Genomic DNA, 115832 nt, shown 5'->3' on the forward strand with positions numbered 1-115832 from the left:
ATCGAGGAATGAAACAAGAGGAGAAGGGTTTCAGGCGGACAAAGTTAGGGTTTTGGAGAGTGAAGCCAACTATGAGTTTCGGATTTTCAATTTTGTAAGAAAACGATCTGTGGTTTGTCCATCACACAATTCATCGTCCATGAACATACGACGACTGAAGTGAAGACAAGCAGAGAGAGGGAGAGCGAAGCTCAATTTGAACTTTGAAAATTGGAGAACCAGAGAAGGATCGTACGTTTGTTCTTATTTGTTTCCTTTCTCTGTTTCTCTGAGCTCTAAAATTTTTTATTTGTGTTCTGTCCGAGTTTCCGTAAAGCTGATTCCCTTTTCAGTTTTTAGGTTTGGGACGTCTTGCAGGCTAAGCATCAGATATACTTTTTACTGCATTCTTTTCTGCAGTTTCTCTTCTACAATTATGTTTTCTTGAAAGACACTCATGGTTCGATTTTTGCATGCGCATCTAGAACTCTAACTCTTTCCATAAGCGATGACGACGGCTTAAGATTCTTACTAGCCTCGTCTACTCTTAGGACTAAGGAGAGATCTGCAGGTGCTACCGATTTGTATTTTCAATTAAGGTTTGGGGATTTCGTTTCATCTTTGGACGAAATCCTAGTGAAATGCTACATGAGATCAACATTGTTTGACAGCCGGCCCTCTGGTTTGGCCGCTGCTAAAGGCGGCAGTGGGATTTTGAAACCCTAAGGTTTTATGTTTTGAGAAACGATTTGGGGAAGAAGATAAGGGCAATTTGGTCATTTAAATCAAAATTCTAACGTTTAACGTCTACAATTAACGAAGTGGGTGTTTTTGTTACTTAGTTTGAAAAGCAGGGGAAGTACGTGGAATTTCTCAAACCTCACGGGTGAAAGTGTACATAAGTCATACCTGAGGAGAGATACGTGATATTTTCTCTTTTTTTGTTTTATGGGTTTACCGTTTACCTGCTTGCATCTCGCTTGAAGCTTCTCTGCAAATCTGGGATTTAGGAGATGAGCAGATCAACAAGTATGGTAAGAAGGATCTAATCAAACATTGTTGTTTCTTTAATGGGAAAGGTTTCTAGGGATCCATTTGAATTTTAGATCAAATCAACAAAACCCTCTAATGGTTTCCAAAATTCAGGAACCCAATCGGAAGAATGAAGAACAGCCTTCAAAGAAATGGTCTCTGCAAGATTTCGATATCGGGAAGCCTCTTGGGAAAGGAAAGTTTGGGAGAGTCTACCTCGCCAGAGAGAAGAAGGTAAAACCCTATAATTTTAAATTAGAATTTCGATTTCAATTCTCGCAATAACTTAATCTTTGTGGTGTTCATTCTGTTTGTATAGAGCAAATACATAGTAGCACTCAAGGTTATATTCAAAGAGCAGATTGAAAAGTACCGTCTTCACAACCAGCTGCGGCGGGAAATGGAGATACAGAGTAATCTCAGTCATCCCAATGTTCTCCGTCTCTATGGTTGGTTTCACGACGAAGAACGCATATTCTTGATTCTTGAGTATGCTCATAGGGGGGAGCTTTATGGGGAGCTTAGGAAGTCCGACCACCTCTCAGAAAAGCATGCCGCCACTGTAAAAGTTCTTCCTTTTTTGTTAATTTTTGTTTTATGATTATTGTTCTTACCCTTCTATTGTTCTAGGGTTTTTTTATTATGTTCCTTTTGCGTTGCAGTACATTGCCAGCCTCACACGAGCATTGGCCTACTGCCACGACAAACATGTAATTCACCGGGACATCAAGCCAGAGAACTTATTGCTTGATTTTGAGGTAAACTACAGAGATCGTCTCCTTCACTTTTTTTTTTTAGTTGATATCAAGTAACATATTCATTTTGGAAAAGAAAAAGGAATAAAAATGGCAGCATACCCAGTTGTGAGGTTTAGATAATGAATTTGGATAATTTGAAACAGAGGGGTTTTGGGCTAGCTCCTGTGTCTCTGTGTATTCTACTAGTTGCAACTTTGTGGGATACATTCTAATTATATGAAAAACAATGTTATTCTCCCCCCTCCCCCCTCCCACCCCTCTCCTTACTTAACTTAATATTGGGAAACTTCAGAGTCAAGTTACAATCACTGAACAAAGTCTTAGTTATCTCTTCTAGTAGTTTGTCTATTTACTGTTTTAGAATTCTTCAGATGTGATTTTCAGTGTTAATACATAAATGGACTTCTCTTTAGTTAGTACACAAATATGGATTTGGACCCAACTATGTTAATTCGATGTTGATGAACTTTACTAAGTTTGGAAATTGGCATTTTCTAAATTAGATAACCATTAGTGACTCAGTTTGTTTAATGTTTGAACCTGAACAAAATTAAAAATAAATAACATAACTACATTTTTTTTATGGAATATCTAAGGAATCCAACCTGTGACCAAGTGGTCATGGGTTCGAGTCTGGAAACAGCCTCTCTGTGAAAGCGGGGTAAGGCTGCGTACATTATGAATCTCTCCATACCCCACAGTGGCGGGAGCCTTGTGCACTGGGTACGTCCTATTTTATCTAAGGAATCCAACCATATTTTATGTATGCAGGGTCGACTCAAAATTGCTGACTTCGGATGGTCTGTCCAGTCCAGAAGCAAAAGACACACCATGTGTGGAACTTTGGACTATTTAGCTCCAGAAATGATAGAAAACAAAGCCCATGATTATGCAGTTGATAACTGGACTTTGGGAGTTCTTTGCTATGAGTTCCTTTATGGGGTCCCTCCATTTGAGGCTGAGAGTCAGACCAACACGTTCAGAAGGTAAGAGAAGAGTTCAATTTGATGTTACCGTTTTTCAATCGAGTTAAAATTCATTGGTTGGGATGGTGATGGCCCATGTGTCAACTAGAGAGAGGGGTAGCATACTGAATAAAGCATCGGTTTGGTATACAGGATAGTGAAAGTTGACTTGAGTTTTCCTCCAACCCCGCATGTGTCTGCAGAAGCAAAAAATCTCATCAGTAGAGTAAGTTCATTCATAAGCAACTTTGTTTTAGCTTATGCCATAAATGAGGAATTGATATACCTGGAAAAATGTGCAGCTTCTTGTGAAGGACTCCACAAAAAGGCTTTCACTTCTGAAGATCATGGAGCATCCTTGGATCATCAAGAATGCAAACCCAACTGGTACTTGCATTGATTAGCATTATGTATTGTCACCTAGGCACTTCAATTCTCTGGTTTTTAGTTCCTTGTAAGTCTAAACCAGGTTGGTGTAAGCATTAGTGTACTAATTATCCAATGGTTGCAATAATTTATGGTCATCAATGAAAGATTTACTTTGTTTTCCTAGCATTGCCCCTGTATGTAACCTTAAACCATGATAAAGTGGATTAATTGTTTAAACTGTTAAGGTGTTCTATAGCTTTGGGTGAAGAGATTATGTCCCAAAATCTCTTAATTTTATCACCCTATTCATGCATTCACATACCTACTTAGAAAGTGTTACAAGCATGACACAATCTCCCTGCCACACACCCACACCTGTTCAGATTTTATGTTCATAAGCCAAGAAAGACTGGTAGCAGTTTTGGTGTTGGTTGAAACAGTGAAAATGAAGGCTTAGTTCCTTAGTTCTCCATATGTTCCAACTGTTGAAAGTTGAAACCCCATTACCCCAAAAAAAAAAAAAGAAGTTTAAACCCGACATCTGTTCGTCTTTTTTTCCTTCCTTGGAACCAAAAATCATCTTTTCTCCCACATTGAAAGCTTAAGAAAGAGAACAGAGAATATGGTGCCTATAAATAAAGCTAGACATCCCAAGCCACTATATATAGGGTTGTTCACGCCACTTGCTTTCCTAGAGCTAGTGGTTTTGCCCAATGGAGAGGGTGGGAAGGGGGTGGATCATTTCCCTATGGCGTGGAAGAAACAGACTCAAGATGGGTACAACGGTGATGTGCCCAACATGTATATGTGAAAAATCTTGTTGTAATTTGTAACCAAACTTGGTTACAACAAGATTGTAACCTTTCTCTTTTGCCCTTTGTCTTACATAACATATGTAAATACACATATAAAGTTGGGCTGGTCCAGATCAAGCTTGGGTCTGGGAATCTCAACTCTGGTTTGCCCTGCGGGTTAAACAGTCTGACCCTTGTCGGGCTCAGAGCAGGCTCGGGCTTACTAGGCCAAATTTGCACCCCCTACTGAACAGTCACTTATAATAGTAAAAAATTCATGGCAAATAGTATCGATGGTGTTCTACACTTATCGTTTTTCTATTTAGATATAAGATTTATATATTTTTACAATCTTTCCTATCAAAATAAATTCTCGAACGAACACCATTTTTTTTAGCAACAACGAATCAAACTTTATTAACCAAACACAAAAGAGGAGGACCTCCTCCCAAAGAAAAGGGGAGGGATTAGCCACCAAACGCGGGATAACCTAATTTTAAAGGCCTCCCCAGACAATTGTTGAAGAAACAAAACTTAACACGATGCAAAAAAGAATGGAAATCGTAAACAACAATCACACAAGGATTTACGTGGTTCAACAAGATTGTCTACGTCCACGGTGAAATGAGATTTGTTTCACTATCAATGGAGAATAGGGTTACAATCGCTCGTCCTCACACCTCTCTCAAATTACGTTACAGAGAAAGAACCTTCGCTACATATTTATAGCGATAAATTTTTTACCAAAATACCCATATAGAATACAAGATATCATACCCCAATAAAAATGAACCTCTATTAAAAGACTCGGGAGAAAACTGGAAAAATACATTTTGAGATTAAACACAGAATATGACTTGCTGCAGACTTTAGTTTCAGGAAAGAGCGAGAAAGTGGGAAGTGGCAGGTTTAGGTTTTTAATATTGTCATAGTTTCATATTTATTTTTGTCTTTTAAAAAATTACACGCCATTCAAAATAACTGGTTTCGTGGTGTAGTTGGTTATCACGTCAGTCTAACACACTGAAGGTCTCCGGTTCAAGTCCGGGCGAAGCCAAATTATTTTTGCAAACAATGGACTAGTAGGACCCACCAATATAGGCCCAACGCAAAAAATTTAAAGTTTAGGAATTGCACGTTCCATCTATTTTGCCAAATCTATATATTTTTTTTGTAGGGGTTTCAATAAATGATTTCAGTTTGATTTTAACACTCTTATTCTATTTGAAATTTGATTCTTGTTGCTACTTCACACGTTTATTTACCTACCCCAAGAGAGCTTATGCAAAATTCATTGATGCCACTAAGAGTACCCAATCATCCCTGCCTACTAGTCCCCCTCCATCGACTTCACCCAGGTGTTGGTGCCCTCCTACTAATGGTTGCTTCAAGATCAATTGTGATGTTGCATCGCCCAAATCCAATTTAGGAGGCATTGGGTACATTGTTAGGGATATCACTTGGGGGCTTGCTACTTTGCTGTATGAGAGTCAGCATTATTCTCTTCAATGCTTGTTGGAAAAGCTCTATCTATTCGCTCTGCCTCTCAAAGCCATATTATCAGAATGCATGGAAAGAGTTCAAGTTGAGTTGGATAACCAAGAGCTCATCCATTTTGTTAACAATCCCTCCAAGGCAACCCCTCTAGATGCATTTAGTACCTGGCTAGTCCAATAGTGTTGCTGACTCTCTAGCACGAAAGGTCATGTTGGTACCATGTATGACAGACTAGCCAAATTCCATTCCTTGGCTCCAGATTTTGTGTGATCTAGATGTTGCTTCAGCTTCTACACGTTCCTCTCTTCAATAAATTGCCCAAACATGATTTTCAGTCATCACCTAGTCATGTGTTCAATGTCAAATCAATCTGATATCTAAACAGAGCAGTTACATACATTATGGATCAATTGGATGAGATGAGCTATCAAATTTGACATGTAACAAATACCAGTCAAAATGAAAAATGGATCCTCTCATTCCAAACCTCAATTATAGGATGCGTATTCACTCGCACAAGTGTATTTAGAACTTGATATATTCTTTCAAGGCAGAAAACAAAAGTATTGATACATTTGAAGGAAGAAGCAATAAAGGCCGTTACATCAAAGGCAATTTGTGTGGCATTCAAACTTATGTTCTTTTTCTACGTTACATGAGGATTGAGGAGTGTTCTCTGCACATTAGACATTTTCACGTGTGAATATGACTCGAACTCTACAGGCTCGGCACTTCATAAATGAGAGATCCATAGAAACCACTTCTTTTTTAATAAGTTAGAGAATAGATGATGACCTGTCCGGGAAGAAAAAGTTAAATAGCAGCATTAATTTGATCAGTCAAAAGGCATTGATTTCGCTTGATTGGAAGAAACGGGGAAGGGAAAAGCACCGACAAAAGAGAGCATAAAATCTATATATCAGGTGATCAACATTTATTTGCTTTCCTGCCTTGAAGGAGAAATTCACCCCTTACACTCTCCTCTCTGAGTTTATAGGTCTCTAAATTTTATTTTATTTTATTTTTTTTGGGGGTAGGTGGGGAAGAGGAGGGGCCCATACAAACCCCAAAGGGTTGATTTGGCTCACCACATACCAAAGCCAGGGTAGAGCAAAGGCCATTTAGAAATTCCGTGGGCACAAACATTAGCTTCTCTATTTACAAAGCAAAAGAAAAATACATGTAACTATTACGAGACAACTAAATATAATAAAATGTAGGAGAAATGTTTCCCGTAAGGGAATATACCGCCCATGCCCAGACACAGAGGGGGTAAAATGACCACCCCACCCCCATAAAAGACGATAATGACTACCCTCCTGATGCTTCCTTGCGTGCTCCCATTTATCTGCATGCATACAACGGCCACACTCTCCCACAGAAAACACTTCCCCTAAATTATAATTGCACAACAACCTGTTTGTTGGACTTTGAAACGAAACGATCAAACAACTAGCATTCAATCAAAGTGAGCATAAAGGAATTGGAGGTACTCTGTGTGTATGGGTAAGGACCTTGCAATTCAAATTCTCTTAATAAAATCACAAGAAATCAAAAAATACCATTCAGATTCAAGTTCCTTATTGCAAAAGACACAAGATGGATCCATACTAAGAAAACAAGAAAACTTCTTCTTAATATCAAGAGCACCAGTAAGAACTTTCTATAAAAAACAATGGGAGAAAGAACACGAATCGTTATCCTCTCCTGTTACAGCACGGTGCTGTAACACATTGTGCGGTGCTGCAAAGGCCATGTGGCACAGTGAACCCCACATGGTGCACATGGCCTCTGCAGCCGCCGCACGATGCGTTATAGCACCGTGCTGTAATAGGAGAGGATAAAAATTAGAAAGAACACTGTCAAGTTGCATAGCATATGCTAATGCGTTCATGTGTCTATCTATCTTCTTCTTCCTATGAAATGACATATCTACCCTTTATTGTGAGTGGAGAGAGATGAAGATGCTAGCTTACACTACGCAGTCGAACAGGAAACTCAATCTAGAAAATAATTTAAATTTAAGATGGATTTTCTAATGTGACAAAATTCCACATCTTACAACCTCGCCCAAATTTTTAATGTAGAATTCTCCAAAGTGAAATTCTACCATGTTTTGGCAGCATTACATTGACCCAATCTGTCAAACTCCACCTCCAAATTCCAATGGTCTCACCTTCCCTCGAGTGACTTGAGGGAATGACACAAACAGAAACTCCCTGTTGAAGCTCTCTCTGCCCGTAACATCAGAATCCATCCTTTCTCTAAATAAATAGGAGCATGGGGCCATGGGCAAGGTAAAAGCAAAAAATTTTTTTTTTTTTTTTTTGTTTTTATAATTTATTTTGATTAAACAAGAAATTTAAACGTTAGCCCAATCGATGCCTCTTTAACTTTCTTGTCGGGATCCTTTTATACTATAATAGAGGATGATGGGGCATTTGGATGAGCTCTCCAATTCCAGATTCTGGGTCCCCTCTTTTATAGGCTTTTAACCAGAGACACATCCACTAAACACCTCTCAAAAATGCAGTTATCATAGAATAATTATAGAGTTCCCATAATTATAAACTGAATTATTCTTCCATATTTTAGCCTTTTCCTTATCAAAGATCACCATCCACCATTTCACTGTTGTTTTAATGGTGTGGAAGCTTGTCTTGAGTCTTTCTAAAGATTCCTCATCTGGTTCTTTTCTTTTCTTTTCTTTCTGAACACCCCAGTGAACCTAACAAAGAAATTTTATAGTTCTAATTTCCCAGAAGCATTTTCCGAAGGTGAATCACTAATAAAACCCAGAAACAAGTTTGCTGGTCATGTCATTAAGGGCATGAAACTACTGAAAATTTATAATTAAACTTGTAAAAATAATTTAAATTTTGGACGGATTTTCCAAGGCCACACAAAATTCCATACCTTACAATCTGCCCAAATTTGTAATGTAGAATTTTCCAAAGTGAAACTCTACCATATTTTGGTGGCATTACATTGACCCAAGCTATGAAACTCCACCTCTATATTCCAATGACTCTTGCCACCCCTCAAGTGACTAATGGAATGATACAAACAGAATAAACTCCCTCTTTAAGCTCTCTCTGCACGTAACCTCAGAGACCATTCTTTCTCTAATTATATATAGCATGGAACCATGGACAAGGTAAAAACAAAAAAAACAGGTTTTTTTATTTTATTTTGATAGAACAAGAAATTTAAAAGTTAGCCCAATCGATGCCCTCTTTAACTGTCTTGTTTGGATCCTTCTAAACTATATACAGATCCGTTTCTTGCATGAGATATGATGGGGACTTTGAATAAGCTTTGCAATTCCAGATTCTGGTTCCCTTCTTTTAGTCTTTTCCTTTTTAAAAGATAACCATTTCACTGTTGTTTTAATGGTGTGGAAGCTTGTTTTGAGTCTCTCTAAATAAGCCCCTAATTGTGGTAGAAGCATGAATTATTCCCATCTGGTGCTTTTCTTTTGTTTCTGAACAAGAAATTTTATAGTTCTAATTTCCCAGTTATAGAAGCATTTTCTGAAGGTGAAACACTCTTAAATAACACCCGGAAAGAGTTTTGCTAGTCATGTCATATAAGGGCATGCAACTACTGAAATACAAACACTACAAGTAAAACCAATTTCATCAACATACAGCTTTAAATAATCTAATGAATGGGGATCTCTAAAATAAGATAAAAAATATATATATGTAAAACAGAACAAACAAAAACAAAAGTGGACAATCAGATCCATCCTAAATTATTCTCAACAAGAATTTTAAAGGAATTGAAAAAAGATCTCTGCAATTCAATTATTATAAATACTGAATAGGCAAATTGCTTCCACCTTCTTGTGTTTATATACAAACTCTACCCCATTGAAAACTAAAAAATGGGAAACAATCCATCTCAAATAAATAGATGAGAAGCAATTTTGCAGAAGAGCTACATGAGCCACTCCTATTCTCTCTAAACAAATCAATCTATAGCTCTATCTATATCCGAAATCACACCTATAATTCTATATTGTTCGATGGAAATCTTCCCATCTCTCATACCATACCTGGGTCTTGGGAACCATTCCTTTCCTTTATTGATTATTACCATTTATACCTCCAGTGCTCGGTGAATCTTCTCAAGACCCCATCAATGGCAACATCAAACGCATCCTTAATACCATCCAAACCCTCGTTCGGTTCACCATACACGAATTTAGGTATGTAGTTGATGATCGTCTCTCGCATTCTCCTTACTTCTTCTCTGCTAAACCCCTCAAGAACCCTTCTAATGGAAGTCCCATTCTTCACCTTGTTACGGTCTATATACACCGAGTAACTCGCCGGATCTCCTGGCAAGAACCACTCGTACTGGTAGTAAGCTGTTCTCTTCCAGAAGAAAACTGGGATCGAACCGGCCACCATACAATCGAATATCGATCGTCTGGTAAAGCTATCTCCTCTCGGCTGCAAGCAGAAATCCGAGGTCAAAAACATGTCCAGAATCGCCGATGTGCCATTGGAGCAACGCGACCCGGCACAGTCCAATGCTCGGCACGATCCCGATTCGTTACGACACTGTTGTAATAGGATCCCCCGGAAGTCGTTCTTGATTGCCTTACGTGCCGCTCCGGCGAAGCAGAGGAGGGTCGAGCGGTTGCGTGATCTCACGAAGTCCTGCCATTGCCGAATGTCCAATTCAGTCCGGGGGTGGAACCCGGTAGGGTAGGGGACACCGACATCAAAGTAATCCCAAGGGTTCCGCTCGATGAGGAGGCGCGTGATATTTCTCATCGCCGGCAGGTAGATGCACCTCGAACCCCAGTCGCTGTCTTTGGACCTCCGGAAATCCCAGGTGATGCGGCCCATCATCAGGAAGTGATCCCAACCATTGGATCGGTTCCAGAAGGGTTGTTCCTTTACCCATTTGAGCATCGTCTCGCAATGATAATCACGATCGTGAGTGCTGGAATTGGACCAGAGATACTTACCGACGGCAAGCCCCGGGTAGAAAGGAAGGTAGAACGCAGAGGCGGAGTTCGGGTCAAGGGTTCGACAATGATGCCCTAAAATACGGTTGTGGAAGATTATCTCCGAAGCGAACTGATCAGTCCAGTACCATGTAGGGATCAGATTCTTCGGCACGATTCCGTCAAGCCCCGTGGCTCTCCGTCCGAAACCGCCATTGGAGACTGCGTCGCAGCGAGACTTCCAAGGATCCAAGTCTTGACAGTTGTCGGAGAGGTCTCTGTTGAACATTGGTGGGAGATCGTAGACGTAAACTTTGCCAGAGCTGCATCGGTCTTTGGAGGAACTGTTGCCGACAACATGGCTCGGAGGAGAAAACTGGCGGAGAGAGAGAGAAACGGGGAGAAAACGAACAATGAGGAGGATAAGAAGCTGGAGTAGCAGAATGCTGAAGATCAGCCATGCCTTGGGGTGCGTGGAAATATAGACGTGAATCGAATAGAGCGCCGGTTTCTTTCGGTCGGGAGAGTCTGGAGTTTTGGGTGTTTTCAGGAACAGAGACTGCAGGTGATGCGGAGATTCCGGTACGGAAAGCATCAGAGATTGTATAGCAACCGACGAACTTCCGTAGATTTTCCGGCGAAATTCTGACCGGAAATAATGGTGTTTCCGTGTTCGGTCAATTTTGTTCCAAGGCTCTAGAGGGTTCTTTGATAGTTGGCTCTCGCAGAGACGTCGATTGCTTGCGGCTGCAAATACGACTAAACGAGAACTGTAACCTCTAACGATAATGGTGGAGGAAGAGAAGGGCATATAAGGAGGAGTTCGATTTGATCGATACAGGTTAGACACGTGTTGTGAGGGAGTGACCGGCAATGGGGTAACCGACAAGAAGATAATAGATTATGTTAGGGCACGTGTCAGTTGATTTGATACGTTTCTTCGGTGAATGCGGTGATGAGATAGTAGAGACGGAACTCGGAAGTCACCAGACGTGGGAGGGTATAACTGTAAACTATCCTATTGTGGCCCCCACAATATCACTTTGAAATCGAACGGCCCGTTGTGGAGCTGAAGATTATGGTCAACGGAAGCCAAGGTCCGCTTAGGTTAAGGCGCTTAGCTGTATTAATGCGGAAGGGTCTAAAAGTCAAACTTTTTTTTTTTTTTTTTTTTTCCCCCTTTTCGGGTTTTTGCATATATCGAGCCAATCGAAATTAAACCAATACGGTGTTTGGTCTATAAAAATTAAACCAAAGTCAATAATAATTGGTCCGACCAATTTCAATCCATTACTTTTAACCTTTTCTAGTCGTTATGTTGGTCTACGTAGGAATTTTTATCCTCTGCTGTTCGCTACCCGAACAGCACAGTGTTGTCCCCTCACATTGGACGCGAAATGATGACTTTAGCGAACAGCATAGTGTTGTCCCCTCACATTGGACGTGAAATGATGACTTAACCTCCCTCGGGCAATGTGTTCGGGCAGGGAGGTTAAGTCGCCATTTCGCCCCCATGTGAGGGGACAGCAAGTGTTGTTCGGGCAACAGACAGCAGAGGATAATGATCCGTCTACGTAGAATTTTCATATATAAAAAAGGGTGAGAGAAACGCTAACCGGTCGTGTGCCTAGAGTGCTTTCAACGTTGGAAATGACCGCCTTGCTCCCATGAAAAGGTAGAAATTCCATCGGGATAAGGCAGTCATTTCTAGGCGGCAGAGCATTTTTTGTGTCTAGGCGCAAGAGCCACGCTAGATGCATGATCGATTAGCGTTCTTTATCTCATAAAAAAATGAAAACGAGTTAAATAATATTGAATTTTAATGGCTAATTTATCGGGTTTTTTTTTATTTTGTACCAAACGTTTAGTTTCGATTGATTATTTTCACCCGGTCGCACCAGACATATCACTCCTACCCAAACACAAGGCGCAAAAAAATGACCATCGAACCCCTAGTCATTTTGTGGGTTCTAGGGGGTGCAACTGATCATTTCGTGTGCCCCCAGTTTGCATTCTCTTTCTCTTTTAAATATTTCTAAAATCCAAAATGGAAAAGATAAAAAAAATTAAATGGTTGATTTTGATTCAATCCGGTCGATTTCAATCGATTTGGTCTGAGTTTTTATACCCTTAATCGTCCGACTCATGGTGAATAAAAAAGCTTGATAAAGACCAAACCATGGGCCAACCATGGCAGACGATCACCGACATGACACTACAGTGTATCGGAACCCAAGACTCCATTTCTTATCCGTTCGAATTGTACGCGGCGCGCGATGCGCGTATGCTTCCAGCAGTGCACCTCTCCCTTGTGAGACGTTAATATTCATTCCTAATGACACATTAATGGGGAGAACGCGAATTACGCAAATTCTCAAAGAGTCAAAGGTTGAGAAGAAACCCTAAAATAAAAAGCAGTAATGAGTCTGAAAATACTAAGAAAGTACCCAGGAGGTGAGACTCAGCATAACAGTTGTCGGCCAAATAATATAAATTCTGATTTTTTATTTTAAATTTATTTTTCAATGCTAAATGATAATTTATTTGCATGGTTTCTTACTTAATTTAAAGAGGTTACATTTTCTCCCCTCTTTGAACAAAAATATTAAAAGTAACGTGCTTCAGACGTGCTTCGGCATTGGACCAAATAGAATTATAATTATTCTATGAATAATATTTCTTTGTTCGGGAATGCAACCTGCACCAGTACTCTCTGTGTTTTATCTTTCTTCTTTTCACAATTAAGGGTAAAAATGTCTATTTATAATAAAATAATAAACTTTTTTTTTCCTCTTATTTTATTTCTAAAAGTTATTAAATGCCGAGATAACAAAAAAATTCAAGAGTATATATATAGTCATTTAAGGAGATTTTTATGTGAAATGTATGATTTAACCTTGCATTAAATAATTTTTGGAAATATGATAAGGAACAAAAAGTATGATTTCAACTTTTAGTTCGGTTCTTATCAAAAAACAAAAAAACCTTTTAGTTCGGTTTTTTGGTGACAACAAAATACACCCTTACATAAATCTTGAAAGATCAAAAAAGATTCACTTAGAAATATTTCACGGCATTAACAAAAAGCCTTATGTCAAACTAGAATTAAGGTAAAATATAATTTTGCTAAGAAACTTGACATCAAAATAGGTAAAATTTTCACAAAATACCTGTGGTAGGCTATCGGGCAGTTGTAATTTAGACGCATGGAGGACCCATGTGATCACATGTCAAATTTCATAATTTTACTCATACATGTGGTTTACCATTAGAGGGTAGACCTTGGTGCAACGATTAGGTTGCTCTACAGTGAATAAGTGGTCACGGGTTCGAGTCTCTGGAAATAATCTCTCTGCAAAGTAGGGGGTGTACATTATGACCCTCCCCCAGTGGGTATGCCTTTCAATCACTAAATGTACTACCACATGGAAACTAAATGTTTTTCAAAATATTAATAAACAAGCAATAACCCATTTTAATTTAAGGGAAAAGGGTTCTCTAGACCTACTCCATTTCATATGGTCATCGTAAATAAGTTTTTTTTTTTTTTAATATATTTTTTCATTAGTGAAAAAAAAACAAAAAATAAAAATGTGAGAAGGTGTACGGAATGCCTTAGGCTCAAAGAACCTTTACCCTAATTTTAATTTAGGTAACCTAAAATTAGTCTGATGAAAGGTTTCATACACGACTATAGATAAACACAATCAACACTTCAGTTTTTGGACTTGATTCTCGTGTGCCTATTGGACGACTCAAGTATTGGTAGTGTTTCATACATGACCATGTATAAAAATTGGTCTCGATTCATAATAATCCACTTCACATTTCTTTCAATTTTTTTCACTTAGGAAAAGAAAAACTCCAATTTTTTTTAGACAAATCCTACCAAGGGCCCATAGGCCACTAGGGGTTGGTGACTCAACTCAAGAAAAGACGGCCAGGGTGGTGGTGTGAGGGGGGAAAGAGGAGAATAACAACATGTTATACTTCTCATAAAAAATGAAAAAAGATGTTATACTTCTAATGGGAGAATCGAACAAGCGACTTCTCCTTGGCCTTACGCCAGCGCTTTACTGCACTTGCTGCCACCACCGCCCAAAGGTGTTTCCCAAGTAATCAAGAAAATATTATATTCATCAATTTAAATAAAAATGAAACTTTCTAAAGTCAAATAATAATAAAAAAAAATTAGTATGATACAAATTATTTGCTCAAAAGTCAAATGGTTTCCAATTCACCAAATTTAAGGTTGTGTTTGGTATGTATTCTAAGTAGATTTTACATTCTTGGACAATAAAAACAGCTATTTTTATCATCCGAGAATACAAAATCAACCTAAAATGCATACCAAACACAGCCTAAGACACCATTGTAGTTGCAATGGAATTAGCCTGATTCGGATTTATAATTAGAGTAAATTAAGTGTGAATCCAAGTGGGGGATTTGCACTATAATTTGTGGGTTAATAGGCCTAACCTAAACAAATGTACTCTAATCTAGCTCTAATGGCTGATAAATTATATATCTTGCTGTGACATTCCAAAAGGGTCTAGAGCATCTCAGGCCCATCAAATTTTGTGGCAAGATTAATTCTCCCAGATCAGCTCAAACTAGTTCAGTAGGTCTAATATTCGTCTTTTGATCGAAAGGCCAGATCTGGGAGAGGCAATATGCTCATCACCGTACATAGCTTTTCCGAGGTAATGGGATTTAAGAATTTTGAGAGCCCAAGCCCAATCCCGGTCTCTTCCTTGCTTGAGTTAGCTGAAGACTCAAGTATGGGTGCAATCGGGCCAGGTTGGGCCGGATTTTTTTAAACCCCAGTTGAACCGAGGCCCATACCAGCCCATCCTATTGGGCTCAACCCAAGCCTCTTAGGGGGAGTATGCGCCCTGCGCCCAGACACAAAGGGGGTAAAATGACCACCCTGCCCCCCATTGGCTTGTGTGTACGTGCAAAAGCCACACTTCCCCATAGAGAAATCTCACTACTATGGAAGATAAGGGTAAAATAGTCACTTTATGTCCAATTTAAAGCCCAAATAAAAAAACTTTTTTTCCAATTTTTTTTGGGTAAAGTTTTCTCAATAGTGTATTTTGGATTATTTGGACTGTGGAGAATTGAAGGTCCCGTGGATTCTATTCGATTCGACTCGCAATTGGTAGCATTATAAAGATGTAAATGAATCGAATTCGGTAAGATAGTGTCATTATGATATTCATAGTCGATTATATTTGGATGGATTCAGATAATATCCTATCGGTTTTCAAACGGATTCGAATAGTTTTTGGATAGTGATTTTTTGAATACAGATTCTCCTAAATGGATATGAACACTGATCGAATACGAATTTTCGATTATCCTGACATCTTTATCCTTTTTTTTTTAATGAGAGTTAGGGTTGAGACTTGAGAGTTCAGCAATTATCCTTTCTTCTGTTCTTCTTAGTCTTTGATTTTCTTACGTTTTTTACTTTTGATTTTTTCTTGTATTTATTTTAATAGATATGTGATTCTATGTAGCATATTGCATAAGACAATATATATAAACCAATAGAAAATCTTTAAAAAAAAAAATAAAAAAATCACATTATCTTAACATATAAAAATAAGTAACAAAATCCAATGAGTTATCTTAAAAGGATAAACGGACACAAAGATGTATTTCAGACATTTTATTACTGTTTGATTGCTAAACGAATCGGATAATAATCGATCGAATAGAAAGATTATCATATTTGTTTCTGATTAGTTTTCAGACGGATTCAATTCTCTAAACGGATAGAAATGTGGATCGAATACAGATTACAGATTTTTGAATATCCTAACGGATTTGGATAGTTTCCATATCCATGGCCACCATGTTCCTGATTCCGTTCGATTCATGCCAAGGAACCCTAGAATCAGTGAGTTTTCAGATCTGATGGCCGATTTTAATTGTTATTGTAACCGATTCTGACCGGATTGAAATCGGCCGGTGTCGATTCGATCCCGGTTCCGTGTTTCAAAACGCTGATTTACGGAAATTTGCCGAAAAATTCCTGGTAACGATTGAAAAACCTCGTCGACATTCGTATCTTCGAAGTCTCAAGTCCATCTGTAACCCAAGTTTCTGATTACGAGGTCGTTGTGGAACTTTTGTTCTACTCGCAGCTACGCTACACACAAGGAAATAGTTTCCATCATTGAATCCTTGATTTTGATCCCTGGAGCCCTTCATAGTTCACAGTATATTGTCTTGTTGGGAAGAATGGCTATTGATGCTGTCGAAGCCTCATCTTCATCTCCCTCTCCTTCTCCTTTGTCTTCTCATTCCAGGTATTAAAATTGTAATTTATTTTGATGAATTATTCCTCTATGAGTGATTGAAATCGGATATATAGTTTTGATATTTTCTTTACTAAATGTACAGTCAACCACGTCACTACTACGTTGCCGTCGACAGACCACAATTCAAAATGGTAAACGGAGAATTGTTTAACATTTCAGGTTTCAGTTCGAATTGTTTCTTTTTGTTTAAACTGCAAATTTGGCAGGTGACAATGGTGGATCTGTTGCGTGTGGCGCGGAAACGTTCTTCCTTACCTACAGTACTGTGTTGCAGCTCACGCGATGAGCTTGATGCCGTCTGCTCTGCTGTCTCTAACCTTCCTAATGTTTCCTTGGATTCTCTGGTATGATACTTTTATCCGGTAAAGCGCTTGGTGATAAATTCTCTTATTATTTGCAATGTCGGAATATTGAGAGAAAGACAGATTTTTGGTCTCGATATGGATGAAATTCTGAGATTTACTGAAAGTGAAAAACAGAATTGTGTAAGCTTATAAAAAAACTCCATTTTTAATCTCAGTTGTCAGTTATGGTTCTGGTGATTCACTGCTCTTCTTGATATTTTAAATTGCCCTTCTTTGGAAGGTAATTTTGGTGAACTTACAATATGCATAAACTCTGAGAAATGTGCCCAATCTTGTGGGCAAGGTCAATCTCCGGGCAGCGGTTAGGGTTTTCCATTTGGGTGATGATATGATGACTGTGGCAGAGTTCAAAATATGTGGTCGTATTCATGAAATCCTGATCCAAATTAGACAGTCCACTGTATTTCTTGAGCTTGCAACAGAACCTTGTTACTGTACTGAACTGTTGTCTTATGGTTTTGCATACTGAAGCCTAATGATATGATTTTCCCATTGGGGTTGTTGTTCTGATGTTCATCAAAGTGCTGGGTGTTGATTTTACCAATTCATCCACCCAAGGTGAAATCTGGGCACTATATAAGTGGTTCAAGTTTTCTTGTTGTCAATTCAGTTTAGAATGCACTATTTTAGGTTATGGCTTAGGCTTACACTAATACTCATAAATGTGAATATTCAATTTGCATTCATGTGTAAATTCTGTGGTGTTTTTTTTTTTTGGGGGGGGGGGGGGGTTCAGAGTCTGGATTTTGCACTACATAAAAGGGAATAAATTTTCTGGAATATAAAGCTACCATGAATCAAGGAAGTATTAAATTCCGATGCAATGTTTTACAAATTTTACCATTGTCTTGTTGAACTGGTTTTAGCCAGTATTGGCTTTTAGGATTTCTAGCTGTCTAATATTAAAAGCCATTTGAGGTATGTTATTATTCCACCTTGTTTGCCAGATGCTTACTTGACTTGAGCTTGTGGTTGAAAGACAAAATCCCATCTTTCCTGACTATCCATTCTGGTGTCCGGTGCACTTCGACCTTTGGTTGTAATTTTCCTTTGCTTTTGGTATCCGAAGAATCATGCAGCCTTGGATGAGTAGTCTTTTCGTTCTTTAAATTGTTTCTTCGTGAGACTTATGGTGCTGATTCGGCAACTATGGTCTTAACAACTCAATCTTGTGTGTGTTAACTCTTTCATTGATCTTTGATTATTCTATGGCATGTATTTTAATAATTATTTTTCACATTAAAGTACAGTGATTTGGCTGAAGCTGAACGCATGTTGATATTGGACAAATTCCGTCAAGCAACCACGAAATTGAACCACAACCCTGCTGCTAGTGCTAAAGTAAACAATGAAACTGAAAATGAAGAGCATGAGTTGTTTATGATGGTTGTAACAGATGCATGCCTACCTCATGTTTCTTCGGGGGAGTCATCTATATGTGCTCGTGTTTTGATAAATCATGAGTTACCGACGAAGAAGGTGGGCTTCTGTTTTTTCAAGGCAGAATACTTCCATATGTTGTATTTTACTTACATTGAATGCTTTCAAGGCTAAAGGAGTATTCTCCATATTCTTTCACTTGAGAAAATGTTGGAGTTGCATTGCATTGAGTCATGGGTTTCAGTTGAGGATACATTACCAAGATCCAGAACCTGCATATTTGTTAATGTGCTGAACGTGTACCATCACAGGATAACTTGTATTTAACTTAATGCTTCCAATGTCGTGGTAGTGGGATAATTCTAATGGTCTGTGGATTTTATTTATTGACAAATTTGGTTACATGTAATTATTCAAGACCTGGTGATTCCTCACCTCCCCCGACCACTGAGATATGTGATGGATGACATATTTTGCTTTCCGGGTTTCATTGTCTATGTGCCCTTGTTTAGAGTACTTCCTATCAGCATTTTCTCGTCACAGTCACTGCATTTACTTACAGCAGTTGGTAATTAATTTAGTGCACTATGGTTCCAGTAATAGTCATGCATTATTTATCATCAAATTTTTTGGGTAGAGATTTATATCCATTGACATAATGATAATTGATTTTCCAAAGTGGTTTACTGAAGGTTATGGATTCCCTATTCTGCTTTTTATAAGCAGGAATAGCTGGTAGTTCAAGCCTTTCTTTGATGTCTTGTTCGCTAATCATTACCTAGTGAAAGAGGTTAAATAATGATTCCCTTGGGTACAAGAATTTCAAGTTTGTGGACCTTTCTTTCGAGCTCATCAACGACTCAGCATTTCTCTTTCCTCTCCCCTTACCACTGTTCATAGATCTTTGCTGGGTTGTATTTTGTCTCTGTTATTTGTCTTTCTGCTCAGCAATTAAATGAAGAACTAAGGAATGGTAGATAAAGACAGTGGAAATGCCATAGAGAGAAATGGGAAAGGATTTGAATTGGAATTTACCTATTTGTCCATACTGCAGAATCTTTTGTGGAAATATGTTTGGAGGGTTTTACCAACAGCTGATAAATTGAGGGAATACAGCATTAACCCTCTTTTCCCAATGTTCTCTACAAGTTTTGAAACTTTGAAACATCTCATGTTGCATTCTAAATTGCCAATCACCTGTGGCAATGTTCAGTGCACTTGAGTCTAAAGATGATGACAACCTTCTTGATGGATTTATCAGTGAAGAAACCAGGCTTAACTCCTACAACTTGACACAAGAATTTTTTTTAAGTGCAGCTGCAGTTATATCCATCCGTTGTTATATGCATCTCATAAACAATGGCCTCTAGGAATGCAATTTTTTCAACTCTTTCAATGCTTACCAAAACTGCATTCGAACAGACAGCTGTACTTTGGATTTACCACTGATGCATGCAGCAGCTATAAGAATCTTTTGTGATGGGCCTAGTGGCACATATGACCCATGATCAAGCAACTCAGTGACAGGGGCCTTGGCAATCTGAGGTGCATTGAGAATTGCAACAAGAAAGGGATCACTAGTGAAGGAAGTGCAGGTGCTTAGGGTGCAAAGAGCATTTTGGGTCTAATATCCTGAGATGATTGAGATAACTGGCCTGGAATAAAATCTCTTAATTTTTTTAATGTCTATTGGTGTGCGATGTTTCACATAACATCAACCATGATGCTCATTCATTGGCAACATGTGGGGGGGGGGGGGGGGGACAAGATTAGGAGTGTAAAGTTGTTTGAACCTGGTAGTTGAATGGATGACTGTCATAGTCTACTTGAGATGATGCGAGGACGATGGACGCGTGTAGAAAGTTATTTGGGGTTGAGTAGCTAACCATGTGAAATGGTCTAAGACCACCTTGAATTAGTCACTTACTGCTTCATATAAGGATAGCTTTCTGTACATGATAGCAGCTGAGTTTATTTTGGTGTACTTAATTTTGTTTTTATGATTGATTTGCAGGAAACATACTTGAGGCGGATGGCAACTTGTTTGGCGGCAGGTGTTTCTCTTCTTAGCAAATAATAGACAAGTATGGGTACTGGGTGGGTGTATTCATGTTGACTGACTGACAGATAAATATGTGCAGATGGTATTGTGATCAATATGGTCGCTGGGGCTGGTGAAGTAATGACCCTGAAAAGCATCGAGGAGAGCATGGGTCTAGTTATTGAGCAGATGCCCATAGATGTGAGTTCTTTTCTTTGCCTTTTTGCCAGTCATAGACTTTTATTGACTTGATACATGGTTGTGATGCAGATCTTTGAGATGTTATGAAGGCAGTAGGTTGCAACAACAGGAGGACTTGGGTTTTTTCCTGAATTTGTAGTGTGAGGCTTATATGGGTTGTGTACCGCACACCCAGAACCATAATTGTGTTACTTTGTACTCCATCCAGGTAAGAGTCCTGGTATGGTTGTGTATACCATTTCCAAGAGGTGAAATGTCGGATTCATTATCTATGAGCTTCTCTTTTGACATGATCTGTGCCCACAATCAACACAAAATCAGACCCTCTTGGTTGGAAAAAAAAATGGTGAAAATTTACTAATACCTACAATTTTTTTGGGGGAGAAGTTTTGTTAGACTTGATGGGCTTGGAAGTCGAACATCTTCATCTCCAGCTTTCTTTTGTTTCACTTGGACAAGTTATTGAGCCCCCTGCGGAATACTCAGCTACTGGGTGATGATATCAAATCCAGGAAGTTTTATAATGCATTTATCAATTTGGTTTAAAGCAGAATAAGTGCAGTTTGATCAAATGGAGCCACAAAAATATGGTAGTGCTCGTTGTTAAATAAAGTTTTCAATTTGTTTTTTTTTTTTTTGTGGATAAAATCGAAAGAACTACTTGCAGTTCAACATGTTTGCTTGAAAGTTAAAAGGACCACATCTTATTATATGTACAAGGAACCTACTGAAATTCTCACACTAAGCAGAAGATTTGATATTCGGCAAGGATTCTTTTGCTTCTTGTCAAATTTGACAACTTTAAAATTAAATGACTCACAAATTTCTTCAAATTGTCCTCACCATCTTACAGTAACTGAAGTAGAAGGTGTTATATTGTTTTCAAATCAAATTGAAGATCCCAGAGGTCTATCTGCATTTCATTTTTAGTCCTTAATTGCAAATTTATTGAGATTAAAAAGACAAAATAACACCACATCATGAGAGGAGAAGCAGAGGAGAGAGGGAGGGGATGGGACCTGCTAGTCTTGACTCTTATCTTTTCTCATTGGAACTCTTCACCTAAGAGGCTAAGAGTCACACCCACAACTAAGAGTCCTTTTATCATTCAAATAAAACAAAAAAAACACACTGTGAGTCCTTTTCATTACGTTTGCCACTTTTCAACCACATAAACTAAGTATTCAAACTATTCATCTTTTCAACCATATAGACTAATGATTTGGTTGGTTTATATTTAAATCTCTTCCTTGTGAAGCAGGAGAGTCCCTTGACCTCTTGGGACAAATACTACAAGCAAGGGTGCCACCAATTACTCTAGCAATTAGTGTCCCTCAAATTTAAATTGAATCAGCCTTAATAAAAATACAGATCTAGAGATCTAGATCATTTAAACTTACAAGAACCTCTTGAACTCTAGTAGTCAGCATCCAAAATTTTGATAATCTTTTTATTGTCCATAACATCCCATTCTCTCACCCTTGTCACAAATCTGCATCTTATTGTTGGGGTTTAATGTCTTGTATCCAATAGTGGTTCATTAAATTCTTTTTGTTGTGTGTAATTGTTTGTTTGGTTTCTTCCTTGTGGTTGTGCATTTATCCCCAACACCTATTTCTTAGGGATACAATTGAGCCGTGTTATTTAAAACCCCAACCCAATAGACCCTGATTGACCCTAATAGTCCTTTTGTTTATAAAGCATTTTAGGGCTAGGCAAGGCTGGGTTAGTCCTTCTATTTAATTACATGTATGATTTTATTATTGTATACTATATATTTATATATACAAGGTCGGGTTGGGCCGTTCTCAACCCTAGGCTTTAGCCTAGGCATGACTAGACCTTATCCAGGGCATGAAAATCTTAATCCTAACCCAACCCATGAGCTGAAAACCTCAGCCTAAGCCCTGTCAGGCTTAGGGTGGGTTTGGGCAGGCTCTGGTTGATACCAATTTGTATTGTGTTACTTAGTACTCCATTTGAAGGTAAGAGTCCGGTATGGTTATGTATACCATTGTATACCATTTCCAAGAGGTGAAATGTCGATGTCGAATTCATTATCTATGAACTTCTCTTTTGACATGATCTGTACCCACAGTCAACACAAAATCAGACCCTCTTGGTTGGAAAAAAAAGGGTCAAAATTTACTAAAACCTACAATTTTTTTTGGGGGAGAGGTTTTGTTAGCCTTGATGGGCTTGGAAGTAGGGCTGTAAATGGATAATCGAAAATCCGAATTCGATCCTCATCCGTATCCGTTTAGGGGCATCTGTATTCGATTAGAGATATCTGGAAAAAAATCCAAATACTCCGATAAAAATCCGAATCCGAATACTTAATTATAAAAAATTAAATAAATAACGATCTTGAGGGTTTTTGAAGATTCAACAGGTTCTAGAATATGAGGAAAAGAGAATCATGATTTAAAACTATGGATTGAGAGTGACTTGTATCCACTAGGGGGAGGAAGGTTTGGGTTACACAAGGTAGAGGTGTAAACGGATGGTCGAAAATCTGAATTCGATTCGTATCCGAATCCATCCGAATCCGTTTAGAGGTATCCGTATTCGACCAGAAAATATCTGAATCTGATTACATCCGATCCATTTACAGGCCTACTTGGAAGTCGAACATCTTCATCTCCAGCTTTCTTTTGTTTCACTTGGACAAGTTATTGAGCCCCCTGCGGAATACTCAGCTACTGGGTGATGATATCAAATCCGGGAGGTTTTATAATGCCTTTGACAATTTGGTTTGAAGCAGAATAAGTGCAGTTTGATCAAATGGAGTCACAAAAATATGGTAGTGCTCGTTGTTAAATAAAGTTTTCAATTTTGTTTTTAATTTTTTCATTTTTTGGATAAAATCGAAAGAACTACTTGCAGTTCAAACATGTTTGCTTGAAAGTTAAAAGGACCACATCTTATTATATGTACAGAGAACCTACTGAAATTCTCATACTAAGTAGAAGATTTGATATTCGGCGAGGATTCTTTTGCTTCTTGTCAAATTCGACAACTTTAAAATCAAATGACTCACAAATTTCTTCAAGTTGGCCTCACCTCCTTGCAGTAACTGAAGAAGGTCTTATGTTGTTTTCAAATCAAATTGAAGCTTTGTGCCTCTGTGTGTATATTGGTTGAAGATCCCAGAAGTCTTATCTGCATTTCATTTTCAGTCCTTAATTGCAAACTTATTGAGATTAAAAAGACAAAATAACACCACATCATGAGAGGAGAAGCAGAGGAGAGAGGGAGGGAATGGGACCTGCTAGTCTTGACTCTTATCTCTTCTCATTGGAACTCTTCAACTAAGAGGCTAAGAGTCACACCCACACCTAAGAGTCCTTTGTTCATTCAAATATAAAAAAAAACACACACAATGTGAGTCCTTTTCATTACGTTTGCCACTTTTCAACCACATAAACTAAGTATTCAACTATTCATCTTTTTCAGCCATATAAACTAATGTGATTTGGTAGGTTTATATTTAAATCTCTCCCTTGTGAAGCAGGAGAGAGTCCCTTGACCTCTTGGGACAAATACTACTACAGGCAAGGGTGCCACCAACTACTCTAGCAATTATTTTCCCTCAAATTTAAATTGAATCAGCCTTAATAAACCTACAGATCTAGGGCTCTAGATCATCTAAACTTACAAGAACCTCTTGAACTCTAGTAGTCAGCATCCAAAATTTTGATAATAATTTTATGGGCACCGTTCTCTGTGCCACGGCGCAGCCTGCACCCAGGCATATGGGGGTGGGCGCAATGACCACCCTGCCCCCCTACGCAGGCTGCCCATGTGCTTGGGCACAGGCTGCATTGTGGCACAGAGAACATTCTCCCTAATTTTATTGTCCACAACATCCCGTTCATCCTTGTCACAAATCTTCATCTTATTGTTAGGTTTTCATGTCTTGTATCCTATAACGGTTCATTAAAATCTTTGTGTTGTGTGTAATTGTTTGTTTGGTTTCTTCTTTATGGTTGTGCATTCGTCCACAACATCTATTTCTTAGGGCTACAATTGAGCCGTGTTATTTAAAACCCCAACTCAACCCTAGGTCTCCTTAGTTCAATCCTACTGGACTCAACCCAACCCAATAGACCCTGATTGACCCTAATAGTCCTTTTTTTTTTAAAAGCATTTTAGGACTAGGCAAGGCTGAGTTAGTCCTTTTATTTAATCACATGTATGATTTTCTTATTGTATACTATATATTTATATATACAAGGTCGGGCTGGGCCGTTCTCAACCCTATACTTTAGCCTAGGCATGACTAGACCTTACCCAGGGCATGAAAATCTTAATCCTAACCTAACCCAAGGGCTGAAAAGCTCAGCTCAAACCCTGTCAGGCTTAGGGTGGGTTGGGGCAGGTTTAGGCTGATACCATTTGTTACGGATGAACATCATGAACATGCAACAATGAAAAAGAAATCAAACATAACGACACGAGGACGTGAATGCCTACATCCACCGAAGAGAAACAAAGATTTTTCATTAAGCCAGAAAATTTTTCTACACTACTCTCCACCTCACCAAAATGATCTCCTCTTATTTCTCTCAAAGATAATATAAAAGAAACCCTAGAAACCAAAATTCACACATCTTACATAGGCCAAAACTTGCACATCTACAGTATGCTCTCTAGGTCACACATACACGAATGAGTATAACCCAGTAAAATGATGACGTGGACAAACTGAACCAGGTCTGCTCGAGCCCTTGTAGACGCGGAGATACGATTGAGTACTGTGATTCCGTCTGCCTGCCTGAGAGTAGTTGGCTACCTAAAGACTTAACCAACAAACGTAACAACCAGATTCACGTTAGTTAGAGGAAATTGAATTTCTTATTTAATGATCAACTCCCCAGTCCCCATCTTAACCATTTAATAATAAAAGATACTAATTCTAGAGCTCCCATTGGCTAATAGCCCTAAAGTTATGAATTACAGAAACGTAAGCAACAATTAAAACTTTAGGGGAAAAATAAAAAATGAAAACAAAAGAGGAACTGGTGACCGTGAGTGTCTCTCTGCCTCTTTCGTCTCTGCAAATGTCTTTGAGCGATCTACGAAGTAGTTTTAAAATGGACGTCTCCTTTGTTCTCTTCAGATAGTTTTCATCTCTATTCACACTTGCTCCAAAAATCATAGCTGAGTGTTCGTCTTTAATGGCGAATTTAAATCCAAAACGAGGAACCTTTGGATTCTTGATATGGCTTGTATTGTTCACGGCTTATACGAGTACCGCTGTTTTCGCCCGGTCCGATAAGGAGACCAGGGAAAGGTTCTATGGGAATCTTTCGCTTAATGCCTCGACTCCTGATTCCGGCGAGGGTAGCATTGCGAAGATCTTCGACCGGGTGCTTGAGAAGGAATTCTCGGATAATGATCAACCTCAAGGTTAGGGTTACGTTCTACTTCACTCTTCACTTCTTTAATTCTTCGTCTATTTTGGTCCTGATTGTGTTTTTATTTGTTTGAGGAAGGGAAGATGAGGTTACCAGAGTCACGTGAACTTCTTAGCTGTGAAGATCACGGGCTCTAGTGCTTGGAGAGTCTAAATCTAATTTATAATGAATTTTGGTCTGAAAAAGAAAAGAAAAAAGATTTATGAAAAAAATTAGTAGGAATTATTTTTTTGGGTAATTGTTTTAGCTCTGCTGCTGCTTGAAGTGAAGTTTGTGTACTTTGGACTTATCGATAGTGTGTTCGCATTCGAATGTTGTATTTTCCTTTTGGGCTATTTATTTATTTATTCTGTTGTCAAAATTTATGCACTATGCTATGGAAGTGTGTATGATTAAACACCTCCACCCCTAAATAAAAAGAAAAAAAGAATAAGAAGTTTTCATTATTATTTGTTGGCAAGAACTCCGAGCTGAAGATGAAGGGAAGGAGGAGAAAATGGAAAACTTCAAGAGGGAAACAAAGAAGCTTCTTATTAGCATGTATCTGTATATAAACATGTGCATACAAGGTGCATTCCATAGTTTCTAAAGCTCATAGTGGAAAATTACCTTGGGTGATAACTTTATTTTGACCCTTGCTAGTTGCCCCTCCCATATTAAGAAACCAATCTTTACCTTCCCTTCTCATTCATCTTCCTGGTCCTTTGTGTTAAAATTTTAAGTCTAGCCACAAGCTCACTTGGAATAGATTTATATCGAGGGGCAAAAACCACTGCCGTAGGGAGGATTGTGTGCTCTTCTTGCTTATGCTTTTGTTTTGAAGCATGTGCACCACTACAAGGTTGAGTGCTCTCTCTCACTCCATTGATATACAAAATTGTTAGGACTATGATTAATCCATAGATATGTACATTAAATGGATAATATCCTGCCTCTGATTTTTTGATCAACGTATATCAGTTGTACTTTTACAACAACAACTCAGCCTTATCCCAACTAAATGGGGTCGGCTACATGGATCCTCTTGCTCTTCAATCAGCTCTATGCGAGGTCATACTTGATACAATGCCTAAACTATGCATGTCTTTCCTCACCACTTCTCCTAGTGTCATTTTTGGTCTACCCGTGGCTCTTTTAGTTTCTTCAATCTGAATCAAATCACTCCTCTGTATTGGAGCATCCAAAGGCCTCCGTTAAAAATGGCAATGCCACCTCAAACGATTTTCTCGTAGCTTATCATGTATCAGATCTACTCCCAAAACAACTCTAATATGATCATTCCTTACTTTATCCTTCCTAGTATTGCCACACATCCATCTCAACATCCTCATTTCTGTTACACTGAGTTTATCTACATGATGCTTCTTAACTACCCAACATTCCGCACCATACGTCATAGCCGGTCTTATGACTGTCCTAGAAAAATTTCATTTAAGTTTTAAATGAAATAAGGAATATGTCGATCACACAACACTCCGGATGCACCTCTCCATTTCATCCATCCTATTTTAATTCTCTTGTGAGACATCGTCCTTTATATCACCTTCTTTATTTGTGATTGAGCTCGTATACCTAAAATAATCACTTTGCGAAATCTCCCTCACACCAATTTTCACCACCTCATCGTCATTCTGCATAGTGTAACTAAATTTAGACACATATGCTCCGTTTTTGTTCTACTTATTTTGAAACCTTTTGTTTCCAAGGTTGTTCTCCATAACTCCAACTTGGCGTTAATCCCTGTTTTTTGTCTCATCCACCAAAACAATATCATTAGCAATAAGCATACACCAAGGAACCTCATCTTGAATGTCTCTGGCTTAATCATCCATGATAAACGCAAACAAATAAGGGCTTAAAGTTGATCCTTGATATGACCCAATTGTAATTGGGAATTCACTACCTTGACCCCCTATAGTTCTTACATTAGTCTCTACACCGTCATACATATCTTTAATTATGTCCATATATTTACTTGAAACACTTCTCTTCTCTAGTATTTGTCAGATTAACTCTCTAGGTACTCTGTCATAAGCTTTTTCTAGGTCAATAAAGACCATATGGAAATCTTTCTTGCAATCTCAAAATCTTTTCCTAAGTAAATAGCTTCTGCCGTGGATCATCTTGGCATAAAACCAAATGGGTTCTCTGTAATAGTAGTTTCTTGTCTCAAGTGGGTTTCAATGACCCTCTCCCATAATATGACTCATGAGTTTTTACCTCTATGGTTATTGCAACTTTGAGTATCACCTTTATTTTGTAAATCAGAACCACAATGCTTCTCCTCCATTCATCGGGCATTTTCCTTGTGCTCATAATCTTATTAATCAACTAGGTTAGCCAATATAAATCACATATTCCTAAGCTCTTCCACATTTCTATTGGGACCTCATCTAGGCCTGATGCCTTGCCTACTTTCATTTTCCTTGAAGCTTCTTTTACTTCTAATACCCTAATTTGCTTTTCTGATATAGCTCTAATTTTAAATCATGTTATGTCTATTTTATTGCATAGTCATTAATTCTTTTGGATGTACTGCTTTGTTCATTTGTCAGGATCGGATGAAAACAGCTTCAACAATACAGTAGCAGAGCAACAAGTGAGTGTTACTTTACTCCTTGAATCTTTTGCTTAAATTTGCAATGAGACAGAAACATTCATATGTTTATTGACAAGTATTTCTTTCGGATCCAAACTAAACTTATGTCCGAGTCTAAATATATCTGGTGTCTTAGCTGCAGCTGTTTTAGCTTTTTAACCTACCTGATGACTCTGCATATCAACATTATATGATGTTTCACAGGGTGTGTTGGAGACCGTAGCTAAAATCACACATGAGAAGTCCAAGAGAAACGAGACACATGAGGCAAAGTACGGAAATCTTTCACAATTGGATTTTCTGAAAGGAAACAACTTCAACATGCCCTTATGCAGAATTTATAATGATTATGCCCCCCACCCCTTTTCCTTTGTGCAGTGGAAGTAGAGCATTTCAGTTTCAAGATGTCTTCTCCCTTGAAAATGAAGGTTCTGATGATATGACAACCTTGATAGACAAAAAGGTGAATGGAAACTTATTAGATGTGTACCTAATTGAACCTTGCTTCCAGTTATATGTTTCAGTTTTGCTTTTGAAGTCCTACTTATTTGTCTCTTTTATTTCGTGGCAGGACAATGTATTTGTGATGTCAAATAAGAAATCGAAGTATCCTGTACTTCAAGTAGATCTAAGGTTGATGCTTTCACCTCCTTTTCTTTTGCCTAATATAGTGTTTGTATCGCAATTTATTTTTTTCTTTGGAAAAGGGCTACCAGGTCAGCATGGTCAGAATTGCACAGACTGAATTGGTTGACTTGATGACTCTAAATTGGGGTTGGTTTTAGGAAAGTAATGACGCACTGACCTTGTTAAAACTTGAAAGAAACCTAATTGCACTTTGGTGTAGTTCCTGAGAGTAACGGCTGCTTTCTCCTTATCGTGGTCAATGAGATTCTCTTCCTCCTCAATCGCCTCTCTCCTTTCTCCTTCTCTTCTTCTTATCTAAGGAATGATTCTTTGCTGCTACAAACCTTATTACAGAATTTCACCGTATATGAACTTTGATAGTTCGTCTATGTAATTGTTGTTTTACAATTCCATCTAAAGCAAAAAGATCCTATGCTCACAGTTTTAAAAGTTGTATCACAAAACATGATTTTGTTTGTTTTGAGCAAAACTCGACCATATTTGTCAAGGCGTCGCCTTGGCACCGCCTAGGCATCCAAGCTCTTTCTTGGGTCCAGGCCGACAACACTCCTTGTTGACACTTCACGAGTTTACACTAAATTAGGTTTATTGCTTCTTCTTTTTTCCGATGAATATGCTTATATTATATCCTATACTTGTTTATTATATGTTTATTTTCTCATATTAGGTCATTACTAGCATAATTATATCATATTGCATTGATATCACTAACCTTTGTGCTTTTTAATGTGGGATGGACCGCTCAAGTTTTAGGTTTTCATTGACTTAAATGGGATTGGTTTCTATAAATTGTTCAGATATATTTATTCAATAAACATACAGCAAGATAAAAGTGTTAAGACCTGCTAGCGATGTTTTTCCATTTTGTTTTTGTTTGTGACTTATGCTTTTGTTTCATGGCAATACTCTTCTGTAGGTTAATTTTGCTAATTTGCTCCCTGTGGTTGTAATTATTACTGCCTCTCCTGGTGTAGTTACCTAGACCTGTTATTTTGCTTGGGACTTATGCTTCAGTTTCCTGGTTTCACATTCCTGCAGGTTAATTTCAGACTTGGTAGTTGTGATTGTTTCTGCCGCAATTGGTGGCATTTTCTTTTCTTGTTTGGGTCAACCGGTGTGTATACTCATAACCTTGACTAATAGCTTCTGTTTCTGTTTATTTAACAATTATAAAAACCATTGCAATTTTTTATTTCCTTATGTCTACTGGTGATAGGTTATTGTCGGTTATCTGCTAGCGGGTTCTCTTATTGGCCCTGGGGGGTTGAATTTTATCAGTGAAACAGTACAGGTATGCCTCTATTTTGGTTCTATACTTGTTTTCCTTTAGAAATGTTCTGTTTTTATTTTGTCCTACTCATTGCTCTATGCTGTCTTGGTTTCTACTCATGATTAATCATTGCTGGCAGATGATAGTATCTGGTGTAGGAGTGACTACTGGTAGCCCCATTTTTGTGAAAAAAATTTGGGTTTAGTTCCAAGAAAATCCTTATTGTAACAATGCCCAGGCTTAAAAAGGGTATTTGGGATTTTAGGGATCCAAACCCTTTGAAAATGCAGCAACTATGTTTACATGGCTGAGTTTAAAATATTGTAGTTATTATAAGAATCTGATTCTTCTCCCTTTTCCAGGTTGAGACTTTTGCGCAATTTGGTGTAGTCTTTCTTCTTTTTGCTTTGGGCCTTGAGTTTTCCCTGACAAAGGTATATTGTATTCTACGAAGGGAAATTATCAACTGCCATAAACAAATTTGTGATTACTATATTCTTCAATTGCTTTCGTTTTTTGGGAGGAGTCGTTCTAACTCAGGTTATTGATTCAGTTAAAGGTTGTGGGACCTGTTGCTGTTCTCGGTGGGCTACTTCAAATTATTATATTTATGTGCTTATGTGGCATAATTTCCATGGTACAATATCAAAATTCACTTTATATGTCATGTGCCCTGGTGCAAATTATATCAGAAATAGTTGTGTGGACATCTGGAGTTCTTATTTATGTCAAAATAAATGTGTTTATCTTGATGGAGTTTCTGTACATCTGGTGCAGCTATGTGGTGCAAAATTGTCAGAGGGTGTATTTGTCGGCTTCTTCTTGTCAATGTCATCAACTGCAGTTGTAATGCTTTTGTGTCTGTTTAACTAATTTATTCTTTTGCATTTCTGTCTTGTCTGCTATCATTTTATCAAGTTCAATGGTCCCCATTTTCCTTGTCCCAGGTCATAAAGTTTCTGGTGGAGAAAAATGGCAACAATGCTCTTCATGGTCAAGTCACAATTGGAACTCTTATTTTTCAGGCATGTCTAACAGCTCTTTGTTCTCAAAGAGTATTTTATTATTTGTAACTGATTCATATGCCAACCTGCAAACTATGACCTTTGATTTACATTCAATTTTCATTTTTTCACTGTCATTCAGGATTGTGCTGTCGGCTTACTGTTTGCCCTTCTCCCTGTTTTGGGTGGAAATAGTGGCCTTCTGCATGGGATGATTTCAATGGCAAAACTGTGAGTTCACTTCTATACTCTGCATGTTATATGATACACCCTTAATTTGTTGATGTACTTTATAAATTACATGCAAATTTTGTGAGTTCATTTTATGATACGAGAAGAAATGGCAAAACTGTGAGTTCATGTTTAGAGTAATTTGTAGATATTGTCCTTGATGATCTAGTTGAACTTCTACTGAAATTGTTACTGAGAACAACTTCTTTCTATGTACACCTGCAGATTGCTGGTGCTGTCCATATTCCTTATTGCTGCATCTATATTATCTTGGTCCTTTGTTCCTCGCTTCTTGAAGCTAATGATACGACTGTCTTCACAGGTAGGTGATCACGCATGCGGCATGCCTATGTTTCTACTCTGTGTACTTTTCTCTGTGATATAGTTTGGTAAAAGTAGAAGAATTCTTTAGTGGTGGTGATTGACCTTCATGATCATTTGACTAATTTTTCTTACTGTTAGGTACTTGACTTGCTAATAAATGTTATGTGATTTTAATATTGGAGATCTCTTTCTTCTTTCATGGATTTGATTTTGTTTCGTAAAATGATGAACACATAAGTAATAACACATTGTGGTAGCGCAATTAAGTGCATGTTTGGGTAAGCTTCTGGGTGGCTTCTAAGAAGCCTGCTTCTAGGCTTAAAAATGTGTGGCTAAAGAAAATATAACGTTTGGAATCTTTACTGCATAAGCCTGAAATCTGCCTAAGTGCTCTTCTTGCGCTTCAACCATTAAAGATTCCAAACGTTTTAATTTTGTCAGACAAACATTTTTAAACCCCAAAAGCTGGCTTCTGGAAGCCCAGAAGCAGAATCCCAATAAGTTACCCAAAGATGCCCTAAGTTTTGCCTAGTCTAGATTTTTTATTGGGAGGGGGGGGTGTACTTTTTTTTGTGATTTTTATTCAAGTACAAGTTTCTAACTGTCTGAACCATTTCTTTAACAAATTGTTGCAGACCAATGAACTTTATCAGCTTGCTGCTGTAGCATTCTGTTTATTTTCTGCTTGGGTAAGTGCAAAACAACCTTCTCTTGCTCCGTTCATCATCTGTGTGCTGCCAGTTACCTGCTGATCCATCATACATATTCTTTCGTTGCTATACTTATTTAAATAACCTTTTAAGAGCAATGTGTATGAACATTCTCATCTCTTTGGAAGATCACCTGGTACTGTGAGCAAGAAAATTTTTCCTAGGAGCTCAAGCATATGGCCAATGCTACATGACTAAGAATGTAAACAAAAGTTTTTGGCCAAAGAACTTTCACATTGCCCCCAAAAGAATCTCTTACTTTTGTAAAACAAAACCAATTAGTATTAAAGAACTCCTTGCTGGATAGGGACTCCATCAATAATGACATGCTTTTTTCATATAATACTGGTTGAAGCAAGATACATACAAGAAAATCCTGCATGTTCCTTTAATAATCACAGCACGCCACAAATGGCACTAAGTTCCTCATAAGACATTCTCCCCTATTCCGTATAGTATATCTAGCCAAGATTGAACGACTTAAGCTCACAACCCCCCACAAAAGGGGGAGGGGGGGACTCAGAAGTGTTTCTGGGCTAAACACAAGCATTCTTGGAGAGTGACATTAAGAAGCCGCTAATTGTTCTCATTATTCACCAATAGATGCAGAAGTGTGCAATATCATATTCTCACATGCACGGGAATAATGCCATCAAAAGAATCCTTTGATGTCATGTTTTATTTGAGCAATGATTATGGTAAACAAAATTATTTCTGATTGATCTTGCCATGTGTAGAAAAATAAAGGTGTTGCAGTCAAGACTGCCAGATTGAGCCAAGGAAGACCTTATTTTGGGCCATGGACAGGTTCTATGCTTTGGGCTACTTTTTATGGGGTTAATCTTGTAACAGGCCTTAATTATAAGCCCATAAGGTTGGGTGGGAGGGGGGGGGGGTTGAGGTCTGAGTACGAGATTAGGAGGAGTGTCTTAGTTTGCTAAGTTATAAGAGTTTGAATTAGAATATGATACTTAATAGGTAGAGTAGAGTCCAGATTTGAGTTTGTTACTTATTCAAATTGTGAGAGTGATTAGGAGCCCTTTTATGAGTCTAGTAAGAAATTTCAAGAGCTTATATATATGTAAACACCCCCATTGATTGAGCGTGATTTGAGTGAATAATTTTGAGTTTTCTTAAGAGTTTTTGAGCTGTTGGTGGTATTCCGGATCTGATCCATTGCTCTTCTTCTCTTCTTCTTCTAGTTTTGATTCTCATTCTTCTGCAATCAGGTGCTATCTCGTCAATCCTAACCTGAGGAGATATATCTTAAGTTCTTGAAGTTAGCTATAGATATAAGCAGCCTGTGAATCATCTATATATCCTCGTCTGATTTTCAAGATTTTGGTATCAATTGATGGATCAGATTACCCCTCTCACTCAACCAAATTTTTATCTAGATCTGGTCATTGGTTTGCAAGTTATTTAATTTCTCTTGTTTGCTATTAATTCTAGTCCTGTTCTAGTTCAATTGATTTCTAAGTGATCCTGGTCATAATTGTAGTTCTTGCTTCTAGATTCTTTCTAGAAACCTGAACTGCATTAAAAGTTGTTTAAGAAGATTTTTCATGTTTAAGAATGGACAATGGAGATGGTTGGGGAATTGACATGAATCGGGAACACTGCCACAATATTTTTGGGGGGTGGCTTGTGGGGAAGTGAACTAATGTCGAAACTATTTTAACATAAAAAAAAAGTAGGTTGACAGCGCTTGTATAGATGGTTAGTTTAAAAAAAAGCCAAACAAAGAAAGAGCCTTTTGAAGCAGTTCTGTTGTTTTGTCTTCCAATTTGTTATGTGGACCTTTAAAATTCCACAGGCATATTGTGAGGGTATTCTTGTAAATTGCTTCCCTAAATACCAAATTAGAATTAAAGGGGGGGGGGGGAGAGGGAACGGATCATGTCCCCACCCTTCGTCCCTTCTCCCAACTCTCAAGCCTGCAGCTGATTACTAGCTCATCTATCCTCAGTTCCTCACTGACTATTTCTTTGCGGTTCTTCTCATTATCATCATCTTTATCACCCTCTCTCTCTCTGCATGCATGTGTGTAAAAATTGAGAAGTGTTTTGCATCATGAAACGTGTTTCCTTGTTTTAAATAGAAACAAGAACGCCGAAACAAACCCAAATGCTTCTGCTGTTTTAACACAAGAACTGAAAATGTAACCAAACACTGCCTATGTTTCAACCATCCTTGACCTATTCAACTGCCGTGATAGTGTGGGCACCCCTGCTGGGTAACCTAGGAAGAAATATAAGTGTAGTAGTACGTAAGAAGTAAGTTAAACACCATAGTTGGGGGCATAGTTGTCATGGCGTCGCCATGGCCCTGCAATGGCGTCCTGGCGTTGGGAGAGGTGGCATATCGAGCTACGCCATGGTGGATGTAAATATATCGTTCGATATGGCTTCCATGGCGTCGCCATGGACGCCATACCACGATATGTTGGCATATCGGTCGATATTTGTACATATAAAAGTTAGATTAAAATTTTTTTTTTAAACCATTTAGTAGCTTAGATGCTTTGCTCCAAATCACACACACTGAAGAAAGACTATTGCTATCAAGCTTCAGTAAACAGGTTAGCCTATCATTTGATTTTTACAATTGCTTTGAATTATTTGATAGGTTAATCTATATTTTCAATTTTTCATACTTTCATATACACTAATGGATAATAGTTACACTTTCATGAATTAAACCATAGTGGCATAGTATATTAGTAGTAGTGTAGTACACTTTCATGTTGATTTTTGATGTTATAGGACATATATTATAGCATACTAAATGACATTAAAAATAGAGAAAATAAAAAATTAAACATGGTCGACATGCTCGCCATGGCAACGCCATGGCGGGCGACATGTCGATATATCGACGTGACACCCTTCCACCGACTTGGATCGCCGTGACGCCGTGACAACTATGGTTGAGGGTGACTCAGCAACTATCATAGCTTGGGCTAGACGATCGGCAGAAGGGCCATGGACATTCATTCATATTATTCGGTGCATTCAATTCTTGGCTTCTCAGGTGAATTGGTCATTCATTTGGAGGCCAAGATAAGCCAATTTTGTGGCAGATGAGGTGAAGGAGGAGGTAGGCAGGTCAGCTTGTCAGAGTGGACACGAGGGACGCTGCCAATTATCAAGAGAGTAGTCCTCTATCCTTTGACAATTTGGAGCAAATCAGTTTGACAATTCTACCACTGGGTTTTTGGTCTTGCTAATAATCTTTAACAAGGATATGCCTCTATCCTTTCTCTTCCACTACCAATGTGGGACTAAACATTCCATACAAAAAGTGCGTTGCCCAAAAGCAAAACACAAGAAGACAAAAAGTGCAAGTTATTGTGGGAGGGAAAACCAAAAATTTAAAAAAGAAAGAAAAGACGAAGATAAAACTTTACAAGGCATTTTGAAACTTATTAAAAATTTAATACAACAATTTAAAATCCCAATTTTTCTTTGCTGCACTGACTTTCCAAAAGGCATGCGCTCAATCTATCTAATTACTCATCCAGACTCCCCTTGTTTGTGCCCCATCCAGTATGGTTTCAGAGAGTTGGCTTTAGGAGAAGTAAGTACAGGGTAAGTGTTAAATAAATTAACCATCCCAAAGGTGAAATAGGTTCCTGTGAATGCCAGGGCCTCTTAAAAAGGTCTCTTCTTCTTTGTTAAGTTATACCACTAGTTAAAAATTGTTTATATGGTGATAAGAAAAAGTGAAATACCATTTTTTCTTATTTATTTATTTTTCTTGTGGATGATTGTAAATGATACATCCATATCAAAAGCAAATTGACTAGTGCTTCTCTGCTCATGTTGCTTATATGTTAAATAAGCATTAACCGGTCACATATCCAGTAGTAGTACGGTACTACCTGAACAATTTTTGTGTGAGTTGCATGGGATAACATGGTCTGTTCTCTTTACTTTGGTCAGACGAAAGACACTGTTGTTCTCTTCCCCTGGGAAGTTAAGACGATGGAAGGAAAATATAAAGACTTAAGATGCAAGATTTATGATTCATGCCATCCCAGAAAGTTTTCTTTCACCAATCTAATATTCATGTCGTGCTTTGATTTTTCCAGTGCAGTGATAAGCTGGGCTTAAGTCTTGAATTGGGTTCATTTGTTGCTGGAGTTCTGATATCAACCACTGACTTTGCACAGCATACATTAGACCAGGTACTCTTTATTGCCACTGAGTGTGACTTCAGTTCTTCCTCCATGTGGTTCATTTAATGGAAATAAGATTAAGGTTCTTGATGTGTTTTTCTTGTTCAAATGTCCTGATTGAAATAAATGTTTTTTGGTCTGTTAAATTGTGTAATTATTTTTCTGTAAAATATTTTACAGCGAAACAAACACAGGTTTAAAAAAAAAAAATTACTGTCTCTCTATATTTTGTTTACAGATTGCTTACTTCTGTTTTGTTGCTTTTAATGGTTGCAGGTGGAACCAATTCGAAACCTCTTTTCAGCTCTGTTCCTTTCTAGTATTGGAATGCTCATACATGTACAGTTTTTATGGAGCCACGTGGATATATTGCTTGCATCTGTCATTCTTGTTGTCGTTGTTAAGACTACTGTAGTTGCCATGGTGACCAAGGCCTTTGGATATAGTGTCAGGACATCATTCGTTGTAAGTTGTACAATATCTGGCTAAGAATTGTTTCATAGATAAATTGGCTGTAATTTCTGGTTTATAATATTTCTTTGTTTCAAAGGTGGGCATATTGCTTGCTCAAATTGGAGAATTTGCATTTGTGCTTTTAAGCCGTGCCTCAAATGTTCATCTTGTTGAGGTAATATCTCTCTCTCTCTCTCTCTCTCTCTATATATATATATATATATATATATACTAGGAATCTACTTCTGCCTGCTTAGTTCTTGAATGGATGTTGGATTTCCTACAATACTTCTTGGTTCTTCAATTTATTCATTAGCCTCATGATTGTGATTGCAAGGTGCTTTTGGACCAGATGGCATTTCAATTTGTGTGATACTCTGGTCTAAAAATTGTATTCACCTGACCAACTAAGTTGGTTAACTAGATTTTTTCGAGAAAGAAACTGCCAAAAGTTAAAGCAGTATGGAGGTGATCATTTATAAGAAGGGAGAGGGTAAAGCTATACCATCAATTTGAGGATCAAACTTTTTACTGTCTTCTGAAACACTGGGACGGTTGTTCGGCCACAAAGTTATGATAACAATATTAAGATTTAAGGCTGAGTTTGGGCTCATGCAAATGCCTCTGTTCTCTAGGCTGTATGTGTATATGATAATTTGTTGGAGAAGTTTGGAAAGAGGGAATAAGCGGCCTTCACGTTTTATGCAAAACACCATTCTAAGGTCCTCCAACCTAGGCCTTGTATAGATGATCCATCTCCAAACCCCATCATAGGTAAAATAGGATGCCCCATATATTTTGGAACAAATAGAGGAACTTATTTGGTTATTAGTTGATGAGATTCACTTCTTTTAGTTTCTAGGGCTCTCCCCTTCTTGTCGTTGTTCATCATCGTCATCATTGTTGTTGTTGTTTCTCTTATTATTATTATTATTATTGACTTAAGGTTTACTCTATAATCCAGGGGAAAATGTATCTGCTGCTTCTGGGAACTACAGCTTTCAGCTTGGTAAGCTTCTTATGTGGAAATTGTAGGTGTACTTGGATTTTTGTGGCAGCATTAGTCTTAGAGAGTAAATCTACAGGTAACAACTCCCCTCATGTTCAAATTGATACCGGCTGTGATGCATCTTGGTGCCCTTATGCACTGGTTTCCTTCAGAAAGCAATACTCAGAATGAGATGAGTCCACGTGCTGTAAAGGTTAGTCCTCTCTCTCTCTCTCTCTCTCTCTCATACATGTACATGTACACACACACACTTGTTCTAGTGCACGCAGGTCCCACCAGTATATGCCTACAGTTTCTCATTGTATCTCTCCTAAGTATTGTTTCTTCATATGTAGATATTAACTTCAGGCAAAACTGTGGATTGCATGTATCTTCCAAATTCTTTAATAAAGGCCTTCATTGGTGAAATCATTGTTTAAAATCTGGACTGGACCTGGTCCTCTCAACAGTACAGATTTCATGTGACCAAGAACTATCAATGCTAGAACTTTGCTCCAAATCTGAAAGGTTTCCTCCTTTTCGGACCACAAGTAAATGGAACCCTCTATCATTAGTGGGTTTAGGCTTTGGTTTGGGTTCTGGAACTCTTGCACTCCAATCTTGTCCTTGATTGCAGTAGATCCTAAGCTAGAATCAGGAAAATCCATCACAATTGGATGCATGTGTTTTTCTTGTTACTGATTGTTTCTATGCAAGAACCATCTCATAAAAAATACAGCAAACAATAAGCTTTGTAAATAACACCCAAAGTGTTTAAAGGGAGTAAGCCTAGCATTAACAATCTGGGCGGGGCTATGAAGAAAGGAAGTTGTAGCATTGTTCATTCGTCATGGCAAAACATCCCCAATGCAGACTTTTCTTTCCGCATTATAACTTTGTTAGTCACAATCTTAGTGGAAATAGCACATTCAACATTTGTCCTCTCAAAGTGAACAGCCGTAAACTGTGGCAGCAACATTGGCCACAGCATCCTGTAGATTCGATGCCTTCAGACCGCAAAATCCAATTTTGCGTTCCAAAATTCAGAGATAGCCAGTATGGGACCCCAACACATTAAGATAAACATTTAAATTCATGGTAAAGAGTTTGCATCTTCATTCTGAGAACGTCTTGAAAGAGTTCTCCCTATGTTTCTTTACAGGAGAGGGCTGCCTTGATTGATTGATGCACATAACAGAGTGCTGTGACCTTGCATATCATCTTTATGTACCTGGTTATATGATCGGTTTCTGGCTGAATGATGTCAAAGATTTTCTGAGTTCCAAGATTTGGCCATGCTCCAGAACCCAAGCTAGAAGTTTCGGATGACATTAGCAGATTCCATTGTGCCACTAGAACTGGGTTATGTGGTCGCATGTAAATTTAGCCTTTCCTTATATTGTAAATATGCTTAGTTTTCTTGTTTATCCGGGAAATATTAAGTGTCCCACTAGTTGATGATGTTCGAGAAATTACTCCATGTAATCTAACCATTGACATTAGCAACTGTAAGAAAACAGAAAAGTGATTCAATTGATCATCCTTGTGATATCTGTCTTATTCTTTCTTCTCACTACTCTATTTGTTTCGATGGTCTTACCTTTTCCATGATCATATGAAGTGTTCATAACTCAAGTTTGAGTTTTCAGACTTTCTTGCCTTCTTGGCGCGGAGTCTAAAGCTCAATATAGACAGGAGGCAAAGGGCAGTCTCACTAGGCCTATAGCTGTGCACATAGGTGATGATGATGGCTCATAATCTAGCCAATTTTCCAAAAGACTGGGGACCAAGGTGATCTTCCTGTGTGAAAAATAGATCTGTTCTTTCCCAGTGTTTAAGGCTTGTAGAGGACAAGAAGCTGTGACCGGGACCTCAAACTCTCGTGTTGTAGAAACGGAATGCTCGTGAGAGCAGAGGAAGAGGACTAAGGGCAGCAGCATAGAGAGAGAATGGACAAGGGACGCACATTTAAGGGGCTCCACTCCGATGTGCTCCTTTATTACACCTGATGGATCTGGTCCCCTTTCCTACCCAACTTGCCTCTCAAAGCAAGGGCTGCAGTGCTTCCTGTGGGGCATTCACCGACTGTCTTCATCCTCAACCCTTTCTTTTTTGTTTTTTCAAGACATGAGAACATAAAGATGGACGCCATTCAGAGAATGACTCTTGATTAGAGAGAGAGAGAGGACACCTATAGTTTTGGTTCTTGTGGAGGGAAGATATGTTTTCAGAGGAGGGATGGACCATAAATGAGCTTGTCCACTTGACCTGATGAGTCCGGTAAGGATGGTGATGGTCCCTCACTCCGATGATCTGTTTATAATCCATTCCCAAATTATAGAGATCTCCATTCTCCAGTGTCCCTTTCCATCAATCTAAGTGAGGAAGGTTTAAAAGAAGTAGCGTGGCTTGTAGATGACCGAGAACTTAAAAAGAGATTGGAATTTTGTGGATTAGAGAATGCATCTTCCAACGCATGGTTTTAGAGATCACATGGATGGAAGATTTAAACTTATTAGTCTTTGGTAGAGTACTAGAGTAGGATGGGGAGGCTTCACAGTTCACAATGAAACAAATACATAAAAGTCACACGCGCTGTTACCTACCTTTTGCCTTTGCATGTGTTATGCGTATCGGGCGGGGCGGGGTGATGCGGTGAAAACAAGAATATATGGTAATTCTATCCTCCTCAAAAGCCCTCAATTCATTAATTCTCCCCCCTTCCCCCCCTCCTTGAGGGGGTTTGGGGGGCTCTTGCACCGGAAAAAGAAAAAAAAACCCAGTTGGGGGGATTTTGGAATTTCTGCCTTTCGAGAGGCGAGGCGGGGCGGTCGTTTCACTTCCTCTATATCTAGGCGTGGGCAGTACATTCTCCTATAGAGTACTTTCCTTCATAATAAATACCCAAACTTCAACTAAAGGAATGATTTAGACCAATCATCATCTTTTTTCCGATGGTTGAAATTTATAGTCGTGAATTATCCAAGGGCACCGCTTACTGCAATGATAAGATCCTGATGATGTTTAGCAGACCAGTTTGATAGGGATCTACGTTATTTTGTACATATAACTTATTGGAAAAAGAATATTACTTAGTTGTGTGGTTCATGTGCCCATAGATAAGAGCATGTGAAAGCACCGCCCCTGCCCCCTAGGAAATAAAAAATCCCACCCCTAATGATTCTCTTGTGTGCGTTCTCATTGGCCCCCTACACCGGTGAATGTGCTACACGACCACGTAGTGTTTTCTTACCCTAATTTCTTTGTAAATACTCTAGTACACCTCACTTAATTCAGGTTGTTTGCTAACTTTAAATTTGATCAAGCTTGCACTAATATTCTATGTGTCTAAACTATTAGTCTTTATCAAAGAAAATTACTAATTAAATCTTTTTTCACTATAAATTATGAATGTAAGATTTCATTGTGGTTCAAGCATGAAAACAAACCCACTGAAAATTAAAGTTCCTAAATAGTTTGGTTTTGGACTTACTCATTCCTAGACCGAAAACAATTCAGTTTGTTATTAGAGCGAGAGGGGAAGGGGAGGAAAAACTAGGCTTGTTATTAGAGAAGGAAGGAGCGGGAGCGGGAGCGGGAGAGGGGGAGGTAAGCAAGGTTGGAGAAGGGGGAGGGAAAGAAGGGGTGAGGGTTGCTGGGAGTAGGGGAGGTTTTCTCGAAGGCTCTAGAAAGTCATTTCATCAGGGTTTTTTCTTCTAAAAAGTCATTGGCTGATCTGAGACCGATCCCAAAGCAAGCCAATTTGATCTAGATCGATCCAAGTTGGATCATAATAAAGATGTAAATAAATCGAATACAGATTGGATGTGATTGGATCCAGATAAACCTTTAATCGGATACAACTACCCCTAAACAGATACAAATACGAATCAAATCCGAATTTTCAATTATCCATTTACATGCTTGACTTGTGTAACACGGTCCTTCTATACTTCTGCTAAGAGCCTAAGGCCCTTTTATCTTTATTCAAAAACACAGATCGCCATTTTCAATCTTGGCCCCACCTGTTATAGCTTCCATCAAGCAGCACCACATCATGACCTTAATTTCCTTGAAGCATCGTGAGATAAAAGATTCCAATCTAGTGGTCTTTGAATGGGTGGTATAAGATCCTTAGTAAAGGCCGCAAGCTATGCTATCAGTTTCCTGTAGGAGAGAATGAGAGAGTATTTTTGTAATTCCAGAAGAAGGATTAAAAACAAAGCGAACGCTCATCATGGCCCATGCATGGGAGATGGGACGCTCTCCACCGCCATCTGGCATTGGACAGCAACGTGGGACTCATTTCTGTCTTGTCAGAAGTGGGACCCATCATAAACGGCTCAGTGACGTGTATTTCCCGCAAAAGCACGAATTGTTTCCAGTGGTTTTCTCTGCAACGGCAAAAGGCTGAGACATGTCAGACAAAACTTACACTATCTTTAATATCTTCTCCGTACTCCTCTCTTGGCTTCTACTCTCCCTCCCTCTCTTCTTCTCCTCTCTCTCTCTCTCTGTGCTCTGCAATCGGACACTGAGGAACAGAGATAAAGCTTTAGCTATCGTCAACTCGAGGAGGAGAGACTGGAGAAACCGAGAGTGCTTTGGTTCATCATATTATTAATCTCTCTCTTTATTCTTCTCTAAAGAAATTAATTAAAACATTCTCTCTGTTCCTCTATCTCTATCTGTCTGAGAGTTGCAGAATTCAGATCTGTTGTCATTGCAGCGTTCAGAGTCTTTACTTATGGGGTTGCTCTAGCTGTTCTTCTTGTGGGTTCTTAAGCTGCTTCCGAGTTTGAACTTGAACAACGACTCTGCAACTATAAGAATGGAGAACCATAGCCCACCTTCTAAGATTGCTCGTGTTGCAGACACTGGTACTCTCTCTTCTCTCCACCTATCTCTTTGAAACACCCTTTTTTTTTAAAGGATTTTTTTTTTTCATTTTTTTAAAAAAAAAAAATTTGTATTTTGAAGGGATGGATTCGATGGAAGGAGGGTCGCCTTTGATTGGGCTTGGACTTGGGCTTGGGCCTGGGCTTAAACATGGAAAGTCTGGGTTCACCTTTCTACAGTTGCAGGAGCTAGAACACCAAGCTCTCATCTTTAAATACATGGTTGCAGGCGTGCCTGTCCCTTTCCATCTCGTCCTTCCTATCTGGAAGAGTGTTGTGAGCTCCTTTGGTGGTGTTAATGGTGGGATCTATCAACACTACCCAAGATGTGAGTCCCAAAAACATAAGTCATCTGGTGCTGTGTCTCCCTCCTCCTTCTATCTCTTTTTTTTTTTTTTGGGGAATTTTAAATTTTTTTTTCGTATTTGTTAGCAAAATTCTTTGAGAAATTAAGTGATGGGTTTCTGTTTAAAAGGGTTAAAGATGTGATTTTCTATGTGGGTTTTGTTTGATTTCTATGTTTCATAACCTTTTTACAGTTTTAGGTTGCAGTAGCTTCTGCTTCGATTATAGAAACAGCATGGAACCAGAACCAGGGAGGTGCAGAAGAACGGATGGAAAGAAATGGAGATGCTCCAAGGAAGTGGTTCCAGATCAAAAGTACTGTGAGCGGCACATGCACCGAGGCCGCAATCGTTCAAGAAAGCATGTGGAAGCCTCTAAAATCACTACCACTACTGCTACAACAACAACCAACAACACTACTACGAGTACTGGAAACTCAAGTTCAAACCCCAATCTCTCTATTTCAGTCCCAGTAAGTACTCTTCAACTCATGACCAACAACAACAACAATGGCATCACCCTCACCACCACCACCAACAATGTTTCTCCAAGCTTGAGTTTCTCTCCAAAAAGTGTTCTTCTGAGTGGTATCTGTAAGACAGAATCATCTTAGCGTACTTAAAGATGGGTTTAGGTTTTCTGAGGTCAGTTTGTCTTGAAAAGTTGTCTCAAATGGAGGAGACAGACACTCATGGTCATGGTTTTGTTTGATGGAGGGGGAGAAGATTGGTTGGTTTATGTTTGTTTTGTTTATTTAATGTATGTAGATTGAAAACCAGCATTTCCTGTTTTAAAGCTTTCTCGCTTGAGCAACCTTTTATTAAACTTTAATTGGTCTCAATCTCTCTTTCCCATTTCTGGTTTAATTTCCTGGAAAACTGAGGATAGCAAATTATGTAGCCTAAAGGCCCCCACATTGGGGCTTCCAGAAGAAAGTGAAAATTAGAGCTGCTGCAGATAAAGTAAATTTGGGTACTTTCTGAGTTGCTATCCCACTGTGAAAGAAGGGTCCCAATTTATAGAGACACGGCCGTAATCCACAAACCAAGGGGCCCTCACCGGCACTGCGAAGTTCCTCAGTAGCCACAGGCCTCCATCCAACCTCTGTTCCTCGTCAGACTTCAACTGCATTTCAGCGCCAGCAGAATATCCCATCTTAGCGCATGCCTAGGGATGTGTGCAGCATAGTATAACGGTTGGTAACATCTTGGGTGTGTTGGGCTCCCTGGAGACCGAGCTAAATTCGTTAGGTAATCATTTTTTTTTTGTGGGTAAAGACAATTATTCATTGACATTCTATATAGGCATGTTTGTACTAAATTCCCAATTGATGAACAATAAAAAGTCCGCCCTGTGCCCTGACACGGGCGCAAAATGACCATCGCACCTCTTGGAATCCTGGAATTGACCAGGGGTGTGACGATCATTTCAAGCACCCCTATGTCAAGGTTGCATGGGCAGGTGTCTGGTGCAACCTAGCGTTCTTTCTCCCTAGAGTTTATTTAAGGTTTTCTTATTGACACCGCCTTTAAGGTGTCAAAGAATTTGTAATCCTAATTTTTTGCTTTTTAGTATAATTTATTTTTTTTTCCTTGGATTTATCACTGGCGGCCTGCTCAGGATTCCAACAAGACGGTGACCAAATACAAGGGTTGTGCACTTGTATTTTTTGCGGGATGAGCACAAGGACAGCCATGGTCCACTTGTGTCCGTTCTGAGGGTACTCCTTCGTCTCAAGAGAATTCTTTTTTGGCCTCATTGAATAGATATAATCACTTTATATATCTATTCAAAAAATATGAAAGACAATGACAACTTCTGATAACAATATAATGGTTTTTAAGTTATTATTGAAAACCCTTTTATATTCCAACTTAAAAGAATTTTAAGAAACAAAGAGAGAGTCAAAAGGTGAAGTTATTAAATTTTTTACCCTACTTGGTTGCTCGGATGCTTGGTTGGTAAAGACCAGCACCTCCCAATTAAGAGATCATGGGTTCAATTCTCCAAGGGGAGTATTGTACCTGCACGCATGGGGCCAATGAGAGTGTGCATTGGCATCATGGAGGTGAGATTTTCGCCTTTCATGGGAGGGAGGGCAATTATTTTGCCCCCCCTTTGTGTTTGGGCATAGGGCGCACACTCTCCCATAGAAAACAGAGGGGACCGAAATAACCGCCCCACCCCATGAAAGGCGTGAATGATCGCCCTAATGATGCCTCTACATGTACGCTCTCCCATTTTCCCCAGCATGTGCACAAGCCACAAGGGCCATGCTTCCCCAATGTATATTTAGAGAACAGGTTCAATTGCCAAGGTTTTCATATGAAAAAATTCTAATCATTTTTTCCCTCTTATAAATAATGATATTCTATTTGAGAGTACATAGGAATCCTGACGACTAAGAAGAACCCTTATCCTTATATTTAAAATACATCATTGATCTATATATTTAATATGGAAAAAAGAATGTTGCTTGGTCGTGTGGTTTTTGTGCTTTGACATTGTAGTGTGAATTTACAATCCCGCCCCTATAAAATAATAAACACTCATCCATCTTGATATCTCTGTGCACTCTGTGCTGGTTCAGAGGTTATGTGGCCAAGCAATGATCGCTTGCCCATTTAATATATGGGGAAAAAGAATGTAACTTGGTCGCATGGCTCCTGTGCCTAGATACAGGAGTGCACAAAATTACTACTCAACTCCTCTTAAAATAAAAAATCACATTCGTGTTGATGTTCTTGTGCATGTACTAGGGTAGGGGCTACACAACCTAGTAGCAATCTCTTGCCCTTAATATATTAAATCTTTAAATATTTAAGTCAAATTTAGCATTTCTCATTTTTTTTAATGTGAAAAAGAAAGAAAAAGGGGAGGGGGGAGGGAAGCCTGGCTTGATGTGAACTCAACAAGATCAACTCTAGATTGAGATATTTCAACTCGACCTTAGGGCGGGCTACGCACTGTGAGCCTTAGGGACCCTATTGGGCCCAGGTTTTAAAAAACCGGACCCATCCCGATTCCACCCCTAGGCACGTTTATGTCATATTTGTAACCAAAATTGTAATTTAAATTTACTCGTCCCGATGGTGGTCAGGGTATTTTTTAAAAAAACATTGTTCATTTATTTTTACGGAGAAAGTTTTTCACCACTCACCCAAGTGAAGAGAGAGAATCTTTTCATCCATAGTGATTTTATGTTATAATTATATTCTTAAACTAATGAATGTTATCATTATGTTTCGCCCCTTATCTATGGAGGTCTGAAATAGCCTTTGTCCAGTTGGAGGGTCAAATCTTATGGGTTGCAAACAACCCGCTTGGTCGGTTGGTTGTTGGTTTACCGATTGAAGTGCATGTCCCCCTCCCCTCCCACCCCCCACCCACGAGGTCAAGGGATTGATTTTCTTGATTTTTGGAATTGCATATTGCGCCCAAAAACAAAAAACATCATTTCTTTAAAAAAAAAAAAAAAGCGATCGTGTAACTCCTGCATCAGCGCGGTAGCCAATGAAACTTTTTCGACCTTCCAGTTCCAGACTTCCACTCCTACTGCCATCTGTGCACAAAACTCATTATAGAGGTATCAGTGTAAACTATAAAACCGTAATCGCAATTCGTAGCGTGAGTTATTGGATCGGTTAATTTTAATGGCGAGCACAATCAGAAGCGACGGCGACAGCGATAACAAAAGCAGTCAAGTAGAGCAGAGATTGCGTTCCCTCTTTGACCTCCCATCTGACTTTTTCGATTCATGTCGCTTGCTTCATGATGGGAAGGACACTTCTACCTCCGTTTCCGATTCTTCTTTGGTTTCTTCCTACGAGCCTCTCGAAGAAACCTCTGCAGTAGCCATTGGCGAATACCTGAAGGTAGAATCTCCGGAGGATCTGCCAAAGACCCAAAAGGTTGTGTCGAGATTGTCCTGCAATAGTTGTAAGGCGGAGTTCGAGTCCCTTCAAGACCAACGCTCTCATTTTAAGTCCGACTTTCACCGTTTCAATGTATGGTCTTCCCTTCTCACTCTCAATACTTTCTGTTTATTAGGGTTTTTTTTAATAGTAGGTTATCACAATAATTATTTCTCGATGGTCACTTATCCACTTTTTTAATTTAACTGAATTTGGTTTGATTCTGGTTTACGGCTCTTATATGAAGATTGAACGGCAGATAGGTTGGTTTGTTCAGAGCTGGAGTCAGATGTAGAAAGATCATATCTGTTATAAGAAGCAATAGATTGAACTTCCTACTAGTCAAGTTTTTAAATAACTTTCATTGTATTGCAAAAGTTAAGAATAAATAAAATTGTTAATTTGTATTCCATCAAGACACTACATGTCGTAGATATGTAGGGAGAATTAGGGTGTTTGAAGTAAAAGAAGCTTTCATGAGGATGAAAGTAGGTAAGGCACAAGGCCCAGAGATCCCAATAGAACTATGGAAGAGCTTAGGAATCGGTGGTTTATCTTGACTAACCAAGCTGTTTAATAAGATTATGAGCACACGAAAAATGCCAGATGAATGGAGGAGAAGCATCGTGGTTCCTATTTACAAAAATAAAGGTGGTATTCAGAGTTGCAATAAATATAGAGGCATAAAACTAATAAGTCATACTATGTAACTATGGGAGAGGATTATTGAAACCCACTTGAGACGAGAAACTATTACTACGGAGAACCAATTTGTTGTTATGCCAGGAAGATCCACGATGGAAGCTATTTACCTAATTTGGAGACTTATGGAACGATTTAGAGAATGCAAGAAGGATCTCCATATGGTATTTATTGACCTAGAAAAAGCTTATGACAAAGTCCCTAGAGAGTTAAGTTGGCAAGTACTAGAGAAGAGAAATGTTTCGAGTAAATATGTGGACATAATTAAAGATATGTATAATGATGTGGTATCAAGTGTAAGAACTGTGAGGGGGGGGGGGAAGGTAGTGAATTTCCAATTACAATTGGGTTACATCAAAGATCAGCTTTAAGAGCGTTATTTGTTTGCTCTTATCATGGATGATTTAATCAAAGACATTCAAGATGAGGTTCCTTGGTGTATGCTTTTTGTTAACAATATTGTTTTGGTGGATGAGACAAAAACAGGGATTAACATTAAGTTGGAGTTGTGGAGATCAACCTTGGAATCAAAAGGTTTTAAGATAAGTAGAACGAAAACGGAGTATATGGTGTGTGATTTTGGTTATGCTAGGACGGCTAATGAGTTGGTGAAACTTGATGAGAGGGAAATTCCACAGAGTGATTATTTTAGATATCTTGGTTCAATCATAAATAAAGAAGGTGGTATAGAGGATGATGTTTCATGGAGAATTAAAATAGGATGGATGAAGTGGAGGGTGCGTCCGGAGTGTTGTTTGATTGGCGTATTCCTTTAAAACTTAAAGGAAAATTTTATAGGACAGTCATATGACCAGCTATGATGTATGGCGCAGAATGTTGGGCAGTTAAGAAGCATCATATAGATAAACTCAATGTAGCGGAGATGAGGATGTTGAGATGGATGAATGGAAAAACTAGGAAGGATAAAGTAAGGAATGATCATATTAGAGCTGGTTTGGGAGTAGCCCCGATACGTGATAAGCTACGATAAAGTCATTTGATGTGGCATGGCCATGTTCAATGGAAGCCTTTGGATGATCCAGTGTGGAGGAGTGATTTGATTCAGATTGAAGGAACTAAAGAGCTAGGGGCAGACCTAAAATGACCTTAGGAGAAGTGGTAAGGAAAGACATACATAGATTAGGGCTTGTTTCAAATATGACCTCAGTTAAAGCTTCAATGGATCGATTCTAATGAGAGATTAAAGAGTTAACAGCAGGGAGGAACGAAAGGGGAAGAAGAGAAGAAGAGAAAAGAAGAAGAGTTGGGAGAGAATCAGTTGTGTGTGTTGAGTGATTCTCAACACACATATTACTTCATTAATAAACTCTTCCAAATTACACAGACCTCCCTAGGGAGGTAAAGGAAAATAAAACATGAAAAATAAAAATACAACTTGGTCATGTCTTATAACAGGACAATGACAGAACTACCCGTATACAAGATATTCTAACAACTCTAACAACCTCGAATAGAGCTGATTGATGGGCAAGGATCCATGTAGCCGACACCATTTAGTTGGGATAAGGCTGAGTTGTTGTTGTTGTTACTTTTTCAAAAGGGGAAATGCGTTAGTAGAAAATCAAGCAACACTTAGTGGTGTTTGGGTGATCAGATCAGGGTTGTAAGTTTGTTCATGTATGGGGTTTTCTTCTGGTATCTATGGAGTGAAAATGCATTAGCTGTGGCTGTAGTAGTAAAGTAATCAAACTAAAAATTGGTTGCGATGGGAAAAGCTAAGTCCATTTGTTTACTTTCTTAGAGAGGCAAACATGTCGAATAAAAACTAGCAATACGATTAGTTTGGTGCCTGAGCCTGTCTTGCCAAGTTTCAAATCAAGCCTGTTTGCTACAAGGCAAATCAAACTGATTCCTGTGGAGAGTGATCAAACTATAGATGGTGAAGTTGACCTGTATCCTTGTCTTCCAGTGTGACCCTCTCACATATTGATCCTTTACAAAGTTTGCAATGGAATTTGAAGAGAAATGGACAACTGTTAATTAGCTTAATTTGATAACTGTGCTATGAGCTTTCCCCATCAGGTTGGTATCCAAACAATATCCATAGGCTTTTATGCATTTACATAGATGCTGTTACAACCACTTATCCCAAAAGCTCAAGCTCTTAAATTAGGGCAACAACAATGTATATATATATTTTTGTAAACAACTATGTATATTAACACCTCCCCCCCCCCCCCGGCGCATGTGCAAGCTTGTACACACGGCATGCACCCACGCAAAAAAACCATCACGTGGCACCGAGGGAGAAAGTGTTAGGGAACCTGATGGGGACATCATGCTGCACCACCGCACCATTACCGGAGGCCCTTTGTGCACCACTACCAGAGACGCAGGAGACTACCACGGGGCCAGTTACTATGGTTCGACGATGCTTTCAGAGACTTCAGAGACTTCTAGAGGACTGTTTAGACTCCTAGGGTTATTTTGGTCTTTTTATCTTAGTACTTTGTTAAATAAGGGTGTTTTAGTACTTTTATTTATTTATTCCTGCAGTTTTTTTGTTTCAGTTGTGTAACTTAAGTAAGGGTAGTTTAGGTATATGACTGTTTTAGTTTCTATTTAAGTGTATTGAACTATATTTGAAAGGCAACGAATGAATGAAGATTGAAGAGAACAGTGCTGCGTGAAGCTCTCCCTCCTTTTCACGATTTCTCCTCTCCGTCTCAAGGTACGACCCTCTTTCCCTCATCTCTCTCTCTTTCTTTCTTCCCCTCCCCTACGGCTCTCCTTTCTCTTCTCCCTCTCCCTCCCTGCTGCTGCTGTCGTGACTCCCTATTCTCCTCCCTGCTGCTGTGTGAATCCCTTCTCCCTCCCTGCTGCTGCTGTCGTGAGTCCCCATTCACCCCCCTGCTGCTGTCGTGAGCCCTTTTTTCCCCTGTCCTTGTAACTGAAGCACCCCCCCAGTCCCATTAAAACTATTCCCTCCACTCCCCTCCTTCTCTGTTAACCAAAACCCTTTTGTTTTCCCTTCCTAACCCAGTTCCTAACCATCCCTACCCCATATCCACACTTCACCTTGAAACCCTAACCCCAACCTAAACCCTACAGCCCACTCTTTGTGTAAACCTAGTAACAGAATTTTATTTTGATAATTTTTGCATGACTTATCACTTATTTCAGACCTGAAACAGTATTTATTTTACACCAGTTGTACTGTTTTGTTATTGTATGTGTTTCTAATGCTTAATGTCAATGGCTTCTTATCTCATATGGACTGTCATGCATGCCTACTGAATCCTTGAATGCAATGCCATGAATTTACTTGCCTAGCCTTGTGGACTTAACCATATAGGTTGCTAGAATTGATTCCTAAGACCTATTGGTGTGCATTCATGTGATTTCTATTGATGATTGCCATTAGTAAATTCTGCTCTTTTATGTCTCATGTTGAATGTGGCGTTGTGCAAAATCCAGCCCTTATTTTAAGTCTCCACTAGGGTGTTACACACCTGTGAACCTGTCCTATTGTGGGATTCCCTAGCTCCTAGGGTTTGTCCTGCATCAACCTGGTATCAGAGCATGGTCTAGAAGCCTAGCTTTCTTTTATTTCATTCTAGGTACACAGTGTCTTAGGACCTCCTATGTCTTCCCTTGCATGACCACTCGTAATGGTAGGTTATATCAACCTATGGACCCACCCCCCAACTTTGAAGCACTAGTTAGGGAAATTCAAGCTGAGCTGCGTGCCAGCAGAGAAGCTCGAGAAGCTCACACTGATAACCTTCGCACCTTCGAGCGGAACATCAATACCCTTACTGAGAGGCTTACTATTGTGGAAACATCAGTCCCACGCATTGATAGGCAGTCGAACCACGATGAACATGATGATGCCTACTCTGAGGCTGAAGGCAGATTAGAGGTTCCCGTCCTAGGAAATGGTCGTGGTAGAGGTAGGGGTAGAGGTCATGCTCCCCGTGGGCATCGTGTTTAGAGAAACTATCCCCCACACAAGGATGATGAAGACTCTGAGCCATGTGATAGAGGATTCGATGTCAGGAGGCTGGTGAAGGTAGATGCACCATCCTACGATGGACAGATCGATGCCAAAGTCCTGCTTGACTGGATCAGGCAAATGGACCGGTACTTTGATTTTTATGGTATGTCCGAAGAAGTCCGTTTCAGGTTTGCTAAGATGAAGCTAACTGGAGCCACACAAGACTTTTGAATTGAACTTGAGTACCAGGAACCTGGTCTGGAGCCAGTGTCCACTTGGGCTGAAATGCAGGAAAGGCTCAAAGGGGAGTTCTTGCCTATCACCTATAGGCTGTAACTCCTAAATGACATGAATTCCTTGAAGCAAGGTAAGCTGTCCGTGATGGAGTACATGGCTAAATTCAATGAATTAAAGATTAGGAGCCGTACCCATGAGGATCGGGAGCATACATTGTCTAGATTCTTGACTGGACTCCATTCCGAGATCCAGTTACACATGGCACCCCACCTGGTGCGTGATGTTCCCTAAGCCTTTAGAATAGCTTTAGAGATTGAAAAGTCCATGAGATCTTTTCCCCTGAAGAAGAGTTTCTCGACAGGAGACTCGAGCTTCAAAAGACCTCCACAATCTTCCACAAACCCCTCAAAGCCTCCCAACAACCCGCCAAGAAATTTTGACAGCAAAGATAAGGGTATCTTAGGAGCAAAACCATCAGTCGGAGGTCAAATGCGGTGTTTTAAGTGTCAAGGTATTGGACACGCAGCTAGAGAGTGCCCAACCCGAAATCTCTATGCGGGGAATCTTGAGGATTATGATCAGGGTGATGATCAGGATGGTGACTACGATGATCATAATCCTAATGAGTTCATTTTTTATGAGGAGGTTGATGAGGAGACTGACACTTCTAGGTTAGGAGTTGTGCGATGCAGGGTACCACAGACCCTGCCCGACGACGAGCTTGAGGTAGTTGATATCTCTCGTCTGGGTGTTGTGCGTTGCATGGTCTTACAACCCAATGGCAGCGATGACTGGCGGCGGACTAATATTTTCATCACCTATACTTGCCACCAAGGTAAAAACTGCCGTGTTGCCATCGACAGTGGGAGCTGCATGAATGTGGTTGCCCAAAATGCTGTGTCCAGAATGGGGCTTAAACCTGAGGCTCACCCAAAGCTTTATAAGGTTGCGTGGGTTGATCAGTCTACTATTCCCGTTACATTGAGGTGCTTAGTCCCCTTACAGTTTGCGGGCTATGAGGATAGAGTATGGTGTGATGTCCTAGACATGGATGTCGCCCATATCATCCTAGGGAGACCTTGGCTATATGATAGAGATGTCACTAATTATGGAAGGTCCAACACCTATGTGTTCGAATTCAACGGGAAGAAAATTCGATTGAACCCTAGTGCCCCTAAGGATGTGAAAGCTCCAGAGAATAAAGGTAGTACTTCCAAACAAACCCTCAAGAAGACACTCAACATCTTAAGTCAGAAGCAATTTGAAAATGAGTGTAAAGAATCAAAGGTTGTTTATGCTTTGGTTACCATACAGAGTAATACAGATGTATCACGCTTACTCACTGAGGCACCCAAGGACATACAACCTCTGTTGAGGGAATTTGAGCAGTTGTTCCCTGAGGAGTTACCGGATGAGTTACCACCTATGCGTGACATTCAGCACGCCATCGATCTAGTGCCAGGCTCCTAAAATTTACCTCACTATCGTCTGAACCCCAAGGAGCATGCCGAACTAAAAAAGCAAGTAGATGAGCTGCTCCAAAAGGGCTTCATTCGAGAGAGTCTTAGCGCATGTGCGGTACCCGCCTTGCTTACGCCAAAGAAAGATGGTACATGGCGTATGTGTGTGGATAGTAGGGCCATTAATAAGATTACTGTCAAGTATAGGTTTCCCATACCTAGGCTTGACGACATGCTTGACATGATGGTTGGCGCTACAATCTTTTCCAAGATTGACTTGAAGAGTGGGTACCACCAAATAAGGCTTAGATCGGGGGATGAGTGGAAGACCGCCTTTAAAACAAAGGATGTCCTTTATGAATGGCTAGTCATGCCATTTGGTCTGTCAAACGCCCCCAGTACCTTCATGAGGATCATGACGGAGGTGTTGCGACCATTCATGGGGAAGTTTCTTGTGGTCTACTTCGATGATATTCTTATCTATAACAAGACCAAGGAAGCTCACCTTGATCACCTGAGTCAGATTTTCCAAACCCTTCTGAGAGAGAAGCTTTATGCTAATCTTAAGAAGTGTACCTTTCTGAGCGACCAGGTGATTTTCTTGGGTTTTGTTGTATCGGTGAACGGAGTGTCAGCCGACCCCGAAAAAGTTAAGGCAATAGTAGAGTGGCCCAAACCAACAACTATTCATGAAGTGAGAAGCTTTCATGGTTTAGCCACTCTCTATAGGCGGTTCATCTACAGGTTTAGTTCCATCATGGCTCCCATTACAGATTGCATCAGAAAAGGGGAGTTCAAGTGGACTAAGAGTGCTTCATTAGCCTTTCAGGAAATTAAGAAATCAATGACAGAATCCCCAGTTCTGCGTTTACCTGATTTCTCCAAAGTTTTTGAGGTAGCCTGTGATGCATTAGGGGTCGGAATAGGAGGTGTCCTTAGTCAAGAAGCATACTCCATTGCTTACTTCAGTGAGAAACTGAATGAAGCCAAGCAACGATACTCGACGTACGATAAGGAATTCTATGCGGTAGTCCAAGCTTTACGCTATTGGCGATACTATTTGCTACCGCAGGAATTCGTCCTGTTTTCCGATCATCAGGCCCTTCGATATTTGAACTCCCAAAAGAAACTAAACCCCAGACATGCCAAGTGGGTAGAATTTCTGTTGGAGTATACTTTTGTGCCCAAGCACAAGCCTGGGGTGGAGAACAAAGCCGCCGATGCCCTGAGTCGAGTCAATGCTTTATTAAAGCTTTATTGTGCATCTGGTCGTGTGAAGTCCCTCCTGCACAGTCTGAGTGTGCAAGTTGTCGGTTTTGATCAGTTGAAGGACCAGCACCCCACTTGTCCTGATTTTGGAGTAGTTTTTACTTCCCTCAGCGGGGACCCGCCGGTGCCTCATCTTGATTATGTTCTGAGGGACGGGTTCCTGTTCAAAGGGAGCCGCCTTTGCATTCCCAGGACTTCTCTGAGGGATCATCTGATCTGGGAATTGCATAACGGGGGAGCTGCTGGCCATTTTGGTCGAGACAAGACCATTCCCCTTGTTGAGGACCGATTCTATTGGCCTGGCCTACAAAGAGATGTGGCCAGAGTTGTTCGCCAGTGTCGTGCATGTCAGACTGCAAAACAACAGAAACAGAACACTGGTCTTTATACTCCTTTGCCTGTGCCCCATGCCCCATGGCAGGACCTTAGCATGGATTTCGTGCTTGGTCTGCCCAAGACTGTGAGAGGCAATGATTCGATCTTTGTGGTTGTAGATCGATTCTCAAAGATGGCCCATTTCATTCCATGTTCGAAGACATCTGATGCTTCCGCGGTAGCAAAATTATTCTTTCATAATGTCTTCAAATATCATGGGCTCCCTTTTACTATAGTGTCTGACAGAGATGTCAAGTTTACTAGCCATTTCATCTGCATTCCACCCTCAGACTGATGGTCAGACTGAGGTTGTCAATAGGAGTCTTGGTAACCTTCTTCGATGTCTCGTAGGTGAGAGTCTAGGTACTTGGGATCGTGTCCTGTCTCATGCTGAGTTTGCCTATAACATGTCCAAGAACCGGTCGACTGGTCTGTCTCCCTTTGAGATATGCTTGGGCACACAGCCTAAAGCACCCATAGACCTTACCCCTGCACTAGTCAGTTCTAGAGTCAGCGAGTCAGCCGAGTCTTTTGCACAACGTTTGCATGATTTACATGCAGAGATAAGACAACGGATTGCTTCTAGCAATGATCAGTATAAATCTTATGCAGATGTTCATCGTTGGTTGCAGGAGTTCGAAGAAGGCGACTTGGTAATGGTCCGGATCCATTCGGCTAGGTTTGTTAGAGGAAGAGCGAGCAAGCTTCATGCTCGTGGGGCAGGCCTATTCAAGGTTATCAAAAGGCTTGGTGCCAGTGCGTATGTGATTGATTTGCAAGCTGATATGGGGATTAGTAACATATTCAATGTTGAAGACCTTGCTCCCTATCATGGCCCAGACACAACACCTTCACCTTACCTAGATGCCTTGGACGACTCTCCTTTTGGCATTAGCTAGCATAGCCCTACCCTACCTGCCACTACACCCCCTCCTTTACCTCGTTTTGCCACCAGGCCTGAAGAGATTGAGGATGTACTTGATGAGAGAGTTATATCCACTACCCAAGGGGGGAGGCGAGAGTTCCTTGTAAAGTGGAGCGGAAGACCGGCGAGCGACAATTCTTGGATTCCATTTGATGACTTCCAGCGCATTGACCCCGACCTCTTTGAGCTCTACCAGAGTTTTCATTCACCAGAGGTGAATTCTTCACGGGCGGGGAGGATTGATGGGGACATCATGCCGGACCATTACCAGAGGCCCTTTGTGCACTACTACCAGAGGCGCAGGAGACTACCACGGGGCCAGTTACTATGGTTCGACGATGCTTTCAGAGACTTCAGAGACTTCTAGAGGGCTGTTTAGACTCCTAGGGTTATTTTGGTCTTTTTATTTTAGTACTTTGTTAAATAAGTGAAGGGTGTTTTAGTACTTTTATTTATTTATTCCTGCAGTTTTTTTGTTTCAGTCTTGTAACTTAAGTAAGGGTAGTTTAGGTATATGACTGTTTTAGTTTCTATTTAAGTGTATTGAACTATATTTGAAAGGCAACGAATGAATGAAGATTGAAGAGAACAGTGCTGCGTGAAGCTCTCCCTCCTTTTCACGATTACTCCTCTCCGTCTCAAGGTACGACCCTCTTTCCCTCATCTCTCTCTCTTTCTTTCTTCCCCTCCCCTACGGCTCTCCTTTCTCTTCTCCCTCTCCCTCCCTGCTGCTGCTGTCGTGACTACCTATTCCCTCCCTGCTGCTGTGAATCCCTTCTCCCTCCCTGCTGCTGCTGTCGTGAGTCCCCATTCCCCCTGCTGCTGTCGTGAGCCCTTTTTTCCCTGTCCTTGTAACTGAAGCACCCCAGTCCCATTAAAACTATTCCCCCACTCCCTCCTTCTCTGTTAACCAAAATCCTTTTGTTTTCCCTTCCTAACCCAGTTCCTAACCATCCCTACCCCATATCCACACTTCACCTTGAAACCCTAACCCCAACCTAAACCCTACAGCCCACTCTTTGTGTAAACCTAGTAACAGAAATTTATTTTGATAATTTTTGCATGACTTATCACTTATTTCAGACCTGAAACAGTATTTATTTTACACCAGTTGTACTGTTTTGTTATTGTATGTGTTTCTAATGCTTAATGTCAATGGCTTCTTATCTCATATGGACTGTCATGCATGCCTACTGAATCCTTGAATGCAATGCCATGAATTTACTTGCCTAGCCTTGTGGACTTAACCATATAGGTTGCTAGAATTGATTCCTAAGACCTATTGGTGTGCATTCATGTGATTTCTATTGATGATTGCCATTAGTAAATTCTGCTCTTTTATGTCTCATGCTGAATGTGGTGTTGTGCAAAATCCAGCGCCCCTTATTTTAAGTCTCCACTAGGGTGTTACACACTGTGAACCTGTCCTATTGTGGGATTCCCTAGCCCCTAGGGTTTGTCCTACATCTGTAACCCTGTTGCACTTCCCAAATTAATGGGGTCGGCTACATGGATCCAAACAAGTTAGGAAGAGAATCTCAGCTAAATGGGGTGCAGTCGTGAGACATGGATCCTTGACCTCTAGTATGCTCTCGTCCGAGGTCATACTTGGAACAAGCCCTAGCCTATGCATGTCCTTCCCCACCACTTCTCCTATAGTCATTTTAGGTCTGCCCCTAGTTTTTTTAGCCCCTTCAATCGGAATCATATCACTCCTTACTGGGGCGTCACTAGGGCTCCGTTGAATATGACCATACCCCCTTAAACGACTCTCTTGTAGTTTGTCATTGATCAGGGCTACTCCCAAGTCCGATCTAATAAGTTCATTCCGTACTTTATCCTTTCTTGTTTTTCCACACATCCATCTTAACATCCTCATCTCTGATCTGATACCTTGTTACAACTGCTAATCCTAAAGGCTCAAGCTATTAAGTGAGGGCAACAACAATGTATATCAACAGATGCTCCTTGGATGGTTATCAAACTGTTGACATGTTTAGCTTAGTGGAGCCTGCTATAATTTGTTTTGATTCAAATGATTACCCCTTGAATCTTGCTACAACTTGGATCAAGAGTAACTGGTGGACAATGAATATAGATGCAAGCTGAGGGGATGAATTTGCCTGGAAACTGTAATGTGATGCAGTGGAGCACTAAAATGTGGTACTAATAAGTAGAGATGTTGTCGCCCTTGTTGTTAATGATGAATTTTATGAGTAGTTATGTGATTTAAGGGCATTTCAGCTAGTTATTTCATTGAAAGATCATGTGAGTAAGTCTATATGAGGTTTGAAAAAGAGTAAGCAATTTCATAGGTCTTGTGCAAGAAACCTGAGGTATAAAAGGTACTTGTTATGGTATTTCAGCTTTAAGAAGGAGAAGTATTCAATCAACATGGTCAACTGAGATGACCATCAACTAGGGTTTCATTTTTTGTTTGAATTTAGGTTTGAAAAAGAGAAGTAAGCAATTTCTCTAGAGACCTTTTTTTTCTTTTTTATGTGTTGTCCTGCAAATCCATTAGTGACACATCAATTTCCTCAGTTGTGCAATTAGTTGTAAATTCCAATTCAATTGTGGCCAAACTCTAGAGGATGGGCCTTGGTGCAACGGTAAGGTTGCTCCATTGTGACCAAGTGGTCACGGGTTCGAGTCTGGAAACAGCCTCTTTGCGCAAGCAGAGGTAAGACTGTACATTATGACCCTGCCCAGACTCCGCAGTGGCGGGAGCCTCATGCACTGGGTATGCCCTTTTTTTGTGGCCAAACTCTGTAATTTTTGTTTGAAAGTACGACTTAACATGGTGCATCCCGCTGAAATTTATATTCTGGTTGATTCCAAATGTGTCAGTCAATATCCTGAATTTTGGCTGTAATGTTCCATTTCAGCTGGAATTTGTCATAACTTCACATTGGATCGTTCCCTACAAATACGACTGCAATTAGGCCTAATGTTGGTATTACTTATGTTTTGGTGGGGGTTGATAGAACAACCACCCGGACAAGATCTCAACCAAACCCAACTCAGATATTCAACCCGAAATTCAACTAAAAATCCATTCTTCTCAGATGAAGGTCAAACTCTAAGAGTCAGTCTCAAATAGGTTGATGTAGGACAAAACATGAAGAAAAGGACGCCAAAACACTGTTCATGTTATTGTTCACGTGAACAGTGTCATAACCCCTTGGTGAGAATATTCCTAGAAAAATCGTGGGGGCAGAATAATCTTTTAATTATTAATGATTCAAGCTTTTAAGTGAAGGGTATAATTGTCTATTTATATTATCAATATTTGAGTACAAATTGCTGGCCAATGGTTATTTATAAAGGTGGGGACCACATGACTTAAGTTATGACAAGAAGAATCTCCAGTGGGGTCCACAAGAAGAGGAGGCTGGCTGCACTTCTAGAAGATTCAATTTAGTTTCTATTTTTATGCAATATTTAGTTTCTATTTCGTGTCTTTCTTAGTTACTAAATTTTGTTAGTTTTTATTTTCAAATAGTTTCTGTTTTTGTTAAAGCTTGAGATGCTAGCTATGCTTTTATTTATATGTAACAGCCCTTAGAGGCTCCCCACGATTTAGTTGATGAATGAAATTTTGCTTGAATGCAATGAAGATTCTCTTGTCCATTGTGAGTGACTTGAAGGGCTGAGAGACCTGACTGGTGAGAGCCAAAACCGCTAGGGCTTTGAGAGCCTGGGTAAGAGAGCCAAATCTCCTTATCCCCCTTTTCTATTTCTTCTACCTTTCTTCTCCTATCCTACTCGATCCGCTGCCCTGTGACTAATACCTGGAGAATTCTTTGAAGACCAGATCCAAATCCCCAATCCCTTTCAAGTACTGTTGCCGCTGCTCACAACCAATAGAAGGCTGAAGCACTCCTGCGGCTCTGTTTTCTCCATCAGACCCTACTGCAATCTCAAGGCTTCAGAACTCAGCAACCTGTTACCCTGCTGAGATCCTATTCAAAGCATATCAGGGACACCTCCTGCCCTCCACTTGATTGTGTTTGGCTTCCCCTACTGCTGCCCAGATTGATCTCTGCGTTGACCTTCTATTTTGAAGGCTAGTTTCTATTTTCTGGCCCTCTTCATATCTCAGCACTCAGCCATCAGAATTGGCTGATTTTTGGAGCACAAAGCACCTGCAACAGGGCCTCCACTCGATCCAGATTTGAGTCCAATTTGTTGGCTGGTTTGGCCTGCAGGGCTTAACTTTCTATTTTGGTGTCACCCTCAAATCTCTCAACCTAGCCATCGGAATTGGCTGAAATTTGGAGTGTAGCATCCCTTCACCTCCATCTTCACTCGACCTAAGTTTGACACTGTTCTACAGGCTGGTTTGATCTCTACCTCCTAAGTTACCAATTCTGGTGTTATTGCTAATTTGATGTTCTACTGCAACCTGTCATCAATCCTATTGTAGAGTGGTTTTTAGCTTAACCTCTTCTACATTATTTGGTATCAGAGCCTATCACCTTCTTGTTGGGTTGATGTTAATACAAGGAAGATGAAGTCAGAAGTTCCTTCCTTTGCTGGGCAGAGGGATCTATCATTCTTCTTTGATTGGTTGGATTCTCTAGAGGAATATTTTGACTGGTACAACCCAACGGAGGAACGGAAGCTTAGGTTTGTTTACTCCCGATTTACTAGTTATACTAGAATATGGTGGAAACTCCATGAAGAGAGACTCATAGCTAGGGGACGTGAACCTAGGACTTGGGAAGAAATGAAGTATGAATTGAAGAACAAGTACCTACAGGAACATATGCGCAAAAAGCTCTCCCTTCCACAAGATTACCACCAAAAGACACTTAAACTTGAAGAGAGCGTGAAGGAAACATTTAAAGCCACATTTGGTTCCCATCACCTTCCACCTCCAACAGATGCTACCATTGAAGTTTTGAAGATGGAAGAGCAACAAGAGAAGGCAGACTCAATGATCACAGCCTTGGCATAATGGTTAAGTTCTATTGCAACCTGTTGGTTGTGGGTTCAAAACTTGGAAACAGCCTCTCCTGTAAAGCAAGGGGTAAAGCTTCGTACTTTTGCCCCTCTTAGACCTAGTAGTAGCGGGAGCCTCATGCACTAGGACCCTTTTTTAAAAAAAATACCAAATCTGAAATAGGAAAGTTGCAGAAATAAGGAGATTTTGATAGCAGAAGATCAAGACCTCAGAATCACTCCATACTTGGGTCAAGTTTTACTCCTAGGGGGCCTTGAAAACCCCAATAGATGGGCCCAATCTGATCAGCAGATCAGTCTGCGGTTGCAAAGAAGTTAGGGTGAAATATTAACCCAAAACGGGGGTACCGCAGGTTAACAAACGGGTGAACAAGTGTTTAGCGCACTTGGTAGCCTGTGGTGCGTAAAAGTCCATTGCTACCAGGAGGTCTTGGGTTCAAGCCTCTTGGTTCACAGCTTCTCTCCCTCTTAGAATAGAATAGAGTAGGACCTATCCCTCCCCGCCCCCTCCCCACCAAAAAAAAAAAAAAAGGGAGATGTTATTGAGGTTTAAAATATCAGAATCACATAACCAATATAAACCACCGGTCTGAGCATGAAGAACTAATGCAAACTAGAGATTAAAACTTAAGATCAGAGATACCAATCGATGGGTGATTGAATCAGCACCTGAACCACACAAAACAGACTACGAAAATAGAGATAAGATAACTCAGGTTTTCCCCACCCACAGGAGCAGACAGGAGTTGCAGAGCAAAAGCTTCAAATTAATCAATAACGTGTCTGAGCTCTTGGATCTACAGAGTTTAAATAGACAAGCAAATAAACCTATTCCTAATCTGAATAGGAAAACTAAATCCTACTCAAGCTATGAAATATCCTTCTTGTTAATTACTATCATAACTTAAAGAAAACATAATTAAACTAGGAATCTAAGTAACAAATTAACTAAGCAACTATAAGCCCCAGATGGGCTGGACCAAGCCCATGAATGCGCTGAAAGATAGCCTAGCCGAGCTAGACTTACAGCTGGGCCTGCTGGCCCCTTTTCTTCTTGCGGAAGTATGTCGAGTATTCCTCCTCTCTGCATCATTTTTACCACATTATTTGGGCATGTTGTCTCATTTTGTCGTCTTCACTCAAATAATGTTCCTTTATAAAGTACTTGTTAGATATATTATAACTTCAAAAGATTTGTCCGGGATCTATAAAACTATTCTGGCATTTCCTTAATAGCCTAGCGTTGTCTCTTTCACAATGTCATGTATTTGGTTTGGATTTTTTTTTTTTTTTTTAATTTTCATTTATATTATATTTGTGTAGCATAACATGTGACTGAGTATTTAGATGTGATCCCCCCTGGCCGTGGTCTTTTTATAGGAAAGGATGGTAAGGAGTTCTTCCCTTTTTGGGAACGACCTTCATAATTAAATGCCGATATTGTATAGTTAGATCTCATTGTGAAAAGACCTAATTACTGGATAATTCATGGGTAGAGCCAAAGGGTGTGAGGTACCAATTAAGCTGACCATTAATGACTAGTTCCCAAAGAAACTAGCGGACTGATCACTAAGTAGTTACAAATATGTGCAAATTCTGACATCACCACAGCCCACTTCGTTCCAAATTGGAAATTGGAAGGTGCCCGTATTTAAGAAACCATTTCGAATAGCTTATCCTAAAGTGGTTTCAGCTCACTTGTCTATTGGATAGATTCATAAGAATAGTAGAATACTACTGAATGCAATGTCCTTGTTCCATGGGCACATTGGAATGTGATGAAGCATGATGTTCTCTTTCCTACGTTAATTTTCTTAAGATATACATTGTGATAGTTTATAGGCATAGGCATCCAAAGGTACCATTTTTCTCTATTTATCACCAGCTGTCTATTTTTTGTATATAACCCACTGTTGTGTTCAGGGATCATGATGTACAATCATAAAACGTATTGCAGCTGATTTTTCTCTTACCTTGCACTATCATTGTTCATGTCTGGTCTTAGGTCAAGCTGAGCATTTCTGGGAAAAATACTATCAAAGAGGAAGATTTTGATGAGTTGACCTCAGAGTCTGTTACCAATGATTATGACATATCAAGTATATCAGGGTCAGAAGATGAGACAGAGAAGGGATTCTGTCCAAGCAATGATGTACACAGGAAAACAGGCGATAACATGAAACATAAACTATTTATCCGTCTAAAGACAGGAGAGATGGTTTCTATTTGGAAGTGTTTGCTGTTGGATGAATCTGAAAATCTCTCATTTCATGACGACAAGTTACTGTCCGTGGAGAATGGCGAATCTAAATCATGCTTGAGAGAGAGTGAGATAGTTGGGAGATTGAAAAAATTGATTTGTGAACCTCGGGATAAAACATGTCTACGAGTTGTGTTGCTTGCAAGTGGAGGGCACTTTGCTGGATGTGTGTTTGATGGAAACTCTATTGTGGCTTGCAAAACATTCCACAGGTTGGTCTTTTGTTATTTGACTGTTACCCTGTTTCATGTGTTCCCATTGAGTTAATTAGCCAAACTAGATGGTTTCATTTTTTTTGGCCCCAAGATATGCCAGTTCATACTCTATCTAGTTTAGAATTGTGTGAAGTGAATTGTTGATTGAAGTGCTCTGGTTTCTATATTTTTGTGTATCTGATTTTCTGTTTCTGTTTCTAGGCTAAAACTGACCTAGTTTGGATGTATAAATTTTATTTTATTTTTGGTTTTTACGCAGCAATCTTGTGTTTATGCATTAACTCATATTTAATTTTAATGAGCTTGTGTCAATTTGATTCTGAATCTACCAGGTGCTTTTTTAGAAAAATTAATCCCAACAAATTTGCTTAATTGTGAAATTTTGGTGAAATTTAATTGGGTTTTTCCTAAGCCCATCTTTTACTCTGTTGTTTTTCTTTGCTAGATATGTTGTGAGGGCTAAGGCTGGTAAAAAGCAATCATCTAAAGATGCAAGTGGCAAAGCTGCACATTCTGCTGGATCAACTCTTCGCCGGTATAACGAGTCTGCCTTGAAGAAGGTGTTGAAGATTTTTTCTCTACTAAATATTTGGACATCAAATGTGACCTGATTGAAGTTACTGTATTGCATCCATCTTACCAGAATTATATTCCCATGTTGAAATAGTCATTTGATTTGTTGTTTTCTTTAATTTTCCTTACTTGACATAGTGAGGTTATTAATCATGTCTGTTGCCATTGTTTCATTTTATCTTGGCATTTTCTGATGATGTGAAATCAGGTTTTGGTATTGTGTCTTTTGGTTTTTCAGATAGGTTTGTTACCCATATGCTTATGATTACATCTTTTTTTGTTATAGGAAATTCAAGAATTACTTGCTTCTTGGAAGCCATTTTTTGATGCTTCATCATGCATTTTTGTTCATGCTCCTTCAAATAATCGTCAACTGCTTTTTACTGGAGGAAAAGCACACTTCAATCATGAGCATTCATTTGTATGGCATGTCCCTTTAACTGTCCGGCGGCCTACCTTCAAGGAAGCTAAGCGGGTGTATAATCTTTTGACCCGTGTGGTCTATGAGATAAATGAGAAGGAATGTCAACCAAGCATAAAGGATAACTCTGCATTAATTTTGAGCACTGCACAGGGTAGCAACCCCGAGTCCAATGATGTACAGTTGTTGGATCAATTGCAAAATGAGGAAACTGCTGAAGTGAATTCAGATTTAAAAAATTCTGATGGATTGTCTGCATCAACTGAAAGTGAAATTATTGTTACATCAACAGCTCTACATGAGGCAGCGATGTCTGGCAATGCTGAAAAAACTTTGGATCTATTAGAACAGGGTTTGGATCCTTGCATTAAAGATTCAAGGGGACGGACACCATATATGCTAGCAGCTGAGAAGGAAGTTAGGAACATTTTTAGACGTTTCATGGCTTTGAACCTGGATAAGTGGGATTGGCATGCTGCTAATGTACCTAGTCCACTGACAAAAGAAATGGAGGAATCTCAAGCTGCTAAACTGGTAATGGTTCTTAATTTCTTCTTGGTGCTGATCATAGTTGTCAAGGCGTCGCCTAGTCATCCAGGCACCTTTCTCTCGCCTTGTTTTCTTGTGTTGCCTTGGTCGCCTAGGTGATGCCTTGTCGCCTTGGTTTTTTATTCCCTCCCTCGCCTTGGTTCGCCTAGGCGCCTTGACAACTATGGTATTGATTGATGCTCCTCTATGAGCTTAGCTGTACCTGTCTAAATATTCTGATAATACTTTACTAAAACAGTTTTTTATACTTTACTAGAACAGTTATTAGACTTACTCAATGCCAAGACTCATCTTGACATTCAAAATTGATGCAGGCAGTTGAAAGTGGTGCAGTGTTATGACCATGTACACTTTATTTACTTGTTTTTGGGCATGTGTGCATGATTGTAATATATGCTGACTTACCAAGACAGAATAAGGGTGTATCCTAGGATTATTCAATGCAAGAATTAAGGTAGGAAGGGTCTGCATTTTATTTCAGCCTGTGAAAAATATTGTTTAGCCTCCGTTTCTTGGTTGTAACCTGTTTCTGGTGTTGAGACATAGGTATCATTATTTGAGAGTCTGACAATGTTGGTCTCAAGCAATTTTGAAGGGCCCGTGGGCCATCTATTGTACTTGTGCAGTAAATTAAACTACCTAGATTCATTTGAATATACCTAATGTGAAGGCATATACCAGTTGTAAAATTTATGGACCTATTCATATTTAGTCTTGTTAGACCGTCAACTATCAATGATACACTGAACTCAGGTACAGGAACTTAAAAATAATGTTGAAATGTTTAGGAAGTTATAAAGTTGTGATGTTATATTTGGTTTTATATTTTAGGCTGAGAAAGATGCGAAGAGGAAAGCCAAATCAAAAGAATTGAAGAAATTGCGGAAAGCAAAGGAGAAAAAAGCTCAGGTGCATATTTCCTTGATTTTAAGCACTCATGATACACTGGATTTCACATTTTCTTGTTTCTTTGCATGCTCAGTTTTTATGCATATACTTCATGCTTACAGACTGTGAGACTGGTTTTTCTGAACCCTTTGACTTGGTTTGGGAATATATCTGCTGTGGGTTACTGGATCTCTCTTCTTCCTAAATTTTATTCGGGAAAGGAAGAAAATGGACTATTACAAAATCTAGCTCTACAAAGTGACACCTTACATAGAAGAGATAACAAGTTTATCTTGCTGCTATTCAATCAGGGATATGGGCAGCCATTGAGAAGAGTCCTTTGGGAAGCATTTAACGTCTTTGAATGCCTTCAAAGATTTGGCCCATTTAAATATATACCTTTAAATGAGGGCAATAATATGGGGAAATTGAAAACTTTTGTCATAAAAAATATGGCTGTTCCTTTCTTTGCCAAATACCCCAAGAGATACCAGAGGGGGATCAACTTACAGAGAACAGACATTTTTGGGTTGAGATTCAGCTTGGATCAGCTGGTAATGGTGATTCTTAACTTAGGGTTAGAAGACCATTTAAAGCAGTGAGGCAGGTGCACATCCATGGTTGGACCATCTTGGCTCGGTCTGGATAACCCAATGCAAGGCAGACCAGGTCCAAACTTGATTTTATGGTTCAATAGGGCTGTCTAGGATGTTTTCTATTTAAGGAAATATCTTATAATGGACCGATTTTTCCTCCACCCACGGTGAATGGGGGTGGGAGAACATAACAACATTCCTTTGAAATTTAAAAAGAAAAATCTATTCGAGGGGGAATGAGAGATATTTTGTTCCACCACAGAATTATTTTATTTTTGTAGCCCAAATAATTTCCATGACATATCAGAACAATCATTTACGGGATTTAATGATTCCTAAGAGCGGATTTATCCTTTTAACTTTAACTATTCGGTCTGATCATTTTAGTTGGTATTGGTAATAAAGATCGGAAGGGTATTTTGGGAACATACTAAAACCCTATAGGGGTTTCCTAACCCTAGAATGGTGGGTGAACAGTCCTCTATGGGTGGAGGAAAACTTTCTCCTTTTGTAATTTGAAGTTTATTTAATTATTTCTTTATTGGTGTTAGCTACGTAGGAATGTAGGATTGAGAGTCCAAATTAGCTTGGAACTCTAATTTTAGTTTTATAATTTGGTTTAGAGTTTGTTTCAGTTTTACAGTCTATTTAGGAGTCTTTTTTTATTTTCTTTTATTTATACATTGTAATCCTTCATTGGATTGACAGTTTTTAGAATGGAATGAAAAGTTGTTTGAGAAAACGATTCTACGGTGGAGTCATTACCGAATCAAAAAGAAAAATTTTAAAAACACTACAGATATGATCGTTTATCACATAAATATATTAATTATAATTATGAAAGTAGGAAGGACTTATATTTTTATGGATCACCCTTACAAGTAAACGAGAGTCGAAAGATTCCCTATAATTACAACACACATAAACTTGAATCGTTTTATGGGCTAGAAGATATCTCTATTAATGATTATCTAGGGGAAGATTATCTTATTGAGACGGAGAAAAATCCAGATAGAAAATATTTTGATTGGGGGATTCTCCATTTTTTTTCTGATAAAAAAGGCCAATATTGAGGCCTGGGCCAATATGGATACTGGGACCAACATTCAAAAAAATACTAAGACTGGGAGTTAAATCGTTGGCTGCCAAGAGCTACGCCCCCTCTTCTTCTCCTATGACTTCTTATCTCGTCTCAGGTTTGATCTTCTCCTCCCCCTTCTCAGGTTCTTCTTTCTCAGATCTAAGTTCTTTAAATTTATGTTACCCTCTTCCTTTCCTTCTTATTTCCTTGTTACTGTTCTCCATATTATTATACTGGCGGTAGTTGCTGGTTTGAGAGAGTTCATAGAACTCCATTACTTAACTCAGATCAATCTCAGATTCTAATATACCTTCCTATTATTGAGGGCGATTTAACCTGTGGATTTTGAGAACAGGAGAGTTTACCTGTTGTGAGAAGTGAGAACCAGGGTGACACAAGAATCTGGTTTTCTACTCCACCGCCAGATCTTAGTTGCAGGTTATATTTCCTTAATCTTCGAACTCTATTTGGAGTGGTACTTGTTGGATTCAGTTGGGATGGGTGAAACGATCCATCTCCTGAATTTTCAGGTCAAACAATGGCCATATGAGAGGTTTTCCACTCAGAATCACCTTTTCAGCTGGTTTTTTGGCCATCGTGAGGTTGAAGACAATCTCATGCGTGGGTGTATTTTTCAATCCTGTTAAGTTATGTACTGGGAAACAGGGGTATATGTGTCTAATTCCCTTTTTTTTTTGGGTAAATAATTTGTGTCTAATTCCTTATATACTTTGTTTTCTGGTTAAGTGATCATGATAGGAAGAGTTCCTATCATGATTTGTCTTTCCTTTCTAGCCTTTTTAGGATGCTTTAGTGTTATTTGGTTTCCTTATTTAGAGTTGTATTATAGGTAGGATTCTTGGACTGATATTGTAAATAAGAGGCAACCCACGGTAGTCAAGCATTCTTGACTATTGTGTTCAGCAACTTCTTTCTCCTTCCATCTTCTCTCTTTCTCTCTTCTCTTTCCACAGTTACTGGTAACATATCCTTGGTTTGTTACAAATTCTTTTATTTTTACTTTCCAAAATTACCCCTCACATCCTCTCTATCTCACTCCTATCCTTTAATTAACTTTCTTTCCAAGTCTGTCCCTAAACTATAATTACTAATCCTTGTTATATATCCTCTCCTCTTTACTTACCCAGTGAACCCTTAAAACTTTGGTTTATTATAAGTCTACCATTCCCTTCTCACGTTTTGACCTTTGTTGAATCCAGTGGACCCATAGCGAGAACCCAAATAGGGTATCTTAACCCCGGGTTCCGTATCAAGCAGTTTCTGGATTGAATTTTGTTTCAATATTTGAACTTATGCAACATTTGGGTTCCAGGGTTTAGTAGTAATAGTATTTTGAATTGCGTGGGAGGCTCTTTATAGTTGTTGCGATTTTAGGATGTATGCACTTGTCGTGTTACGAAAGTTTATGGATATCATTTATAGAAGCCATCGGCTATGGCCCTAGACTAGAGAGTAGAACAGTATAAGATTCATCATGCAGCTGATTCCAAGTAGTTGGGATAAAGTGAGTGTGATTCAGCAGCTATCCTCAATATTAAGATTGAGGATCTGTATCTTTGATTTCTTATGGGAGATTTTAATTATACACTGGGTAGATCCTCAGTTATTTAATTTCAATCTTGCATGAAACCTGAAATAAGTAGTTTCTCCTCTTATTCTTTTGTTTTTAAATTTTGGCATGTTTAAACTTCAAGGGCAATTTAGAGCACATCTTGTAGTTATTCAGAGAACTAAAACCACTAGCATCCAAGTTAAGTGGAGTTTGTGTATTGAAATAGGTAACTAGAATCAGTATAAGGGGCATGAGTCCCTGACAGTCTACAACTCTAAATGCCACTTACTATGACTGGAAACTATACCATATATATATAATAACAGTTGGATTTGGTTCACTTTACGTCAATTTGGAAACCCAAATATGTGCTCAGTGGTTTCTAAAGTTCCTTAATAATTATTTGAATATTTACAAACAGTCTATTTGGGAGGCAGGGTAAAAGAAACAGAGAAAGAAACCTTAACGAATCAATGGAAGAGGAGAGTGGGGAAAAAAAGAGAGCTGATTTTCTTGTAATTCTGATTTTTGGAGAGATTATACAAATTTAAGAATCACCTTGACATTCAGAATGACGTGTGCAGGCGGAGGCAGCCGTATCCCAGGTTACTGCTGCTGCTCCACTTGGTATGGGAGTTTCTTCTGCCTCAACTATTAAAGGACAACCGCAATCAAGCGGTGGAGCACGCATATCCACCGAGGTTAATCTCAATTAATGATAGTACTACTATTTTGCAGTTGGATCTGTGCTTGCTAGTGTTTCAACTATAAAGATACAATTCCATTTCATGTCGTCAACTCAATTTTTTTCTTTTATCAATCAAAAATAATTTGTTGGATATTCTATAATCAGGAGGAACTAAAAAGGGCACGGGATGCTGAGAGAGAAAAGAGAGCAGCTGCAGCTGAGAAGAGAATGGCAGCATCAGCAGCAGCAGTCACTCTCAATGCCCAAGGGGTGAAGACTACTTTGGCACCAAGCGGTTCAGAGCTGAAAGGTGGAATAGGAGATGATATTAGTTGTTCCTGCTGTAATGCATCCTTGGCTGGTAAAGTCCCCTTCCATAGGTATCACTACAAGTACTGCAGCACATCATGTATGCATGTACATAGAGAGATGCTCGAGGATGGATAAACCTATGCCAATAATTTTCTTTTAGTTGTTATTTTCTTAGGTTATAAGATCCATCCAAACGGGACCTTACAAGTAGTGTTTTTTTCTTTCTCTCCTAATCTTAAAAGACTTTCAGTGCATGCATGCTTATTAATTTATATAGAGGTATTGTCACTTTCACTGTATATAGGTGATGAATATGATCCAAAGAAGGCAGAGCTTGGCTGTGTAAATTAGTAGGTAAGGTAGGTAGAAGCATTGAAAAGATTAAAAAGCAGCATTGGCAGCCATTGGGTAATAACGTTAACACCATAGAGTTGAAAGAAACTATTAATGGCAGCCCAACTAATTTGGTGTTTGGTGCTGCGTTGTATCGATCAAAAGAGGATGCGTCGATCCAACTACTCTCCTTAGTCCCTACTTGACAACAATAGACAAAGATATCCCCCCTCTTTCCTAACCAATTTATACTGCTTACCTGAAGAAAATGACATTAGGACTTACTTGTTTCCATGGACTTCAATCCCAATCGTCAGGACTCGTTCCTCTGTTTACGGTTTTCCTGACTCGAACTTACAACCACTAGGTCATAATGGAGTAACTTTGCCATTGCGTTGAGGTCTACCATCTCACTATAATATCATATTACTATATAATACTATAGTACAATGCAATAGATCACCAATGGAGCATGCGCATAGGTGTACAAATAGGGTTGAGCCTATGGGGTTGGGGCGGTCATTTCACCTTTCATGTGTCGAAGTGTAGTGTCCATGCCACTTGGCAGCAATCCCCCACCCGTAATAGATTGGATATGCGGCATAAGTGGATATGATTGTATAATTCTAATATATAATAATAATAGCTTGGGTATTGAGAATATATTATAATATTATACTTTTAAGAGAAAAAGGTTCACATTTATATGAACCAAGTACTGGAACTAAAATCTAACGAATAAGAAGCAAATACTAAAACCAAATAAGAATCGAAACACAGCTTGGAGTTTGTTACTGGATCAGTTTTCGGTTCAATTTTGTTCACACTAGCACTCCCTTGGATCGAATTAAATATTGGAACCGAAGTAATTGACACTCTTAATTATATTAGCTTGGAGTTTTACCTTTTTATGATGATCTCCTACACTCTCCTCCCTATCTTTTTTTATTCTTTGGGAAAAGTTTTCATACACGGTCGTGTAAATCGTGTATGTGAGAGGGTGAGAGTTTTAAGACATTAATTAATGAGTGGGGATTTATGACTTTTCCAATTCTTTGTGATAGTCTCTTTCACAGACACGATTTACCCAGCCGTGTATGAAAACTTTCCCCTTATTGTTTTGTACTAAAAGCATAAAATCCGCTCCCTCTAATTTATCATACTCTTTTCTTTCTATGAAATTATCATAATAGCTTGTTCTTATTTATGTATCTATTTCTCTCCTTCGATTAAAAAAAAAAAAAAAAAAACTTGATTTTTTCCCTATCAATTTCTTGCCAACCAAGCATAACCTAAAGTAGGAATCGAAACACACACACTATTAAAAATGATAGACTGATCGACAAGTGTCGGGGCCCCGGGGGTAGCGAGGCCAGAAACGTTGTTGGACGTAAGAGTTGCCGTACCCCTTGTTGTACCGTAAGTACGTCACTCTTGGCCCCACCACTAATCTAAACCACCCACCGTCCGTCCGATCAGATCTCTCTTTCTCTCACTTTTTTAGCCGTAACAAACAATAACGACGAACGATCATCGACATCTCTTCTTCCCTCCATAGTCCATACAGACCAGATCTGGAAACCCTCTCCTTCTCTGCAAATCCACTTGCAGAGTTGGAGTACCACTTAGAGGGAGAGTAAGCTAGTTTTAAATAGGAAAGAGAATAGGGATTAGGGATAGGAAGCCTCATTGTTCCGATTTTGCTCTTTTGAATCAAATCCTTCCCAAACAACACACCTAAGCTGCATAGTGGCCGGCAATGGTAGAAGCTCAAACATGGGCGACAAGGCGAGGGAGCAACCCCAGACTAGAGACAGACCAGGTCGTTGACATTCCTGCTACTCCCACCAGCGAAGTACGCAACTACAGTTCCCTTAGCGGTCATTTCCTCTCTCCCAACTTGATCACTGCCCTAATCATCGCCTCATGGTATCTCTCCAACATCGGAGTTCTCCTCCTCAACAAGTATCTCCTCAGCATCTATGGCTATCGCTACCCAATCTTCCTCACAATGCTCCACATGCTCTCCTGTGCCGCTTACAGCTTCATTGCTATTCACGGCCTCCAACTCGTTCCCTTCCAGCAGATCCTCTCCCGCCGACAGTTCTTTAAGATCGCCGCCCTCAGCGTCATCTTCTGCTTCTCCGTCGTCTGTGGTAATACCTCTCTCCGTTACATCCCAGTCTCCTTCAACCAAGCCATTGGCGCAACAACCCCTTTCTTTACTGCCGTCTTCGCTTTCCTCATTATTTGCAAGAAAGAGTCCCCTCAGGTCTATCTCGCGCTTGTACCCGTCGTGTTTGGGATCGTCATTTCCACCAATAGCGAGCCTCTTTTCCATCTCTTTGGCTTCCTGGTCTGTATCGGATCCACCGCCGGCCGAGCTTTGAAGTCGGTGGTTCAAGGATTGCTGTTGACATCGGAGGCGGAGAAGCTTCATTCCATGAATCTGCTTCTCTACATGGCTCCTATGGCTGCTACGATTCTGCTTCCATTCACTCTGTACATTGAAGGCAATGTGGCTGCATCCACCTTCGAAAAGGCGAAGGAGGGCCCCTTTATAGTATTTCTGCTTTTGGGAAATGCAACGGTGGCCTATTTGGTGAACTTGACGAATTTTCTGGTGACCAAGCATACGAGCGCGTTGACGCTCCAGGTTCTGGGGAATGCTAAAGCTGCCGTGGCGGCAGTCGTATCGGTATTGATTTTCAGGAATCCGGTGACGGTGATGGGGATGGCGGGCTTTGCTGTGACGATCTTGGGGGTGGTGCTTTACAGCGAGGCTAAGAAGAGATCCAGAGTTGCCGCTCATTAACCAGATTATTGATTTTAATTGATCAATTAATTCATCGGTGGCCGCCATCTCGGGTATGCACCTGAAGAACTGCAATTTTATGTCCAAAACCCTTGCCTTATATCTTTCAATTTTAACTCCAATTTTCCAACATAATTCATCAATTTTTAGCCAAAAAGACACAGTAGATCACCAACTGAATAATGGGATCAAATTTAATTGTATAGGCGGGTTTTTGTAGTCCAAGCCTTCTTTTCCGTTTTGCTTTCTTTATTTGATCTTGTTGAGTTTCTGGTGAGATGGGGAAAGGGAAAAGAATTTCCCTTTCTTGCGCTCACCTTGTCTGTAACCTTTGTGTGCTGTGAATGTTGCAGTAAGAACAAATACATGGAAGATTGGTTTTAGATTTTTGGGTGATGTCTAAGCCTTGGTATTCTAATCCAGCATGCTTATGCAAAAGTTTCCAATCCGTACTGTAGAACCTAGCTTTAATTCGATCTTTTCATCCATAATCAATTCCGTCCCCCTTCCATTCATATAAAGATTAAAATAGCCTTGTGGGAATGAGTGAATACCAAAAGCAAAATTCCATTAGGCACTTCATTTCATCAAACATCAAACATCAAACATCAAATATCCTTCTTTTAAATTTTTCGATCTTTAAGCATTCTCTGGATTTTTTTCCTCTTTGGTGGGCATTAATTACTTTGCTCTTGTTGCTTTCTTTCAGTGTCCTTATAAAACAGGACTGTTCATACTTTTTTTGTTAATATTTCTTAATCCCAAGAGTGAAATATTAATACCCTTTATACCTAATTGTTCTTGCTGGAGGTCCACAATATTAAAGTTAGTATCAGATTTAATTCACTTTTCATGACACTAATTTAATTGTTCCAGACAGACTTCTCAAGTGTTTGTAAGCGTTGACAGATCTAATTTGCAAGATCTGTGAATTAGATTGGCCCATACTGAGAGTTTACTCATAGTCACAACCTTCATTGATGATCTATTTGCTATAATTTTTCATTTATTGCCTAGACAAATATTTCATTCTTTACCTTTATAGATAGTTTGTTATGATTATTATTGTTGATAGGGATTAGATAAACATGTGACATTATTCGCATCCAAGGAATACTCCTTCACCAGTCCAGAAAATCTGAGGTTTTAGTGGCATTTTACATTGTGCCTAGTGAACTTTTAGGGAAAATTAAAAGATTACTTACAAATTGTACAAAACTAACCAATCAATCTTTGCTTTAACTAATAATATCCAAAACAAAAAATTGTGTATTGCAAAATTATCCAAAACAGTGCTCGATGTACCCCCATAATCGACCCTACAAAGTCTGATTGCATTCTTCGGTGGTGTGCGAGCCTAACAGCAACAACAGACAAAAGTCTGAGAGAGGAGGTTGCAGAACCTGATTTCCAGAACCCACCATGAGAAGTTGAGGGTAATAGCAGTTCCCAATAACCCCAGCTTGAGCCAATACACAAAGAGCCAATTCATGAAGGGTGAATGATCAGACCCACCAGGGAAACTCAGGTCACTGCAGTCTTTAGCTGGCACTGCAAGAACCTCTGCAGAGGGAATTGGAATGCGAAGTTGAAGTGGAGAGGGATGAACCAGAGGACCACTATGCCCGACTGCTCCGCCACATCCTCTAGCTGCCTCATCCATTTCAGCATGGGAGTAGTGAACACGTACATGGGCAGAAGCAGAACGCAGCAAAGGAACTTCTTGGCCCCAAATGCCTGCCCAGATAGTCTTCAATGCACTAATAAAACAAAACCAGAACAGAGCATATTCAGAGACTGATCATGCAATTTTCGATTAAGGGTGCAGCAGAGCCGAGGAGTTTAGCTACCAAGAGATCAAAGTTGGAGCCAACAATGACGTTGTTGGCAATGAAGAGGGAAGAAGCTAGCTTGAGATCATTGAGGAGGTCGGTGAAGGCTTGGATGATGACTTTCATGGAGGAGACATGGCTAAAGATGGTAGGACATGCGATGTGCCATAGCTTCTTTGATTCAATCCAATCCTTCTTCCCTAGATATTCCCCTTATGATCAGCTCCGCTGTCTCTTATTAATGGTAGAGTTTTTGCCACGGGAAAGTCTTATCCCCTATTTTGCGGTGTTGGTATGCATGCTTTACTTCCACTTTTGAAGTGTCTACATCACATCTGGTTCAAAGGCAAGCATCATCTGTGTCAGCCTGGGCAGATGGGCCTGATGATGAGGATGCCCGCACCCATCAAGGAACAAGATTGCACACAAAGGAAGATGGATAGTACAAGCCCCTGGAAGACCAGTTCATGTAGGTTACAGAGCACGGAGATGTGAACCCTGAAAAGCCCTTGTTCATGATGAGGGATATCACCTGCCAATTGGAGAGCAAGGAGAGCGTATTCACAACCCTAAATGCGCCGAAGGAGGTGAAATGGTAGAGAAGGTTGGCAGAGAGAATTGTGGCTGAGACATTCGTTACGAGGACGGAATTGTGGCAGAGACTTCGAAGAGCCTGATTTTCTTTGAGGCGTTGGGAAAGGAAACGAAGAGGACCTACAAGAGGAGGATGGGGAAGCAACAGGCAGAGACAATGGAGAGGAGAGTGGAGAAGGAGTCAGTGGGGTTCCACTTCCTGATGGAGGTTTTTACAAGGAAGAGGAGGCTTGGGAGGATTCCAGGCTTGGACAGGCCAAAGGATAGGACAACATGGATCTGAAGAGATTGGCCTCCTCGATGAGGGTGAGAAGATGAGGGAAGAAGGGAAGCAATGGAGGAGTAGGAGAGGGGGTAGAGTGTCTCGGTGAGGGCCTAGATTGTGATGAAGAGATGATTGATGAGGGTGCCAAAGGCCGAATTGAAGTCCCTGAGATGGTGTGGGAGTTTTGGGTTTTGAGGCGGAAGTGGAAGATGAAGGCGAGGAAGAAGAGCCGGATGGCAGTGATGAAGGAGAAGATTGTGAGATCGTAGGTAGACAAAGAAATAACATATTGGAGGCACTGTTTTGGGTAATTTTGTAATATTAATCTTTATTTTATGTGTATTAGTTAAGGATGCAACTTATTGTCACCAAAGTGCTGAACTAAGAAATTGTAAACTTTTTTTTTAATTGCGCTCATCTTATTCTCAAAAATTATTTAATACTATATATATATATATATATATATTGATTAAAAAGGGTTTCAAAAAGTTTAAATTTATTTAATGTAATTTTATGTGAAATGACAATTTATTCTTATTAAAAAAAAAAGTATGAGTTTCCTTTAGCCACGGTGAATGGGTTCCTATTCACCAAGGCTGGGTTGGGGGGGGGGAAGATTGGTATTAGGAGGGTATTTTGGAGAACATATTAAAACCTAATATGACTTGTGAACCCTAGGATGGTGGGTGGAGGAAAACTGTTCTATGTTATGGGGAAAAAAAAAGTAAGGTTATTGACTTCTTAATTCATCAATTTGATTACAATAAGATTTTTCCGTTCTATCATTAAAAAAAAATGATTTTTCCACTCTTTCACAAGGTTCCATTCTTATAGTTCTTAAATTGTGAAACGAATTCTTATAGTTCTTAAATTGCGAAACGAATTTATGCTTATACGTCGAAGTAGAATCATGGGTCTTATCAATGGCCTTTTAAAAAGGATCCAATTTCCTTTCATCCATGGTGAAAGAAAGAATTATTTCATCGTTCATCGTGGCATCATTACCATAGGGATGAGAGAGCACTATGACAAATTCACATCACCAATGGCAAGGGGGTTCTTCTCCCCCCAGTTAGTGAAGCAAAATTTTTGCGTTCTAAATATGTGAATATTATTGTCGTAGTAAAGGTTTGTTATATTTCCAAATGTCATAAGACAATTATTTTACCACGTAGATAGATGATATGTTCATTCCAATTATTATTGGATAGAGAGCACGTGATCTAAATTAGACACGTTAAATTTAAGAGTTTAAATCAATCAAATATCTCATTTTGTATTGACACACATCCATGTATGTTTATGCACGTGTACCAATATCAATTGAATTGGCCATGTTAAATATGGATTGGCTAGGACTAAACATGTCAATAGTCCACAATACCACTTAGGGGTGCAAATTTGGTCCTCTCAGCTCGAACCCACCCTCAGCCTGAATAGAGCCTGGATTAAGATACCCTGGCCCTGAAGGCGAGTTAGGGTTGGATTTTTCAGGCCCTGAATCAAGATTGGGCTGGGCCTGTGTTTGGGCACAGCTAAGGAGACTCAAGGTTGGGGTGGGGTTTTAAAAAACCCGATCCTATTGTAATCCTAATACCACTAATTTCCCTCATTGGGTTGGGCAAATATTGTCCATATTGGTTGAAGGATCGGCCAGAATTGATCCGATCCAAGAATTATTTACCAAAGTTATAAGGAGGGTATTTCATGGCTACAAGTTTATCATTCGTAGCAACAACCTACAAGGATGATTCTTCCAAATTCACACACTCCCAACCTCCCCAATAGAGGGGGAAAAAGAAAGCACTGAGCCAATGAACCTAACCCTAAAAAACCATAGACCCAATTTCTTTTAACCCATGGAAAAGAGAGATTCCCTTCATTCATAGGATCTGAACTTCTAGTTGGACTGGAGAAGGGTATTTCAGATCGTCAATACCAGGAAACAGTTATTGATGGCATTCACTCTTTCCAGAGTCTAATCATAGCTAAGGGTGTCGATTTAAAACCTGGTATGGCTAGAGTTGAAACTGACCATTTAAAATCGAATCAAAACAAATCACTACAATTTTGGTTTTCAAAAATGAGAAAATTATCTCCTCTAGTTCTCTGCCCGGCCCAGTTCCCCAATTCCTCTAATGGGGGGGGGGGTGTGGACCCCACCTAGGCAGAGTGTTCAGGCAGGGGTAGGGTAGTCATTCCAGCCCCCCCCCCTGCGCCCCTTGTTAGAGGAATTGGAGAACTAGGCCAGGCAGGGAACTGGAGGAGATAAAGATCCTGAAAAATGAAATTCAATTGGGTAAGGTGCATGTTTAGTTTTAAAGTTAAAACAACGGTTTGAACCAAACTAAATAAATCCGAATAAACAAATCTCGAAACGAATACAAATGAAACCGAACCTAGACCAGTATCGAAAAAAACTGTATAAGAATCAAATGTGACCGAATAAATTGAACCAGAATTTCAAAACCACATAAGAACCGAATTTCAAAATCATATACGAACCGAATTAGCTGAATAAATGAAAATAAATAAGAACAAAAACAAACCGGTTCGGTTTTAGTTTTAAAATCTATTTGATTTTTATTCGATTTCAATTCATATTATATTATATCCTGAACCGAACCAAAACCAAGCCAATTGACACCTTAATCATCATCACTGGAGAAAAAAAAAAACTTAATTTAAAAACCCTAGCATGAGGTTTGAACAATTTTGCTTTGAATTGGGCTTGGGCTGAGAAATCACAAACCCAAGATCGGATTTGGCTCAGGCTGCTCTCACAGTCCAATCTGGAGTTGGGGGCCCTTGGGCTCAGGTCACCCATCAGAATTGGGATTTTTCCACCGGTCTGTGCCTAACCTTTTCTTTTCCCGTGTAGGAAAGCTGGTTCGTGCGTTCCCAGTTACCTATAAGGAGTGAACAGAATCAAGATCAAGCTCTGGATTCTTAATTATTTTATCGAACCGCCATTACTCAAAGAAGATTCTAGAGACTCTTGATTCTTGAGCAAACTCGTGAAGGCAGACTAGGGTCATCTATAGGATTCCTCGATATGATTATTTTTCAACCTTTCTTACAACGTCAGTACAAGAGTTGTCCAACGCTTTGAGACAGAGAGAAAGAGAGTGTGAAGAAGCGAGCATGGAGAAAGGCGTTAAGCTTCGATGCCAACGAATCGGCTGCGATGCCAAGTTCACAGAGGATGATAATCCTGAGGGTTCTTGCACATATCATGATGCCGTAAGCCGCACTGACCTTTTCTCTTCTCACCTTTTGATTTCGATTTATCGCAGTTATGAAATTTTAATTGGTGATGATTATTAAAACTGATATTTTTATGAGACGGATCATTGTTTGCCTCTATGCACTGATGGGATCTCATGCCTTTGAGGTTGGAAATCTGAACTATGAACATTGAACTTCGTTTTCCTTTTTATCCCAAAGCGATATCTTTGTTTTATAATCTAGTAACACTTTTTTAGCTTTAATGTGTGTGTGTTACCTTTGATTGGTTGGTTGCTCGTTCCTTGGAATCATCAGAAGGATACGTTTGTAGATTTTGCGCTATTGATGCAGCTAAAAGAGAGAGCTTTGACGATTTTTGACGATTGTGTCCCATTGCGCCTCTTCTTGATTAGTTTTCGGATACCAGCGGCTTAGTTTCATCCCTGCCCCATGCCCTTTTGTTTCTTATTGTGTGAAGAAAAACCCTACTGATACTAGACTGCTGTAGAAGTTAAAACGATAAGTTTTTTTTTTCCTTCTTTCTTTGACAGTCTGGAATGCCAGAGGTGATGACTATCACAAGAGACGTGTTTATGTATCATAAAATTGAGTTGAATCTCAGCTGCTTGATTTCTTAGACATATTAACGGATTCTGACAGGAGAGATGTTTAAGAGGAGATGGATGTTCCTGTAATAGTTGTCACGGCGTCTAGGTGATCCAAGGCATTGGAGAGGGTCCAAAATCAAGGCGACCAAGGCGCCTGGACGCCTTGACAACTATGCGTTCTGTTATGTTCCTGTCTAGAGCATCATGGAGTCATTGCCCTTGGATGGATTGTTTCGTTCACCAGATGGCTTCTGATGCTGTTTATGGGCCATTATCAAATCATACAGGATGATGTTTGTGAGCCATTAATCAAATCATGCTGAAGATTTAGGTGTCATTTCTTCCAGAAATTATTGTAATGTGACTGGTTCTTGATAGAATAGTTCTATTTGTCATGTACTCTGTTAATTTTAGCTTCCTCTGTAGATTTTGTTGTTCACAAAATACTACCTTTTGATTCTTCTTTCTGAATCATTGATGAGTCTCTATAAGTCTTGAAGAAATTCAAATGGTTTGAAAGATTGTAACTCCCCCACCCCCACCCCCCCCCCCCCCAAAAAAAAAAGTTAGGCTGGGGGAAACCCTTTCTGTCCTTTTTTGGGAATGGCTCACTATTTTGTACCTTTTGCATATTTACGATACATTGTGATATTACATTGTTTTTTTATTGATTCAAATGTAATGAACTTTTGCTCGAAAGACATAGAGATGGATGTGAGTCAGATCCATTGAGCATGCTATTATTATATCATTCTAACGTTAGGTTTCCTAAAGCCAATTAAATTTTTATATTTATATTCATACAACAACAACTCAGCCTTATCCGAATTAAATGGGGTCGACTACATGGATCCTTGCCCTCCAATCAGCTCTTTTCGAGGTCATACTTGATACAAGGCCTAAGCTATGCATGTCTTTCCTCACCACTTCTCCTAAGGGCATTTTAGGTCTGCCCTTGGCTCTTTTAGTTCCTTCAATTTGAATCAAATCACTCTGCCGTATTGGAGCATCCAAAGGCCTCCATGAAACATGGCCTCCATGAAACATGGCGCCATGCCACCTCAAATGACTTTCTCGTAGCTTTATCATGTATCGAAGCTACTCCCAAACCAGCTCTAATATGATCATTCCTTACTTATGCTTCCTAGTTTTGCCACTCATCCATCTCAACATCCTCATCTCTACTACACTGATTTATCTATATGATGCTTCTTAGCTACGTTCCACACCATACATCATGGCCGGTCGTATGACTGCCCTATAAAAATTTTCTTTTAAGTTTTAAAGGAATACGTCGATCACACAACACTCTGGGCGTACTTCTCCACTTCATCCATCCCATTTTAATTCTCTATGAAACATCATCCTCTATGTCACCACCTTTATTTATGATTAAGCCAAGATACCTAAAAGAATCACTTCGCAGAATCTCACTCTCATCAATTGTCACCACCTCATTATTTGTCCTAGTGTGACCAAAGTTACACACCATATACTCCTCCATCTTTGGTCTACTTATCTTAAAACCTTTTGATTTCAAGGTTGATCTCCATAACTCTAATTTGGCTTTAATCCCTGCTTTTGTCTCATCCACCAAAACAATATCGTTAGCAAAAAGCATACACCAAGGAACCTCATTTTGATTATCTATGATTAAATCATTCATGATAAGCAATTAAGCGTAAACAAATAAGGTCTTAAAGCTGATCTTTGATGTAAACCAATTGTAATTGGAAATTCACTACCTTGGTCCCCCCACAATTCTTACACTTGTCACCACACCCTCATGCATACCTTTAATTATGTCCACATATTTACTTGAAACATTTCTCTTCTCTAGTGCTTGCCAGATTAACTCTCCAGGGATTCTGTCATAAGCTTTTTCTAGGTCAATAAAGACCATATGAAGATCCTTGTTGCATTCTCTAAATCTTTTCATAAGTCTCCTAATTAGTTAAATAGCTACCGTAGTGGATCTTCCTGGCATAAAACCAAATTGGTTCTCTGTAATTATAGTTTCTTGTCTCAAATGGTTTTCAATAATCCCTTCCCATAATTTCATAGTATGACTCATTAGTTTTATGCCTCTATAATTATTGCAGCTCTGAATATCACTTTTATTTTTGTAAATTGGAACCACGATGCTTCTCCTCCATTCATCTGGCATTTTCTTTGTGCTCATAATCTTATTAAACTGCTTGATTAGCCAAGATAAACCATATATTCCTAAGCTCTTCCACACTTTTATTGGGATCTCATCTAGGCCTTGTGTCTTGCATACTTTCATCCTCAAAGCTTCTTGTACTTTATGCACCCTAATTCTTCGTATTTATCTACGATATGTGGCGTCTTGATGGATAATGCAATCTACCAGAACACTACAACTCTGATTGTCTTTATTTAGTAGTTTGCAAAAATAACCTTCCCATCTCTTCTTAATGTCCTCATCCCTTATTAGTACTTTACCATCTTCATGTTTAATACATCTAACATGGTCGAGATCTCTACTCTTCCTTTCCCTCACTTTAGTTATCTTATAAATAGCTGTGTCCCTTCTTTTGTGCTCAGATTGTTATAAAGATCTTCATATTTCTTTGTCCTTGCTTTTTCCACAATCTTCTTAGTTTCATTTCTGACATTTATACCTTTGTAGATCCTCCACATCCTTAGTCATTTGTCATGTCTTAAAACTAGCTTTCTTAATCTTATTGGCTGTTTGAACGTCATCATCCCACCACCAAGTCTCTATAGAGGAATGATGTTTTCCTTTCGATTCGCCTAGGACATCTTTAGCAACTTTTTTAATATAAGTAGTCATCTCATTCTACATTGTATTAGTGTCTTCCTCAAAGTCCCACTTTACTTGTTTGACCACTTCATTAGTAAATGATTTCAAATTATTTCCTTCTAAGCTCCACTAGCTTAACATAGGGCAAATAAGCTCACCTTTCTTACAATTCTGTGTAGTGAGGCACATATCCATGACCATTAATCTATGTTGTGTGGTTAGTCTCTCCCCTGGTCACACAACATAGATTATGAATCTTCTAATATTTTAGAGTTTGTCATTAGCATTTACAGTATCTCATTTGTATGTTACTGTTGGCAAAACAAATAAAGACAGTCTGGATTTAAAAAAAATAACGAAAAAAATAGGTTGCTTGTAAAATGTATTCTAGGAGCAGCAAGCATTAGTATTCAGTATTGGTATCATATGGAAGGTGAGGGTGTGCTGAGCTTATTGTGCTACCCTGGTTTTGTAGGAGATACATTAATATTATTGCAGATATACTGTGATAAGGGATGACATAATAACCAGGGGTTAGTTTATTGCTGAAATAATATAACATATGTAATACAAAACAGAGCAAAACTTTTGGTCATAGATACACAAGATATGTGCTGCTATGTACAAAATAGTGTAAAAAAAGTTTGACATGGATTTAATGATAATATACTAATACTTTAATATTCAGCTGACAACGAACTTTGACATTCAAGGGCCGCTGTCTTGAAGCGCTGGTTAAATATGTTCAACTCAACTAAGTCTTATCTCAACTGAAAAGCATTTTCCTGCAATTAGACCTTATTTATGTTATTGATGTTTGTGTGATATTTGAATGCATTTTCCTGCGTTTACCAAAAAAAAACAATGCTTTTTCTTGCAATTTGCATTCGAGAACTGTTACAATGCTGCTCTTCAAATGTATGTTGTATTAATTCATTCTGCTAATGTTGTTCTTTCATCTTGCATATTGGGGTTTGTTCTACTGGTTGGATGATTCTATCTACCCAGGCGGTAAGTCTCTTTAACATTCATTTTCACATAAATTTTATTTCTCGAAATCATTCTCTTTTATGTCATAGAAGCAGTCTAATTAAGCTTTCAACATGGTTTTTTCAGCCTATATTTCATGATGGTATGAAAGAGTGGAGCTGTTGCAAGCAAAAAAGCCATGATTTCAGCTTATTTTTAGAGCTTCCAGGGTACGCATCATTTTTTTTTTGGGTACTAAAGTTTATATTGGAAATATAACTATTATTCCTATTTTTGGCTCTTTCACAATGAGAGCCAAACATAGGACTATGGAATCTTTTGGTCTTTCAGAAAATGAGTGTCAGTTCGTTGCGTCAATTCTGACATTCCTAAGGAAAGTTTAACATCAGTGGTAGAACCAGGGATTTTCTTCTGTTTTTCCCTTCTTTTTTTTTTTGGGTGGGGAGGGGGTGGACATAAAAAAATATCCTTGGTACTGTAGAGGTGACAAAATTCGCTTCTGTTAATCCAACCTTCATGACGCTTAAAAGGTGCTTAACAAGTTGGTACACTTACTAAATGGTGGCCCACTGATGTGGTAAGTTTCAGTACAAAAACATAATACTACATGACCCCATCCACAATTCAATTTTGGTCAGACATTTGGATGGATAAAAATCATAGTTGTCAAGGCGGTGGACGGGGGAAAAGACTAAGGTGACACCAACATGGTGTCATGGTGCCTAGACGCCTTTAACAACTATGTTAAAAATATTAGGGGAAAATATTTATTACTCACTGGGCAATATGTTCGACTTTCGGTATCGTCTACATATTACCAATCCACGTGGACTTCTATCTATTAACTGAAAAAATGTCCAGATCATTCCTCCACCAATTTAATGGCCAAAAACACAAGGGAAAGTGCTCAATGCATGGTGGGTCTTATAGAGTTATAGTAGAGATCGATCAAATTTTGACTTTGTGAGTAGTTCAATGTCCAGCGGTGAGAGTTGAGAACACAAGTACAATGTTTGAACTCCAGCAGAACTACTTCATGTCAAGACATAATGATAGCAACCGAAGCCATTGACTAATCAGATCAAGGGTTGTTCCCTTAAGTTGACTCATAAGAACTAGGCCACTCAGCATTCTCAGTACTTGAGTTTGGTGCTTTTCCACATTGACCTTTTTGCAACATCCACTGACTGAGGGGTTGCTGATTGATAGGTCAGATCAAGGGTTGTTCTCGTAAGTTGACTCAGATTGACATTTTCCTTTGAGCTGTAGGAATCTTTTGATGGGAGTGCAATATGTTTCAACTCAATTCTGTTCATGTGGTGCACATTTATGTTCTGGGAACTGAAGTTGAAAGTCAACTTGCTTAAAGAATATTTTTGTCAATAACTTTAGTTTATATGTGTTTTATCTACATGTATGAATTACCAGTTCAGAACCTGTTGTTAAGAATTTTTTCAATTAATGAAGATGTAAGACAGGCAAACACACAACTGAGAAATCAGAGATAACAAAGGCTGCAACAAGGAAGCCAATTCCTGCTGCAACTCCATCCAATAATGCACCATCAAAAATTGAATGTTCGAGATGTCGACAGGGCTTCTTTTGCTCAGATCATGGTATTCCCTTTCATTCTCAATCGGTTATCTTTATAGATATGAATTCTTATGGTTATTTTACATTAAAATCAATTAGATTGGTACTAGAAGCATAGGATCATGCTGCCTTTCTTCCCAGACATGCATGTAAATAGGAACTGTCATTTCATTGGGGGATCTTTAAGATGATGACAATCCACATAAGCCATGATCCATTTCCTGAACCATTCACCTAATTCATATGATAATAGCAAAAGCTAAAAGGATTTATTTCTAGCCTACATTGTGTCATTGTCTAATGGTTACCGTGTCCTGTACACAAACCTTGCATGCCGCACCAATAGAAAATCACTTCTTTCTCATTTTGACTGTAACCTATACTCCGACTGATACCTGCCCAGCTTCCTGTTCTGATGATGATTGCCTTTAGTTGGACATTAAATTCCTGAGCTCCTTGTAACCTATCCTACGTTTCGAAAAGTTACATTTTCCTAGTCAGTAACAAGAGGTTATATAATTTGTAGGTTCACAAGCTATAGAGGTGAAATTGAAACCTTGCAATGCAGTAGATGTGCCTGTTGAGAGAAGTGCAGATGTTCAGACTCCAGCTCCAGTGAAGAAGATAGTTGATATTAACCAGCCCCAGACATGCAGGAACAAGGGGTGCGGAAAAACCTTCAAAGAAAAGGATAACCATGATACTGCATGCAGTTACCATCCTGGCCCAGCGGTTTTCCATGACAGAGTGAGAGGGGTAGATAACGTTCCTTTGTTTCACCCTTCATTTTGCTTTATCTTGGTGGTGGTTCATTTTTTTGAAATATTGATGTATCCTTTTGCTTCATGAATTGCAGTGGAAATGCTGTGACATTCATGTGAAGGAATTTGACGAGTTTATGAACATACCTCCATGCACCAAAGGGTGGCATAATGCTGATCCAGTGTCATGACTCGTAAGCACAGCTCAAACTAGGAGGGTGAGGTAGCAATTATTCTCTCTTTGGCTCCTGTTCTGTGCACACCATTATAACTTATCAATTTTGTCTAGCATATATATTTCGAAACATCTGTCAATCTGGTTTATGTATGATTTGTACTTGTATTCTAATCTTCTCCTTATCTTTTTATGGTGTGGACTCAAAAAGTCACTCGTGTACTATTTATCAACTAATAATTGACCATTCTATTTGTAGTAAGCATTCATTTGGTTAGCTGATTTCAATTATTTAATAATTATTTTTGAATTTATAATTTTCTTATTCTCTCCCCTTTCCAAGTTGGGGTTTATCTTGTCAACCCGGATTGCACTGATGTTTGTGCAGTTGTCCGGTTTAAAACACTATGGGTTATATACTGTTTCGGTGCACAAAAAAGTGGATGGAAGCTTGTCACTATCTGAGCCATGGTTTATAAAGATTCTGTTTACTTAAACCTTGATCTGAGCTGTGAAATAGTTTCCCCTTCTGGTTCTCATCTGCCTGCATGGATCCTAGAACTTCTGTGAAAGTTGCTGTTCTGTTCTTTTGACTACTATGATACCTGATGGATCAAGTTAGATACCATTCTTTTTAAATATGGAGTAAGCAATTTTTCTGCTCTTGCTTTGCTGGTTATTTCGCAGATGCCAAGATCTTCTAATTGGTCAAGCCAGGTCTTAAAAAAAATGTTATCCACGCCTTGCTCTAATAGGATGTTTGCAAGTTTGGCCCGGTGAGCCTGAGCCTGAGCCTGAGCCAGAGCCTGAGCCTGCCCTGAACCCCGTAGGACCAGACAGATTTAAACACGTAATATATGCATCAACCAAAATAAAAAATGTATAAATTTGTTGGGATGTCTGAGTTTTATTCTAGGAGAAAGAACGACACCTGGGTGTGTGTGTGCTGCGTTGCCCCTGCGCCAAGACATGGGTGCAAGAAATGATCGCCGTATCTCCAGAAAATTCTACCTTTCCATGGGGCAGGGCAGTCATTTCACATGCCACTCTGTCTGTTATGAGAGTCTAAACGAGAGGGAGAGTAGATTTCAAATTTGTTATTGTTGGCCTAACCAATTGGAACTGGGTCAAGCCCAGTCCATCTTAAGCACGATATGGCTGGGTTGAAGCTGATCCCTGAAGACCTTAGGTTTGGCTTGGTTTTTAAAAAATTCTGGCCCAACGTGGCCTTGTAGCACACCTAGTTACTAGTTGCTTCAAACTCTGTTGTTTGGTTTTTTTTTTTTTTTTTTTCAATTTATTATGGAGGTTACAAGTAAAGGTTTGTTGGCAAAGAATCTTCCCAGAAGTTGACATTTACCATCTCTTCTTCCTTAAAGTACTGATCTGAAGATGGAGGATGTAAATTTCTTTTCTATTCTAAATGGCTTCATGGCAGACTTGGTGTGAGATTTGAGATTGGCCAATGTCTGCTAGTTCTGCAACTGTTGCTTGAAATAGAATGCCTATACCAGGCATGAGCCATTCAACCAGCAAAGATAGATTTGAGATTCCTGTATAAGCGAGGTTATACATGTGCTCCATATTGGTTGGAATAGTTTTAGCTGGGTTGAATCCGAAGCCCAAGAAAAGTGTCTAAGGTGCACTGGGTGTGTTAAAATCCAAACTGAACTGGTTGGACTAATTAACCCAAACCAATTTTTTAATAGCTCATGTTCTGTTTGGGGTTAATAGAGACCGGTACCAAACAAAAAATTGGATTATTTTTTGTGAATATGACACCTCCTTTAAATTGTCTCTTTTCTTATTCTCAAAAGATCTTCAAGATAAGGGATTTAAAAGAAATTTTAAAAATAATTTAAAAACGACATATCATTATATCATTATTTGAAAGGGTCAATATCGGTCCTACCAAAAAATGGATAAAAATAATGGAAAACACTGATAAGGGTATATGATAATTACCATCATTGATCATCCAAACACTTAAGCAGCATTTGGCATGCATTCTTGGACTGCTAGATGATAAAAATAATTGTTTTTATCTCCTGAGTGCAAAATTAATCTAGAATGCATTCCAAGAATGCATATCAAAAACACGGCCTTAGCCATTTTAATGCTGTCCCTTATATTTGGGATTAAGTCACATTTTATTAGGGTCCCCCTTGGCATTCGGTGTAAGATAAAGATGTGGGACAAGTGGTCACAATCCTGTAATTAAGCTTAACCCCAACATCCCAACGGAATTGTATAAAAGGGCCCATTCCCAACGGTCTTATTGTTGGCTCTATAAGTTCATCTATAAATAAATTAAGGAAGGAAGGGAAGGGTATTCATGGCCTCATACCCTGATGCCCAATAACATTACCTAATGAAGAGGCTGTCACGGATTCTTTGTTGTGTTCAATCAATTTCTGCATTTAAAGACGTGGGCTCCTCCCCTTACTTCCATCTTCTTCTCTTCTCATAATTTTGGTTCATATTGAATTGAGTATGGATGATATGGATATTGATACCAATTACATATTGGTCTATATTCATCGTATTGATATTTTCTCCTTCAAATATATTGATATCATTACCAACATGAATTTTGACTATTAATTAAAGAATATTCAAATGGGATCAAATAGGATCGATAGTTGAGTAAATATATGATTAACTAACATTTCTCATATTTAAAAAAGAGTAAGAAGAAATGGTTTGATCCTCAATTTCTCGAACAAATTTTATTTTTGGGAGAGGGATAGGTACACTACCCATGTATGGATGGGGTATCAAACAGGAGGGACAAGGATCATTTCAAATGAAGAGAGAGAGAATGGGCGGTAGTTTACGATATATGACGGTGCGCCCATCCTTTTCCCAAAAAGTCAATATTGTATCCAAGGCGTCAAAATGATCAGTTCAACCCGATTTCGGTTTGGGAATGAGAGACCAAAACCAAACCGTTGAGGAACTTTGGTTTTGGTTGTATTTTGATTTTTTAATATTGGATTAATATCAGTTTGTTTTCGAGCTTAAACCATAATAAAATTATATTCAAAACCTATAGTGATACTAGATTTGGTAAAAACACTTTAAAATCATCTTCCCAAGTCAAACAAGGAAATAACCAATAATAGGAAAATGATTTGATGTGCTCATGTTATAAGCGGAACAAGATGAATGAATTGCAAGGAGAAGATAATTAATATTAAAATCATTGGATAAATAGAGTTTGTAACCAAATCATTGTTCAAATCAAATCGTTATTTATCATTATAAGGGGAATACAAGTAATATTAAAATCATGGATGACAAGATAACTATATTGAAATTAATCACAAAATGAACTTTACTATCAAATCATTCATTTAAATGTTCAATTAATTTTGTATAGTGAATAAGGAGATTAATGGAAGAATTGTTACATATCAATTTTCCTATTCATAACCTTATACTCATTGATTTATAGCAACTCCCCTTGCAACCAGATATTTTCTCGCTAATATTGAAATCAATGGATAATCGATTCACCTATTCATTGTTTGATACTCAGTAATTTTTTTATCGAGTTCATTTGATTTGGTTTTTGATTTGAATATCGGTCCATTCGATGCAGTTCGATTTTCAATCGATCTTGTCATACCCCTGTCCAAAATCAATCTGATAAAGATCGATTTGGTTTGATCCACGTTTTATTTTTTAGTTGATTTTACTAATTCAGGCTATGTTTTGACACCCCTAAATTACTGTCGATCAATAATCAGTATCAATATGGGTGTGGCCTCAAACCACCATGAATCAATCGAAAGGGATATCAGCTCCTAAAACCTCATTCTTTCTATACATTAGTTCTTTAGATTTTTATGTCTCACCACACACTTGAGAATCCAACCGTAAAAATAATGTCGTCTTCTCATCTTCTTAAGGAGGGAAAGGAAGGAGTTATCCAATGAACAAAAATATTAGAATAAGGGATATTAACCTCTGGACTCTTCCAGTCAAAATTCACCAATGTGATGCGGGCCCCACAAAAAGATTACTTACACCCGCCGTTTTAATGTCCCTCTGGCATTCGGCAGTTGCAGTGACAGTCCGGCGGTAAAAACGCCGGTAAGTGGCTGTAGACTGTACTATTAACTCCACTTTACCCTACAAAAAATGCCTTCTTGGACTCCCAATTTCCCACTCAAATTAGCTGTCCAATTGTATGACTTAGATATTGCCACGTGTCACAGCATCTATGAACACGTAAGAAGAGCACTGTGAAGAGGTAGGCCGGTAGGGTCACCCTTCCCCTTGGCCTCGATTCTCTCAAAATCTCTAAAAAGTAGAGATGCAGGTACGGATGCGGGTCCGGGTAAGGGTAAGGCCTGCCCGAGTCAGTGAGTCTACATACGAACCCCAAATATGAAATATCCCTTTCCCTCAATTCGATTCCCTTTCTCTCTCTCTCTCTGTTACTTCTGGGTCTTTTCTTCTTCAGTCCTTCCTCTACGTCATATTCCCATTACTATCCCAATTATTAACAGAGAAGACCCAAAAGAGCTCATCAATGTTTCAAAAAAAAAGCGGATCTTGGGAGCTGGATCAGTAAAAACTACAAACACGGACCGAACACGCGCCCTCAATTCTTGAACTCTATGACCAGGGCATCAGGTGATTGACGATGATATCTGATTCAAAGATTCAATTATTTTTTTGAACATTGAAATGCTTTAAAGTGTTAATCGGACGGCGATATCTCTGATGCACTTCTGGGTTCTTCTCCTGCAATCTTACTGAAACTGGAAAAGGAATACATTATTATATTGTACTGCTACACTTGTCTTTTAAATAAGTAGAAACAGAGATGAAAATGGTAGGAGAGGAGTAGGGGACCATAGGTCCATAACCATATCCTTCCTACCTTCCCAGTTCCCTCTCCCCTTCCTTCAATTGCCTGAAAAGATAGATATAGAATCATTGAATAGAGGATCAATTTCCTTCGAGGGGAGGGGACCATATCCTTATATCCTTTCCTTTCAATTGCTTGGAACAAAAAACACAAAAAAGAGAGAGAGAAACATAGAATAGAGGAAACAAATTTCCTTCTTCGATTCTCTTTTACTTATCTTTTTACCTAAAAATGATATCTGATCCTTCTTCACAAAACCAATAATGCTGACACATTGATTCTTGATTATGTAAAATGAAGCAGCTACAACCAAAGCTTTTGATTCAACCGGAATTGGTCACATCAGCAGCAACCCTAGAAACCCTACATGGATAGGCCACTCTAGATCAATCGGAATCGGAATTTGACCGATTCAAATAGAAACCCAACATGGATCGGCACTCTGAATGGGTGGCCATTTCAGATCTAAATCGGCTTGAAATTCGCCTAACACTTGAAACCTATGATGGATGATGATTGGCTCTTCTGATCAATCAGTCAATTCTGACCAACATTTCACGATTCCTATTCCGATTCTTGTAACAATGCTTGACCCCTCCCGCCACCCACGGTTTCTTCAATCATAAGATTTGAAGTTTTTTTTTTTTTTTTTTTTTGGGTAAAATCACAAGATTTGAAGGTTGGATAATAGAGACCGAGAGCAGTGCCAAGGATGGGTTTAGGCATCAGGTGTCGTTATCAGACCGGATATGGGACGATACACTGTTGATTGATACTGATACTAATCAGGTGTACTACTTACGTCCAAATATAGAGAGGGAAAAATGATCATCTTACCTTCATGAAAGACAAAAATCTCACTCCCATGATATCAATTCTCATGTACTCATTAGCCCTCGAATATGCACGGACCCATCTCTCTCTCTCTCTCTCTCTCTGAGAAATGCCGTGAACCATATATTTATATATATGGGAATACATAACTATAGAAAAGAAAATTTGTGTGAAAAAGATAATTATCATTTGTAGGGGAAAATCTGTTTTGGGATTGATATGAAAATCTATTTCGGGATCCCCTTTCATATTTAAGGTTAAAAATATTAGATTAACAAACCCTAGGTTAGGTACAGTTAAAAGAAGAATAATTCTCAACTAACTCATCTCAGTGCCGGAGCCCACTCAAAACTCAATTTTATTCATCTCCATTTTTATTTAGCTATTTACAAAGGCTGCAACTTGTTTCGAGGAAACATTTGTGTTCTGGCGAGAAAAAGGCATAAAAAGTATTGTGAGTTCCAAAGAAAGAGAACAACAGCGCTGAGGGACCCCTCCTCCTAAGGACCTAAAGTACATAAAATTTCCCTCTTCATTATAAGAATGAATACATTACAAAAATCTCTTATGAGGAATAACTTCTCTTTATAAACACCCAAACAAATCTCAGAAGAAAGGCTAGTTATTATTAAGCCACCCTACCTTATTCCTTTTCCAATTATCAATCCAACTTTGTCTTTCTTCTTATCTTGCTGCTCTAGATGTGCCAAGGTTTTAGGTATCGGTATCATATCAGTTCGATCATATTTGATGATGGATTTTAAATATGGGTCTAAGCTCGATTGTACGTATCAGATGACATGTATTAATATCGCATAACATTGATATTGATATCTAACCGATATTAGATAACATCGATATTGATATCTAGCTGATATTAAATCTGTGAATGAAACAAACACGATACAACCTATTACATGCAAATGTGGGAAGTTGATACCAATTTCTACATAGCCTCAATGGTTTGTTGATTATGTTTGCTACCATGAGGTCGAAGGATGAATCCTGACATCGTGACAAAATTAAGAGGTCACCAATAATATTTTACTACCATTGTTCCGTACCTATGTATTTATTCTATAACAATACGTAATGAATTGACCTCTCATTAAACTAATTCAATTGGACAAATTTAATTTAAAAAAAAAAAGAAAAATGTGGCGATTAGACGAAAGGTGAAATGACAGCCTTACTCCCATGAAATAAAAATCTCAAATCTCATCCATGTTAGATGATGATTATTCTCTTTGGCCCATGAGCCGATGCAAGGAACATCAGCCTCCTCTAAATAAAAAATTTTAAACAGTGTGATTAAGAGAATATTAATTAATTAATCTATCATTAGTTCATCATCTTCATTATCATCATCATCCAAGAATATAATCAGGAGGAGAGACCCCAGATATCCAATTTAATTTTTTTTTCAAATAAAAATATAATTTTCAGATTCCAATTCTACACCTCTCTTTAATATATGTTCCAGTTCTGTTGATGCTCTCATTCAGGTGAAAAGTGAGAAGCAAAATCCTCTTTCTCTCTCACTCTCTCTCTCTCTCTCCTCTGATAGGTCGTCACCCCCTAACGTCTCGTCACCGCCGTTTCTCTCTCTTCTCTGTCTTCTTCTCTGCTTCCTTAAAGACCACGCCAAAACCTTCCTCCTTCTCCATCTCTCTCACTCTGCTAGCATTTAACATTTCAACCATTTATTCTCACAATGGAAACTGAGCTCGTGTTCTTAGTCTGCATATCTCCTCTCTGATCAGAGTCTAAATTGTCTTTCACCTTGTTGGTTTCTTCTTCTTTCTGCATTGATTCAAGAACCAGAGCAGAAGATGTTGTTGATGCAGACAGAGAGGATTATGGTTCTCGTCTGCTTAGTCTCTTTGTCTTTCCTGGCACAGGTCGCTTCACCACTCCCCGACGAAGGTTCGGTTCTCTCCTTTTCTTTGGTTCCGCTTCTGGTTGCAGCTGCATCTTTTGTTTTCCTTTTTTTTTTTTTTTTTTTTTTTGGTGTCCAAGCTACTTTGCTATCCCCAACTACTATAATACTCCATCCCAGTTTCGACTTCAGGTTGAGACCTCCGGTGTAGGAAACAGTTAAGAGCGACGACAAAACCATTTTTTTAGTTTTTACAGAGGAGCTCTTGCTTAGGAATGATGCTCTGTTATTTCTCTACATTAAGGAAAGAAGGAGCTCTTGTTTTCTTTACCTCTTATAGAAACTGGTTTCATTTCTTCAGTGGGTTTTTTTTATATATATATTTCCCTGTTCTGATCCTTTTATTGTTCTTCTCAAAGTTATTTGTTTATTGGATTAAAGTATTGCTTCTCGGAATCATGTTTTGATATAGGAAAGGCGCTACTATCGATCAAGGCTTCTTTTAGTAATGTAGCTAATGTTCTCCTCGACTGGACTGATGTGCACAAGGACGATTATTGTTCTTGGCGTGGCGTGTCCTGCGACAATGTTAATTTCTCTGTTGTTTCCCTGTAGGTTCATTAACTTATAGTTCTTCCATCTCTTCCCATTTGTTTGAATGGGTTAAGCTCCTTTTTCCTTTGTGTGGCTGAGACTAGTAAGTCGTGCTAATGGAGTTCTGTTTCATTGGGAAGGAATCTATCCATTTTGAATATAGGTGGAGAGATCTCCCCTGCCATAGGGTACCTCACCAACTTACAAGTCTTGTAAGTGTTTCTCTTACCTGTTCTTGTAAGAGTTTTATTATTCTTTTTTGTTCTTCCTCTGTATCCTTCTGTTCTAGAGTTCCATTGCGTGCCAATCTGACAGTGCCTTCTAACTTGCAGAGATTTGAAGGGAAATCGTTTGACCGGGCAAATCCCAGATGAAATTGGAGACTGTCTCTCTTTGAAATTCCTGTAAGTTCCCTGCTCGTTTATACTAATTCTGTAGCCAACGCCCTCTTTTCCGGCGTAATTTTATATCTTTTGTGATTGGATGCTTGGCCTTGAGCAGGGATTTATCAGATAACACACTTTATGGTGATATACCCTTCTCTCTATCCAAATTAAAGCAACTCGAAGAGCTGTAAGTTTACTTTCTGAAAATGTTTTTTCTTGTTCAAATACATCATTGCTTGTTGAAACTGAGGACTTCTGGAACTCACCTGTTTAAGCGGGACCCTCGGTGCAGGGTTTTGAAGAACAATATGCTGACTGGTCTGATTCCTTCAACCTTGTCACAATTGCCAAATTTGAAAACTCTGTGAGTGCTCCTTATCTTTTGCCCGTCTTGTAATATGATTGAACTTTGATGCTGCTCTTTTCACCTTAGGACTATAATCAATATTCGTCCATTAATTATTTCTTTCTTTCCTTACTTGAGGTGGTGGTGTTATTGGTTGTTGCCGGATATGTCATTTGTGTTATGATACTGCTGTCGCAGTGAGATGGCAAAGTATTGTTTCAGCATAGAAGTTGGGTATGTAGGCCATAATGAATTTCCAAAAATGCTTTCTGATGTTGGATAAATATTTGCCAGGAACCTTGCCCAGAACCGGCTTACAGGTGAAATTCCACGGCTTATCTACTGGAATGAAGTATTGGAGTATCTGTTAGTATTTTGATCTTCTGTACTACATTTCTTGCAACTTTTGGTAGCTTAGTTTTAATCTGCAGGTCATTTCCCTGTAAGAATAGTTTTTCTGTATGTTTTAATGGGCTGTGTATGTTTCTGCAGAGGCTTACGTGGCAACTCACTTACTGGAACTTTATCCCCTGATATGTGCGAATTGACGGGCCTCTGGTATTTGTGAGTAGCCAATCTGTTCAACCTCACTTTGTCGGATTATTCAATAATGATACCTTTTATCATCTTTTGATACATCTCAATTTTGTTACAGTGATGTGAGAGGGAATAACCTAAGTGGAAAAATACCAGATAGCATTGGAAATTGTACAAGCTTTGAAATATTGTATGATTTTCTTACTCATCTTACTTTCAGAATTGTATGGCTGTTCTTTAATTGGCATTGCCCTCATGGTATCTATTGGTGATTGTAAATCAGGGATATCTCATACAACCAGATTACTGGGGAAATTCCCTACAATATTGGTTTCCTGCAAGTGGCTACCCTGTACGTTTCCTTATTTTAATGTTACTCAGACTTAAATTGTTATGAGGTTAGATTCCTGCCTTGTGGTTTCTTGGCCTTCAGGGCTTACATGTTCTTTAATCAGGTCACTTCAAGGAAATAGACTTACAGGGAAGATTCCCGAAGTTATTGGTCTGATGCAAGCCCTTGCTGTCTTGTATGCATTTGTTCTTTTCCTTTTTATTGTTTAGAGCCTTTTATAGTGGAAAATCTAATTAAACGTATTACTCTTCTAGAATGCATATTGAAGAGCTCCACCCACTGCTTTTTTTCTTGTAGGGATCTAAGTGAGAATGAATTGGTTGGGCCAATTCCACCAATTATTGGCAACCTCACTTATACTGGCAAACTGTGAGTTCTTTCACTTAAGCAGTACACGTCTATATTTGTGGGTCCTTGATTAATGTTATTGCCCCATCATCATTTAGGTACCTGCATGGTAATAAGCTCACTGGACCAATACCACCGGAGCTGGGGAACATGACAAAACTAAGCTATCTGTGAGAGCTCTCTTGCCATTGCAGACACTCATAACTGGTCCATTATTTCTACTGTTTCTGCTTGCTAAATCCTCCAATACACAGGCAGCTGAATGACAACCAGCTTGTGGGTGGGATACCTGCAGAACTTGGAAACCTTGAAGAATTGTTTGAACTGTGAGTTTTGGTTTTTTATATTCAATCTTTTATTTTTTGCTTCTTTTCCTCTCATTTCTTCATAATTTTTTCTTGTCTCCTGAACTATTTTGTACCTTGCATTGTAGGAATCTTGCCAAAAACAATCTTGAAGGACCCATTCCCCAAAACATCAGCTCTTGCACAGCATTGAACCAATTGTGAGCCTTATAATTTTTGCTGTCACAGTGCTTTATAATTATGGTATATGTCCGCTTATGTGTTATAATTCTGTTTCAGCAATGTGCATGGCAATCGATTGAATGGTTCCATACCATCTGGTTTCCAGAATTTAGTGAGCCTGACTTGTCTGTGAGTTTTCTTCTATTTTCAGTTTCCCATACCACATATTCCTTTTAGGCATTTGTAAACTTCCAAGTCTTTTCTGTAGAAATCTTTCTTCAAACAACTTCAAGGGCAGGATCCCTATTCAGTTGGGGCGAATTGTCAATCTTGATACGCTGTAAGTGATGCAATGCCATTAATACCAGTGTTTGTGGTGCATCCTATCCAATAAACTCTCTTCTAATATGATACAAATCCAGGGATCTGTCAAACAATGATTTCTCTGGTCCTCTTCCTGCTTCTGTCGGTGCTCTAGAACACCTTCTTACTCTGTAAGTATCAATTTGAAGCAGTCAGAAATATTCAATATTGTCTAGTACCTTTGTTGTGACTGCTCTCTTTTATTATCTGGTCCATAGGAACTTGAGTAAAAACCGTCTCAACGGACCTCTTCCTGCAGAATTAGGAAATTTGAGAAGTATCCAAATTATGTGAGTTTGTTGAGATTGTTAATATCCTCTCCTTCACTTGGTCTCTTGGCACACTATAATTGCTTCTCATTTTACTTGTAATAACTACTTTGATTTCAATTTCAGTGATATGTCATTCAACAAGCTCTCAGGCAGGATTCCCGAAGAGTTGGGTCAGTTGCAGAATGTTGTTGCTCTGTAAGTTTATCATCCATTCATTCCCAATTAAACATCATCTCTTTCTAACTTTATAACCTCCAGATAAGCTTTTTAATACTGGAATTTCTTGCAGTATTCTTAACAACAATAATATTTCTGGCGGTATCCCAGTTCAGTTAACTAATTGTTTCAGCCTTTTGACCTTGTGAGTCCCTATTATTCTCTCTTGCCAAAAACTAGAATGGAGATGTTATCATACTAACAATTTGAGATTCAGGAACCTTTCTCGCAACAACTTGTCAGGAGTTGTACCTCCAAACAAAAATTTTTCAAGGTTTCCACCAGAAAGGTGTGCAGCAAGCCTAAAATGATCTTTTCTGATATTGCCTACGATGCATTTGTAAATTTTTTATCTGGTTTGACATGTTATGCAGCTTCTTGGGTAATTCTTTATTATGTGGCAACTGGTCGGGATCATTGTGTGGCCCATATGAGCGGGTATCCGAAGGTATCAAAGTGAAATACATTTCATTCAGTTAAAGAATGCTTGGTCTATTTTGTGCTTCTTTTCCAGTTCACTAAACCTACTTTGCTTTCTTGGGTACAGCTTTTATCTCCCGCACTGCAGCTGTCTGCATTGCCTTGGGCTCCATTACACTGTTGTTGATGATCATAGTTGTAATCTATAAATCTAACCAGCAGAAGCAATATGAGAAGGGATCAAACAAAGTGCTACAGGGTACGTCACATCTTTCGTCACAGAAGTTATATTTGTTCCACGGCTTTCTGTTTCCTTCACATGTTTCCTTTTGTATCAGGCCCTCCAAAGCTTGTAATTCTTCAAATGGACATGGCTATCCACACCTATGAAGACATCATGAGGATTACAGAGAATTTGAGTGAAAAGTACATAATTGGTTACGGTGCCTCAAGCACAGTTTATAAGTGTGTACTGAAGAACTTCAAGCCTATAGCTATCAAGCAGATATACACCCAGTATCCACATAACTTGAGAGAGTTTGAAACTGAACTTGAAACCATTGGTAGCATTAAACATAGAAATCTTGTTAGCTTGCATGGTTACTCTCTTTCTCCGCATGGAAATCTTCTATTCTATGATTACATGGAGAATGGTTCTCTGTGGGATCTTCTGCATGGTCTGTTTTCTTGTCCTCTGGTTTGATAGAGAATCTTATTGCAATTTTCCTGCCTATGATGTGTAATATGCATCTCTCATTGGTTTTACTGAAAAATAGGACCAGGGAAGAAGGTAAAACTGGACTGGGATACACGGTTGAGAATAGCTGTTGGAGCTGCCCAAGGGCTTGCGTACCTTCATCATGATTGCAATCCGAGGATCATTCACAGGGATGTGAAGTCCTCAAATATCCTGCTGGATGAGGACTTTGAAGCTCATCTCTCGGACTTTGGGATTGCTAAGTGCATCCCTTCTGCGAAGTCCCATGCCTCCACTTTCGTGATTGGGACTATTGGCTACATTGACCCAGAGTATGCACGAACATCTCGGCTGAATGAAAAGTCTGATGTTTACAGTTTTGGGATTGTCCTTCTGGAACTACTCACCGGGAAGAAGGCTGTGGACAACGAGTGGAACTTGCATCAATTGGTTTGTCAATTATGAAACCTTGAACTCCAATACGAAGAGTATATTTAGACTTTATTATCACATGCTCTGGTTTATATTCTTTTGCTCAGATATTGGCCAAAGCGGATGATAACACGGTGATGGAGGCAGTGGACCCTGAGGTATCTGTGACATGCATGGATCTTGGACTGGTGAGGAAGACCTTCCAACTGGCTCTGCTCTGCACTAAGCGGCACCCATCAGAGAGGCCAAACATGCATGAGGTTGCAAGGGTGCTTGTTTCTTTGCTGCCGCCACCACCCACCGCAAAGTTGTACAATGATCCACCAAAGGCAATCGACTGTGCACAGTTCTTGGTGAATTCAGAAGAAAAGCAGTGGAAGCTGCCACAGCAAAATCCGCAGTGGCAAGACAGCAGTTCATCTGATGCCCAGTGGTTTGTGAAGTTTGGTGAGGTTATATCGAAGCATACCCATTGACTTGCACACTTCATTTGTGTTAATCTGAAAATGGGACAAGGTCATATGTTTTGGTTCAGCTGCAATGGTGTGTCTTTTGGGTGTTTTTGCAAATCCAAACTTGGATGCTGGGAAAGCTGAGATAGGATATGGGGGAAGTTGGTATACTAGCAAGTTTTTTCTTTTTATTTTTATTTTATAAAAAAAAGGCTAGAAAAAAGGAAAGTTGAAGAAACAATGAATTTTGTCAAACAGTTCCGTAGGGGGTGTCTTTGCAAATCCAAGCCTGGATTCTGGGAAAGCTGAGATAGAATATGGGGGAAGTTGGTATCATAGCAATGTTTTGTTTTTTAATCTAGAAAAGAAAAGTTGAAACAACGAATTTTGTCAAACAGCTCCGTTCGGTGTTTCAATACCAGATAGTGTACAAAGAATCATGGGAATTTGTGGGGGATTCTATTGATACGTTAACAGCAGTGGGGAGACATATTTTCCTGTGACAAAATTTGTGGAGTTCAATATTCTCTATGGCTGGGTACCTCTGAATAGCCTTCATTGCAGGTGTAAATGTGGTGGTTCTACCTGCTGTTGCTCTGAAAGAGCTGAGATTCTGAGCAGCAGTAGCATCAAGGGTTTTTATTGAACGTCTAAGAAGACTATTGAAATCTATCATTCGTGCCCCCCTGCTGGTGCTCTTACCTGCCACTGTGGATCTTGTGGTGGGTACTTTCCCTCGAGGATTAAACTAGACGGTCTGAGTTTCTTTATGGACTTCTTAATGCATGAGAGCCAAGTATTGCTACTGCCATTTTTTATCTGAATTCATTCAGAAAAGAGATGGATAGGGTTCCTCCCATTCACCCCCTTTATGGCCTTGCACACTTCTGAGGTAGTATTTATTTGGAATTTAGAAATCGGTATAGAACACGGAAGCATGGTTTGAGGAATCAGTATTGGATCAGCCGGATCGGCTGATTTGATAATTTGTATTGGTATAGGTGGAGATTGATATTGATCCTATATTGGTGGATCGGTACAGACAAAGGTAAAAGCCTAAGAGAAAAAATCATTTTTTCAAAAGAAATGATTATGTCTGTCTGATATGGATTGATCTGGATCGGTATCGTACTCCGTCGATACTGTTTACTAAAACCCTGTAAGGGAGTGGTCTCCACTGTTACTAATCTAGATTTGGATCACCCTATATTGGTCTTAGGGAAAATTACATGATTAGTTATTTTTGGATTTTCATTTACAAAACTGTCCACCTTATGTTTGAGTTAACAAAAATAGACAAAAACAAGTTAAGGTTTACAAAATTGGACAAAATAGTCTCTCCCTCTCACACTTACTTTTTTAGATATTTTTAATCTTGTCATGGTTTTCTCGTCCAGGCATCCTCCGTTCCCTACAACCTTATCCTTGTCCCAACCACCGCCATTCTCTGTTATCCCAAGTGACAGGAAAAAAAAAAAAAAAGAGATTTTTTTTAGAGGGGAACTGCCGAGGAAGGAAGGAGAGTTACTGTTTTGTTTAGTTTTGTAAAACTAAACTTGTTTTTGTCTATTTTTATTAACTCAAACATAAGATGGACAGTTTTGTAAATGAAAACCCAAAAGTAGCTTATCATGTAATTTTCCCTTGGTCTTATTCGGATACATCTACTCATGGTTTTCATTTGAAAAATGATTAAAGTCTTTTTACCCCTGTGGCAACCCAGAATTGGTATTGCTCTTCACCAGATCAAGGCGATTCCTCTGATCAGCTACCAATCCATAGAACAATGCTTAGAACTCATCCAAATGCAGCTCAATTGTCTTATACATTTGATGGAGAAATGTTCTCTGCACTGGGCGCAGGATGCGATGTGCCCAGACACATGAGGGAGAGGGGAGAAATGCCCACTGCATCCCACCCCATATGTCTGGGGGCAGCCTGCGCCCCCATGCACTCCCGGGCAGTGAATGGTGGGACTCGGTAGAGCTCATTCTAAAATGCTAGTCATCAAGATGTTGGTGTCCAAGTTCTTGTAAGCCTTTACATCAGATCCGATATGCAACAAATCGTTACATTGGAATTGCCACGTTTCGGCTCCAATGTGTGTGAGGGACAATTAGTTGATGTTTTTTAACTTCCAAAACCATGGCGGGTGCTTAAGATCAATGACCGATCCTTCTCCTGATTGATGAAGAACACAGACAGCAGATCACAGTAGCCGATTCTGCTAACTTCGACCTTACCTGTAGTAAGCTAATGATCTAATAGTCTCACAGATCTTGTAACTTTTCTTCTTCGCTGAATACATAATACTGCACTCGTGAAAAATCTTACACGGTCACACTCACTGTTGAACCATCTGTGACCCCTTTTCTCGCTTTCCAAGTTTCGTTGAACCCAGAAAACTATATAAGCTTCTCAGCCACAGAAATTTCAATTTGATTCACGAGATATTCCTCAAAACGATCCACCTTTCAGGAGAAACTGAAGAAGAAGAAAAAAAAAAGTCTTGGCTCTCATCTATCTAACAACCATCACCTGAACTAGACTCTTCCTCTCGTGACAAATAGACAGCTTTATAAGGATCTCTAAAGATGAAATCTTTTGGGTTCCTCTGCATTGTCAAGCCTTGTTAGAAAGGAAAGAAAGATGGCCATGGAAGGGACGAGTTCAAGCTTTCCAAAGGACCAATTTATGGACATTCATGAAGTATTTCCTCAAGAAGAAGAAGAAGATGGCACAAGGAAGATGGCAAACAGGGGAGAGAAGAGATTGAATAGACCCAGTAAGGTAAGAGATATGAGGAGACAGCAGAGGAATTTAAGTCGACAGGTCTCATTAGAGACTGGGTTTTCTGTACTCAATAAGGAGTCAGAGGAGGCTAAGGAAAGTAGGATGAGGACACTTGAAAGGAGTGGTCGAAGCTTAGGAGGTTTTGGTTCGGCAAGTAGATTTGGTTGTGAAGCTAAGAAAGGAGATTTCAGTATGTTCAGGACCAAATCGACCTTGAGTAAGCAGAAGTCTTTGTTGCCTATGAGAGACATGGATTCTCAGAAGAATGATTTCTCAGGAGGACTTGAACCTCCTGTATCTGCTGGGAGATACTTTGCTGCCTTGAGAGGAGCTGAACTCGACCAAGTCAAGGTAACAAACAATAATCTCAAACTACTCCATTCACAATTCCTGAGACTAGTTCTTAGACTCAATATCAATGTTAATCTTAATGGTAACCGAGTTTCTCTTCACCCATGATGATGAGAGCATCTCTTAATCTACGGGATTTGACCCTTCGATTGGGTTGAGGAAGGGTATTTCCGAACATCCGTGATAGGGGTTATTTCAGGAGTCTAATAGGAGTGTCAAATCACCATGCTTGATGAGATTCTCTCTTCACCCTAAGCAAAGGAAAACTTTTGCCGATGGGTAGTCTATTTTACAAGTCTTATAATCCCATATTAGTCATATTGAGGGCTAATTTTACATCGGTTTCGTAAGAAGCTTGATGGGAGGTTGACAAGGGCTTAGGCTTCCTCACCTTATGAGCCGGCTTTATCATATAAGCATTGATCCCACATCGGTTCTGGAAGGGACTCATGGGGCTTGACAAGATCTTGGGTTTTCTCACTTTATGAGTCGGTTTATAGAGGTGAGTTCTTCTAACATTCGTATCATTAGTATCAGAGCAGCCGCTCCTCGATCTTGATCTTAAATCCCCCCCTCTCCTGTAGAGCAAACACCAATCAAAACTCGAAAGAAAACAAAAACAGAGCAAGATGACATAGAGATTTAACGTGGTTCACACACCAGTATGGTGTGCTACATCCACGGGCGGAGGCGAAAATGATTTACTATGCAAATCAGAGAAAATTACAATGGAGATCTCTCAAGAACACCCAAAATGGCGTTGCTTCTCTCTCCCAGAAACCCTAAAACGAAAACCCCAAATCTCACTCATCATTTCAATGAACGCGGGTAAAGAACATAAATACTCCTCCATCAGATCCGGGTCGGATCGGGTCGAACCGTATCCTCCGCTACCATCACAGATCTAAAAAAAAAGTTCCATTCAGGTCGCCACCAAAAATGTTAGAGCGGGTCATTCTTCGAAACGGGTCCAAGAATTCAAGACATACATAATAACATTATTTTTGCCATTAGTTGACTTTTTTGCAACTCATTTTTGCAATAGGTTGACTTTTTTTGTTACTCACAAAGCAATAAGCTTATGGCCTTACCTCTCTCTGTTTTGTGCACTCAATTTGGTGTAGGACTACGAAGACATTCTCCTCCCAAAGGACGAAAAATGGCCGTTCCTCCTCCGATTCCCAATCGGGTGCTTCGGTATCTGTCTGGGTCTAAGCAGCCAAGCCATCCTATGGCGCACTCTTGCCACCAGCCCAGCTACCTCTTTCCTCCATATACCACTCCTCATCAACCTTCTCCTTTGGCTCTTGGCCCTCACCGTTCTCATCTCCTTCTCCTTCACCTACGCACTCAAATGCTTATTCTACTTCGAAGCCGTCCGTCGCGAATACTTCCACCCCGTCCGAGTCAACTTCTTCTTCGCACCTTGGATTGTCTGTATGTTCCTTGCTCTTGGCGTCCCTCAAGTACTCTCACCCAAACACCACCTCCACCCTGCCATATGGTGTACCTTCATGACTCCTCTCATCATCCTTGAGCTCAAGATCTATGGCCAATGGCTCTCTGGAGGTAAGAGACGTCTCTCTAAGGTCGCCAACCCTTCTACACATCTCTCAGTGGTTGGAAACTTTGTGGGCTCTATATTGGCATCCAAGGTCGGGTGGCAAGAGGCTGCCAAGTTCTTCTGGGCAGTTGGTTTTGCACATTACCTTGTAGTCTTTGTTACATTGTATCAGAGATTGCCAACCAGTGAGGCCTTGCCTAAGGAGCTACACCCTGTTTATTCCATGTTCATAGCTGCTCCGGCGGCGGCAAGCATTGCCTGGGAAACCATTTATGGCGAATTTGATGGGCTTTCGCGGACTTGTTACTTCATTGCATTGTTTCTCTATGTTTCACTTGTGGTTCGCATCAATTTCTTCAGAGGCTTTAGGTGAGTGAATATGGATTATTTTCTCTGTTGTTTCTCTCCCAAGGTGTTCTTTACTTTCTTTTAGTTTTACCAACCAATGACTTACATGCAATAATACAGGTTTTCAGTGGCTTGGTGGTCTTACACTTTTCCCATGACAACTGCTTCATTGGCAACCATCAAGTATGCAGAGCAGGTCCCGGGTATACCAAGCAAGGTTCTTGCACTTACTCTCTCATTCATGTCTTCAGCAATGGTGTCTGTGCTGCTGGTTTCCACACTTCTTCATGCCTTTGTTTGGCATTCCTTGTTTCCCAACGACCTCGCCATTGCCATAATGAGAAAAAATAATAATAGCAACGTTAGAGTGTATGGCAAAGAGCAGAAACCCTTCAAAAAGGTCTATGATATAAGGCGTTGGACGAAGTCGATAACCAAGCACAATCTATCAGTGAATAAGGAAAAAGAGGAAAAAGTCTAATACTAAATCCCATATGACAAGTTCATATGAATTATATCCACCTGTGAATTGTGATAATATGAGAAGAGAATTGTTTATGCAAGATTGTAATTGCTTACTACAGCATGAATCTGTACTTCTAGGTCTACCTGAAGCAAGCAGTGCCTAACAGCAGAGGTTAAACTTGTACCACAATTGGCCACTGGTCAGTACTTTGAATCCCAACTATATTTCTCTCATTGTATATCTGAATTTTCATAGTAAAAGTTGAAATCCTCACAACTGGGTCGCGATGTATATGAATTCCATCCCCTTTCACTTTGGTCAGTTTGGTTCCACTGAAATGAAGTAGACGAGTGTTACTTCCTACAGAACAGAAACAAACTACCATAGTAAAAACTAAAACTTGTTCTTTTTTAATGCTTCTTACTCGTTCATATAAATGGCCCTCTTCCTTCGTTCTGTACATTGGTCTCTTTCCACCTATCCCATTGGGGAGGCCAAAGAAATAGTGGCAAATGGCAATAGTTTCCAGCCTCCAAAAGTCAGTATGGATTACTCAAATGTTCCTTTGATATTTCAAATCAATTGTTGGACGTTCATGGTTTTGCATGAAAATTTCCTTTAGCAGGGATGAGTACCCCTCTATCATTCATCTTTGCAGCAAACTAGGTAACACATGCACCATGCAAGAGAAACATCTGAAGATAAGTGACGCAGAATTCTGAATTAGATCTGCTATTTCAAATAAGATTTAAACCTTTAGAAAGAACAACAAGTGTACCATTCTTTCAGGTTGAATGGCTTCCCATTACATATACTTGCTCTGCTACATTTTGTGATGGCACTACACAGAAAAGGTAAAAAATCTATGCTTCAAAATTTGAGGCCTTGATAACTGTACAACTCTGGCCTCTTTACATTTTTATTGAGGAATGGACACTGCCTGTTTCCTAAATGACTAAAAGTTACAATTGCTAAAACACTTGCCCCTGCAAGGAGACCTTGTGACTTTCAGTAAACTGATTAGTCAAGAAAACATAAGTTGCTGTGATGACCATTTCAAGATTCTCCAGCACAACATAACTACATAAGTTGCTGTGATGACCATTTCAATATTCGTCGTTACCAATTGATAACATGCACGAAACATTGCATCTTCACTCTCAACGGATGCTCCTGGGGAAAATCAAGGCCAGGTTCAGAAAATCTCAGATAATAACAAAACTTTTTCATCTTCACTCTCACGAAACATTTGCATCTTCACTCAATTAATTTTTGCCCATGCAAAAGTGAAGTTCCCAATAGACTCAAAACTGCAGCATCTATAATAATATAATGCCTAGCAAATGTTATTATCATCCAGACAACCATATAAAATGCTCAAGTTGGTCATTTGAACGGCTGATTGTGAAAGCTACTAATTCTTTCTTTTATCTTTTTTTAATATAGGTTCCCCTATAATGTCAACTGAAGTCTCTTTTAAACAGGATCTTATTGTTCAACCATAATTTTGTTTCAAGTAGTTTACGAAGAGCTCTATAATGCAACAAGGGATCTCCAGACCATTGAATCCTGGAATGCCTCAATGTCTACATGCCCAACCATCTCCATAGGAGGAGATTACAGACTTTCACAGATTCAAATTTGGTAATTTAGTTTTCAAAAATTTCTCCTATCGTTCAGTTAGAAAACTTCGTTTTTCCTTTCCTTTCCAGTTGATTGTATGAGAACTAACATGCAGGATGTCATGGATTGCCAGGTTAACTGGATGGTTGAACAGTTTTCACCTGATCATGATGACATGGTCAGGAGGGCAACAATTCAGCCATTTCTGCATGCACTTGTAATTCTGATTGTTTTGCAAGCACACATAGCCAGAGTTACTGCAACATAGAACTGACTGCCTCGTTTAAAGAGTTAAAAGATGCAATTGAAACTTGAAATGATCCTAGACTAACTTCATTTTTTTATAGAAAACTTCTAAAATGTTCAGTATCAGCTTCTCGCTACAAAGGATATTCATCATAAAGGATTGTCATCCAAAACCAAACTGATGTGTCACCAACTATCACAATATCACATCTTAAAACCAAAAATAAATTTAACTGTTACTTTATTGGCGATGAAGTAAACAAGTAACATGGCAATCCTTGTTTCAAGTAGAGAAATGAAAAACACACGACGCACCACATATTGCAAAACTAGCAAGATCAAGTTCACCTAAAATCTTTGCACTTTATGAGGGGTACCTGTTAATATTGCCTTGGGGTCTGATTTCTCCCCTTCTGTGAGAGCAACACTGAGATTGCTTTTCCCCAACTATTTGTGGCTTTTCGATGATCATTCCTGCCATCTTCAGGTCGAAGTTTGTTAGTTTCAGAGGTTTCGTTAAATCAAAGTATCATGTTTAACGATATAGAGACTACTAGAGAATGAATATAAAATTGGTGACTGATAAAATTGTCCTACATACAACATGTTCTTGTTGGAAAGGACCTGGATTATTCTCCTTTGAGCCCTAAAATCAAACGAAATCACAGATGTAAATGCAGGGAAAAGATGAAAACTCAAGGCAATCAAACGATATGAGAGTTCACAAACTCATTACTTCAAGTGTTACAAGGGATGAAGAAAACCTGAGCATGTACAGAACTAGACCTAGCCAATTTTGGCTGAGATGCAGTATTCTGCTGGAGTTCAGATATAAGCGACAGCTAAAATTTGCACCCAAAAAAATAAGAGGGAGACATGAGTAATGTGAAACTTATAAATGCAATAAGAAAAAAAAAAAAAGGCACAGTGTGTTTGAATTTGTATTTTACATTTTACCTTGTTAAAAAGCTCTGTGGGTGGATGATGGTGAGACCTCTTATCTGTTGAAAAATTGAATTCCTGTAGACAAGTGAAAAAATTATTTAAAAAAAGGCATCTAAAGAATTAATAACATAAGGCACCAGACTATGCATAAGTGTATTCAATTACCATGGGAACTGTGACTTCCCGCTTACAATTCCGAAAAACACCAATGTCTCCTTTACTCGAAAAGATCTGGAGTCAAATATTATGATGGTCCATAAATGACAACCACTAGCATTTTATACCAAAAAAAAAAAACACAAAATTCACATGCTAATTACCACCCTACCTTCCTATTAAAAGGTCGAGCTTTGAATTGGTGTGCTGGTTCACATTCATCCTTTGGATTTTCACCAGAATTTGATCTGAGCAAACCCCAAAAAAGGCATTTTTTTTTACTATCCAGACAAAGCAGGAAAAGTGCTCTTTGGCCATCTCTTACTTTTACGAAAATTAAGTCCATTCAGCCACCCAGAGAAAGAAAGAATGAAAGGGACTAACTGACACATGGTGAAAACTTATATCCCAGAAACTTAGAGAGTGTATCTTCTATTAATATCACAATAAAAGATAAAGTATACATAAACACAAAATAGCTTTTTACATGCGAATCCTTAAGGTCAAGATGGTTCATGGGTACAGACACTGATACCTTTTGGAGTCCATGGTTACATTATGGGTGACAGAACTGGTGTTAACTTCCACCTACAATGGCATGCTTACTATTATTAGCTTCTAACAGTTAAAAAGGATATACAAACCATTAAACATAAATAGCAGGCAATGGCATAAAATCTATTAAACACTATTAACGTGGCAATGGTACCTTTCTCAGCCTTGTGGAGGTAATCATATATATTTGAAATAAAAATAAGGACCTACCTTATCACATTTGCGGTGAGCTACTGAGGGTAAAACAGATGTAAACTGTTGCAGAGCCCTCTCTGAAGTCTTCAAATGGAATTCCTAAGACGGAATGTAACGAAAAGAAATAATGAAAACCAAAATCTCTTTAGGAGATACTTTTTGAAAGCAATTGGTTGAACCTTGCGCCAATATGAAGTCAGGCAATTAAGAAGTTAAAAGGCAAGGCCATGGAGAAAATGCTAAATATGTACCTGAAATTCGGGCAACCGTGGTGTGCTCTTTTGTACAAGTTGCAATAAAGGAGCCTCGAGAATCTAAATCACCCAAAAAAAAATATTGAACTGGGAAAGTAAATGGCTGCATGTTCACAAACAGTTCCCTCCCCTTCCCCTACCCTAAAAAAAACATTAAATACCAACTTTTCTGTTCAAAGGGCGTGCTTTGAATGTACATGCAGTTGGCTTCTGGTGTTCTTCCGACCCAGCATTTTTCTTTGATCTAAAACTAATAAAAAAAATTTGAATCCATCAGTTTAAGATCAATATTAAAAAAAAAAAACAAAAACATAAGAAGTTAAGCAGTCCATATTAAGCAATATTATAAAAAGTGACATAAATTCCAAAGTAAGAAGTATACCTAGTTCTTTGGGTTCTTTGGGCCCTGTGTGCTGTCTCCAGATCAGGCTCTATTGGGATAGTGAGTTTAAGCTTCGAATGCACTATATTACCATCAACAGGTCCGTCCTGCTAGTTTATCCAGAAGTGTATAGAATTGAATTAGTTGCTTTGGTTGTATAGGATAGAATGAAAGCCAAATATAGCAAAAAAAGAATAAGATACACAATTAAAGGACTAGGACAGGTTGCCCAAAATCGGTAGCTGCCATCAGAAATGAAAAATAGATCACCTTCTTTGGTATTTTGTGTGTCAGAATAGCTTGTTGTTTTGTTCCAGTACCAGCTACCTGTTTTGCAAAATGAATACAGAGTTTAGTAGTCTGTTTTGCGAAAGAATATTCAATTCTCTTACCGACCCCCAAAGAAAATCAATTCCATAATGCCAAGTTGCCAACCAAGTCTCACCAGCTCTTAGCACACGTTTATGCATACATAACAAATTAATAGGACTTTATATCAACATGCAAGTTCAAAATGAGACGTGTAATCCAAAAAATATTGCAAAGAGAATCTCAGGAAGCAAGAAACATACTCAAAATATCGCACAACAATCAGTTCAACAAAAAAGAAATCACATATTACAGAAGTTTGAGTAAGACTGGTTTCTGGACATCCAAGTTTTAAGTTCCAGGAATATAACATATTCCAATTGCAAATCAGGTAATGACTCATGAACAATATATAATCAACCGGAGAAAAATCCCTAAAAAGAGTTTCAAGGGAGAGGGGAGACTCTTATAAGAATGAACAAACTGCAAAACTAGAATGTGTTATATAAGCATAGGCAAGTCTTGAGAAAAAAGGAAGATAAAGAAGTGAAGAACAAGATCAAATTCAATTTGGTATAATATTTTTTCCCCATTTAATATAGTTTTCAAATGGAACAGCGAAATAATCAAGGATTACTTCAGCAATAACACCTGCATCTGACTCCAAGTAATCATTGATTACTTAGTCCATTAGAAGACAAAATTTCACACGAAAAAACACTGTAGAAGTAAACCAGAAGCATCAATTTATGATGGTATTATGAAATTCAGTCCACCTTTCGTAAGTGGCCTCCTTCAAGCTTCTGTCTCTTGGCAGCTTGACTTTCAACACCAGAGGGGTTATCCATGTTTTTACCATTGTCTTGAACGAATGGCTTGCCAGACCTACAAAAGACAAATGAAAAAACAGAAATAATGAAGCTGCAAAGGCACAAACAAAAAACGAGCAGGATCATTGACGAAATTATTCCCAGCACCCAGTGTAGAGGATTTCAAAACTGTAATGTAAAACCTAAAAGAATAATGGAGTCTATACAATCCCTCAAGCAAGTACCCAAACACAGAAATCACCAACAATTGTAAGATATAAAGACTGTCCTTAGTAAATTTTTTTTGACATATCATGGGTTATTGCATTGGGTGTATAAGCTGAGTCAAATGCAATTTCTCCAAGAAATCACCTGACCAACTCCATTTCAACCCGAACTAGACTAGCATTGGTTGAGATTAATTGAATCAACTTGGGATTGGCAGAGTCCTATTGGATCTTGGATCCTAGTTTTAAATCCTTGGAACATATAATCTCCAGGTTATACTAAAATACTATTTGCTAGTCGTAAGCAAGAAGTTACACAATAAACTGAAATAAAGAATTGAAACCTTCCAAAAAATCTGCTGGAACCACAGGCATCTCGTGGTCGATTTTGCTTTGCCAGATGACTTGCAGTTGGTTTCATTAAAGTTGAACTCCTATGGAAAGGTCCCTTGATTGCATGCTTCATTTTAGCTTTTGGAATATCTTCAGCCATGTGATTATAAAATGGCCCTTGCGAAATAGAGAAGATAAGGAAAATGTTGGTTAATTTTGACTTGAATTACCATTATTTTCTTTCAAATAAGGTAATAGTGTAATACATGGTCTAGGAAAAAGAGTGACAAAAGAATTGACCTTGATTCTGAAATTAATCAAACATATTAAACTCAAAAAAAATAACAAACAGAAATGTCCTGTGATAAAGTTCTCTAAAAACATCATTTGCTGCATGAGACCAATAACATCATAGGGAATAAAACCACAATACCTGTTGTCAGTGCTAGTTCTCCACGTTGTATTTTCTGCGGAATGCCACCTCTTAAGTTCCTGAAGACTCCATCACTCATCCTTTCATGATCTAGCAAAACAATATATAAATATTATAAACAAATCAAAAAGAAAATCTGCACTCCCTTCTAAAGCATTGGTCATCAATATTCCATGGGTTTGAGATTTCTATAATGATGTTAAGGTCTAACAATCTCTTCAATTTTCTGATCTACCAGGTGTCTTCTGAAAACAAAAGGGTTTGCTTATGATCTTTGTACTGAATAATAACTAAGACTAAATTTCTGGCTGCAAACCATCCCCTACATGGTTTGTGGTTCACAAATTTTATTTTGTTTTGTTTGGGTTTGGGTGTGCAGGGGAGGTATTCAAATGGGTCAGACTGAGAGGGAAAGGGTTATTAATGGAAAATGTAGTGGAGTTAGTTGTCTCATTTGGAATGAGAAGGCAGGACATATCGAAAAAATAAAAAAATCTGTCCAAGTAAAGTATTAATTCAATGTACCGTGAAAAACTGTAAATCTTCAACTAAAAATCTTCTCAAATAAATCTTTTTGCAAAATCTGAGCAAGTTTCAACCTTCAATCATTTGAAATGTTCGTAAAATTGCATCACATTTTAAAAAAATTTTACGATGTCATTTTTACCTGTTAAAGAATGAATTAATTAGAGATAACACGCCCATTTTAAAATGTCATTAGATATATATGCAGTTTTCTAGATTAAACCAGAATCAGTAAATAGAACAACTGCTAGAATGGAATTCAGTACAAATGTATATAGTTTGAACAAACACCCCGGAGATAAAGTACTCAGGAAGTTCAACAATTGTAAATACCTTGGTTACTTTCATCTAATGCAGAGCACTCTGGACCAGTGTCAACATCTGAGCAATTGGCAGTGGAACCTCTGTTTTCCACATCTTTAGATTCTGGAGAGTAGTTTATGTTTCCCACATGGATAATCTTGCTCAAATTCAACTTCTCTGCGAACGCTGAAAGTTACAAAAAAAAAAAAAAAATGAAAATGAAAAAAGGAACCAAATTGTGAATCAATTCCCAGAGATGGCTCATATCTATCAGAATAATGCAGAAGAGAAGCGACAAGCAATGAGATATTTGCAGATCTCTTTATATGTTCTGAATTGGGTGGGGAAAAAGTGTGCTTTCCACACAACAATACTATCCGAGTTCATAAAAAAAAATAACTGAAATTGAGTTTTCTTCCTTAAGTACTCAAATTAATTAATTAGATTTGTCAAGTGGTAATGCTACACACTATGTATTCATAAATAAATAAAAAAAGCAGCAAACTAATCACTTAAATAATATACCGTAACGATAAAGCTAGCTCAATCCAACGAGAACAGTGGATGCCCAAAACACAAGCTCATCCTTGAGTGCTTGACACACGTAATCACTTAAACATTAGACACAAAGAGATTTTAACTAAAACGGAAAGGGAATGGTTGAGAGGGAATGGAAGATTTGACTGGTTTTCATTAGTAGAAATATTTCCAGAAGAAACCAAAGAATAAACTCATATGTTGCCTGCTTAGGGAAAATTACAACTTCTTACTAGCAAGGAAGAAATCACTGTATTCTTGAACAAAGAAGACTAACTCCAAATATTTTCACGCATACAGACCGGAGCCAGTTTGACAAATGCTCAAAACAATCAAAAAATGGCGAGTAGAAATGGTCAAGATAAAAAAGAAGACTAAAGGCCAAACAGAACTATTTCTACAAAAAAAAAAGGGGAAAAAACTCACGAGAAGGGGGATAACTCTCAGCTGTTTCAAACCAGAGCTCCGCTTCTCGAATCTCCGCAAGCGTTTCTTTCCGACTGAAATCGAAGTAACGAAAAGAGTCAAACTCATAACCGAAATCTACTTCCACAGACGTAAACCTTCCTTCAAATACATCCACCATTTCTTCGTCCATCTCTTCCACACTCCACACTCCACAATGCCTGTCCGTACACAGTCTCAACCCAAGAAACCAGAGGAGGACGCCATTGATTCTTAGATTTGTTCTTTTTCCTCGTAAAGCCACCAAAGGTCTGCCAAAGAATCTGATTAAACCCTAAATCTGACAAATGCCAATGAAACCTTATCGCAGGTACCGGCGATGATTCCGTCGAAGGCAAAGCGGCATGAATGGTAAGAACGATCCGAAAATTTGAATTAGCGGACACCGAAATTATTAAAATAAATATCAATACGCATCGAAAATCGAAATCGGTAACGTTCCTTTTCAATTTTAATGACGAATATACCCCTATGAAACCATAGTAATTACAAGCAATGTTTTTCAACGCTTTTTAAAATTTAAATCGAAATTGACAGTGAGGGGACGTCACAGTCATTTTCAAGAATGACAGGAATTCTTGTGTCTTCTTGTCAAAAAGTCTGTGTTTTCGGACAATAGGGCTTCGTTTGGGTGCCGAGAAGAATCGTACCTGAGAGTCTGAACTCTGAAGTTTCGGAGTCATTCGAGTTTTATCCCTGTCTTTTTGAAAAAATAACAACATTGCCATTCAACGGTTCTATTTGCTTTTTTACGGTTGTGAAATGACGCATTTGTCTTTTCTTATTTATTGAAATCCATAATAAGAAAAGAAAATATCCTAAATGTATGAGATAAGAAAATTAATTACAAAATAAATAGATTTGACTGCATATTTGTCTTGTAATTAATTTTTTTTAGATAAAAAAAAATAATTTTTAGATAAAAGATCATTGTCTGATCGTGTAATTTCTGCACTAGCATGAGCCAATGAGTACATACAGTAACATCAACATGAGTAGAATATTGTTTTGACCCCAAAAAAAATAAAATGAGTAGAATATTTGATTTCATGAAGGGTAGGACGATAAATCACCTATTTTTGTGTGAAGGCACAGGATTCATGCGATCACATAGCGTGATGGGGCGATAATTTTGTGCACTCGTGTGTCTAGGTATAAGATCCACGAATCCAAGTAGTATTCTTATTTTAATAGAAAAGAATATCGTAACAGCACAGATCTAAAAGAGAACAAAAGATCGTGGGGTCGGGGTTGAGAGCTGAGAGGCAGAAATGGTTGACTTTGAATCCAACGGTTGGATTCTAGATCCACTTCCCTTAACCACGACATTCCGGTTTAAACTCAAAATTTGAAATACAATACGCCGGCCCTATTCAAAATTGGACATACTAAAGGCTCATGCACAGCCCAACCCACGTTTCTATCATTAATATCGAGTCAAACAACTGGTTGGGCCGGTTTAGGTCTAGCTGAAACTGTTTATATTTGATACTAGGCAAAGCCAAAGTTGAACTGGTAAGGTAACATTCGATTTTGGTTTTGGCACAATCAGTTTCGGATTTGTTTCAATTTTTGTTAACGGTTTCATATCAGCCTGATATCGGTTTGGTTTGGTTTTCATATAAATGCATACACAAATTAATGGAACACACTTTATTTTTAGAGACCGCTTGATAACCTTACGAGAAATAGTTTTTGGTATTTTTCCGTTCCGAGAAACTGGAAAATACCCAAAAATCGTTTGATAACAAAGTGTTTTTTGAAACATAAATCAAAATTTATGCTCCCTAGAAGACTTTTGACAGAACATGTCCTGGACATGTGTCTGTCGTTCTATGCTGAAA

General features: G+C 39.0%; 11 protein-coding genes, 1 long non-coding RNA gene and 1 other non-coding gene across 19 annotated transcripts; 10 read left to right on the top strand and 3 right to left on the bottom strand.

The window, feature by feature from the left end:
* Positions 1-948: 948 nt before the first annotated feature.
* LOC122664867 (serine/threonine-protein kinase Aurora-3) lies at positions 949-3185 on the top strand. Its single transcript, XM_043860891.1, has 7 exons — positions 949-1013; positions 1126-1245; positions 1331-1573; positions 1674-1769; positions 2541-2755; positions 2888-2960; positions 3037-3185. The coding sequence occupies exons 1-7, from the start codon at positions 993-995 to the stop codon at positions 3136-3138; spliced, it is 870 nt and encodes a 289-aa protein (XP_043716826.1). The 5' UTR covers positions 949-992; the 3' UTR covers positions 3139-3185.
* A 1695-nt stretch (positions 3186-4880) lies between these two features.
* On the top strand, positions 4881-4954 carry TRNAV-AAC. The gene has a single exon. It is a non-coding gene; the product is annotated as a tRNA-Val (tRNA).
* Positions 4955-5187: 233 nt separating this feature from the next.
* LOC122665004 lies at positions 5188-19962 on the bottom strand. Its single transcript, XR_006333412.1, has 4 exons — positions 19838-19962; positions 16409-16419; positions 5559-5562; positions 5188-5200 (listed from the first exon to the last, which is right to left on the bottom strand). It is a non-coding gene; the product is annotated as an uncharacterized LOC122665004 (long non-coding RNA).
* LOC122665002 (xyloglucan galactosyltransferase XLT2-like) lies at positions 9310-11025 on the bottom strand. 2 transcript variants are annotated; one of them, XM_043861049.1, is made up of 2 exons: positions 9460-11025; positions 9310-9427 (listed from the first exon to the last, which is right to left on the bottom strand). In XM_043861049.1, exon 1 carries the CDS (start codon positions 10950-10952, stop codon positions 9492-9494), a length of 1461 nt encoding a protein of 486 aa, XP_043716984.1. In that variant the 5' UTR covers positions 10953-11025; the 3' UTR covers positions 9310-9427; positions 9460-9491. The 2 variants fall into 2 exon arrangements, with proteins under 2 accessions (XP_043716984.1, XP_043716983.1); XM_043861048.1 differs by having other exon boundaries at positions 9331-9422; positions 9455-11025.
* LOC122665003 (probable eukaryotic initiation factor 4A) lies at positions 16477-21032 on the top strand. 2 transcript variants are annotated; one of them, XM_043861052.1, is made up of 8 exons: positions 16477-16494; positions 16552-16677; positions 16772-16820; positions 16896-17033; positions 18300-18533; positions 20449-20488; positions 20576-20676; positions 20746-21032. In XM_043861052.1, the coding sequence occupies exons 2-8, from the start codon at positions 16610-16612 to the stop codon at positions 20761-20763; spliced, it is 648 nt and encodes a 215-aa protein (XP_043716987.1). In that variant the 5' UTR covers positions 16477-16494; positions 16552-16609; the 3' UTR covers positions 20764-21032. The 2 variants fall into 2 exon arrangements, with proteins under 2 accessions (XP_043716987.1, XP_043716985.1); XM_043861050.1 differs by lacking the exon at positions 16477-16494 and having other exon boundaries at positions 16546-16677.
* Positions 21033-25694: 4662 nt separating this feature from the next.
* LOC122664829 (K(+) efflux antiporter 5) lies at positions 25695-40043 on the top strand. Its single transcript, XM_043860833.1, has 20 exons — positions 25695-26088; positions 28652-28695; positions 28900-28967; positions 29074-29158; positions 29267-29328; positions 30382-30457; positions 30560-30634; positions 30976-31047; positions 31167-31250; positions 31391-31459; positions 31561-31638; positions 31760-31848; positions 32074-32170; positions 32808-32861; positions 36976-37071; positions 37339-37527; positions 37613-37690; positions 38480-38524; positions 38601-38717; positions 39666-40043. Exons 1-20 carry the CDS (start codon positions 25857-25859, stop codon positions 39687-39689), a joined length of 1734 nt encoding a protein of 577 aa, XP_043716768.1. The 5' UTR covers positions 25695-25856; the 3' UTR covers positions 39690-40043.
* Positions 40044-43166: 3123 nt separating this feature from the next.
* On the top strand, positions 43167-44464 carry LOC122664312 (growth-regulating factor 10-like). Of its 3 annotated transcripts, XM_043860077.1 has the most exons (4): positions 43167-43383; positions 43484-43729; positions 43941-44143; positions 44186-44464. In XM_043860077.1, the coding sequence occupies exons 1-4, from the start codon at positions 43335-43337 to the stop codon at positions 44357-44359; spliced, it is 672 nt and encodes a 223-aa protein (XP_043716012.1). In that variant the 5' UTR covers positions 43167-43334; the 3' UTR covers positions 44360-44464. The 3 variants fall into 3 exon arrangements, with proteins under 3 accessions (XP_043716012.1, XP_043716010.1, XP_043716011.1); XM_043860075.1 differs by having other exon boundaries at positions 43941-44464; XM_043860076.1 differs by having other exon boundaries at positions 43947-44464.
* Positions 44465-47372: 2908 nt separating this feature from the next.
* LOC122664308 (ankyrin repeat and zinc finger domain-containing protein 1) lies at positions 47373-70927 on the top strand. The gene is made up of 7 exons (XM_043860071.1): positions 47373-47753; positions 63560-64026; positions 64475-64589; positions 64889-65557; positions 66404-66481; positions 70295-70411; positions 70564-70927. The coding sequence occupies exons 1-7, from the start codon at positions 47400-47402 to the stop codon at positions 70843-70845; spliced, it is 2082 nt and encodes a 693-aa protein (XP_043716006.1). The 5' UTR covers positions 47373-47399; the 3' UTR covers positions 70846-70927.
* Positions 70928-72706: 1779 nt separating this feature from the next.
* Positions 72707-74106, top strand: LOC122664311 (probable sugar phosphate/phosphate translocator At1g12500). Its single transcript, XM_043860074.1, has one exon. It carries the CDS (start codon positions 72803-72805, stop codon positions 73856-73858), a length of 1056 nt encoding a protein of 351 aa, XP_043716009.1. The 5' UTR covers positions 72707-72802; the 3' UTR covers positions 73859-74106.
* A 5545-nt stretch (positions 74107-79651) lies between these two features.
* LOC122664313 (cysteine and histidine-rich domain-containing protein RAR1) lies at positions 79652-86851 on the top strand. 3 transcript variants are annotated; one of them, XM_043860079.1, is made up of 5 exons: positions 79652-79795; positions 84290-84372; positions 85631-85779; positions 86283-86512; positions 86613-86851. In XM_043860079.1, exons 1-5 carry the CDS (start codon positions 79694-79696, stop codon positions 86706-86708), a joined length of 660 nt encoding a protein of 219 aa, XP_043716014.1. In that variant the 5' UTR covers positions 79652-79693; the 3' UTR covers positions 86709-86851. The 3 variants fall into 3 exon arrangements, with proteins under 3 accessions (XP_043716014.1, XP_043716015.1, XP_043716016.1); XM_043860080.1 differs by having other exon boundaries at positions 79652-79792; XM_043860081.1 differs by lacking the exon at positions 79652-79795 and adding an exon at positions 84066-84184.
* On the bottom strand, positions 82935-114371 carry LOC122664310 (protein TPX2-like). The gene is made up of 20 exons (XM_043860073.1): positions 113950-114371; positions 113017-113172; positions 112159-112248; positions 111737-111902; positions 111129-111241; positions 110318-110364; positions 110060-110154; positions 109831-109918; positions 109663-109725; positions 109427-109510; positions 109197-109249; positions 108834-108909; positions 108671-108736; positions 108518-108580; positions 108325-108402; positions 108162-108206; positions 107938-108041; positions 106794-106864; positions 94122-94134; positions 82935-83004 (listed from the first exon to the last, which is right to left on the bottom strand). The coding sequence occupies exons 1-18, from the start codon at positions 114119-114121 to the stop codon at positions 106852-106854; spliced, it is 1572 nt and encodes a 523-aa protein (XP_043716008.1). The 5' UTR covers positions 114122-114371; the 3' UTR covers positions 82935-83004; positions 94122-94134; positions 106794-106851.
* LOC122664307 (LRR receptor-like serine/threonine-protein kinase SIK1) lies at positions 94188-100266 on the top strand. The gene is made up of 27 exons (XM_043860069.1): positions 94188-94334; positions 94760-94898; positions 95022-95093; positions 95214-95285; positions 95383-95454; positions 95560-95631; positions 95908-95979; positions 96106-96177; positions 96269-96340; positions 96434-96502; positions 96606-96677; positions 96800-96871; positions 96949-97020; positions 97105-97176; positions 97284-97355; positions 97435-97506; positions 97586-97657; positions 97740-97811; positions 97899-97970; positions 98076-98147; positions 98242-98313; positions 98386-98457; positions 98543-98616; positions 98716-98847; positions 98927-99265; positions 99365-99735; positions 99825-100266. Exons 1-27 carry the CDS (start codon positions 94241-94243, stop codon positions 100191-100193), a joined length of 2955 nt encoding a protein of 984 aa, XP_043716004.1. The 5' UTR covers positions 94188-94240; the 3' UTR covers positions 100194-100266.
* On the top strand, positions 102815-105733 carry LOC122664309 (guard cell S-type anion channel SLAC1). Its single transcript, XM_043860072.1, has 3 exons — positions 102815-103313; positions 104438-105246; positions 105346-105733. Exons 1-3 carry the CDS (start codon positions 102819-102821, stop codon positions 105704-105706), a joined length of 1665 nt encoding a protein of 554 aa, XP_043716007.1. The 5' UTR covers positions 102815-102818; the 3' UTR covers positions 105707-105733.
* Positions 114372-115832: the final 1461 nt, after the last annotated feature.

The sequence above is a fragment of the Telopea speciosissima genome, chromosome 6, assembly GCF_018873765.1.
Source record: "Telopea speciosissima isolate NSW1024214 ecotype Mountain lineage chromosome 6, Tspe_v1, whole genome shotgun sequence".
Classification (NCBI taxonomy): Eukaryota; Viridiplantae; Streptophyta; class Magnoliopsida; order Proteales; family Proteaceae; genus Telopea; species Telopea speciosissima.

Excerpts from the sequence above, each read along its gene's own strand:
- LOC122664867 (XM_043860891.1), top strand. The coding sequence starts at position 993 with ATGAGCAGATCAACAAGTATG. Across the intron at positions 1,246-1,330 it reads ACCTCGCCAGAGAGAAGAAG|AGCAAATACATAGTAGCACT; the intron begins GTAAAACCCTAT and ends CTGTTTGTATAG. Across the intron at positions 1,574-1,673 it reads CAGAAAAGCATGCCGCCACT|TACATTGCCAGCCTCACACG; the intron begins GTAAAAGTTCTT and ends TTTGCGTTGCAG.
- LOC122665002 (XM_043861049.1), bottom strand. The coding sequence starts at position 10,952 with ATGCTTTCCGTACCGGAATCTCCGCATCACCTGCAGTCTCTGTTCCTG.
- LOC122665003 (XM_043861052.1), top strand. The coding sequence starts at position 16,610 with ATGGCTATTGATGCTGTCGAAGCCTCATCTTCATCTCCCTCTCCTTCT. Across the intron at positions 16,821-16,895 it reads ACAGACCACAATTCAAAATG|GTGACAATGGTGGATCTGTT; the intron begins GTAAACGGAGAA and ends CAAATTTGGCAG. Across the intron at positions 17,034-18,299 it reads ATGTTTCCTTGGATTCTCTG|TACAGTGATTTGGCTGAAGC; the intron begins GTATGATACTTT and ends TTCACATTAAAG.
- LOC122664829 (XM_043860833.1), top strand. The coding sequence starts at position 25,857 with ATGGCGAATTTAAATCCAAAACGAGGAACCTTTGGATTCTTGATATGG. Across the intron at positions 30,458-30,559 it reads TTTCTTGTTTGGGTCAACCG|GTTATTGTCGGTTATCTGCT; the intron begins GTGTGTATACTC and ends TACTGGTGATAG. Across the intron at positions 32,862-36,975 it reads TCTGTTTATTTTCTGCTTGG|TGCAGTGATAAGCTGGGCTT; the intron begins GTAAGTGCAAAA and ends TGATTTTTCCAG.
- LOC122664312 (XM_043860075.1), top strand. The coding sequence starts at position 43,335 with ATGGAGAACCATAGCCCACCTTCTAAGATTGCTCGTGTTGCAGACACT. Across the intron at positions 43,384-43,483 it reads TGCTCGTGTTGCAGACACTG|GGATGGATTCGATGGAAGGA; the intron begins GTACTCTCTCTT and ends TGTATTTTGAAG. Across the intron at positions 43,730-43,940 it reads CTATCAACACTACCCAAGAT|TTTTAGGTTGCAGTAGCTTC; the intron begins GTGAGTCCCAAA and ends ACCTTTTTACAG.
- LOC122664308 (XM_043860071.1), top strand. The coding sequence starts at position 47,400 with ATGGCGAGCACAATCAGAAGCGACGGCGACAGCGATAACAAAAGCAGT. Across the intron at positions 64,027-64,474 it reads GCTTGCAAAACATTCCACAG|ATATGTTGTGAGGGCTAAGG; the intron begins GTTGGTCTTTTG and ends TTTCTTTGCTAG. Across the intron at positions 66,482-70,294 it reads CAAAGGAGAAAAAAGCTCAG|GCGGAGGCAGCCGTATCCCA; the intron begins GTGCATATTTCC and ends TGACGTGTGCAG.
- LOC122664311 (XM_043860074.1), top strand. The coding sequence starts at position 72,803 with ATGGTAGAAGCTCAAACATGGGCGACAAGGCGAGGGAGCAACCCCAGA.
- LOC122664313 (XM_043860079.1), top strand. The coding sequence starts at position 79,694 with ATGGAGAAAGGCGTTAAGCTTCGATGCCAACGAATCGGCTGCGATGCC. Across the intron at positions 79,796-84,289 it reads GCACATATCATGATGCCGTA|CCTATATTTCATGATGGTAT; the intron begins AGCCGCACTGAC and ends TGGTTTTTTCAG. Across the intron at positions 85,780-86,282 it reads CTTCTTTTGCTCAGATCATG|GTTCACAAGCTATAGAGGTG; the intron begins GTATTCCCTTTC and ends TATAATTTGTAG.
- LOC122664307 (XM_043860069.1), top strand. The coding sequence starts at position 94,241 with ATGTTGTTGATGCAGACAGAGAGGATTATGGTTCTCGTCTGCTTAGTC. Across the intron at positions 95,094-95,213 it reads CTCACCAACTTACAAGTCTT|AGATTTGAAGGGAAATCGTT; the intron begins GTAAGTGTTTCT and ends TCTAACTTGCAG. Across the intron at positions 97,356-97,434 it reads TGCACAGCATTGAACCAATT|CAATGTGCATGGCAATCGAT; the intron begins GTGAGCCTTATA and ends ATTCTGTTTCAG.
- LOC122664309 (XM_043860072.1), top strand. The coding sequence starts at position 102,819 with ATGGCCATGGAAGGGACGAGTTCAAGCTTTCCAAAGGACCAATTTATG. Across the intron at positions 103,314-104,437 it reads CTGAACTCGACCAAGTCAAG|GACTACGAAGACATTCTCCT; the intron begins GTAACAAACAAT and ends AATTTGGTGTAG. Across the intron at positions 105,247-105,345 it reads AATTTCTTCAGAGGCTTTAG|GTTTTCAGTGGCTTGGTGGT; the intron begins GTGAGTGAATAT and ends GCAATAATACAG.
- LOC122664310 (XM_043860073.1), bottom strand. The coding sequence starts at position 114,121 with ATGGACGAAGAAATGGTGGATGTATTTGAAGGAAGGTTTACGTCTGTG. Across the intron at positions 111,242-111,736 it reads TCCAGCAGATTTTTTGGAAG|GTCTGGCAAGCCATTCGTTC; the intron begins GTTTCAATTCTT and ends TGTCTTTTGTAG. Across the intron at positions 109,511-109,662 it reads CACGGTTGCCCGAATTTCAG|GAATTCCATTTGAAGACTTC; the intron begins GTACATATTTAG and ends ATTCCGTCTTAG.